The 104,515-nt window shown below is 44.2% G+C and overlaps 2 protein-coding genes across 8 annotated transcripts; one reads left to right on the top strand and one right to left on the bottom strand.

The window, feature by feature from the left end:
* Positions 1–2,246: 2,246 nt before the first annotated feature.
* On the bottom strand, positions 2,247–38,323 carry ZC3H14 (zinc finger CCCH-type containing 14). Its single transcript, XM_035107584.2, has 17 exons — positions 38,137–38,323; positions 34,929–34,971; positions 33,620–33,734; positions 32,010–32,050; positions 31,479–31,674; positions 29,659–30,079; positions 23,525–23,685; positions 22,428–22,528; positions 13,984–14,139; positions 13,188–13,262; positions 11,618–11,777; positions 10,256–10,479; positions 9,012–9,132; positions 7,022–7,158; positions 5,599–5,693; positions 4,305–4,411; positions 2,247–4,048 (listed from the first exon to the last, which is right to left on the bottom strand). Exons 1-17 carry the CDS (start codon positions 38,170–38,172, stop codon positions 4,042–4,044), a joined length of 2,196 nt encoding a protein of 731 aa, XP_034963475.1. The 5' UTR covers positions 38,173–38,323; the 3' UTR covers positions 2,247–4,041.
* A 16,126-nt stretch (positions 38,324–54,449) lies between these two features.
* On the top strand, positions 54,450–99,327 carry PTPN21 (protein tyrosine phosphatase non-receptor type 21). 7 transcript variants are annotated; one of them, XM_035107624.2, is made up of 20 exons: positions 54,450–54,968; positions 58,664–59,021; positions 71,486–71,655; positions 72,926–73,023; positions 76,386–76,453; positions 78,430–78,500; positions 79,204–79,291; positions 80,475–80,563; positions 81,013–81,100; positions 81,517–81,596; positions 82,574–82,675; positions 84,536–84,596; positions 86,640–86,730; positions 87,890–89,355; positions 91,185–91,325; positions 92,005–92,226; positions 94,484–94,612; positions 96,358–96,592; positions 97,742–97,902; positions 98,822–99,327. In XM_035107624.2, the coding sequence occupies exons 2-20, from the start codon at positions 58,842–58,844 to the stop codon at positions 98,948–98,950; spliced, it is 3,669 nt and encodes a 1,222-aa protein (XP_034963515.2). In that variant the 5' UTR covers positions 54,450–54,968; positions 58,664–58,841; the 3' UTR covers positions 98,951–99,327. The 7 variants fall into 7 exon arrangements, with proteins under 7 accessions (XP_034963515.2, XP_034963486.2, XP_034963524.2 ...); XM_035107595.2 differs by having other exon boundaries at positions 54,451–54,968; positions 86,637–86,730; XM_035107615.2 differs by having other exon boundaries at positions 54,452–54,968; positions 86,637–86,730; positions 91,188–91,325.
* Positions 99,328–104,515: the final 5,188 nt, after the last annotated feature.

Below are 104,515 nucleotides of genomic sequence, written 5' to 3' on the forward strand. Positions count from 1 at the left end.
ACAATTCCATAAGATTTCTCAAGAGTCTGATGTAGAACACTATTTTTTTAAGCAAAATGTGTTGAGTGTAGAATTCATATTTCAGGTGCATGAATGTTAGTTTCTAAACTCCAGACTGACTCCTGCTATGGCCATGAAGGCTGGTGAATATTTTGAGAATTCTGTAAATTATTATTTTAACCCCAAACCCAAATGCATGAAATCTTGCACAAAACTACATGACTTTGTGGTTCATCTTTATTGAAAAATCTTGGTGCTTTCAATGCTTTTCCATAGTGCTAAAGCCTGTTTTGTTTTTGTTTTTTATCATTTTATTGCAAATATTTAATGATGATTGTGCTTTGGAGCCTTGGGGCATCTAAAGTAATTTAAAAGAACAATTGTGTGGCTAAATGTAAACCTTCACCTTGGTGCTGAGTTCTTGAATACAGAACCTTGGCTTAGAAAACATTGATTTGCAAACAATGTAACATTTTAGTTGCTTTTTCTGATAAGTGTGACTCAAGATAATAAGGGCAAAACTATAGATGCTTACTGGAAATTTATAATTGTAGGACTGAACAGACATATTTTTGAACTCATCCAGTGTCTCTCTCTGTCTGTCTCTGTGTGTTTGAAATTAATAGGGAATACAGTTTTAACAGCTGTCACCCGGTGAAGTGACCTGTGATCTTAAACCACTTGATAGCACTCAATAAGTTGGTCCAAAATCATAGGCTGTACAAAGGAAGGCAAATTATATATTTAAATGGACCTATACAGTACTCTGTATTTAGAGAACAGCTCTGTGCCACATCTGACCCCCAACAAATCGAGTCCACCAGCTATGTTTGGCAACCCACAACAGATTTGATATACTGAGTTTTCTGCTTGCACAGGAAGACAAAGAACCAGGCAAAGTAGGGGAAAGTTGTCAAACACCTAGCACATAGGTGCTGGGTTGGATTTGACCATCCATACAGGACTGATACAAGACATGCAAAGTTTGGAAAACTTTGGCATTACAACAAACAAAACATCTCCAGGGTGCGTTGCAAGTGGCTAACCTAGGTAACAGAGGATGCATTATCTGACCCACTATGCTGGTGAAACCTACTTACCCAATGTGTGCCCACTTACTTGGTGTCCCTTGTACTACTTATTTTGAATTGTTGCCCTGAAATCAACAGGACTTGCTTCCAAATACAGTGGTACCTCTACTTACGAATTTAATGCGTTCCAAGCGCACATTTGCAAGTCGAAAAAAATTGTAAGTCGAATCCCATAGGAATGCATTGGGAGAAAAAAATCGTAAGTAGAAGCAACCCTATCTAAAAATTCGTAAGTAGAAAAAATCCTATCTAAACCGCATCCAAGATGGCGGACAGAGCTCCATTCGTAAGTAGAAACATTCGTAAGTAGAGGTACAACTGTAAATGTTTTGGATCTGAGGCTGAAAGGCACCGGGAAGTGTATTTAGATGGATTTCTTGATGCTTGGTTTGTCTGAAGCCAGATTGGAGAAGATGTGGGTGGGAATTGGGTCAACAGAACCATGTTTTCAATTTTGCCAATGATCTGACAACTGCAGGTTAAGCTGCACAGTATTAAAGGTCAGCTTCTGCCACAAAGGGCTTAATATCGCCAGGCTGCTTCCAGCCGTTTTAGGCCACAGCCAAACAGGGCCGGCCCAAGACATTTTGGCACCTGAGGCAGACCACAAAACGGCACCTCCTTCCCTACCAAGGGAAAAGGGGCGAGAGAAGATCTCTATCAGAAACAAGGGGGAAATAAACATATACAATGGGATGGGCTGCCTGTGTGTTTCTGCTGCTTGAAGTGGTCGCCTCTCCTTTTCTCATGTGAGGGCAGCTCCTGGCTAGTTTTGTCCTCAGTGAAACAGGAATTGTTTTGCAATTCTGCAAATTGAGAGTTTTGCAATCCTGCAAATTGAAAGTATTTCCATAAACAAGGTTACAAATAAGTATTTGAATAGGCTATTTCCAAAAGCCCTGAAGTATTCATCACTATGAATTGAAAGCAGAAGCTTTCATTAACTCGAAATGCCATGCTTTGTCACTGTTCCTGTTTTTTTTAACACACACACTTTTATGCCTTTCACTGTCTGTTTTACCACATTTCACTGAATTTCCTGGAACGATTTATTTTCTAGGTCCACAACATCTCGCTCTAATGTGTTTGTCAGATGATCCATTTTGCTTTAACAACAGCCAACAAAATGTTACATCAAACTATAACCCAAAGGTGTATCTTAACTGTGACCTTTATTACAGTAGCAAATTGTGTTCTCTTTTGGGTTTTCATCATAAAGAGCTAATCCCTGTGATCAAATAATCTTAGAATTTGTTATTTAAAAAGTGTATCAGTTAAGCCTTTTTTTTTGCATAAATCAAGTTTTTTATTTAAAAAAATCTGAAAAGAAAGATTTTGAAATAATTTCCTCGGTTGTTAAATTTCAGAATTCAAGAATATATTGGTCAAACTTGAGTTTAAAATGTGGAGTTAACTTTTGTTTTCCGATATCTAATGTAAATATTTGTACAGAATATTATCTTTTGTATATTTTTGTGAAAATGTGTTCCCCAAAAGATACAAAAGATTTAATAAAAAATACATTTATGTTACTGCTTAATCTTTTATATTACACCCTAAGAAGCCCAGAAGAACACCCATTTCTGCCTTTTAGATTTCAGGATATACCTATGTATAATTATAGCAGAGTACTGTTTCAAGGAAAACCAATACTTCAATACAACTTATTAGCAGGCCTGTCCATATTCCTTCGCTCCTGAGACTAGCCATCCAGACTAACTGCAATGAAGGAAACAGATACAATTTAGGCCTTTCCCTAAACAGCAGTTAAAAGACAGAATGCTCTTTCCCCCATACAAACTACCTTCCAGGAGTGAATTCTAAAGCAAAGCTGAAGGATACGTCAATAACTTAACAGCTAGCCAGACTCTACCTTAACCAGGTTTACAGCCAAACTTTAAAATCTGGTTTCAAATGCTAGTTGTAGCAAGCTTTGACACAAGTACTAACTGCCTGACCCCTTCATGTAGCTGCCTGACCCCTTCATAAACTGGGAGGGGGAAATTCAGTCTGTTGGCATGGGGTGCTGACGGCTGACCTGCTTTTATATCTCTCCAACAGCCGGATTTCCATTCAAAATAGTTATATTTAATTTATTCCATTTATATCTTGCCTTTCTTCCCCGCTGTTCTCTCATTCAGGCACTGACCAGACCCAGACCTATCACAATCCACATACAGTGGTACCTCGCAAGACGAATGCCCTGCAAGACGAATGCGTCTTGCGAATCGCGGTTTCCCATAGGAATGCATTGAAATTTAATTAATGCGTTCCTATGCGCAAAAAAGAAATTTCAATGCATTCCTATGGGAAACCGCGATTTGCAAGACGAATTTTTCGCAAAACGAATTGACTCACGGAACGAATTAAATTTGTCTTGCGGGGCACCACTGTACTTTAGATGTCATTAAATTGGTAACATTTTCCTACTTTTAAGAGCTTGCTTACTGTTTCCTAGAAAATGAATTTAAATGGCAAAAAAGAAAAATCTAGAAGGTGAGGTAATCTATACTGAAGATGATGGTTTCTTTAAAGCACATATGGGTTATATTACTTTAACAACGATTTCCCAAAACAAACCATTTCTTTGTAATGCAGTAATTTTTTCCAGTCTTGGAATGGATGGTCCAAAGGAGATTTGTAAAATTGTGAGCAAAAGGAGAAACTTATTGGCCCAACATAAGTATAATAATAACCATGCCTTGACATTTTTATTAATGTTAAAGCAAAATCCTCTTCCCTACTGACATTTTTTACAGTAAAAATATGTAAAACCAGTTATTAAATATACAAGCTTTGAAAATTTCACATTTCAAGTAGGCAATCAACTTCATTTTATGAAACAATATAGATTCAAGGCCTGGCATATGAAATAGCTTTTACAGCATCTTGTTCCATCAGTGAGTATCTGCTCATCATTGTACAATGGTGAATTATGGGGTTGTGCAAATTATTCACTGAAAAAAAATAAATACAGAAAATTAGAAAATGTGTCATGATAATTATCGTTCTGCCCTAAAAATCACCAATCCCCATATATTTCAAAATTAGGAAGAGCAAAACGTTGAAAAATGAGTTCTCAACATATAATGAAGAACTGCTCTTACTCAAGTTTCTTGCAGTTTTTGCCTAACAGCTTGTTAAGCAAAATGATTGTGCATTTTCATGTTTGATTAGCATGTGCAATTTAACAGAGTAAGAGAAATACATTACCTAGTTTGGGTTCGGGTCCATTTTAAGGCATGACGTGGTGGTACAGAAACAGAAGGATGGTAAAACGTACAGTCAACTCTGGTACACTGAGTGTTAAACCTGCAATGCTAAGAAAATAACGGGACTGAGAAAAGGCAATGGCAAGGGAGTACAGTTTTGCCTGTTTAGTCGAATTCATAGAGTGTACACTACTTGCACATTTCTATTTGAAGTACAGCATACCTTTAATAGGTAAAGGTAAAGGGACTCCGACCACCAGTCATGACCGACTCTGGGGTTGCAGCGCTCATCTCGCATTATTGGCCGAGGGAGCCGGCGTACAGCTTCCAGGTCATGTGGCCAGCATGACAAAACCACTTCTGGCGAACCAGAGCAGCGCACGGAAACACCATTTACCTTCCCGCTTGGAGCGGTACCTATTTATCTACTTGCACTTTGACATGCTTTCAAACTGCTAGGTGGGCAGGAGCTGGGACCAAGCAACGGGAGCTCACCCTGTTGCGGGGATTTGAACTGCCAACCTTCTGATCGGCAAGCCCTAGGCTCAGTGGTTTAACCCACAGTGCCACCCGCGTCCTTTAATACAACCTTTCAAATATATGACTTGGGTTATCTTAACATAGGGTGGAAGATTTCTGCAGTCGATTGACTACTACAAATCCTAGGAACAGTTGAGTAAAATTCACTTGATGAATAGCATCTGATGAGTCAATGTAAAAACACTGTATTTATAAGGTGATATGAAATTCCCATCTGGATTGTTATTGACGGTTCATTCTCAGATGCATATCACCACTTGAAGCTGCATACATCAAGGAATGAATATGCAAACGGCAACCAAATCCTACAATGGAAGGGGAAGTCCATTTTCACTTATTTCCCCCTTTCCTCTGGTGTCCCCTACCACTGTCCCTCAAATCTGCTCCAGAGGGTTGGGGGGTCCTTTGGAACAGCGAGGGACGAAGTGTGGAACAGGAGAAGGGGGAAACAATTGGATTTGCCAATAGTTAAAATCTAAAATAAGGTGCGTATAAATTGCAAACTAAGGACTACTTCTTGAGTATAACAAGACCATAGGCCTGTGCTTAGCCCTCCTTCCAGGTTGATGCACACAGATGTTTTCAAGTGCAGCATAAGGTACTCTGAAGGCTGGAAATATTATTAGTGATTATTTATTGGGGCTGGGCTAATATTTCATATTTCATATTCCCTGTGAGCAGAATGAGTTCCACTTAAAGCTTCAGCCCAACTTTTTGAAACTCCCCTGCAGATGAAATGAAAATATGGTACTTACTTTGGGATGGTAGAAAGGGCATTCCATTTTCTTACAAGCAGGGAAGAATCGACAGAGTTGGCTGTTAGAAGATGTTGGCGGTGCTGGAGGTGGAGCTGCAAAACCCATTAATGGAAGAGGGAAGTGACTGATACCAGACACAACAGCGAATGGTTTCATGTGCATTGACAACATTCAAAAAGACTGCAATTTCAATTCCTAAAGTTCAACTGCAGGAAATTGTTTCTGGAGGCAAGTGAGACAACCACCTTGCTGCACTAAGATGGTCTGGATCTGGTCAGTGTCTGGGGTGGGAGACTGTAGGATCCATTTGCTGCAAATCCCTTAAGATTATGACAGACCAGATATAAATGTAATGGATAAATAAGCAGTTCAAAACCAAATTCAGGTTGCTTCAGAAAGACGCAACATTAACGAAAACACATAACCATTTCTCCACCTGTGTTCAAAACACAGCTTTCTGTATAATTTCATGGTCTGTGAAAAGGGAAAATACAGCTGAAATCATGTTGCACCACAAAGTTGTTTCCAAGCTGAAAAGCGGGGGGGGGGGGGGGGAGGGAAGGAAATACAGAGAGACTGGGAGTCTTGGGTCCTCAAAGGAGGACAAGGAAATGGCTAGCCATAACATTTGCTGGAGGCAGCAGCAATGAGCTAGGCAAAGAAGGGGGGTGCCTTCCCATCACCCCACAAGCTGCTGCCGGTCCTTGTGGGAGAGGGCTGAGTTCAGAGACCTGGGCCTGCCTCCTCTTATGTTAAAAAGACAACTTCGTGATGTCTTTTTAATTATCATTCAGCAACCTGCACTGCTACAACCAAAACATTGTGAAACATGCATACCGCAGACTGCAATGGTCATGACTACCAACGGCTGCAACATGATTCTATCTTATACATTCATCATTGTTTGCAACGCACTAGTTGGCAGAGCTGTTGGCCTGGTATATTTTGTTTTATGCTTTTTTTTGGCAGTGGTGGTAGGGGGAAGGCAGAGCTGTCGAAGAGCACTGCGAACTTTTTAGGTTGTGGTTTGGCACAGCGGATTTGCTGCTGGACTTTTCTTTTGTCATTAGAAAATGACAAGTTTGGTGTGCCGCTGTGCCGCTTTGTTGCATTTTTCAACAATTGTTTTAGCCATCCAGAAGTGACAGTGTGTGTGTGTGTGTGTGTGTGTGTGTGTGCAGGTCAGAATCAACAACCGCCCCAATTGATAAGAGAGGCAGGAGGAACCCAAGAAGAGCCCTGCTCCACCAATCAAAGGTCCATCCAGTTCAGTATCTTGTTTCCCAACTTGGCCAATCGGATGCCTCTGGGAAACCCACAAGCAGCCTGCCTTTGGTTTCGCTAGATCAGATTCTTCTGTCACCAGCACATTCTTCCCAGCAAGCCCACATCCAAACCTGGAATAGCAACGAATCTTTACCTGGTTTAGGAGGCGGCAGTGGGGTCCGTCGGCTGGCATGAGTGTAGGGGCAATCTGGCTTGGTGCACTTAGCATCGTATTTACAATTCGGATGGATGAACAAGCATTTGTCAGCAAATTTGCAGTTGGGAAAGACTCTGGAATGTGAAAGGGAAAGCTGCTGGGTAAACTTGTTAGAATGCACTCACTTTCAAAATAACACCTGTGTTTACACCTCAGTCCTCATCCCTGGCATCAAATACAGTTTTACTTAAATCAAGACATTGGTGCTCTTGGGCTAGAATTCTAAAGGAAAACCTCAATTCTGATTTTTTGAAAAAAACCCTCTGGCTTCAAGTGCTTTCCATGTTCACATAATAAACAGGCAGAAATTTGCAAGCCAATTCTAGAGAGTTCAAAGCAACAAAAAAAGTTACACGTGTGCCAAAATCAAGGTCTGCCAAATTTCCAATGAAATCCCCAAACTCCAAAATGGGCTCCCAAAATGGCTCCCAATGATGTCAGTGGACATACTCAATGCTGAACTGAAGGGGGGGGACACGACAGGTTAGTTGTCAGACCTCTAGAGAACTGATCTGATGTTTGTGGATTAAGAACTGGACTGGTGGGGAAAAGGGCATCTTGTCACTGCCACACCATCCTGAACACTCAGCCCTCTGCAGTGACCCTCATTTCATTCTATGTTTTGTGGATTTTTTTAGATTACAGGTGAATTAAATGGTATGAGAAAGAGCTAAAGAACTGAATAGTGTTGACATAAAACTGCTAGAGAGCTGCAGCACAATATATGAAGTAGCAATGCCTTCTGAAACACTCAGCTTTTCAGCTCTTCCCCCAAACCTTGCTGTACTATATAAACCTCACAGTCCTATAGTATTAATTGTATTCCCTCTTTTCTTAATGATTTGCCTTTATCACAATTAAATATATACTTCTATAGTATATATGGATAGAAAGCCAATGACAACTGTAAGGGGACTATCAGAGGGACGGAGAAAAGGGTAACAGGAGTCCAATAAATGTGCTTGCTAGATAGAAAGAAAGCCAATGACAACTGTAAATCAGATCCAGTGATGACCTTCCTCTGAATGCCCATTGTGAAGGGAGAGATCTCTCTTCTCCCCCAAATTCTCCCTGCCCTGCAGAGGAAGTGAGGAAGAGATTCTTAAATGTCAAGAGTCTGGCATAGCTCTGTGCTCATTCCCTTGGCTAGCAAAATTAGAATAAATTATTCAAGCTAGTGAACATGCTCTATTTGCATAATGTCCATAGGCCACGGAAAACTTTTTTTTGGTGTGCAATTTGATGGCCCTAGTTTGAGGACTGGGAACCTGTGTCCCTCTGGATGTTGTTAGTCTGTGTCTACCATCACCCCTGACCAGTGGCCATACTGCCTTGAGCCGTAGGGTCCCTCAACTTTAGCCTCGGTGGGGTACAACCTGACTATGCTACACCTGTTTGGCTACACCTGTTCTACTGTGGTGATGCAAGAAGCCAACTCCACAGCTGTTAGGAAGCAAAGCTGGAGACCCATGAGCAGACCCACCTCCCTTCTCTCTCAGAAGCTTTTGTGCAGTGGCCTGCTCAATCAGACCCCATCTAGTCTAGCATCCAAGTTACTACTGTGGTCAGCCAATGGCTTTTACGAAGCACACAAGCCTTGCAGAAAGGCAATTGCCCTTCCAATATAATCCCTCTACCTGGTCTTCAGAAACGAACCGCCCTGACCCTGGAACTTCGAATAGGCATTATGACGAATAACCAGTGGCAGAGCTCTCCTCCTCCTTGCCTCTGTCCAATCCCCTTTTGCCCTTTAAGCTAGTGGCCATTGCCATAACCCGTGGCAAGGAAATTTTGTTCCAGTGCAGTGAAGGCTTTTGCTCAGGACTCTAATACAGAGGAGAGGACAGAGGGAGAAGCTAATTTTTGTGAATGCTGTGCCTGAAGACCAGGAGGGCCAACTGCCTCAAGAAGCATTTGTACCACTAACTTGCACGGCAATGTGGGGTGATGGAAGGCACATTCATCTCCATTTTTGCAGGCGGGCCAATACTTGCAGCGCTCGGGTACTTTTTCCGCTTTGTGCAGGGCACCAACATCCTCCATCTCCACTGCAGAGAGAAAGCAAAGAGGCTCCAGTTGATCTCAAGTGGTTTGGCTGTTCAAATTTAAGACCGTTTCCATCACAGGGATTATTTACCCACATCAAAACCATGCAAAGTTGAGACTCAAATGTGTCAAAATGTGATGGGCTGTGCTATTTACAGTGGTACCCCGGGTTAAGAACTTAATTCGTTCCAGAGGTCCGTTCTTAACCTGAAACTGTTCTTAACCTGAGGTACCACTTTAGCTAATGGGGCTTCCCGCTGCTGCCATGCCGCCACAGTGTGATTTCTGTTCTCATCCTGAGGCAAAGTTCTTAACCTGAGGTACTATTTCTGGGTTAGCAGTCTATAACCTGAAGCATCTGTAACCTGAGGTACCACTGTATTTAAAATATTCCTGCCCCACCTAGGCCTTCAAGTCAAGAGAAGAAAAATAAACAGAATATTTGTTTAAAATAAAAAAAAACAATCATTATAAGGCAGCAGCGATTGAAAAATACAATACACAACCAGCTGCGGTTACACATGTGACATGGGGAAATTGCTCCTGGCCCATGATTTCATCTCTGGGACAGAAGCGTTTCCGTCCTAGGCAACTGTATAGCCTGTGGCTCCTGGCCCAAACAGTAGAGATGATCATAACTGGCCACCCCCTAGGACTTAGATTCTACTGTTTGCTGCTTCAGTCCCAGATGATCTTTCAATAAATCAGGAAAGCAGGGTTGGCAAAAGGGGTGACCCCTTCAGATGTTGTTGTGTTCCAACTGTCATAAGCCTCATCAGGTGCGTGGCCAATGGCCAGGGATGATGTGAGTTGTAATCTGGCAATATCTGCAGGACCGCAACTCCTCAACCACTGCCTTAAATGTTATGCATCCAACCAGGGGCTGTGCTGTTTGCTAATTATGCTTAGTCAACGTTGAGGGTGGGGATCAAAGCTGTGTTCTTCCCAATGTTGAGAGGTTTGTTAGAAAAGAAACCTGCCCTGGGAACTCAGCCTGCAGTTCAGTCACTGCATTCCTTCCTGCCTTGTGCTCAGCTTGAGTTGCCCAAAGAAAAGCAATGCAAATAAAGAAGCTTTGCAACGAAGCTAACAAAAGATGCTGATCCACTGGGGATGGACTGTTACCATCGGTGCTCTCCAGCTGTCTGGATATAATGTGCATCTGTTGCGCACGAAGGCTTCTTAATCCCTTGTTGGCTGTTGCTTTGGGGGCAACTGGCCTTACTCCTTCCATGAGACTCATTTCCTCCTCCTCTTGATCAGACAAGTATCCTGGTGGGCTGGGGACTCCGTCCAAGGTGACTATGAACTTGGGACTAGCAGGCTTCTCTGGCTGCACAAGCTGCTCCCTGAGATGAGAGAGGGGAACCCAGAAGGAATGTCAAAGCTACTGAAACAGAGAGCAGACTAAATGTGTGACAATACAACACATTCACACCCAATTCATGACAATCTGTTACAAGTTTTCTGTTGACAAAAGACTGAACTTTGTTTTGTTTTTTAAGATACGTTCTTATTTCTAAACCACTTTCCTTAAACTTCTGATAACTGAGATATGCTTTCTTTCTAAGCTAAAATAGAAAAGATGCCCCGCTCTCAGTTTGTGTAAGGAGAGAACGTAAGATTCCTGATGGATCAGACTAGAGACCTCTCTAGCTGAGCATTGTCTTTCTCAGTGGCCATCCAGATGCTTTTGGGAGGTCTGTAAGCAGGATATGAGACCCGAAGGATTTCCTGTCCCCAGAGGCGACTGATTGGCTGAGTCTGTACGAGTCACTGCTCTTCCAATCAGAAGGCCCATCCAGAACTGTGACTCATGCAGGGACACAGTAAGTAGGCTTCTTGCTACCACAAGGCAGGGTGATGGGGACCCGTTTAAGATGGTTTTAAGAATTAGACAAGTTTGTGAAAAATTAAGATTGTCAGTGGCTACTGGTCACAATAGCTGTATTTATGATCAGAGAGAGCATGCCTCTGGACACCAGTTTCTGAGGAACAACAAGCGGGAGAGGACTATTTTCCTATTATCTGATTGCAAATAATAATAATAATAATAATAATAATAATTTATTTATTTATTTATACCCCACCCATCTGGCACAATCACCTGCCCCCAGCTGCTTTTGTAGGTGGGTCCTTTGGGCTCATTCAATCAACTGATTTATTGCAATGTGCTAGCAGTTTGTGAATTACTAGACTAAAGTAGCTCTGTCATTTAATGAGCCATTTGAAGGCAGGTAAAAAAAAAGCCAGGGAGAGGAACTAGGGCAATTCACCATTGCTGTCTTTTTTAAGAAAAGGAGTAAAAAACATTTTCAAAGCTAAGAGACCTGATTCACACAACCCCTTTGATGTTTCCCTATGATATGATGTGACTGAGCACCAAAACACACCACTCGTGTAATCAGGTATGCCAGTTGTTGCAACTAGGTAAGTAAGCTTGAGCTTCTTAGGCCTTTTACTGAATTTTTAAGGAACAACTTTTACCTTGTCTGTATGAGCCGTCCTGAGAGTGCCTGTAAGGCCTCCGTGGCCCTCTTACCCACTTCTAGATTCTGGGGCACCATTATCTCCTCGGACAGCTTGGGCTTCTTCAAGATAAACGATCTGGTGTCCGTGTGGACCATCGATTCCAAGTCATAGTAATCTAAGCCAGATAAAATGGCAGAAGTGTTCGAATCAGGCTGTTGTAACCCAAGCACGGGGACAAGTGTGAAGCTCTTTAATGAAGATAAGCAAAGTCGCGCAGCCTGCCCAGTTGAGCATTAAACTAGCATATTTCCCCCTGCAGCAGAAACAGAACTGTACAGGCAACCCCTCACTTGTGTGCGACCACATATACACACGGCACCAGGAAATCAATCAATCAATCAATTCTAACCTGAAAGTCCTTGTGGCTCGCAAGGAGACCCTCCCAGAGCCCGAAGAGAATGCTAGTGAGCTAAAAGTCCAGAAAAAAAGACTCCCAAGGGCCCCAAATGGCACACAGGAGCTCTCACTGCTGCCACACTACCCTGCTCAACAGCTGTTAGGTGGGAAGCTGCATTTACTGGAGTGGGCTCCCGACTAACGCACATTTCACTTATGGGGGGGTTCAGAATGTAACCTCAGAGTAAGTGGGGAGTTGCCTGTGCAAGCAGCCACTGTGGTCAAGATGGCACTGCACTAGATAGGCTGCTAATTCAGTTCATATGCTCTCGTTACTCCTGGCCCAGCGGTCCTTTAATGGATACAAGAGTGGCCACAAGAAACCACGCTTGCAACCGCTGCAGCGCACAGTGTTAAACGTGGCACAGAGTGATCCATAGGCATAGTCCTATCCCTGCTGCTAGCTCTGCGCCAGGAGAAGCAACTAATATTGGATGATTATTGAGCAAGAGTGGCATTGGTGGGGAAAGAGAGAGCAAGCAAAATAAGGGAGCACAGGGTGGATGGCCAACCTGCACAGGCCATTGCATGACTGCATTAAAAGCATCTCTTAAGTACATGGGATGTTGTGTGGAAAGCTATCTAAGATTCATTGCTTGAACAAAGGTGGCTATTACAGTGCAGTCAGAACGAATGCCTTTGACGTGACCCACCAGGAATTTCCCCCTGTGCAAGTCTCCCTGAAATAAATGGTGCCAGCCCAATAATCCATCTGCTTGATTCTATTTATTTAAACGGGACTTTCCTCGGAGAATCTCCCAAGGCAAATAGAATGAACGGATCTGTGCTTCAGACCACTCAGTCAAATGAAAGCCTTCAAAAGTACTCCACAGTTTGCTACAATCTGAAATAAAAGTAATTTAAGCTTCTTCCTTCAACACAAAATTAATGCATCAACGTCGGACATAGTAACACAAAGTCCACACAGGATTGGCTTTGACAGCAGGTGACAAAATAAGTACCTTCCCATTAGCAAAACACTGAAGGGACTTAAGTTTTTTCAAATAAGATTTGGACTTGTAACACAATAAAAGTTAAATGGCACTGTTTTAAACCTAATTTTTTTGGCAGCTAGTGGACTTGGGAAGCCTGCTTTCTTTCTCTTTTTCATTAAACAACCACACCTAACCTTGTGCCTTTTGTAATGCTTCTCCAATGGCTGGTTCGATCTGGAGACGGGAAAAGAGCTGCCTTTGCTGGGTTCCTAAAATAAATGTGGAATGAAAAAGTATTTTACTGCCTGTGCAACTCAAATTAAGGGACAGCTGTGCAGTCACTTCCTAAAACTCTATTCTTAACAAGTGTTCTCCCACCCTTCGCAAGGCACGGGATTCTCTTATAATCAGCTTCCACTTATTCTAGTCATCTGCACAATGTTAGGAGATTTCTGCCTCCTCCTCTATGGACCTTTTTGAGAATTACTTTACTGTTGGATTCGACCTAGAGAGACTGGAAGTGGACTTTGGGCTTCCGCACTGCCTCCCTGCTCTGTAGCTGGTTTTATCTCATAGAGTCAACATTACCTTGGATGCCTTTAAAAGGGAATTAGGCAAATTTAAGGTGGATAGATAGGTCCACCTTTGGGCTAATTGGATGGCTACCCCATAATGACTAATTGGAACATCTCTGTTTAGAGGCAATGAATGCCACTGAATTCCAGTTGCCAGATTGGTGTGAAAAGAGACTTTATGCCCTGCTGGTGAGCTTCACAGAAGCAGTCCAATAACAGAAAAGGTCTTTCTCTATCTCTCCCCCCCCCCCAATTATAGTGAGGAAATGAAAGAGGAACACACAATAATCTGAGGCTTATTGGGTTGAGATTTCTGTTCAACAGAATTACATGTGCCTGCAGCATAACACACGTTTTTGGGCTGGAGAACAGAATTAACCTATCCTTGAGAACAGAGCACTTTATTCACCATCACCTGGAAGTCTCCCTAATGCTTGTTCCTTTGGCTCCTCTTCCTGTATCTGGGAGTTCCCTCTGGATGGCCGGCTCTGGCCATGCATCACTTCCAGAAAGGTTTCTTCTTGAGATGTCCGGGTTCTGGGAGCCACAGGAACTGTCTGCTTTGCTGGCACTTTCCACAATTAAAAAAGAAAAAAACCATCAAAGGCTGATATGCAAAGAACAAGTGATTCATTATCACAAAAGTTAATTGCATTCTCTAAAAATCCAGATAAATAGGCCAAAAGAAGCAGTCATTTCTAACGTCATAAAAGTTAGGCTTTTAGATGGATTTCTGGCACGAAATTAACTCAAGACATTAATTAATAAGCTACCTTTTTATCGCTCCACGAAACTTCTGCTTTTGTCTTTTACACCATGTATACTTCTGCTTTCACTTGAATGTGTTGGTTTGGAGAACATTTGTCTCAGTCAAAAGTTAGCTGACACACTGGCTAGACAGTCAGCAGAGAAAGGATAAGCTGTCCGGTTGCACTGATGCTTCCATCTGGCTGCTAATACAGTATCATTATCTAGGGGGCAAGAACATTTGCCAGCACTTCTCAGAGTCCTTTCTTACTTGAGGGGGAGCCACTGAAGGCCCTTCCTGCCAATGCCAGAAGATTAGAGTGGGCTTTAGATTCTCAGCAAGGCTACAATGCTAGAACATTAATGTGTGGTTTCAATGCTCCATTTCATGGGTTGTCTTTACTATTGCAATGTAGTCCTTAAAGCTGCAAGCAATCTTGAAAACCTTCTGCTAGGAGAGATGGAATGGAAATCCCATCAAGGAAATATAGAAATATTTCAAAGACTTAAGGACCGATCTGCACATCGAGCTTAAAGTATTTTATACCCGCTTAACCATCATGGTTTCCCACAAAGAATCCTGCTAAATGTACTGAAAATTCTGTGTTGGGTACTTCTAGTTCCCTCATAGCACTACGGATCCCAGCTTTAGCCTGCAATCCGCACTTCCCTGGGAATAAGCTTCAATAAATGTGCACATAGACATGTATGGGATGGCATTGCTAGTCCAGGGCATAGATAGAGCATAAGAGAGACTGTGGGAGCTTTTCCGTAACAAGTGGGGCTTCTGTTCACTTGCAACACCATTTGGTGCCAGCTCTGCAGCAAACATCTCACTTGTGATCTTGCAATGAAAACTCATCTGTGGGGCTGGTGTTTGCACCGTCAAACCAAAAACCATTTCCAGAGGGGCAGCCATGTTAAGTTTACTGCAGCTAAAACAACAAACAGTGGCACCTTAACATGGATGATGGCAGGATCTTTCAGAGACTAAAGTCCACCTCATCAGATGCTTGGTGCGCTGCCTGATGTTAAAACTTAAACATACGCAAAATAAGCACGGTGAGCATTCACAGCAGATCTTAAGTTCAATCTCTTGTGTCTCGCGCCACTGGAGAGTCGCTGCAAATCAGGTTTGACAATACTGAACTAAATGGACCAATAGCCTGACACGGTAGAAGGGAGCTTCCTTGTGGGGATCATGGGAATTATGATGAGGAATTATGGACATGGAGCAGGTCATGTGTCTCTGGTGCAAACATCGGATTGACTGGCCCTGAATTCATGAGACATTGTGTGAGGGACAGGGGATATCGCGAAGTCCCTCCCCTCCTGAGTTCAAGCCCGTCCCCGAGCAAAGGGGAAAGCAGGGAGAGTTCCGATTCCAGTGGGGAAGCAGGAAGTCGTGTCCGAGGCTCAGGCAAGGTAGAGGAGCCAGGGTCCCAGGTGGGACAGGAAGGGGCAAGCAAGGGGGGAAGACCCATCCCTCCAACTCCAGAATTACGCAGGAAGAGGAGGGGCAAGAGGATGGGTCTGCCAAAGCTTTTGTGTTGGAGAAAGACGCGCCAAAAGCCATTAGGAGGTTCTGAAACCGACTGACAACATCGCTCCGTGTAAATAGCAATGACTTGAGCACTGTAAATACGCAGCACCAATAAAAGAATAAAATGCAGAGCTGCGTAGCGTCGTTACTCTGAAGTAGTCCACTCCGGCCACTGTGACAGCAACCTCCTAATCATTTTTGGGCTACTTCGGAGTTGCCGGGATGAGCGTGTCCGAGGCGGAGAAGTGGCGGCAGATCGCTGAGCAAGCCCAGCTAGAACTGCAACAGCTGTCGCTGCAGGCGCAGGGAGAATTGAAGGCAGCTAAAGAGGAGACTAAGAAGGTCCAGGACGACCGGCTACAACTTGCGGAACAGGTGAGAGAGCTCCAGGAAAAAGAGCAGCATTTAAGGGCGGTGGCGGTAGACCTCCAAAACAAGCTGGATGCAGAGAAAAACAAGGCGGGAGGGGCTCCCCAAGTCCAAGTGCTGCCAGGAAGGAGAGCAGGGACCCTTGTAAGCAAGTTCAATGGAGACCCGAAGGAGTTTCAGGGCTTTGAGACTGAGATCGTGTATGCTCTTGAGCTGCACCAGAATGAGTTCCCCGATGATGAGCACAGAGTAGCGTTTATTGTGGAACATCTCACCGGAGCAGCCAGGGAGTGGCTAAGACCATTAATCGCAACCAAGAATCCTTGCATGAAAAATGTCCAACAATTTCTAGAAGGTTTGAGGACGATGTATTCGTCCGATAGTCATTTGGACCAGACTAAGGAGGAACTGCATAATTTACGCCAAGGAAATATGACAGTTCGCGCATATTGGGCGAAATTCACCATGCTGGTGCACAGACTGGGGTGGGTTTTGGATTCGCCTCCCATGCAAGCTGCGTTTTACTTGGGTTTGAGCGAGGAGGTGAAGGATGAACTCTCGAGAGGTCCAAAGCCCAGTACTATGGATCAGCTGAGCAAAGCAGCTCTGGCGGTGGGGGTGAGGCAGGAATCCCGGTGGAACGACAAGCAAGCGACGCGCGCAAAGCGGGCTTGGTTCCCACGGTCGCAGGAGAAGCCACTCCCTCAACAACCCTTTCAGGCCACGCCTGGAGCCAGCCAGGACCAGGAGCCCATGCAGATTGATAGCGCGCGCGCGCGGGCTTTTCAAACCCCAGCGGCGCCAAGACGCAAGGAGGGAAGGGGCGGGAATTGCTTTCTCTGCAACTCACCCCAGCATCTCGTCAGAGACTGCCCACATCGCAGGGAGTGGCAAGGAAAGGCGGGAACGGTGGTGCCCTCCCCCACTGACGCAGCACCACAGCAGGGAAACGGGAAAGCCTGGCTGCAGGAGACAAGGGGCAGCAGCCAGGCACAGTCAGCAGACAACAGCCCCAGCCCGCCCACCCGCACAGAGAGGTGCAGAGCCAGCCCACCCCTCCCAGAGCAGGAGTGGTTCTAGAAGTGACGCTAACGCTCCCAAATGGCTATCCCCTGACGGTCCTCGCCTTAATTGACAGTGGGGCGTCCGCCAACTTCTTCTCGAGAAGCTTTGCAGAAGAGCACCAAATCCAGCTTTTGCAGTTGGATTTTCCTCTGCACGTAGCAACCATTGACGGCAGGGAGCTGCTGGGAGGGGCCATCACACATCAAACCCCCCCCATGAGAATGACGGTGGGAAGGCACTCAGAGACACTGGCGTTCAACGTCACCACCATCTCAGACCCCCCCATCGTCTTGGGCATGAGCTGGCTGGCGCGCCACGACCCCTCCATCAGTTGGCACCAGAGGTGCATCACGTTTGGGTCAGACTTTTGTCTGGAACATTGCATGCAGCACCAACCAGGGGAGGGGCCTCCGATAGCCACGGTGGCCACCATGCATATCAAAGGGGGTGAGGCAATACCCAAGCAGTACTGGGACCTGCAGGAGGTCTTCAGCGAAGCGGAGTCCGACCACCTACCCCCGCACAGGCCTTTTGACTGCCAGATCAACCTGGTGCCAGGGGCGACGATACCCCCAGCCAAGCTGTACGCCATGTCAGACCAGGAGCTGGAGGATCTGCGCGCTTTCATCGACAAGAACCTCAAGCGGGGGTTCATAAGGGAAAGCAAGGCAGCAGGGGGCAGCCCGGTCTTCTGGGTGGACAAGAAAGACACGCAACAGCGCCGTCTTGTGGTGGACTTTAGACGGCTGAATTCGGTGACAGAGCCCGTGGCTTTCCCCATGCCCAGAGTGGATGATCTCCTGACAGCGGCACGCAGGGGCAAGATTTTCACCAAGCTGGACCTAAGGGGGGCGTACAACTTGATCAGGATCCGGGAAGGAGATGAATGGAAAACCACGATGTTCACGCCTCTGGGCTCTTTTGAATATCTGGTGATGCCCTTCGGTTTGCAAGGGGGCTCAGCATGCTTCCAGGCCTTCATGCACCACGTCCTGGGGTCCCTCCTCTTCAGGAAATGCTTGGTCTTCCTAGATGACATCCTTATCTACTCGAATGACCCAGTGCAGCATGTGAAAGATGTCAGAGAGGTGTTGCAACGCCTGAAGGAGCACCACCTGTATGTGAAGCTGGAGAAGTGCAAGTTTCACACCAAAGAGGTGGACTTCCTGGGCTACAAGCTGTCAGACAAGGGGCTGGCGATGGACAAGGACAAGGTGCAGGCCATCCTGGACTGGCACAGCCCCAGGACGCGCAAAGATGCCCAACGCCTACTAGGCTTCGCTAACTTCTACAGGAAGTTCATCAAGAACTTCTCTCGCGTTACGGCTCCCATCACGGACTGCCTGAGAGGCAAGCAGAAGTTCAAGTGGACACCAGAGGCGCAAGCAGCGTTCGAAAGCCTCAAGAGAGTGTTCGCCTCAGACCAAAACCTGTTCCATGTGGTGCAGGACGCGCCCCTACGCATTGAGACAGATGCTTCTGAAAAAGCTGTGGGCGCAATTTTGTTGCAACTGGACGCCAACAGGGAGTGGAGACCCTGTGCCTTCTTCTCCAGGAAGCTGACACAGCCTGAACGCAACTACACAGTGTTTGATAGGGAACTTCTTGCGATCTACGCTGCGTTCCAGCACTGGCGACACTTCCTGGTGGGCGCGAAGCACCCCATCCAGGTGTGCACAGACCACAGGAACCTGGAGTTCTGGAGAACTGCCAGGGTGCTCAACCAGCGGCAGATACGGTGGGCAGAGTTCTTCTCGAACTTCAACTTCTCCATCCACTACATCCCGGGGGAGCAGAATGTCAGGGCGGATGCCCTCTCCCGCAAGCCAGAGTACATGGAGGAGGAGGCGCCACCAGCCCCAAGGCACATTTTCCCCCCGTCGGCATGGTCCTGCGGAGCAGCTGTGGTGAGCGAGGCAGAACTCACAGCACTGACGGCAGCGGATGAATTTGCCAACCGCATCTTCAGAGAACTGAGAGGGGGGAGGGAGCAGGCAAAAGACTTTGCAGAACGCAGAGGGCTGCTTTTCTACAAGGGTGCGCTGTACCTACCCACCACCCAGCTTCGACGTACGGTCCTCAAGCAGATGCACGACAACCCTACAGCGGGGCATTTTGGAAGGGACAAAACCGCTCACCTAGTCATGAGACACTTCTGGTGGCCAGGGGTGCGGGAAGATGTTCGAGACTATGTAAGGGGCTGTACCACCTGCCAGCGGGCGAAGGTGGTCAGAGCAGCGCCACCAGGGTTGCTGGAGCCCTTAGCCACACCACACAGGCCGTGGGAAGTGGTGTCCATGGACTTCATCACAGATCTGCCTTCGTCCAGGGGTAAGACTGCAGTGTTGGTGGTGGTGGACCTTATGTCCAAAATGTGTCACTTTATACCGTGTGCCAGGGCAGTCTCGGCAGAAGAGACAGCCAAACTGTTTGTTGATCACATTTTCAGACTGCATGGATTACCTTTAAGGGTTATTTCGGATCGTGGCCGCCAATTTGTTTCCAGGTTCTGGCGGCGGCTCATGAACCTCCTGCAGGTGGAGGTCAGCTTGTCGACGGCTAGACACCCGCAGACCAACGGACAAGCGGAGAGGGTCAACGCCATTCTGCAGCAGTACCTGAGATGCTACGTCAGCCAGCGGCAAACGGACTGGGTGGATCGCTTGCCACTAGCAGAATTTGCCTACAACAATGCAGTGCACGTCTCCACAGGGGTGTCGCCCTTTAAGGCCAATTACGGGCGCGACCTCAGATCTTTCCCAGAGAGGGAGAGGGAGGAGGAGGAGGAGGAGGGCCCACAGGCTGAGGATTGGGCAGAGGAACTGGAGACGGTGCACCAGCAGCTCAGAGAACACTTGGAGAGGGCCAAGGAAGCGTACAAAAAGGGGGCAGATCGCCACAGGCGACAAGGGGAGGTCATCAGGGTGGGGGACAAGGTGTGGTTGTCCTCGGAGGGCCTTCCCACCAGAGGGAGGTGCAAAAAGCTGGCACCCAAAAGGCTGGGCCCCTTCACGGTCACGCAACAGGTAAACCCGGTGGCATACAGGCTGGCACTGCCAGAGGACATGAGGGTGCATCCAGTGTTTCATAGATCGCTGCTGTCGCCGTACAGGGAAAGCAGCAGGCTCCGAGACAGCGAACAAACCCCCGAGGGAGGGGGGGAGAGGGAAGGCAGGGAGCAACTCAATGAGGCCACGGCCATCCTGGATTCAAGGTGGGGGGTGGGGGGACTGGAGTACCTCATGGCATGGGAGGATGCTCCACCGTCCCAGAATGAATGGGTCCCAGCCACTCAGATACAGGAGGAATTCTTGGTGGAAGAATTTCACGCCCTCTTTCCCCACAGACCCAAGCCCTGGCACATGGAAAGGGAGGGGGAGGAGGAGGAGGCACGGGAGAGCAGCTCACCATGGCGCTGGGAAGCGGAGTTTGAGGAACCAGAGGATGAGGTATGGGTGTCACCGAGATCCACCCAGTCAGAGGAAGGAGCAGATTGGCAGAACGTTTTTACCCCCACCAGCTCTGACGCCACGGACTTTTTGGGATTCCCGTCCGCCCAGGCGGAAGGGGGGGGCTCGCAGGACTGGGGGGAGGTATTCACACCAACGGGCTCGGAGAGCACTGAGTTCTTAGGCTTCCAGTCGTCACCGACACATGGGGGGGGCCTGGGGAGGGGTGAAGGAGAGCTTGGGAGGGGGGTGGATGTGAGGGACAGGGGATATCGCGAAGTCCCTCCCCTCCTGAGTTCAAGCCCGTCCCCGAGCAAAGGGGAAAGCAGGGAGAGTTCCGATTCCAGTGGGGAAGCAGGAAGTCGTGTCCGAGGCTCAGGCAAGGTAGAGGAGCCAGGGTCCCAGGTGGGACAGGAAGGGGCAAGCAAGGGGGGAAGACCCATCCCTCCAACTCCAGAATTACGCAGGAAGAGGAGGGGCAAGAGGATGGGTCTGCCAAAGCTTTTGTGTTGGAGAAAGACGCGCCAAAAGCCATTAGGAGGTTCTGAAACCGACTGACAACATCGCTCCGTGTAAATAGCAATGACTTGAGCACTGTAAATACGCAGCACCAATAAAAGAATAAAATGCAGAGCTGCGTAGCGTCGTTACTCTGAAGTAGTCCACTCCGGCCACTGTGACACATTGTTTCTGATAAAATTCCCAGAAGCCTCTGCATTTCTGCCATTCTCTCTAAAGCAGGACAGTCCCGTACACAGACCATTTGCCAGGACATTCTTTCAAGGCACCCTTCCTATCTCCTTCCTACCATAAAAGATCCAAAGTAGCTTTGATGTAGTTATGCTAATGAACAACCCCTCACAGATTAGGTGGTCAAACACAGAGTTGGTAAGCAACAGGGTTTTGATGCCAGGAAGTCACTTCCTTGCTATCTCCTGCTTTGATGCAAAATAAAAAAATTCCTTCAGTAGCACCTTAAAGACCAACTAAGTTTATATTTTGGTATGAGCTTTCGTGTGCATGCACACTTCTTCAGATACACGTATCTTCTTCAGATACATGTATCTGAAGAAGTGTGCATGCACACGAAAGCTCATACCAAAATATAAACTTAGTTGGTCTTCAAGGTGCTACTGAAGGAATTTTTTTATTTTGCTTCGACTCAGACCAACACGGCTACCTTCCTGCTTTGATGTGTAGGTGATAGGGTTAAGTTTCCTGCTTTCTCATGTAATGATTGCTACCTGATCCGACCCCATGGGGAACCTTTTGGGAGGGGCTGGAGGAATTTGATTGGTCCTTTTTGAATTCTGTGGTGCCATCCCTTGGCGTGTAATAAAATGACCTGGCATGAAGTGAGGGGGACTCTCCTCTCTCCACATGAAATCCTGACGTGCTCAGGTTGTCTTTGTATTATTTTCCCTAACCCCATCCTTCCTTAGACTGATGCATTGCAACACTTCCTATGAGCCTAACAGCAAAAATCGAAGATAACACAAACATCCTAACTTAAAACACCTGTAGTTGTAGTAAGATAGAAAAAACATTGTGACTCATGCCACAGGTGGTGGCAGCGATCTTCTGGATACGTTGCTGTTTACATTTATCTTCCTGTGCCTCGATTCATTCGGGCTTCCTAAACTGGGCTTGGAGCTCACGTGTCCCTGTCAAACTACAGTCACTTACCTGCAGAATAATTTGTTGTCTTTGTAACAGATTCCTGGGCTTCAGAGATAGCTTTCAATATTAAATTCTTATTGGCCTGTTTGTTAGGTGGCAGCGACGGCCTGGAGGGATTGAACAAAAAAAAGATACAAGGAAATTAATTTGTCATTGTGGAACTACAGAAGAGTGAAGTATTGCTAAGCTGTGTTTTCAAAAGCTTGGCTGAAATCCTCACGAGGTGCACAGATGAGAATTTTTGGGGTTATTTGATCATCAGCTGCCCTATTGCGTCTGCCACCTTCTGTGCTACTCTGTGAGCCACACATCCTATTACTGAAATATGACTGATTTCTCTCCTCCTGGCATTCATCTCCACACAGAGGGCACCCTTCAATATTCTGCAATCCCCTGCCATACACCCAACAACTGTAGAGATCACGCTTCTGCTGTGGCGGCATCTTCTGACCTCATTCCCTTTTCTGTAACATGATGAAATAACTGTTGGATCCAACTTTTGGATCCACAGCAAAATACACCTTGAGATCAGCACTGGCCTGCGAGGTACTGCTGGGAAAACACTGCATGGAAGCTGAGGTGGAAGGGAAGTCCCACCATTACTGTATAGCAGCAGTTGGTTGTTGGCCTGGGAGGCAGAGGACACCCTAGTCAGCACTTTTAAACATGCAGGTCACATGACCTCCTGACACCAGCAGCGTGACAAGTCAGCAACTGTGGGTTCACATGACGCTCACCGAGGCATCTCCTACCCATCAGTTTCTGATTCAGTTGGCAATTCGTCTCCCCACTTGATCACCCTGCAGCAACGGCAGCAGTTCCTACTAGCGTGCTGCTCCCAGCTTGCCAAGGCTTGCATTTGTTTTCTCCTCCGTAAACAATCATTACTGTAAAATGACCTCTTAAAAGGCCTTACTGTAAAAAGGCCTCTTAAATAATCAAGCAATACGATGGCAACAAAATTACTTCTAATGTATTTTCCTGGGCAAAGGGCATCATTTGATCTTGCAATGTGGCCAGACACCTAGAAACAGCTTAGGCACATCAGGAACTCAGGTGCTTACTTTCTTTGGCCTAATTCAAACCCCACAATTCTTAGGTACCTTCTCTCAGGTTTTGCAGGCACAGAGACGCTGCTGGAGATGCCTCCCAGGCGGAGTCCACAGTCTTCCTCTTCCTCCTCCTCCTCTCCATCGTTGCTGAACCGTTTCACTCTAACTACAGAGCTTACAACTGGGAGTTTTCTCTTCCTCAAGTTTTCTTCCTGCAAGCAATAAGATAATTTATTTGATACGTTTTTGTTTGAGAAATTTGTAGCATCTCCTTTAAGGCAGGCATTTCCAGGACAACGTAACTATTCATTGACTTTGCTTTGAAAAAGAGAAAGTAGCTGGTTTTCCCAATGTCCAAAAGACATGTGTTTTCCATGCCTGATGGTGAGTGAAGCCTGTTAACAAGCAAAAAAACAACAACCATGTAACTGAAGTACTGTACAGTAATCACAATCATACCCCTGCTTGCTCCTGACTCCCTCTGGGGTTTTCCTGTGTTGAATTTCCTGTACATCATGTACATTTCTTGGTGGATATATAGAGAAAGGTATGATTATGTGTGTGTAAAACTTTAAACACACACACACACACACATGCAAATTTGGACAACTGAATGGATCAAAAGCATGTACTTAATCTTTGAAGAAATATGACATTTTCTAAAGTGCAACATAAATAATAATAATAATAATAATAATAATAATAATATGTACTGAGCAAGTGGTTAAAATTCCAGAAACAGCACCCAGATTCACAAGTACTATGCAGTGTTCAGGTCTTAGTTCCCTTCACCCCAGGCATCCCCAAACTCCGGCCCTCCAGATGTTTTGGACTACAATTCCCATCTTCCCCGACCACTGGTCCTGTTAGCTAGGGATCATGGGAGTTGTAGGCCAAACATCTGGAGGGCCGCAGTTTGGGGGTGTCTGCTTCACCCCAAGAGTGATTCAGATGATCACATTTGCCCTGCTGTACCGCTCAAAGCCAACATCTACCACAGGAAGCCCTCGCTTCTTTCTCATCCACCTGCCCCCTCCAATTTTGCTTCGGAAAGTTGTTTTGGAATCAGAGAGGTGGATGGTTCCCAGTGGATCAATTAGCAAACTCCCCACACTATATTTAAAAGCAATGGCAGGTGTTTAGTTGACTTTTTCTTGGGGAGCTGAGCTAATTTTGTTTTGTTTTGTTCCTCTTCCCGTTACCCCAACCTGTCCCATTTTCAGGATAACCTCAGGATCCCACTGCAACAAGAGGTTCTTAGCACAATGGGTGGGGTTTTCAACCTTTAATTATCACATTCACATCCTGCTTTCCCCTCAAGGAGCTCACAATAGCAGGTGGGTGGTTTCTCCATTTTATCCTCACAACAGCTCTGTGAAGGAGGGAAAGCAGAGTGTCAATCACTACGGTTGCCCAATGAGCTTCGTGGAATTTCAATCTGAGTCCCCTTTATTCAAATCCACGACACTTTCGTCAGCAACTCACGAAAGGAAGAGCTGGAGGGAAAGAATGCATGCAGGATACAGCTTTAAAAGCAAAACACACAAGAACAAAAAAGGGCAATCACCTTCATCAAGGCAGCTTGCATTAAAAAAAAATCCAAATTCTAAAATTATTTACCAAGAATTATGGGTGCTAGGGCAAAATTTGTGCAGATTCACTTGGCTGACTTACTGCAAAAGGCAGAGGCAGCGAGGCAGGAAGAGAATAATACAGGAAGAGCAGTGAGAGACAGAATGAGTGTTTGTGAATAAGCATGAAGGGGAAGCCTGGTCAAAGCCTAGGGGCTCATCCACACTAACCTTTTGCCCCACACTTCCTAGGCACAGATCCAAGCTTTAAAGTGCCATGTCCGAGCATTTTTTTAAAATGCCCATGCCTTTCCAGCAAAAACCTGCTTTTTAATGCTGGATCAGAACAAACAGCAATTAGGGCTTTCTGCAGATTGCAGTTTGCTCTGCTTCAGGGATAAATAGCTGGTTTGGGCAGGGAAAGTGCCAGGGCGAAAAAAGGACTTGGGACACAGCACTTTGAAACACAGATGTGTGCCTAGAAACACAGCACAAAAGGATGTCTGGATGAGCCCTAAAATGGAAAGCCAGAAACTCATGTACGATAAAGAAATAAAGAAAAGTCCTTCTTGCATTCTCTCCCCCCCCCTAAATCAATATGTACATTCACAACCGGGTAGTTGGAAATCTGCCTTCTAAAGAAAACAAATTCATATTTATACTCCCAGCCACTTACTCATCCATACCTAAGAATGTAATGATTGATAGTATCCTGTCCCCTTTACACAATGGGTGAGTGCAGAAGACACTAACACACAGCAAAAAAGGACAGGAGAGCCACACCCACCATGAAGGAAAGGAACCAGTAGCTAATATCATGACAGCCCAAAATATGGTGAGATTAGCTAGATGTGACTGTGAAGAGCAGGTCCAGAGCAAGAGTCTCAATTTTGTATGATCAACTGTTAAGAGTGGGGGATTTGCTGAGAAGGGCACCTACAACATGTGCGACTTATTTTAATACTTTGCAATAAACTAGTGCTGGTCCCTCCAAAATAATCCACTGGTGTATTTTTTTTTTAAAAAAATAACACACTACTCAAGTTATAAAATGGATTGAAACTGTAACCTGAGGAAGAACTCAGAAGCCTCCCACTTCCCACTAGTGGTTCTCCTTAGCACCATCAATGTATGCACTGATATGGAGTGGAGTGACGTGTCGGGGTTTTTTAATGTCCCAAAGGCTTTACAAAATTCTGACAGAGGAGGAGACAGTGGGAAAAGGAGAGGCAGACGTGACAAGGGGCGGTATTTTATTATTTATTTATTCACTTAATATTTATATCCACACCACAATAATGTGAAATACAGTCTTAGAAACGACAACAACAACATCGATAAAGCACACCAGCAGACATTATCTGAAGGCACATGACTAAAAATGGTCAGCTGGTCTAAAACAGTTTGATGTGCATGCTCATTAAGGGGGTTGTTCCAAAGTACTGGTGCCACTACACCAACTGCAGCTCCGTTGATGGGAGGACAGTGAAAGGGGCCTTAAAAACTGAGCCAAGATCTTATACAGGTTCAGAGAGAAGATGATCCACAAGGTACACTGGTCCCACGCCAGTTTTGAAGGTCAAGGCCAGCGCCTGGAATTGAGCTTGAAAGCAAATTTGTAGCAATGAAGCTTGTACAAAACAGGCGTAAAATGGTAGACCCTGCTGGCCCCAGGCAAGCACTATGGGCCCCAGCATTCTGAATCACTTGACATTCCTGGATTGCAGCTCCATATAAGGCACATTAGAGTAATCCGACCTGGAAATAACCATGCTAGGTTTGTTTTCTCCTGGAAAGAGCACAGCTGGCAAATCAGATGGAGTTGGTCAAAGGCAGTTCAGGGCACTGTTGTCACTTCCACATGCAAGAGCAGAGACAGTTCTAGCAGCACAGCCAAGTTGTGAACCTGTTGCTTCTGGGGAGGGTAAGTCTATCCAAACAGGATGAGCTCCTTGCCCAGGATCATCAGCACCACCTGTCCAAACCCTGAGGTCATCTCCAGAGGCCCTTCTCTGTGTGCCCTCTCCATTGGAAGTGCCTCCATCTTGAAGGATGTGTTGTCTCTAAGGAAGCTTTCTTTGTCATCCTTTTGCTACCGGGCTAAGCCTTTTTTTTGTTCTCCAGGGCTTTTTAAAGATCTCATTATTAGTTTAGTCCAGGGGTCCCCAGACTTCCCGGCATTTAGGCCGGTTCCCACCGCGCCGATCGCGCGGCGGGCCGGAGGACGGGGGGGCGCTTACTGGCGCGGCGGCGCGCTTCCAGGGTGGAAAAAGCGCCGAAAATCCGTTGTGCACATGCGTATGGGCCTCCCCCGACCCGGAAGTGCACCAGAAATGACCTCTTCCGGGTCGGGAGAGGCCCATACGCATGCGCACAAAGGATTTTCAGCGCTTTTCTCCCCGACCCGGAAGAGCGCTGCCGCGCTGCGCGCCGTAAGAGCGGGCGGCGGCGGTTGTCGCGGGCCGGATTGGCAGGCCAATTGGGCCGCATCCACCCCCCGGGCCGTAGTTTGGGGACCCCTGGTTTAGTCCCTGTGCTACAGTTGATAGTGCTAACTGCAGTATTTGTTCACTGTTTTCAGCTCATGTGGTCTGTATTTTCTTTTATTGGGTTGCCTTTCAGTATTTCTGTTTCTTGCCGGGTTTGTTTTTTTAAGATTCATTGGATTATTATTTTGTACTGAATTATTCTTATGTTTTTAATTGACTGTATACAGTGACTAGAGAACTTGTTTTATGAAGGGGGTCTAACAAATATGATTAACAATGAATACATACAGGCATACATATGTCTGTCTTGTCTGGAGTTTCAGTTTGTTCACCCTCATCGACTTCAAGACTGCCAGACGCAGATTAAGTATACAAAAACTCTTTCTCCTTTGGGACTAGTGGCTACGACAACTTAAGTCAGGGGACCACATTCCCATCCAGGTTATCTTCCAGTGGTCACATGCCAGAGGTGGGTGAGGCCAGAGGAAAAAGTTGGCAAAGCAAAAAATGAAACTATTACCTTTGTTCAGTAGGCTAGTTTCTTTATGCAGCCCTCTCTATCCAAGCAAGCACCCACTGCAGGAGGGCGTATAGAAGGGTTGATGAAGCATTTGACATCAGAAGGGGATGTGGTCTGGGGAAAATCTCAGGGCCAGAGGGGAAGGCCTGGAGGGACCCAAATGGCCCCTGGGCCTGAAGTTCCCCACCCTTGACTTGAACCAAAGGCTTCCGACATGAGGATCCCAAACTGAAACCAATTATTTAAAATGAACAACAATACTTATATGCCCTTCTAAAAGATCTGGGGTGGAGAAAGCAGCCGCCAAGTGCGTAGAACAAGTGGTCACAGGGATATTGTCCCATTAGAATATGGGACAAATAGATACTGAAAGCCACATATCCATTCATCCCATTTCCTTTCTTACAGTGTGCTTTGCTTTACAAAAGACCAGAGAGCTAATGCTGGGATTGACCACAGGCTGATTCAGTGACAAACTCTAATATGCAAGGATCTGGAAACCAAAAGTCACACAACCTGAACAGGCAAGGTTCTAAGAACAGCAGCCAGATAAACAAGATGCAGTAGTTGGTTTTACCTTCAAGTGCAGCTTAGTTCGATGATGTTCAAACCTCATTCCAAGGAACTCTCATTTTTCCTTGCAAATGTTCAGGGTTGCTCCGTGACAGGTCAGCGAAGGTAGTCAAGCTTCTCTGAATGATAGCTGGGTGCTGGGTGTGAACTCAAGAGTGAACTCAAGAGTGCTGGGTGTGAACTCAGGCGCACTCTTAGCTCAAACAGTGCTGCAATCTGTGCCTTTATTACCCATCTCTCTTTTCAAGGCACTTAGGTGCCATACAAGGTTCCTTCCACTTTATATTCACAACAACCCTGTGAGGTAGGGTTAGGCTTAGATATGGAGACTAAGCCATGCTCACGGATGAGTGGGAATTTGAACCTAGGTCTTGGCGTTCTAATCACTATACCACACTGGGTATAGTGATTGTATAGTGATTGTCTGGGTGAGTGTACACCTTAGGCCATTGGTCTTCAACTGGAGGGTTGGGAATAACTACCAGGTTATTGCCTGATTTAAGGTGGGTCTCAACAGCACCATACAAATATTGAGTAAAAATTAAGAAATGGGTCTGCAAATGCATTACATTGGGTTAAGGGTGAGTCCTAGGTCCGGAAACATTGAAGACTATTGCCCAGGAGCATTATCCAGAATATTCTACGACACGAAGGAGTTCCAGTCAGACACATCGGTGTGACAAGAGCTTCACAAAGACAGAAAACTTGAAATCCTCTTATTTCGTATTAGCCAATGAACAAACCTAAGAAAAATGGACACCTAACACTCACGCAAGGCCCAGCCATGCCCAGGTGAGGGCTACAACTGCTACTCACCCTATTTAAGGCTACCACCATACAGACACACACATTTTTCACCCCCTAGTCAATAAAGCAAGTAGAATCTGGATGCCACGAGGTTTAGATGTCATGTGTGAGATATTTTTGACCACTCTTGCTATGTTTGGAAAAGGGGACTCCAAGTGTCCATGGTGACCTCCGTTTGTTGAGTACATGTTAAATTACCAGCATAGCTTGGGCTTACATACTTACCTCACTGCTAATTTTATCAGCATTCCCTTTGGCAGTGGGCCTGTAACTCTCAGCCAAGCTGTCAGACACGTCTGGATCGCAGAGCTGGACGGCTTCCAGTGACCTGCCGCCCTGCATGTCAAGCTGCTTGCCAGTCTGTATGCTACTCTGTTGTGGCATTCTCTGAAAGTGCATGTTGCCTTCTGCACCTCGGCTTGCTGGTGGGCGGTAAATTTCCGCAGATGGGCGGGAGGAACCGTAAGTCACCGTCACAAGAGGCTTCTTCCGGGGCAGCCGATTCTCCTGCACAAAATTGAGGTCTTCATCAATGAGGTCATCCGGCTCAGGCTTAATGTCGATCACAGCTTCCAAGGGGGACAGCTCCCTGAGAGGTTTCACAGTTGACATCAGGAGAGATGGGGAGATGTCTTGGCAAGGCTGCCTACATGAGAAAAGAAAATATTACCTCTACCTCATGTCAAGAAAATGCTTGCTTGAACCCTCCAAATTGAGCAGGGAGCATAAGAACATGTTTGTCAAACTTTCACAGCTCTCTTCCAGGTAGTCCTCACCTATCAGGAGGCGTGAATTGCTATAAGGTGTTTCAGGGTCAACCCAATCCTAAATTGAATGAAAAATCTGTTTTTGCTTCTGCTGCTTTGGAACAATTCTAACCCCACTGGAATGACTGAGAAGACCAGGGAAAAAACCCATGTATATAGGCTACTAGAGGTCACAGTGACTGCACAAATTGTTGTTTTAAGTTGTGAAACCTACATTTAGTTTAAAACCTACTCAGTCCATTTCATGTGGGAAAAGAACATACTAGACACTCACTTCTTCTAACATCAACACAAACTGTATAGTACCATACAGGTTTATGCACACACCTTTCAAACCTGAATTGTTTAAACTTTGCTATGATTTTTAAATAAATTTTGCATTAAACTTTCTAATCTGACTTGTGGTTCACCGAGACTCCAATTGTATCTGGAGATGGTTGCAAACAACCAGCAACCTCACCTAAGCAGCTGGTCAGACCTAATGGCAACTCTTGAATCAAGGAACCTTAGCTGACCACTATTCCCTGCTCACTATAAGATCTCTGCCAATGATGTGGGGTGGATTTTTTTTTTTTGCATTTCCTAAGTTAATTAATAACAATGAACTGATACCAATAAAGGCAGGCAAGCTTGGTAATTTCAAAGTTTTCAGCTCAGCTTACTAAATTCAAGTAAAATAAGCATGCTGATTTAGATAATTCTCTAGACCAAATGAAAATTTCCCAGTGCAAATTATCCTCATTTGAAATGTTCAGATTCAAATTTTCCCATTCAAAACAATTCTTTCTGCCTGCCCCAAGAAAACCCACATCACAGATTTTATGCTGCTGCTTGTGTTGTTCCAGGTTGCCCTTGAGACTTCTGGGGCACAACGTCCCTAACCTCTTTCAAAAGAATCAAAAAGTCCTCCAGTTTGATTTGCTAATCAGCTTCAACACCAAACTATCAATGTGAGAGGTAAGCACAACCTATGGAATACATTTACCAAGGCTCCCACAAGGCTTTATTTCATATGAGAATGTTGTTGTTGCTATTTAAGGTGCATGCACACACACACACCACTTAATCATCAGTGTTTCTAAGTGGTGTTACAGTTGTGCTGTTCAAAAGATGATGTCCAATAAGGCAGTATTACTGCTCTATAGTATTTATTTTAGCATTTCAAAATTGTAAATAGTAATTGGGTGGCTTAGCAGAAAAGCAATACATAAATGCAATGAACAAATGAATAAATAGCCACTATGTGTTACTGGTTTTTTTAAGACTTGAAAACCTTACCGGGAGGCAGCAATTTTCTGTTCCTGGGAGCTGGTTGAAACTCGAGAGTCACTCCTTTCTGGTCGAGAACTTGAGACTGTAAGGGGCAGTAGGACTTCCTCCCCACATCTCTCCTCATTTCCACTTGAAATGCTTTTGACAGAAGGCAAACTGCTCTCAAAGATGTTCGATTCAGAAGATTTTAAGTTGGTAGGTTCTGGAGATACAGGTATTCCTTATCTTATTTCAAAGTTCAATGAAGTATTTACACACAACTGTAAAATATGTTCCGCTGCAGATTTCGATAGAAATGCACTTCCTTCAGTTCAGATTGAGTAATATATGCTTTCAAAATAATATTTCCCCTGTTTGCCTGAGAACGTTTCTTAAAATTCTAATTTCTGTACAGTCATAACAATTAAACTCATACATAACGACGCGCAACAATAATTATTTTTAATGTCTAAAATGTAAATGAAAGCATACACACATTATCCCTTCCTGAAGATGCTTAATTTCCAAACAATGTCAGGTTGTCTTTCCTTTACTTACCTGTAGTTACAGACCGAAGCTTATCTAGCACACCATGAAGCCTGAAAAATAAGAAAAATGTTTTAATGGCTAACATCTGTTTCAAATGCAGTTTCTGAAGGGATATGTCACTTTGTTATGTTGACTAGTGTCATCAAATTTAGAATAAAGAGCAAATGACTTTCTTAATGCAAGTTATCAGCATGGAGGCAAGTGCAATGTGGATTGGAAAACTAGAAACCAAATTCAAGACCCTGCTCTGCCATCAAACTTTCTAGATCAGTGTTTCTTGAGCTTGGGTCCTCCAGCTGTTGTTGGACTACAACTCCCATCAACCCTAGCTAGCAGGACCAGTGGTAAGGGATGATGGGAGTTGTAGTCCAACAACAGCTGGAGACCCAAGCTTGAGAAACACTGTTCTAGGTCAATGAGAACAAATCATCAACTCTCAAACTTGTTAAGGAATGCAGTTATTGAGTTAATTATCCATGAGTCAGCAGAGATTACTCATTCCCCACAATGCACCTGCAGGCATATTGTGACTCCCTTATCTGTGTTATTGGGTAGATTTGGCAAGTAACTTTGTGTATATAAAAAAGGACTTAGCTTAAAATAAACTGTATGAGCTGTTGGAAGTTGGCTGTTGCAGCACTGTGAGTTGTCCAAACACTTTGTGAAGAGCTTTTCTGACAAAGGCCACACTTCAGGACTCACAGAACTCTTAAGCTGTTGCAGGACTCTGCAAATTGACTTAGAACTTTATTCAGCAAGGGGTATGAAGCAAAGACCCTCTCTGGGCTCAGAGAGAGAAGACATATGTAACATCTGTAAATAGTGTGGGTGGGTGTTGATGTTGGCTAGTGAAGACAACTCTGCTACATGGCTGTTTTCTGTGGTGAGCTTAACTGCTTGACTGAGCTTCTGCAGTACATATTCACAACCCCAGCAAAAGTAACATACGTACCACCCAAAGTAATAAACAGGATCATTAAAAAGTTTTATTATTTTTTTCTGACCCCTGTTTTTATCAATACCATCAGCTGAAGGCATATCCACAGAGATGCCTCTTGTGCTTTGAATTCAGCATTCCAATGCAAAATTGGAAGAATACCAAACAGCACATGTATCACACATAACAGCAGCAGATGCACTGACTCAGTTCAAAGGAGGATCCAGGAAATGGGTGGGTGGGGAAACTCGGGAAACTGAGTTGTTCTCCCAGCAACATCAAGCTGGATGTTATACTGTACTTCATTTGACAACTAATGTAAAAGTGAACCATAAAACGACTCAGTACATAGAACTAGGTCATGAGTTTTAAGATGCATCAGCTTTACCATTCAAATTCAGAAAAAGGAGATGGTCAAACCATAGTATTCTTCCTTCTGTGAAATGGAACCAGTTCTTATGCCATGACACATTTGCTCAGCACCTGAAAAATAAGCTGAACCCCCTAGTCCTGCCCATTTCCACAAGCTCATCTGCCTTGGATGGCTTTATTTTGCAATGTTGCACAGGTGAAGGGTATTCATGTGCCCTGGCCTAAGCACTCATCTAGTCGTGGAGAAGGTTCCAGGATTTGACTACCAAAGAATTATAGTTCAAAGAATTAAGAGGGATGAGAAACATACCATACAGTGAATCTCACAGTGTTGTTTCCTAGAAAGAGGGAAAGGTCCTCCGTCATCTGCTCCTGGCTCTTCTTGTTGGCCACCATGACCATGATATAATCAGGCAGCTCTTCATCTGATTTAAAGAAAGGGAAATATAACTGGATGTTATATGTTTTACAGGCAGCTGTAGAGTTTGACTATGAAACAAGTCATAAAAAGAGAGGGGGCAACTTTCTGATTATCCCAGGCATAGAACAAGAAACAAAACAGAATCATTACAGGAAATGGCATGGATCAGAGACAGTATGAAGCCATGTACTTTGGCCATTAGTAAGACTCCCAGGGGTACAGTTTAAAGGTGCGCTATTAGAACATATATGTTGCTGGTTGCAAACAGTAGCCCTGATGGCAAAAGGCCTTGCAGCACAATTCTATGCATGCTTTAGTTTGGATTTAGCACCACTGAATTCTGTGGGACTTAATTCTAAGTGGAAGTGCATAGGAATACTTAATGTGAAATTCTGGGAAGGGTCTCCTTCCCTTCCCTGTCTTTCTTTTTCCCAATTTAACTTGTTTCAGAATATAGCCTATGTTTTATTGTGGGTATTTCTTTACTAAGTTTGTGGTACGGAATTTCCTTTTTATTTACTTATTTCCTGATCTTATTTTCAATGCTCACCAGTAAGGGGAACCATATATGAAGAAAAACATGGCACATTTGCTTTGGATATTTGCTCATTATTATTTCTATAGCACCTACAACCAGGTGCTTTACAATTAAAAACAAAACACACAAGAGTTACACAGAAATGCACATCAAGGTTATTAAGGATGCATAAAAGCCTTCCCCCCTGTATCCTGATGGATGGCTACAGTGTGAGACAGGTTAGGCTGAGAGTTGACGAAGTGGCCTTCCAGATGCTGCTGAAATACAACTCCCATAATCCCTTACTATAGGCAATGCTGGCTGGGGTGGATGGGAGTAGGAGCTCATCTGGAAAGCCATGGGTTCCCCATCCTGGCTCAATGCCTTTAACAACTGTGGAACAGACATAAATTCAATAGGTGCTGCTTTCCCTAGCATGGAGATATAGTGATGGGAAATGTGGCACCTGCTTACATTATAAACCATTATGGGATACTTGGTAGTAATAACAAATGGCAAGCAGTCTTTGTACATACATGTAAGAAAATAACCCCAAACTAGATCTGCAATCCTATTCCCATTTACCTGGCAGGAAGCCCCACTGAATACAATGAGACTTACTTCTGAGTAGAAATGCATAGTTGTGCCCTATTTTTACTACTAAAGGCACAATAAACTTACCCACATACGCTCCCAGTTCCTGTAGCTTTCCTTTTATAGCACTCTATATGAAGAACAGAAAAGCAGCCATTTAGGATTGCACAGTTTCAAACAAAAGGCATTCAGAAGTTGCTCTAGAAGTCTCAAATTCAAAACCAAGGTTTAAATGAGGGACTGCCTGATGCAAATGGTAGCAAAATAGTATTAATTTAGACAGTGCCATCAGCAGGCATGGTACCTTCCAGCAGGCAGTGCCCTGTCCTGAGGATCTTACAATCTAAAATTCAACATCAAGAGGAAGGGTTGAAAAATGGAGACAGGTGTAAAAAGGAAAACAATATGCAGCTGTTACATGGGCTCAGATTGCATTTCAGTAGGTCAAGGGAGTGACAGACTCCAATATAATATTCCTTCCTGTGCTACAGGTGGGCTAATGTAAACATACTGTTATCATATAAACACAAGCTACTAATATAAGTTCATCATTATACAGAGGCTTTCCATACAAAATTATAAAAAACAAATGATTGTGTTTAGCTATAACTTTCATGGAGAGGTAAGGCTTTAAGACTGTAATCCTGCACACTCACATTTTACTTGCAAGTAACTTTTAAATGCAAAGATTCCTGCCCTCCCCAACGATTGGGCTCATGGCAAACATTTTGTAAAATAAAGGATGATTTGGAGATTCAGTGTGGTTTTTTTTTGTGAGCATCCTTACAGCTAGGTGGCATAGAGAAAGGACCGTTTGCTTTATACCTAGGTGGATAAAAATGGCATATTGCTTCTAAAAATAAACATATTAATTATTATTGACTAAAAAGTCTTAGAGGAAATCTGAATAAAAACATGTTAAAGCCTATACTTATAGCATCTTAAAACTGGTGTGCAACTAGCTGTATTAAAGGTTGCTTTTCTATGCTAGAGGAAAAACTTTGCAGCGGAGGGGGGAAATATATGACTTCTGAAGACAGGCATGACCCAAAGTTGTGTACTGTGTGCTTACTACTGAATCCAGGGTCTAACAAGGTCCCACATGTGCTATACTCTGGGAGACATCCTCCTCCATTTCACTACCGGTAGGATCATCCACTGATCTCTCCAACAACCTGATCTCTGCAGTGCTTTCTGTTCTCAAATCACAAATATTTGAAATTCTACTTACTAAACAACATGGCATTTACTGCACTTCCATTCCATGAAGAAACACTATTTTGCCAACTAACTATTAATCACTGATTGTAGAAGTTCTGAATATTCATTTATTTATTCTACCTTGAATTCTGTGATGAAAGGCAGTATATATAGAAATCAGTATTTTGTCTGTAAACAGACATAATTCAGCAGTGTAAAAGGTGTATGGGCTACATGTTTAAATATTTTAGATCATACTCCTAGGTTTACATAAAGGCTCTGTGCATTTGAAAATCAGTATGTTTGAATTGTTACAGCAATCAGTTAAGTGTGCATGACTGTTCAGGAAATAGAAGATGTCCAACACCATTTGTTTATTTCCAAGATGTTTATCCCTTCCTCTAGGTATTCACCCTAAAAACATTGAGAAACTTTACTTAAATAAAATAAATTAGTCATGGTGGCTCAAAATTCATGATTTAAAAACAATTCACCCATGCACAGCGAAGTATTTTTTACAAGGGAATCATACAAGCCCAGCACACAAGCCCAAAGCAAATCATTGAAAATTTACCAAATAATGACAAATTCTGTTGGGATTTACACATATTCAAATCACTTTCCAGGCTAATAAGGTTGAAAGAACTAGCTTTCTGTGAAATATTTATTTCTCTTAATATATTTGCAGATTTGGTACACTTCAGTTGAATCAGTGCAGGTCTCCAAAATTTGTTCTGCAAACGGACACGAGAAATTCTGCATTATTGAACCACTTTATGTGGATTTCTGGGGCATTATGTCATCTCTATTACTTTCTGCTTAATCAAATCATAAGGATGTTTGTTCTGTGCTATGGTTTCTATGGTGACTGAGCTACAAGTCCAGGTCCTAGGAGGGTTGCCCTACCTTTAGGAATTGCGTAATGAATAAAATTACCCTGTCTGACTTTAGAAAATTATGTTGTTTCTTCTCCTATCATTGCAGCGTTGTGATGGGAAATTCTAAATGAGACCCCACATCTGAACTGAGTAAACAAGCCCCCAAAATCAAGGGGGCAAGGTCTGGTTTAAAAATATTTATTTTATTTTACTCATTATAGATGGTATCCAATATGGCCTGCCCACTGACAGAAGGACAGCAGAACAGAGGAAAAACCATTTACAATCATTCCCACTCAGCCCTCCCTCAAAATCTGCTCAAAGGTCTTTCAACCTTCTGAAACACTTAGGGGGATATCGGGGCTACTTGGGCAAGCAGGTAAATAACAAAAAATGCCCATCTCCCATTCTGATATTAGATTTATTCTAGCGAACACTGTATTCAAATACCTCCTAATACCCTAATACCACACATCTTTTATCCATGGAGCTCGGGTGACATTTACATGGTTCTCCCCTGCCCTTTTCATCCTCAAAACATGTAAGGTGTTAGGTATGATGAGGTAGCGACTTTGCCCAAAGTTACCCAATGGGCTTTCGGTACTTTAGTGGAGAACTTGAACCCGGGCTTTGTTGTTGTTTTGCTGGCTACGTAGGAACCCGGGGAGGAGGGTGGGGGGCGAGGATCTGAGAAAAGAAAGCAATAAAGTTTCGGCCTTTTGCAGCGGGGGATGGATAAGACGGAGGAGGATGCGTGCTTCCATAGTACTCTATGAGCTTTTGGGGGGAGGGGGAGGGATGCAATATCCAGACAGGCAGGCACAAGTCTTCCCACATCTCTCTGCCCTACAAGTACGTGCTGTGGGTGGGTGGGTGGGGTACCTGTCAGGATATCTAAATAGGCAGAGCAACCCCACAAGCTCGTTTGGGAGGGGGTCGGATTTGTCCTGTGGGCCACACATCAAGCTCTGGGGGGTTGGAGACGACTCCGGGTCGAAGGGCGTCCCGGGGGAAGCCTCTCCGTCGCCGGCTCCGGTTTGCGAGGAGGAAGGGCCTTGCCCCCCCCCGAGCCCGCCCATGGGGTTTCCTGGCGAGGCGACGGGTCTGGGCCCACCCCGAATTTGGGGGGACGGGGCCCTCTTTTCCCTTCCACCCCTCCCGGCTCCCCCCCCTCCTCCTCCGGGCTGCCCTTCCCCCCGCGCAGCTCCGCCTCTCACCCGAATCTTGCGGCTGATCTCGGTGCCGATCTCCATGGCCTCCGGCCGGGCGCCCGTCCCGCTCCTGCCGCGCGTGGGGGGGATGGTGAGGGAAACCAAACAAGTGAGCTAGGCCCAGGCCTGGACCAGGATTGGAGCCCGAACGAGCGAGCGAGTGAGCCAGGTGGGCCGCGAGGGAGGAGTGGCCGCGAGGCGAGGCGGCGCCCCCTGCTGGCTGGAGGAGGCGAAGGCTCAATCCCCAGTAGAGGGAGGAGAGAGCGGGGGCGTTCGGGGCGTTGCTCCTTCTCCTGGCTAAACCGCACAGAAGGACATAAGCAGAGCCTGGTTGGGTCAGGCCGGTGGCCCCATCTAAGCCCAGCATCCTGTTCTCACAGTGGCTGAACAAGCAGGGCCCTTGTGCAAGAACAGCTCCCGCCTGTGGGGTGGGGATTCAGAGCAGCATTGCTGCCTCCTGCTGGGGAGGGCAGAGCATAGGATGTCTGCGAGATGGATGCAGGTGGCACTGTGGTCTAAACCACTGAGCCTCTTTGGGCTTGCTGATCACAAGCAAGATGAACTCCGCAACCCCATAGTCATCTTTGACTGGACATAAGCATCCAGGGGTCCTTTACCTTTACCTTCCCTCCAGCAAGCCCCATCCAGGAGACCCAAGGCACCACTGCCCTGTCTCATGGGGTAGGAGATCTGGAAATAATGCCAATATATTTCACATCTGGCATCCAATGTGCCCCTTTGGTTTCGGATAGTACAGTGGACCCTCCGGATATGAACTTAATTCATCCCTGGGGTCCGTGCGTAACCCAAAAAATCCGCAACAAGAGGCGCCGCTTCTGCGCACGCATACGACACGATACAGCGCTTCTGCGCATGCGGCGAAACCCAGAAGTATACACTTCTAGGTTTGCCGCATTCGCAACCTGAAAGTTACGTTACGCAAAGATATGGTGGCTCATTTACCAGAAGTAGTGTACAGTCATACCTCGGGTTACAGCTGTTTCAGGTTGCGTCTTTTTGGGTTGCGCTCTGGGTTCCGGAATGGGTTACTTCCGGGTTTCAGCACGTGCACATGCGCAGAAGTGTTAAATTGCGCTGTGCGCATGCTCAGAAATGCTGAATTGCAACCCACACATGTGCAGACGCAGGTTGCGAATGTGCCTCCCACACGGATCACGTTCGCAACCCGAGCGTCCACTGTATTTACTTCTGGAAGTGTATACTGTACTCGATTCTGACCAAACTATGCCTCCTGATGTATACAGTCAAACCTCAGCTCCCGAACGCCTCCGTTTTGGAATGTTTCGGCTCCTGAACACTGAAAACTCGGACGTAAATGTTCCATTTTTCAAGTGTTTTTTGGAAGCTGAACAACCAGTGCAGCTTCCGCTTGAGTGCAGGAGACTCCTGCAGCTAATTGGTAGCCATGCCTCGGTTGTCGAACATTTTGGAACAGATTGTGTTCAACAACTGAGGTTTGACTGTATTGTGTTCCAGGAGGCTTATTTTTGTCAGAATCGAGTGTACACTTCAAGAGTTAACACTAAATATATTCCTTCTGGTAAATGAGCCACCATAGCTGCCAGAGGGCCATGAAAAATTGTGTCCCGGGGTTTTTAGACTCTTCTACCCATCTACTCACAGGGACCCAGGTGGTGCTGTGGTTAAACCACTGAGCCTAGGGCTTGCTGATCAGAAGGTCGGCAGTTCGAATCCCTGTGACGGGGTGAGCTCCTGTTGCTTGGTCCCAGCTCCTGCCAACCTAGCAGTTCGAAAGCACGTCAAAATGCAAGTAGATAAATAGGAACCGCTACAGCGGGAAGGTAAACGGCGTTTCCATGTGCTGCTCTGGTTTGCCAGAAGCGGCTTTGTCATGCTGGCCACATGACCTGGAAGCTATACGCTGGCTCCCTCGGCCAATAATGCGAGATGAGCGCGCAACCCCAGAGTCGGTCACGACTGGACCTAATGGTCAGGGGTCCCTTTACCTTTACCTTTACCCATCTACTATCTGAGACCCAAGGGGCTCATTGGTCGCCAGGTGTGATTCCCACCCCACCCCAGCTCTCCTACCCTACTAGTAACCTTTTTTTGTTTAGAGAAAAGGTGAGGGAGTGTAATTATTTATTTGCACGGTTTTAACAGATATAGATTGTTATTGGCATCCATTTGTCTCAGGAGACAATGGAGGAGTGCGTTTTTGAGGGTAAAGTCAATCTGTTGGAGAGTTACAGCGCCTGCTGTGGCTGCAGAGACCGATACGGGAGAGACATGTTTTGTTGCAGCTGAGGCAGATGAAGGCATATCTGGTTATGCTGCTGTAGATGCACCACAGAGTTTCTTCTCTCTTGTGCTCCTCCCAGCGGTCTTTTCTCCTCTGGTCACTGCTCTGGATACATGACCTGACTGCCTCCTGGCACTAGATAGATAGGTATCACTATATATAGTTTCAATGCTATCAGTGTTTCATTGTATTATTATTATTATTATTATTATTATTATTATTATTATTATTATTATGTGTTTTTAAAGTGGTTCTTATTTTTTTATCTGTAAGCCACCTTGAGTCCCATCTGGGAAAAAGATGGGGTATAAATAAATATATAATAATAGCAATAATAATGATTGAGATGTATGAAAAATTGTCCATGGTGTGGATAGGGAGATGCGTTGCTTCCTCTTTCCTAATGCTGCATCCAATGAAGCTGAATGCTGGAAGATTCAGAGCAGACACTGCAGGGTTGGAACTAGGGGATTTCCTCCTGCAAGAGACAGTGATGGTCACCAGCTTGGCTAGCATTAAAAGGGAGTTAGACAAAGCAAGGCTGTCCACAGCTACTAACCACAATGCCTATATTCTGCCTTCAGTGTTGGGGTATTTTTTATTATTGATGAACCCTTTTAAAATTAATACTTCTTTGCATTAGTGGCAACAATGCAGATTGTAAAGAAATTCATTGAGAATATTGTCTTCTGCTTCTAAAAATTGTCCCAGTAGGCTAGAGGTTCTCATGGCCACATACAATTAATGTGCAACATTATTTAATGTACAGAGAGCAGCATTTGCTCCTCCTTTTCCCCCTGCATTTTTTCTCCTTCCATCCCCTGTAGCAAAAAGTCTGTAGTTGAGAGGGCAGCTGGATTTCTTTATGCTGTTATCAGTCCCTGCATCACAAGTATTTTTGCTTCAGGTCACAGATGTTTAAAAATATGCCCTTTGGTCCATCTGTCTGTAAACCTAATTATAATATTTCTGGGAGTTATAAAAATAAGACCATTACACTTGGAGAGATTTTTAATTGGAAAGGCTTAATATAAATGACCATATAATGAAAAAGAACTGATCAGCTGCTATTTCTTGTTTCCCCCATATGTATTTCTGCAATGTCCCTTTAGCCAAAGAAGCAACTGTCCCATTGTTGACATTCTCCCTGTTAGTCGTTCCAACTTTCTAAGGTAATGACTGCAAGCACATAACAATATTCTTTCAGATGAGTAAAATGGACACAGCACCTTCATGGCCCCTAAGTCATGTTTTCAGGCCTCAGGTTATTCATTTGTGAGTCCCTTTCACCATTCATTTCCAATTGCTCCATTCCATTGCAAAATTTTATGCTCCCCATGCCTTACTCTTGCTCATTTTCCTTCTATTCATCTCCCACTTCAATGGGCTTTCCTGCCCCCTCCCCATTGTATCCTCTGAGAAGCCTCACCTGAGAGTCAGGGGATCTTCTCAGTTTCTGCCATTTCCCCCTCCCATCTTTGTACTCTCAGGATATGGTTTAGGGCGAGCAGAAGACTGTTGTGTGAAAGGATAGGTAGAAAAGCCCCATTACATGTGTATGCTTCCATTCACACAACTCTAGAACCATCCCACTGAGTTTGCACAACAGCCCTGCAAGGATGCTCACCATCCTATGGCCTTCACATTTCACTAAAGAGGCTGAGTGCCAAAGTAGACGTTGCATGTGAGTGCATGTAACACTACTCCAGTTAGGAGTAGTTAGGACCAGAGGAGAGTTTGTGGAGGACGCATAGCATAACCCTTTCCTCACTTGCCACTTTCCTGCTTTAGTTTGGCCCCAAGTGACCTTTCTCCTGGGCGTGAGCTCAGAGGATAGGCTCTCTCTTACTTTATGAACCACTGACCCCGTGGCTCCTGCCATTGCAGCTCAACTCCAACAATGCTAAACTAACTCAGCTCTGCTAGGAAGGAGAAATCTGAGGGTTTCCCCTGGAGTCAAATGGGGAATAAACACAGAGATGTGAAATCTGATCTTTTGAGACTGTGGTCTCTGTTCCAACTAGATCTGAGCTCTGTTTCACAACAGAGCCAGGATAAAATCCCAGACATTGGCTGCTGTCTACTCCACCATGCTGTTGCACAGTTGGTGCCAGCTGAGGAATATGTAGATTCCACACCAGCAGGACATTCAGAGGAAGGGAAAGGAAGAAAAGGTTCATGTTGTCTCTAAAGAAATTGGAAGCTAGACAGTAAGCTGAGTACTGCAGCCTCCCTCTCTACTACTCTAGCTACATGTGCTACACGTTGCTGCTCTCCCCAAAGCAGGTTAATCCACCTACTCTGGTTGCAGATTGAAGACACATGGGACCTATCTAACTTTGTTACCAGTACGGTAAATGTCTCATAGAATCATAGAGTTGGAAGAGACCACAAGGGCCATCCAGTCCAATCCCCTGCCAAGCAGGAAACATCAAAGCATTCCTGACAGATGGCTGTCAAGCCTCTGCTTAAAGACCTCCAAAGAAGGAGACTCCACCACACTCCTTGGCAACAAATTCTACTGTTGAACAGCTCTTACTGTCAGGAAGTTCTTTCTAATGTTTAGGTGGAATCTTCTTTCTTGTAGCTTGAATCCATTGCTCCGTGTCCGCTTCTCTGGGGCAGCAGAAAACATCCCTTCTCCCTCCTCTATATGACATCCTTTTATATATTTGAACATGGCTATCATATCACTCCTTAACCTTCTCTTCTCCAGGCTAAACATACCCAGCTCCCTAAGCTGTTCCTCATAAGGCATCGTTTCCAGGCCTTTGACCATTTTGGTTGCCCTCCTCTGGACACGTTCCAGCTTGTCAGTATCCTTCTTGAACTGTGGTGCCCAGAACTGGACACAGTACTCCAGGTGAGGTCTGACCAGAGCAGAATACAGTGATACTATTAGTTCCCTTGATCTAGACGCTATACTCCTATTGATGCAGCCCAGAATTGCATTGGCTTTTTTAGCTGCTGCATCACACTGTTGACTCATGTCAAGTTTGTGGTTTACCAAGACTCCTAGATCCTTTTCACATGTACTGCTCTCAAGCCAGGTGTCTCCCATCCTGTATTTGTGCCTTTCTTTTCTTTTTTTTCTTTTTTTGCCCAAGTGCAGTACTTTACATTTCTCCCTGTTAAAATTAATCTTGTTTGCGTTGGCCCAGTTCTCTAATCTGTTAAGGTCATTTTCAAGTGTGATCCTGTCCTCTGGGGTATTAGCCACCCCTCCCAATTTGGTGTCACCTGCAAACTTGATCAGGATGCCCTCAAGCCCATAATCGAAGTCGTTTATGAAGATGTTGAATAAGACAGGGCCCAAGACAGAACCCTGTGGCACCCCACTAGTCACTACTCTCCAGGATGAGGAAGAGCCAGTTACAAATCCACTTAATGGTAGCATTGTCTTGCCCGCATTTTACTAGCTTCTTTACAAGAATATCATGGGGCACCTTGTCAAAGGCCTTGCTGAAATCAAGATATGTGCGAAGGTGGTGATGCTGACATTTACTAGTAAGTCTTGAGATGTGAATAAGCTCAGGGGAATGTCAGAACACTTAATAGTAAATGTCAAGACTTGACAAAAATGTCCAGATATTATCCTCATCTTCAACATTTACAGATGAAAATGGTAACAGGATCATTTTATAGGAAAATGACATTTGCCAGGCCATGAGTGTTGTTGTAGTCACCCAACCTCTCTGAGCTTTATGGCAATCCTGATAGCTGTAATCACAGACATCTGATAGGAAGCCCACAACAGTGCAAATGTCAAAAACATTGCAAGGATGTGCAAATGTTCATCACATAACTATTTCTGACATTTCCTGTTGATTCCCCTGCTTACATTCTCCTATAAATGTCAACATTCACCAAGTTTCTGACTTAACATTGTCACTATAAGGGACTGGAACTGAGGAGGATGGAGAGAAGGGGCATTAATAGGGGGAAATGCTTGGTGTGTGTTTTTAAAAAGGGTGAGCAACCTGGCCCTGAATTCTGCAGCAGCTGAAGTTTCCAAACTTTATTCAGAGGCAGCCCCCTGTATAATGTGTTGCCATAATCTAACCTAGAGGTTACCAGAGCATAGACAACAGTAGTTAGGCTGTCCCTGTCCAGATAGGGGTGCAGTCTATCTTTATCTTTAAGCCTGATAAACTTTCTTCCAGTAGCACCATAGAGACCAACTAAGTTTATCATAGGTATGAGCTTTCGTGTTCATGCACACTTCTTCAGATACACTGAAACACAAGTCACCAGACCCTTATGTATAGTCAGAGGGTGGGGAGGGGTATTGCTCAGAAGGGTGGTGGGAATGGGTGATTGGCTGATAGGAGTGGTAAACCTGTTGATGACTGTTAACGACTGCAATTGGTCTTGCAGGAAAAATCAAGGGGTGAGATGGCTAAAGAAAGCTTGATCATGTATAATGAGATTAAGAATCCAGTGTCCTTATTCAGACCAGGTCTCTCCATGGTTTTAAGCTTGGTAATGAGTTACAATTCAGAAACTTTCTCTTCAGCAACTTTCTCTTTTCTCCAAACTTAAAACCATGGAGAGACCTGGTCTGAATAAGGACACTGGATTCTTATCTCATTATACATGATCAAGCTTTCTTTAGCACCTCAGCCATTGCTTTTTCGTGCAAGACCAATTGCAGTCATTAACAGTCATCAAGGGTCTGGTGACTTCTGTTTCAGTGTATCTGAAGAAGTGTGCATGCACACGAAAGCTCATACCTATGACAAACTTAGTTGGTCTCCAAGGTGCTACTGGAAGGATTTTTTTATTTTGTTTTGACTACGTCAGACCAACACGGCTAGTTATCAGGTACCTGTAACTAGTACCTGATAAACTTTGTAATTTATTTTTACTCTCATCATCCATATTTCTTACCAGGAGTTGGGTTTTATCTTTATTAATTTTAAGACCTGCTATTTCTCTGATTTTTTAATCTCTTCTAGTGCTTTCGAAATTGCCTCTATTAGTTCTTCTACAGATATCACCACATCAGAGATATCATCACATCACTGCAAAATATTTTAATTTATATTGCCTCTGTCCCACTCTTATTCCTTTAATTTCTTGATTACATCTGATTCTTTGCACCAAAACTTCTAAAACTATTATAAACAATAAAGGTGACAGTGGGCAACCTTGTCTAGTTCCCTTGGTTATTTCGCAATTCTCAGTCAATATATTAATTACTATAAATTTTACTGATTAATCAGTGTATACTGCCTTAACTCCTTTCATAAAAAATGTCTCCACAGCCCATATATTTCAAAACCTTAAACATAAAGTCCCTCAAATTCAATTTCTGAATACACACATTGATTTTAATGGAGCTTTGGCGGCAGTTCAGAAGGAAAGTCCTATTAAGAACTAGGACATTTCTGTGTAAACATAGTGGACTGTTTGCTTGATATCATAATAACTCTTAAGTGTAATAATGATAATGTTGTAGTGAAATCTGTGGAACCTATTCACAAGAAAGAAACTGAATGCAAAGATAAGCGGACTGGGGCCTGACCAGTTCCTGGACTGCAAACCCCTAGAGCCCCACATAAACAATAAGGGTGTGTAAGCTGCGTGCCATGACACAGGAAATGTCTAGTTAAGATCTCACTTCAGCTATGAAGTCAGTACGGTTCTCAGCCTTCCTCTGCTCCTTGGAAATAATAATAATAATGTTGACCTACATTTCCAGGTAATTGAAAAGATTCTTTGCAATTATGTAAAATGGTTTGAAGAGTTTGTGTAAAGGTGATATGTAAATACCAAGAGTTGTGGCTATACCATTGTGAGTCTCATCGAGTAAGGTAATAACGTGCCCTATATTTTACAGAGGGGAGTCCACTGTTGAGGAGAGTTCTCTATTTCAAAGGCTGTCGTGTTCAAGTTTAAATATATACAGTAGTACATAAGAATGGAGAGCAGGCACCTCTTGGTTGCCCATTATCAGTTAACACCAGGACAGCCAAGGGTTTTTTTCAGCTGGAAAAACTCAATTCCGGCACCTCTCAGGTGGGTAATAATAATAATAATAATAATAATAATAATAATAATAATTTATACCCCGCTCTCCCCGGCCAAAACCAGGCTCAGAGCGGCTAACATCAAAGGTATAACACATTAACATAAAATCAGGCAATCAGTTAAAATACATCTAAAATCAGAACAGGATCAGAATATAATCCAATCAGATGGCAACCCGCAGATTTAAGATCAGGGACCTTAAATGCTCACCAGGCCCAACTGTTTGTGCTGAAGTTAGAGGAGCTTGTGAGAAAAATTGGGAGGCCACTTTCATGCAAGTTCTTATGAAAGGGGAGGGGGAGTCAGACTGAACCCCGACCAAAGGCCTGGAGGAACAGCTCCGTCTTGCAGGCCCTGTGGAAAGATGTCAAATCCTGCAGTCCCTGATCTCTTGTGACAGAGTGTTCCACCAGGCTGGGGCCACGGCCGAAAAGGCCTTTGCCCTGGTCGAGGACAGTCTAATCTCCTTGAGGCTCAGGACCTCCAAGATGTTATTATTTGTGGACCGTAAGGTCCTCCGTGGGGCATACCAGGAGAGGCGGTCCTGTACGTACAAGGGTCCTAGGCCATATAAGGCTTTAAAGGTTAAAACCAGCACCTTCAACCTGATCCTGCACTCCACCGGGAGTCAGTGCAGCTGGTATAGCACTGGGTGAATGTGATCCCACGGCGAGGACCCCATAAGGAGTCTCGCTGCAGCATTCTGCACCCACTGGAGTTTCTGGGTCAGCTTCAAGGGCACCCCCACATAGAGTGAATTACAATGATCAAGCCTGGAGATGACCGTCGCATGGATCACAATGGCAAGATCAGGGTGAGAGAGGTAAGGGACCAACTGGTGGAGATGGAAAAATGCCGCCTTTGTTGTAGCTGTAATCTGCGCCTCCATAGAAAGGGAGGCATCGAAGATTACACCCAGACTCTTGACAGAAGGCACTGGCACTAATTGAGCCCCTGCAAGAGATGGGAGTTGGCCCCCCAGCCCCATGTTGTCCCAACCCAGCCAAAGGGCCTCTGTCTTCGAAGGATTGAACTTCAACTGGCTCCCATGCAGCCATCCAGCCATAGCTTCCAAGCACCTGATCAGTGTGTCTGGGGCCGAGTCAGGATGGCCGCCCATCAACAGATAAAGTTGGGTGTCATCAGCATACTGGTGGCAACCCAAACCAAAACTCCGGACAAGCTGGGTGAGGGGGCGCAAAAAGATGTTAAAAAGCATCGGGGAGAAGGATTGCACCCTGCGGCACTCCACACACCAAGGAGTGCCGCGATGACAACTTCTCCCCTAGCGCCACCCTCTGTCCGCGACCTGAAAGGAAAGAGCGCAGCCATTGTAGGACTGTGCCCTGAATCCCCATGTCGGGTACCATTGCTATTACAAGAGAACAAGGGAGGTGTTCATGGTGAGTTCCACCACCTCCTTTTTCCTAGAAAAATAGCACTGAGGACAGGAGTCTGAGCAGGCAAACAGGTCACTTAATCCCAAACTTCCACAAGATGGAGAGATGTATTTTTATTTAAATGATAATGAATTATTTATAGATATCCATCTATACCAGGGGTAGGCAACCTCAGGCCCATGGGCCAGATGCCCAGTCACCTTCTCAATCCGGCCCTCGGACGGTCCGGGGATCAGCATGTTTTTACATGAGTAGAATGTGTCCTTTTCTTTAAAATGTATCTCTGGGTTATTTGTATGGCCTACCTAGTGTGTTTACATGAGTAGAATGTGTGCTTTTATTTAAAATGCATCTCTGGGTTATTTGTGGGGCATAGGAATTTGGTCATTCCCCCCCCCCCCAAATATAGTCCGGCCCACCACATGGTCTGAGGGACAGTAGACTGGCCCATGGCTGAAAAAGGTTGCTGACCCCTGATCTATACATATAAATTAGTACATGCAAATTTTATGCAGATTGGTGGCCTCTTTTGTCTTCTTTTTTTGAGGACGTGTATCATGGAGATATATGTACCAAATAAGCAAACAAATAAGGATATGAGGAGAAACTGTAATCATGTTCTAAGATTGTTTTGCTAGAAATAGAAATACCGTACTCACTGTAATTCCTGGAAAGGGTAGTTAAGAGGGTTAAATCTCTCCAGGATGCTTGGAGGCAATTTAAAACCAAAAAGATAGACGCTCAGCTAGAATATATACAGCAAAATAGGAAAAGTACTTTCAAATTCAAGTGCCAGCAGGGTTAACAATTGGAGCCAAATACACCATAAATGGCAAGATGGCAAGAAGGATTCTTTTCTTGCCCAAATGAGGAGAATGAAAAGGCACATTTTTGTATTTCAGAAGCAGAAAAACTGCCAGGGAGGCGGTTGGACTGCCTGTTGACAAAGGAATGAAAGGATTGCTAAAGGAGGATCCAGAGACTGCAAAGAAGCTGAACCAGTTATTTGCATTGGTATTCACTGTGGAATATGCTGGATAGATATGTACGCCCAAATTGATGTTACTGTAGAGGGAGTTGGGCAAAGCAATCCCATATTGCAATTACATCAGGGTGCTGGATAGGGGGTAGGGAAGATGCCACCACTGTGCCAGTGGAACAGCTTCCATGTCCTATATATGCTCAGCCCAGGATGGTGAGGGGAAAACACAACAGAGAAAATAAGAAAATGAATGGCATAAAAATGACGGACAAACACCTCTGGGATATGCAACCAAATGTCACTGATCAGGGATTGTGCCAACACCACCACTGCTTGCTGCCCACACACAGTGCCAGTGGGGACCCCCAGTGCCCCCCCATCACAACACACAAAACACCATAGTGCTCCAAATCCATCAGCCCCTGTGTCTCAGTCACCACACTGACTCCAGTACTTCCTGTCCCAGGCAGAGAGTGCACACAGCCCCCCTAGGACAAGAATATAAGATTCCACCCAGGGAGGGGGAAAGCTCCTTTCCCAAGTAGCCAAAAGAAAAGGACCAGGCTAGGAAACAAGGGCAACCACAGAGATATGCATCAGCAGCCGCAAACTCCAGCGTCTTCCTCCATAGGACATGGGGAGGAGCATGCTGTTTAAAATATCATGTTTAAAAAAAATCCAACCTTATGCCTTTTTAAAAAAGAGTCTGGGCAAGCCAATGCATTTGTTAAGCTAACTTTTTTCGTAGCTAAATTGGAGGGAGCATGTTTAAACACAGATTATATTAAGTATAAAGAAGAAGAATTGTTGAGGGTTTAGCATGGCTTCTGCAAAGAGAAGTTCAGACCCTTCAGGGTTGTGAGCTCTTTGAGAGTGTCAGTATTAAGCATATGAATAAGAAAAACTTCAAATCCCCAAAGTTGGGCAATGCCTTTATTGGGACCAACCAAAATGTTGCAAAAGTGTGGTGAGCTTTCAAGTTCTCAATTAACTTCAATGGGTGAGTAAAACATAGATAGCTGAAATACAACCTGGAGAGAATTTTAGTGCTGCTAGACAACCAGATTGTTATTTTGATATGGTTGAGCCAGCCTGTGGATGGCTGTGTGTTGATGTGTCCTCCATTTAAAGCATTTTTTTAACCAAGCTCATTCATCAGTCACTCTGTACAACCCATGTTTGTTTGTTTGGGTTTTTTTAAAAATAAAAAAACAACACTCCCAAGGACATATTTAAAAATTATTTCCAAGAACTGTATGCATAAATTACATTCAGTCTGGAAGGGTTGCTTGAATTGGAAGGGATTAAAATAACTGAAATAGATTTAGCCCTTGATGCTCTAAATACACTTTTATTGACACATACCAAAATAATAATAAGCAACTGGCAGAGAGAATTGTTATGCTGTGTGATAACCCCAGCAAAAATTCTCTGTACCAACAAGCATTGAAGGGAATCTGAAACTCCCTTAACTGAGAAACAGGGGGGGAAAGAAAAATGTCCAGGAATGGCTAAACTTGTTTTGTTAAGAACTAAGGAAGGAAGACGAATGTGTAGGCTGCTTGCCAACAAAAACTGACACTTATTTGTGGAGCACTGGCATAACAAAAGCCCAACCGTCATGGTAAAACAACAGAGTATTGTGCTGCCTTAAAGACTAACACATTTATTATGGCATAAGCTGGGGTGCACTCTATCAGATGCCGTATGCTATTGCGTGTTCAGACCCAGAAACCTCCCCCCTAAATAAATTCACACGACTCAAATTTTGGTTTTGGTTTTTGGCAGCATTTAGGCCACAACTTTATTGATTACAGAAAGTGAGTGGTTGCATAGGCTCTGGTTCGACTAGCTCCCTGCTCTGCAGGTAGCGCTGACCCAGGGCCCCACCATAGGTCAGCCAAGGGTGAACACCTGGGAAGGCGGAAGATCGGGGACGGACTACGGTATGTCCGCCACCCAAATGTCCCCATGGACTCGGGCACGAGCACAGCCCCCTCTCAGGGGTTGACCAAACCCTGGATTCCTTTAACGGAATACCCTTCACATAGGGATGGTGAGGTCGGACACGACTAAACGACTAAACAACAACAAGGGATGGTGAGAGCCTATCTGCAACCTTACAAGTTGTGATGATTTGCTAAGCGGCAGGCGAAACCCAAATGGCAACAGCCAATCAGCCAAGCGGGGAAAATTCCTGCCGTGCCCCTGTCCCAACGACACATGACGGCATAGCAAGGTCAAGAGCAAAAGCCCTGAAAATAGGGAGAGTTGGGTGGGTGTTCCGAATGCATGGGCTGAAAGAGGAAGCTCTGGGTCACGTGCATGGGCATATATAGGGGTCCCTTGATCCCTTTGGACTGTGTCCCATTGGCCAGATTGAACCCATCAATGAAGGACCTACCAATTGGGTGTTGTGGCTGACCAATCAAACCCACCCACAACAAAGGGGATTGGGTTCCAGGTCTCACCGCAACAGGTGCCCTCTTTAAGGGAGGACCCGATTTATCTTGAGAAAATCCAGGATAGTACTTCATATATCTCTGATGCAGTGGACTTTAGTCTACAAAACCTTTTGCCACAATAAATTTGCAAGTCTTTTACCAAAGGTGGGGGGAACCTATGGCCCTCCAGAAGCTCTTGGGTGCCAACCCCTGGTCTGCTCCAGCTAGCATGGCCAATGGTCAGGGAAGATGGGAACTGGGAGTCCAGCTACAACTTGAGGGTTCCTTGTCTCTGCTTTATAGCGCCCTAAGGCTGTGGCTGCTTTTGCTGCAATGGACTAACGCCCTCTGGAAACTATTGCGTCAAGTGATGCCAGGCATCCAGTCTGTCGCCAATCTGTGTTACGCCTGTGTTCCCACGAAGAACTGATCTGTGCATCTTGTACAGCATCTTTCGATGCCTTAAAAGTAGACACACAGAACTTGTGGTCCTCCATGTTCTGTTGGACTCCGGCTCCAGCATGGGTGGCACTGGGTGGTGGGGGAGGGGGCAAGTGCCCACCATGCAAGGAGCTCATCCCCCACTTGCCTCACCCCCATCGCCGGATTCCTGTCATTAACATATACTGCTACCGTATTTCTAATGTGTGACACAACTTGTCCACCTAGAAATATACTTTGCCCCTTCTGTGCCCAATAATTTTTTTCTCCTGGTGTCTCCAGAACTCCAGTCAGCCCCGACCAATATGCCCAGTAATTAGGGATGATAGGAATTGTAGTCCAGCAACATCTGGAGAACAAGGGGTGCCAACTTAAATAAAATATGGGGGAGGGAGATAAGCTCTGGCCCGCAGAATCAATCACATGATGTGGCGGGCACACACCATTTGAATGGCAATGCCCATCAGCTGGGGGGCCCTGATCCCCTCAAATATTTTAGTGGGGGGCTGAAGGGACCTTGGGCCTTAGATCTGACTTTTAGAAGACATCTGAAGGCAGGCCTGTTTAGGGAAGTTTTTAATGTTTGATGTATTATCATGTTTTTAATACTCTCTGGGGAGCCGCCCAGAGTGGCTGGGGAAACCCAGCCAAATGGGCGGGATATAATTAATTAATTAATTAATAATTAGATGTTGTCTCCTATTTCTGGAGGCTCCCAGCTTTACCTCGCCTCAAGACAAGACAAAATAATAATAATAATAATAATAATAATAATAATAATAATAATAATAGAGAAAGCTAGAGAGTTCCAGAAAAATGTCTACTTCTGCTTCATTGACTATGCAAAAGCCTTTGACTGTGTCGACCACAGCAAACTATGGCAAGTTCTTAAAGAAATGGGAGTGCCTGATCACCTCATCTGTCTCCTGAGAAATCTCTATGTGGGACAAGAAGCTACAGTTAGAACTGGATATGGAACAACTGAGTGGTTCAAAATTGGGAAAGGAGTACGACAAGGTTGTATATTGTCTCCCTGCTTATTTAACTTATATGCAGAATTCATCATGCGAAAGGCTGGACTAGATGACTCCCAAGCCGGAATTAAGATTGCCGGAAGAAATATCAACAACCTCAGATATGCAGATGACACAACCTTGATGGCAGAAAGCGAGGAGGAATTAAAGAACCTTTTAATGAGGGTGAAAGAGGAGAGCGCAAAATATGGTCTGAAGCTCAACATCAAAAAAACCAAGATCATGGCCACTGGTCCCATCACCTCCTGGCAAATAGAAGGGGAAGAAATGGAGGCAGTGAGAGATTTCACCTTCTTGGGCTCCTTGATCACTGCAGATGGTGACAGCAGTCACGAAATTAAAAGACGCCTGCTTCTTGGGAGAAAAGCAATGACAAACCTAGACAGCATCTTAAAAAGCAGAGACATCACCTTGCCGACAAAGGTCCGTATAGTTAAAGCTATGGTTTTCCCAGTAGTGATGTATGGAAGTGAGAGCTGGACCATAAAGAAGGCTGATCGCCGAAGAATTGATGCTTTTGAATTGTGGTGCTGGAGGAGACTCTTGAGAGTCCCATGGACTGCAAGAAGATCAAACCTATCCATTCTTAAGGAAATCAGCCCTGAGTGCTCCCTGGAAGGACAGATCGTGAAGCTGAGGCTCCAATACTTTGGCCACCTCATGAGAAGAGAAGAATCCTTGGAAAAGACCCTGATGTTGGGAAAGATTGAGGGCACTAGGAGAAGGGGACGTCAGAGGACAAGATGGTTGGACAGTGTTCTCGAGGCTACAAACATGAGTTTGACCAAACTGCGGGAGGCAGTGCAAGACAGGAGTGCCTGGCGTGCTGTGGTCCATGGGGTCACGAAGAGTCGGACACGACTAAATAACAAAATAATAATAATAATAATAATAATAATAATTTATTATTTATACCCCCGCCCATCTGGCTGGGTTTACCTAACCACTCTGGGCGGCTTCCAACAGAATATTAAAATACAGTATCTATTAAACATTAAAAGCTTCCCTAAACAGGGCTGCCTTCAGATGTCTTCTAATCTAAAACTATTATTATTATCATCAGTGCTTTTCCCCCTTGGGGGTACGCAGGGGTACGCATACCCCTAAACATTTTGTGAATCTTTGTACTTTTATCCATTTACTGTACAGTATTTATTTCCCCCCATTTGAACGATAAAACGGTCATTTCCTGGAGTCAAAATGAGAGTACCCCTAAACATTTTTTAAAGAAAAAAAAGCACTGGATTATATTATTATTATTATTATTATTATTATTATTATTATTATTATTATTATTATTATTATTCCTGGTAAGCTTCCATGAGCAAGACACTTTTGGTGCAGCAGGCTAACACGACTTGAGATCGGGAAGGTTGTATCGATTCCATTTTTTGGCGGGACTCCGGAGGACTATTTCGTTGTCGTCCCAAAGCGACGGGAGGTTGACGGCAGTGGCGTGCGTGTGTTCAGTTTCCTTATCTTCCTTTCTGCCATGCCGCCTCCTCCCTCCCTCCCTCTCCTCTCCTCGTTTGAGCAGCTGTCCCATTGCTGACATTCCCCCGGCCGACATTCCACATCTCTGAGGTCATGGGGCTGCAAACATAAGAAGAGGGCTGTGCTTTAATGATCGCGCGCCGTATCCTTCCGCATGGCTGGAGCAAAGTGGAACGCCTCCTGCGGAGGGGAGAGAAAGAAAGGAAGGAAGGGAAGGCAGGCAGGCTGGCAGGAGAGGGAAGAAAAGAGAACTCCGCGCGCTCTCGTGGCGCACGCACGGGCCGCTGGCAAGCGCGGCGTGGAGCGAAGCGGCTGGGGGGCGCGCGCGCGCGAGGGGGCGGGAGGCCGTCCTGTGCGCTCCAGCAGCCGGGGGCTTCCTCTGTCACAGGAAGGCGGCTGGGCTGGCTGAGGGGAAGGCCTCCTTTGCTGTAGTATTTCTCCTCCCTCCTTGGCCCCGGGGAATGATCTCCAGCCTCGGCTTTTTCTCGCCGCTGTTGTTGTTGTTGTGTTGTTGAGACAGGAAGTGAGGAATGTTTTCGCTCTGAGAGGGGGAGAGAGGTGCAGGCGGCTCTTCGCTTCCAGGGAAAGGCGACCCGAGAAGCCTTGCTGACCTTTCCATCCCCCCCCCCAAAAAAAACGAATACCCATGAAATGGTTTCATCAGGATTGCTTTCCAAACTGCGCCTGGATGGTTAAAAGTCCTCTTTCCTTGAATTGCTGCAACAGGTAAAGGGGCGGCGCGCGGTGGAGGGAGGGGGAGAGAAAGGATGTGGGGATGCTGCTTTTGTTTTTTAAAAGAGTTGTTACGCATTTCTAGCGCCGGATTTCAGGATCTTCGCCCCTTATTCTTGAATCGCCCGGTCGGAGGAGCCCTTCTGAAGGTGGCAGTGCGAAATGAAGCCTCGAGCGAGCGGATTGGTGCCCAGTCGGCATCCTTTTTGGGGATGGTGTTCAGAGCAAAACTTGGTTAAGATCGGGCTGCGAAGAGGATCGCGGCGCTCTCTCGAAAGGATAAAGGACGAGTGCCAAAGAGTCTCGTATCTCGGTGTCCTTCCTCATTTCTGTATGGCAGGGTCTTAACTGAAACGAATAATTGTTTCTTTAAAACGTAAATGCTCCGTTTTCTGCAAACCTCCCTTAAAATAGAATTTCAGACAGATGGGCGGGGTATTATTATTATTAATAATAACAATAACATCACGAGGCTTCCTTTATTAGAATTATAACACTAGATGTAAGAAGTTAGAAGGATATTTTGCAAGCAAAATGATTTGTTTTACCCTTTGTACAACTCTGTCAGTGAAACACTTGCTGTTAGTTCAGTTGTTAAAAAGAGGGAGTGTGGTGGAGATGCTATAGTTTCTTGCATTAATAGGGAAGGTATTTTGTGGGTTGTTTATAATTGGCTAGCAAATGAATAAACAAACTAGTTTTCAGCCCCAGAGCAACTTTAATCTTCATCCCCCCCCCCCAGATTTCCAAGAACATTCACAAATGATTTCAGGGGTTAATTAATAAAATGAGGACCTAATCTTGATTTGTGGATTTTCCCCCTTTAAAAACGATTGATGTAGAATTAACCCAAAGGAAAAACCCTTTTCCTTTCCATGTCCACTTTTATTTTGGCTGTGCATGGAGTTCCTGGGCAACTGGAGAGGAAAGAAGCAGAAGTTAAGCGGGGAAGGTTGAGTCTTTGATATTAATACTTAAGTTTCTTTAAAAGTGTAGGCTAAATCAGAATATAGCATCTGAAGTGTTCCCAGACCTGCTAAATAGGGAACGATGATTTCAACATATGGTTGGTTGGATTTGCTAGTGTTGGCACTAAAGTGCCACCCTCTTACTGAATGCAAACTCCCTTAATGGTGCAGATAGACATTATTTTGAAATAGGCGTATGTGGCAGTGGTGGTGGGGCGGGGGCAGGACGACTAACATGAGAGCAGCTGGTAGTAGAAAATAACAGCTGCTAAACAAAGCTTGGTTGTGCTGTGTGTGCAAGAATTGTGCTTGGCCAGCACGAAAACTTGTTGAATAGGTTTGAAGCATTATTCTCCCCCAAGACATTTTATAATTGCCTTTGCTGTAAATGTATTTAAGTGTAGCAATGCTGCATGTGCTTTCCCCTTTGAAAATGATTTATATAAAAAAATGTATGGGGAAAGTGTCCTGAATTCTCAATGGAGCAGCCTAAGGAAATTTTCCCACCGTGTATGAACGTGACATAAATTATTGGGGGGGGGGGAAGAAGTTATGTTTGCTTATGAAGTCAGAGCAAATGTTAGAGCAAATCTGATGGACTTTGAACATAATGGGCACAAGGCAGCCTGATCTCATCCAGTTTTGCTTAGAAGTGAATCCCACTAATTTAACTGAAAACCAGGAGTTAAAGCGTGCATAAGGTTGAAGGTTTAGACTTTAAGCATTGCTTAGTTCTTCCATTGGAATCAGTGCAAGCAAAATTGCTTAACTTTTTGGATTGTTCCATGCAGTTGAAGGCTTCAGATTCCTAACGTTCACAAATATTTTTTTATTTATTATAAAGACCACCAAAGGTTTGCTAAAATGTTAAAATTCAGTACAGTATATGCCCTCTAACATGGGAGTTTGCTCCATTGACTTATTTCTGAGCAGACATGTATACTGTAGAATTGTAGTGCAGGTTGGTCAGGGCTGAGGCCGGGGAGACTAGTTTAAAAGTCAACCGTTTTGAAAGAATGCTTCATCTTTTAAAATGTAGTTGTAACTGTTTATCCCATGGATAAAACACTGCAGTTGTCTGCAATGGAGAACTAAATGGGAGTCTCCTCAGTAGACTTTATTGTAAGCAAGAAATGGGTTGTATTATTTACAAATATTTCAAGAGAATAATCAGAGTGAAGCCTGAAACTAATTTTCTCTAGGAGAGTCATAAATAGAACTGCTCCAAATGCATAAAGCTATGGATTATAGCATTAGTGGGGTAAATACTATCTATTCATGAATGAATGAAGGTGCCATTTCTAGTTGGTTTTGTAATGCTTTGTTGTATGTTTTCACAGTAAAGTGTGTTGGTTTGTGGAGGGGGAAGACTATATGTGGAATCACTTTTTTTTAAAGCCTCCAAGTCATGATGTCCAAGACCACACAGAATTAACATGAATGAAGGTTCTGTTACATTCTTGCGGCATCCTTTAAACTTAGTAGTAATCATATGCTTAGCGTTGGGTTTATGTTGGGGTCTGTTTAGAACAGGCATTATTTCTGCACGGAAGAAGGCTTGCAATCTGCACTAGTTACTGCTAGGATGATTTAGGAAAACCTCTGCTAGAATTTGGTTTTGAAAAGAGTTTAGAGCTGCCTCCCCCAATACAATTTTCTGTAAAAAAATAAAATAAAAAATCAACATGTTTCATTTTTCTTGGCATGGAGATGTAAAGTAACGATGCACGGTGATATGCTGTGCCTGTTGCGTTTCTGCCTGTCACACAGCCAGTCTACCAGTTCTGGCAGAGGTTTAAAGGGGCTGAGGCAATGTGATAGGATTGAAGTGGGTGGGAGAGGAACAGTGGATGAGAGCAAAAGTGAGGGAACAGGAAGAGGCACAAACAGCCTAGCAAGTAAATTAGCCAGATGAGTTATCACCAATTGCAGTTCGGCTTGCCTGCACCCCTTTTCTCCTGATTTTATACATTGTGCATAACTCCTACTATTTAACATGTGTTTAGTTTCAGCTGTGCATTTGAATGCTGTAGAAAATATGGAATTGATATGGTCCCTGCCCAATAAATTAAAATATACAATAAGCTTGTAGTTTGCTATTCCATAAATGTCTCTAATTTCCATATAGAACATGGTTTGTTTGTTGTTGTTGTTTTTAAAAAATACCATTAGTTGCAAAACCCTATACAACATATACTTGTTACACCAACACAGATTTGTAAATCTTAAAGAGAGCTGGTGTAGTAGCTACAAATGTGAGCTGAGAAAGTTCCCAATTCCAGCTAATTATCTAAGCCATGTATTTATTGGGGAGGGATAGATAAGCCCTATATTCTTAGTCTCAACCCTCAGCTTCCCTACCTGTAATATGGGGCTAATAATATTGGCTGAGCCAACAAGTTTATTGTAAGGATTACTGAGATCACGTAAGGCGGGCATAGGCAAACTTGGCCCTCCAGATGTTTTGGGACTACAACTCCCATCATCCCTGACCACTGGTCCTCTTAGCTAGTGATGATGGGAGCTGTAGTCCCAAAACATCTGGAGGGCCGAGTTTGCCTATGCCTGATGTAAGGGCTCTGAGAGTTGAGGAATTGTCTGTGTTGAAAAAAAACAAGCTACAGTATACTTCTTTCGGGCTAAGCTCGCCAAATGTGAACTGACATTGTAAGCTAAACCCATCTCTTTACTTAAACTCCTCTTTGCTTCCTCCCTTCACAGAATTTTCGTCAATGCTTCCTTTGCTCAGATCTTGGAGGAGGACCTGCCACTTTTTGATGGCCGCTGCTGCAGCTGCCGGTTGATCATCTGGGGACTTCATAGCTCCTGACTATTCGTGGGAGGCAAGGCATTCCTGGAAGGCTTTCCGTGACTTCTTGTGAATGTGCTAGGGAAGAAAATGCCTCTGCCTTTCGGGCTGAAGCTGAAACGAACTCGACGCTACACAGTGTCTAGCAAGAGCTGCTTGGTGGCCCGCATCCAGTTGCTTAACAATGAGTTTGTGGAATTTACACTGTCGGTGGAGAGCACCGGGCAGGAAAGCCTGGAGGCTGTGGCACAGAGGCTGGAACTTCGAGAGGTAGGGAAGGTGGCAGCAGGCTTGTGGGACTTTCCATCCTGGGATGGAGTCACCATTCAGGGGTTCCTGTTCAGGGACATAGGAAGCTCCCTTATGCTTGGAGAGAGACTTTGCCTACGCTGGAAGGGAGCAGCTTTGCAGGGGAGTGGGTAGAGACCAAGCCAGGCCTACTGTTAGACAGCATGAGGCAACTGCCTCAGGTAGCAGATATTGGGGGGCAGTTCCCTTCTTTGGAGGACAGAGCTGTGTGGGCCACATGCACTCCCTAAACTGGCCAGTTGCCCTCAGCTGTAGGGGAGGGAGCTATTCAGTCACCAGTACCAAAGTCAGATTCAGCTTCCAGTCCAGCTGGCTTCTGTGCCTAGTATGGAGGCAACGGCGGAGCTCTATCTTCCCTTTAACATCAGGCGGCTAAATATCTTGGGCAGCCCTGACCTTTCCCATTACTTACTCTTTTTAGCTGGAGATGCCAGGGTTTGGGTTTGGGTCAGGACTTGGAACCAGGGATTGAACTTGGGACCTTAGCATGCAGAGCAGTTCTGGTCCCTCCTACGAACATCTCACAGCATGCAGTCCTCTTTGTCAGCATGTACATGCACAGAAACAGGCTGGTGCAAATGAGAGATAAATTCCACAGGAATATCGATGTTGAATCTGCTGCAGCCAAAACAACACTTTGAAGACTTAAGAAAAACATTTAGGCACAGAGATTTCTGGATAAAATCCTGCTTCCTCAGAAGCAGAATGTGGTCACCGAAAATCAGAAATAAAATAATAATAATAATTTCTGTTGGAATTTATATATCACTTTGCTACTTCACTGGGACGCGGGTGGCACTGTGGGTTAAACCACAGAGCCTAGGGCTTGCCGATCACAAGGTTGGCGGTTCGAATCCCCACGAAGGGGTGAGCTCCCGTTGCTTGGTCCCAGCTCCTGCCAACCTAGCAGTTTGAAAGCACGTCAAAGTGCAAGTAGATAAATAGGTACCGCTCCAAGCGGGATGGTAAACGGCATTTCCATGTGCTGCTCTGGTTTGCCAGAAGTGGCCTTGTCATGCTGGCCACATGACCTGGAAGCTGTATGCCGGCTCCCTCGGCCAATAACGTGAGATGAGCGCCGCAACCCCAGAGTTGGTCACAACTGGACCTAATGGTCAGGGGTCCCTTTACCTTTTGCTACTTCACTAACCCTCAAAGCAGCTTACATTCAACATGCAAATAAAAATATTTTGTAATGATCAGTGTAAACTGCTTTAATTGTTTTTTTTTTAATGTTGAGTGGGATAAAACTATAATAAAATACACATTGCCTTCTCCAATGCTGCACATCCCCCGAAATCTCATTAAAAACATGCTGCTAATTTCTGCTGCATTCTGTACTTTAGAAGGTAAAGACTTTTGGTTACTCCATCCTGGCTTGTTGTAAAAACAGGCTGTATGTGCAAAACAATGGCAGGAACTCTTTCTGCACTTGGAGCTCTAGCCTTTCTATGTCCACTAAATTGGAAGAGTCCTGAAGATATATGAAAATAGGAAATGGCCCTGAGTCAGACCACTGGTCTGTCTAGCCCCTGTCTCTGTCTGGTGGGAGCTCTTCAAGATCTCTCCCAGCCTTGTTACCTGAGATCCCTATGGCAGGGATGGGGCGGCCCTCCAGATGTCGTTGAACTCCAGCTCCCATCATCAAGTCATGCCAAAGGAAGGAGGCGAAGGTAGCAGCAGCAATGTGCTTCATTTAGACCACAAAGTTGCAGGGTCCAACTTTTCAAAGTGCCGAACTGGAGTTACCTTGGTGCGGTGTGCTCTGTTTTGAACTGTGTGTGCACATGGATCAGTCCTGATCTCTGTAACAAAGCAAACCCTTGCACATTGCTCCAAATGGGGCACGGGGCATGCTTTTTCTTCCTTCTTATCTCTCACAAAGTGGCCCTCAGTGTGTGCGGCGAAATTGGAGTTCAAGCTGAGTCAGCTCAAGGCGTTCGGTTGTTAACAGAGATTTTGCATGTCTGCGAGCAAGCATATTGCCTGCACATATATTTCCTCATGGACTTACACTAGCACTTAAGCTTTTCTTCCATTTATGTTCCATTTTATAAGTGTGGTGAGAGCAGAGAGTGAGAGAGAGAGAGAGAGGAAAGGGTGGCTGAGAAAGAAAGGAAAGCGGGTGCCCCACCCACTTTTGGCTCCTGTCCTGTCAACACCTCCTCCATCTCTGCCAACCACTGCTATGTGGCATTCAGCAGATTGTGTGCAAGGAAATGTTACCCTGCTCTAACCACTACCCCACAGATATTTTTCCTTATCTGACCTGTGCTCCTGGTATCTAGGACAGAGTCAGAATTACCAGGGGTGGCAGCAGTGGCATAGGTCCGCAGCTAGTGTTGCTGAGTGAAGTCTGGGACAGATGTCTCATCTGTCCGGTGAAGTGTCTGGCCTGCTTTGAATGTATCCGAGTAGAGATGGCTGTTGCGGCAAAGTTTAGGGAATATCATTTATGCTTGAACTGTTAGCGGTAGGTCCCGCCCTTCCTGAGGAACCTCTTCTGGTACTGACCAGTGCATGCGCCCCTTATGGAGGACACTCCAGTCGCCCGATCCTCTTTTCCATTTTAATTTGGGTTCTGAAATATTTTGGGAGATGGCTGGAACCTCCTTAAAGTGAGGTTAGTAAATCAGATTTAGGGAGTGCAAATCAGACTGCTGAATTTGAGCAGGCTTCCTCATGCTCTCTCCAGAACACATGGTTGTACAGATTATTTTGGCAAATAAATACTTGTGCAGCAAAAAAAAGGAAGGAGAGCGATGATGGGATGGGAAAGGAAAGGAAAGGAAACAGAGATAAGGTAGAGAACAGCACTCACTAAGTGTGAAAATAATATTCTTGGCAAACTGAAAACATGTTGTTTGGCTTCCAGTGCTGTTAATTTTTTTTTTCTTATCTGAAATGTTCAGGCAGTTATGTCCACTTTAAATATTACATAATTTTGGAAGCCTGTTTACCACATTCCAGGTGTGGGTTGCTTCTGAGGCAACTACCTCAGGCCTGTATTTTAAAACATAAAGCCACCAGAGATCTTGCCTGTAATTTTTTAATCCCATTTTTATCCCAGCCTTCCTGGGAAAGTATATGTGGATACTCCAGAGGTTTTCAATCTTTTAGAGTCCATGGCTCCCTTAACCAAATACATTCTTTCTGCAGCACCCCCTGTGGGGCTCAGGAACCCAGTTATGTCCCCCCTTGCCTGCATAGCTGGCAGCCTCTCACCCTTTGAAAAACACCCTCCCTTTTGGAGTGTTCCCTCAGCCTCCTCTCCTCTCCCCTCTCCTTGGGAGTCCTCCAGGCAGCTGCTGCTGCCATCTCTGGTCTCTAAGCGTCACAACGCACCATAATTTGAACCCAGGTCTTCTTGGGGGCCTACTCCAACAGTCTAATCCAGGGCTAGGGAATTTACGTCCCTCCAGATCTTGCTGGACTACAACTTCCTTCATCCCTGACAATTGGCTGTGCTTATTTGAGCTGATGGGAATTGGAGGCCAAACAACATCTGGTTCCCCTGCCCTAACCACTATACCACACAGTGATTACAGCAACAAGTCTCTGACCTTGCCTCCTTTGTTCTCGGCTGTCTGTAAGTTATCCTTGAGTTATCTTTGTAACAAGAGGAGGCAATGTGGACCATGACAGCTCCTCCAGTGCTCCTCCAGTTTCTGGGACGGACAGTACTAATGCTGGGAGGACTTCCACAGGCACTTCTACTATGGTGCAAAGAAATATTTTGCAGCAGCTCCCATGCTGAGAAGACAACCTAAGGAGAAATAAATGGGGGATTAAAATTCATTGAATGGGGCACCGACATCAAGAAGCAAGGAACAAGAGTTGCCAAAGCAAGTTGACGTTGGAGCTAGAGCAGGGGAAGTGCAGGAGGGGAGAAGGAGTGCAGTAGGGCAGGAGGATGGAGCAGGGAGCTTGAGGGAGCAAGCCAGGGCAGCAACAGGAAGCAACCGGGATTAGAGAGAGACTGAGCAAGAAGGCGGCAGATATCCCTGGGGCTTATTGCACAAGCATTTAGTCCGGTAAAAAGGTAAAGGTAAAGGGACCCCTGACCATTAGGTCCAGTCGTGACCGACTCTGGGGTTGCGCGCTCATCTCGCATTATTGGCCGAGGGAGCCAGCGTATAGCTTCCAGGTCATGTGGCCAGCATGACAAAGCCGCTTCTGGCAAACCAGAGCAGCACATGGAAACGCCGTTTACCTTCCCGCTGTAGCGGTTCCTATTTATCTACTTGCATTTTGACATGCTTTCGAACTGCTAGGTTGGCAGGAGCTGGGACCAAGCAACGGGAGCTCACCCCGTCACAGGGATTTGAACCGCCGACCTTCTGATCAGCAAGCCCTAGGCTCAGTGGTTTAACTACAGCGCCACCTGGGTCCCCTATTTAGTCCGGTAGGCTGGCACAAAATTTAGAATCCATTCAACTTCCAGGGTGTTAAAGGGAAAATGCAAGGGTCTAGTGCAGGGGATAGGCAACATGGTGTCCTCCAGATGTTGGACTACAGCTTCCACCAGCCTTAGCCAGTGTGGCCAGTGGTCAGGCGTGATGGGAATTGTGATCCATCAACATCTGGAAGGCCACAATGCTAGCTGCCCCCTGGTCTAGTCCTTATGGTTTTGGAGAATAGTTTAGTCATTACTTGCAGAAGGCTTAGGAGATGATGAAACATGGAATAGTTTCTCTTTATAGTCTGTCCTTTTTTTACCCCTTTCTCTTCTACAACTGCTGTACCACTTTGTCATCCACTCTGAAAACTGCCATCTAACCAAAGTCACACCACTCCCCAGTTCTTTCTCCATTAGTGAAACCTGCATAAATTATGTAAAATAATATGCGCCTGTTGATCTGACATAATTCAGCCCTGAACGTTGTGTTTCTATGCAATAGGGTTTTTTTTTAATGCCACATGTCACGTATATGTTGAAAGCTTTGCTTTTGGTCCAATCTCTCTCTCCCCCCCCCCGCCCCTTTTAAAAATCATTGTGCACTATAAACATGATGGAAAAAGCAGGTTTCCTAAAGCAGGGTAGGCTAAGGCACATGTGTTGTGCTATTTGCAGAATGTGAATTGCAGGGAATGTAAATACAATCTGGTTCTCTTTTGACACACCCTGGCTAAGAGGCCAAGTGGTAAATGCGCCTTCATTAAATTCCAGGAGTCAGTGTGGGCAGAGTACAGAGATGATTGAATGGAGCACAAGCAGATTTTTTGCTGCCGTAGTGTGTTCAAGAGACTGAACACTCCCTGCAAAAATGCACCCCAAAGCATTTTATACTCAGTGTCAAACTATAGACAGGACGCCAAGTTCCATGTTTCTTTTTAATCCTCTCTCTCTTTTTAAAGATAAAAAGTTGCCCTGGAAGATTGTGACCAGGAGTAGAAGAGGCAACGGGCTGCACAACCCCTTTTCTGCCATTATTTGGGCCACTGCCACCAAGCTTTTCTTCCCGCAAAAGTGAAGATACAGGCCCATTTTGCACATGGTGTCAAGCTATAATTTAGCATTATGTGCATAAGCAGCAGTGAGCCTCAGCTTGGTGTGCACCCTCCCTTCTGGTCTGTCTTCTTTACTCCTTTGGTGAAGCTGTGAAAAGATCTTCAAATAACTAACTTTGAACTGGGGGAGAACTCTGTTTAGTTTAAACACAGGCAAGCCAGGGTCAAACCATGGTTTATGATCCTGGCCTATCAATCTACAGTTGAAACTAACAATGGTTTCCTTCTTTTCTAGCACAACGGGGAACTATAGTTATTATAGTTATTATAGTTACCTGGTATCTGAAGAAGTGTGCATGCACACGAAAGCTCATACCAAAATATAAACTTAGTTGGTCTTTAAGGTGCTACTGAAGGAATTTTTTTATTTTGCTTCGACTCAGACCAACACGGCTACCTACCTGTAACTGGAAATTTGCAGATACTCTCACAAATCTTGCCTCTCTAGAGAAATGTCTCATTTGTCTGATGGGCTGGTGCTAATTAAAAGATAATCTTTTAGAACATGCATCTGCCACATACCTAATTAGGTAATAAGTCAGTGTGAGTGCGATTGCTACATCAAACACTATTGCATCGTGGATTTATGGCATAGGCTGTGATCCACAAACTAATTAAAGAGACTTGGACGGAAGCCTGTTCTACTTGGAATAAAATTGGCTTCAACTTGAGTATTGTGACCAGACCTGTTTGTGAATTGCCCGTTCATGTTAAAAGGTGACAAAGCTGATCTCCATTTCAAGGATGTAGGATGATTGCTCACAAGGACCGTATATCTGCTTCAGGCAAAGTCTGCATCCAGAACTAAAATGGGTTGCTTAGGAAAAATTCAGACTTTGTCTTAACTTTACCAAGCATCAATGTTATGATAGTAATAGTACGGTAATAATAATTTATTATTTATGCCCTGCCCATCCGGGTGGGTTTCCCCACCCACTCTGGGTGGTTCCCAACAGAATATTAAGAATGCGATAAAACATCAAACATTAAAAACCTCCCTAACCAGGACTGCCTTCAGATGTCTTCTAAAAGTCAGATAGTTGTTTGTATCCTTGACATCTGATGGGAGGACATTCCACATGCAGTCCTCACTTAATTGTGTAGGGCAAGTAACTTAAATAAGCAAAGAAACATTTCCATGAAGTATACTACCAGATAAAGCAACCAGTTTCTTCCGAAGGTGAATGGAAGAAATTGTAGATGTTCTGTATTTCTACTGTAGGTTAGAAACTCACGCCGAATTGTGGGGGAAAACAATCTCACTTTGACCTCATAAACCCCTTAGTTCAGGGGTCAGCAAACTTTTTCAGCAGGGGGCCGTCCCACTGTCCTTCAGACCTTGTGGGGGGCCGGACTATATTTTGAAAAAAAAATGAAAGAATTCCTATGCCCCACAAATAACCCAGAGATGCATTTTAAATAAAAGCGCACATTCTACTCATGTAAAAACACCAGGCAGGCCCCACAAATAACCCAGAGATGCATTTTAAATAAAAGGACACATTCTACTCATGTAAAACCATGCTGATTCCCGGACCGTCCACGGGCCGGATTTAGAAGGTGATTGGGCCACATCCGGCCCCCGGGCCTTAGTTTGGGGACCCCTGCCTTAGTTTATAAGTTATTTCCCCTCAAAAAAGGCTGTTTACCATACCCTAGCACTCCTCTAAAACTGGACTATAGTCACCTGTGCTTCTGCAGGCAGGTGAATTATTAACTCTTTAAAGTACAAACCCATATCTTCTTCTTCAAACAAATTTAGGAGAGCTACCTGAGCAGTAGGGACCCAGGTGGCGCTGTGGGTTAAACCACAGACTCTAGGGCTTGCTGATCAGAAGGTTGGCAGTTTGAATCCCTGCAACGGGGTGAGCTCCCGTCCCTTGGTCCCAGCTCCTGCCCACCTAGCAGTTCGAAAGCACATCAAAGTGCAAGGAGATAAATAGGGAAGGTAAACGGCGTTTCCGTGTGCTGCTCTGGTTCGCCAGAAGCAGCTTTGTCATGTTGGCCACGTGACCCGGAAGCTGTCTGTGGACAAACGCCAGCTCCCTCGGCCTATAGAGCGAGATGAGCGCCGCAACCCCAGAGTCGGACACGACTGGACCTGATGGTCAGGGGCCCCTTTACCTTTTACCTGAGCAGTAGACATAGCGTGATGATCTATTACCACCCCAATTTCTTGAAAAGTATCATTGGGATTTGGACAAATCCCACCAAAGTTGACGATGGGTAACGGAAACCTGGCAGGCCCTCCAGCACCTTGGTGGGGATGAGGGAATCACATAAGGCAACTTGCACCATTTATGTACTCATTTTAACTACAATTTCCACTGAGATACAGTGGAGGGGGTGTTTGTTCCACATACCTTGTTCAACCTTGTAACGTAGGCTGAGCTCTTTCCGCTGTACCGTATTATTCTGTGACCATCTGGACTCCCTGGACTCAGATTTTAAGAGAAGTTGGTAAAGTTTCAAAAGCAGTCCTTTCGTGTATCCATCACTATATCTCACTATTTCCCCTCTCCCTCAAATCCAAGAGTTGTCTGGTAGCAGTTTCTCACATAGCCCTTTTGTTCAAAAGAAGTAGGAAGCTGTGCTCAGAACAGTCAGGATAATTGGAAATCTCTTTCGCCAGAATGGGGACCACGTTTTCAAAAAAGTCGTAAAGGTGACCTAGAACTTTATTGAGAGATAATCACTAATCTGGTCTGCTGAATTCAGAGCTCCTTGTAGGTGCTGTGAGGGGCGTCTTCCTTGACTGCCATTGCTAAGCCTCCCTCTGCATCTGACACGGCTTGAGTCAATCAGTCCTGGGCATTTGGCGTTTTGGATTACTGTTACGAAGTAATCTTCTACAAGATTTTCAGCTGTCTGGGTAGTATAAAAGTGTCTTCACTAGATTCAGCAACAATTCATGTTCTCAGTTTCAAGGAAGAGAGATTTAATATACACCCACACCCCTAATAATTTTCCGTTTTACTTCTCATCAAAGTGCCTTGGACTATGTGAATATTAAATTTCATAAAAAAAATTCCTTCCAGTAGCACCTTAGAGACCAACTAAGTTTGTCATTGGTATGAGCTTGCATGTGCATGCACACTTCTTCAGATATTCTTCAGGTATCAGATATCAGAAGTGTACATGCACACAAAAGCTCACACCAACGACAAACTTAGTTGGTCTCTAAGGTGCTAACCATGGTTCTCCGAAAATAAGCCATACCCCGAAAATAAGCCATAGTGATAGGCAGTTTAACCTTGTAGGTTAAACTGTACCATACTTAATTAAAAAAATAAGACATCCCCTGAAAATAAGCCACCGTGGGGGGTTTTTTGAGGAAAAATAAATATAAGACGGTGTCTTATTTTTGGAGAAACGCGGTACTGGAAGGAATTTTTTTATTTTGTTTCGACTACGGCAGACCAACATGGGTAGATAACCTGTAACTAGAACTAAATTTAATGGTTTTGAGTCATATGCTCATAGTTTTGGTACCTATTGGTGCACCTAGGTAATTTTGAAATCTGAATTTAGCATTTACTGGTGTGTGTTCTTTAGATGGTTGTGTTGTGTTGTGTTGTTGGTTATTTATTTATTATTTATCTATCTATTATACATACTCTGGTGCATCCATATCACAAGCGCTGGAGGTTGTGGCATAGTATACAAGACAGTGTGAGCTTTCATAGCCTTGATACCCCATGATGCATGGAGCATCCTAGATGGGGGGTAGGAAGTTGTTTCCAGTGTTCAGCAGAGCAGGCCCATTGAAATCAATGGATATGTCTAGGTCCAATAACGTCAGTGGCTCTACTCTGAATGGAACCTAGTTAAATGCCACCCTTGGTTAGGATATAAACACTTGCCTAAATCCCGTTGAAATTAAGTGAAGTTCATGTTCCTCTGGTGTGTCCTGGCAGTTGGCTAGGGAGACCAGAGCTAATTATTCTGCTATTATATCAGCTGGGTAAGTCCCATATACAATGTATTCGCTTGACAAATATTCAGAACTTTATAATGTTCTCTTTGGAGTACTGGCCCAAGTCAGTCTTGTCTAGTTTTTAAAAAAATACTGTTGCCATTCCTGTGTTCTTTTGAGGGCAATCTTTATTTGCCCCTGCAGCTCAGATTTCCTTAATTCGATGTTCTGTTCCCCACGTATATTTTGTATTAGACGCAGGGTTGAGTGCTACCCACCCTCCCCACCTTTTCAGATGTTCCATGCACATTCAATAATATTCCTATTTCTTGTACATCTAACAAAGAGGGCAATTAGCTGGAACATAACTGTGTAGAAAATCCACGGTCCTTTCTGTCTAGGGTTGATTTACTGCCCGGAGGTTGAATGATGAGTAAGTTGCTAAAATAAATAAACCTTGCAACAGTGTTAATCTCAGAAGCTTAACATATTTCAAGAGTTATGTCATGTCGTTTCTGCAGGGCTAGGTAATCTTTTGTGCTATGGATAGCTTTAGCCGTGATTACAAAGTGATTCGCTTTTAGCCCATTCAGCATCAGTTCTCCAGGATGCCTGAATGCCGGCAAGAGCTTGCGAAACTGAAATACACCTTTGCAGCCGTGCATGTTAGCTGGAAACAGCACATTTTATCCCAATTCCTTGGAGAATTGCTTCTCCCATCTCAGGACCTCTAGAACTGAAACACTAGCACTTTCTGGTTATCTGAATTTGGTACCTGTGTCCTTTTCTCTGTAAAGCCAAAGGGGTAAACGGGATTCTGCTGCACATACTTTCGATTGTGTCCATTTTATAATGGCAGTGTCAATTGTTACGCTTTGTGCAAGTTAGAAAGGGGAGGGAAAGCTAGCTATCAATCCAGTATTGGCACAACAGTGCGATAAGCTGCTGCTGTTGCTGTTGCTGTGGCTGTTGTTGTTGTTGTTGTTGTTGTTGTTGTTGTTGTTAGCATTAGCATAGCAAACCATAACTTATGAATGGCACATCTCTAGAAAAGGAACCACAATAACATTCATATTCATTGCTTCTTTTGCTTGCCTCTCCCTCCCTTTCCATGCACAAATGTCTACATTTAGACTGCAATCTCTGGCAGGCAGAGAACTGCCATTTCAACTAGAAAATCTGAACCAGTAAAAATTGGGCTTATTTTCTTATAAAGTAAAAAATTGCATGCTTTAAGGTGAACATAAAATATAAGCGCCAATCTAATAGGACAGTAAGCAGCTCTGACATTTTCATGGGGTTTCCAACAGTTGCAAACTAAGGCACTATTCCCAGTGACTCAGGAGCAATGCTATTTTTTCTGGATCATGTGACTGGAGGCCAGGCTGCACCTCGCCATTCACTATTTGGTGTTTTGGGGGGTACATTTTGCATGTGATTACATATGTGAAACAGCAGGTCTTTGCTGCAAGGATGGTGATAATTCAGCATCAGTTGCTCAAACACCAAAATGGCCAGCTTAAATCATGGCACAGAGCCGAAAGATTAGCAGTAGTAGCCCACATTTGTTACTATAACCAGCAAGCCTGCTAAATGCATTAGCACCTGGGCAGATAGAGTTCACCTGCAGTGATGGCAGCTTTGGGTAAGACGCATTATCCTAACTTCAAGCAAGATCAAGTTCCAGTGACTCCCAAACTGTATGCCTTGAGAGAATGGTTGGGGTGCTACAAGCAATTAATGCATTAATTAAAAGAATCCCATGAAACAAAAGTCCCTACCAACAGGAGAGGGTGCGCAGTGCGTCTCATACAGATCCACTGTTCCGGCCTGGCCTCCTTCCAATCAGCTGTCACTGGGGACTGGCCACCTTGCTACACCATTGTGTTGATATAGTTTGATCATTCTCAGATGCAGCAGCGTTGCTGATCCTCGGACAGGGCTGCCATGCGTCTTTGCATGATGAGTCACACTGCTCCATGAGAATGCTCAGATCAGTGACTCTTGCAGAAATGGAGCAGGTGGGAACACTGGAAGCTGCCTCATATGCCAAATGAGACCATTAGTCCTTCTGGCTCAGTATTGTATTATTAGTAGTGGTAGTAGTAGTAGTAGTAGTAGTAGTAGTAGTATACTGCCCTATGCCCACAGGTCATAGGGTGGTTCACAGGATAAAATCACAATTGTTGTTGTTTATATGCCTGTTGTCTTTGTCTATGGAGTTTTTTTGGCAGGGATACTGGAGTGGCTTGCCAGTTCCTTCTCCAGGTGGATCACGTTTAGTCAAAACTCTCCACTATGACCAGTCCATCTTGAGTGGTCCTGCATGGCATAGCTCATAGCTTCTCTGAGTTATTCAAGTCCCTTCGCCACAACAAGGCATTGATATAAAAACACAAAATACATAATCAAAATAAAAACAGAAACAACTCAACAACTCCCCCCCAATATACTGTATTTTTTGTGTATAAGACTATTCCCCCCCCATTTTTTTTAAAGTTTCAAATTGGGGGTCGTCTTATACACGGAATGTTAAAAATATTTATTTCTTAATTTGGGGCTCAAAAAATAGGGGTTGTCTTATACATGGGGGCATCTTATACATGGAAAAATACGGTATATTGGCTGTCAGCAACTCTTCAGGATTTCTGTACACAACATGTGCTCTGCTGCTGGTTCCCCAGAGGGGAGGCGATTTTTTTTTTTTGGCCTTGTTTTAGTTTGGTAGTGGAATGAAATGTGCCATTAATTTTGTTATCCTTAATAATAATCCTAATAATGTACTCCTCAAACAGCAGAAGATTGGGAAGCACCACTGTAGAAGCTGATTTTATTTTAATTGTATTGCTTTGCTGCTTTGTTGCTTTCCACCCTGGGCTCCTTTGGGAGGAAGGGTGGGATGGAATCTTTTAATAAATAATAATAATAAATTAACTGCAAAGTGTTCCAGGTTTCACTTTGGAATAACTGAGCTCTTCCTTTTGCCCTTTTCTCCTAGATCACTTATTTCAGCCTCTGGTATTTCAACAAGCAAAACCAGCGCCGGTGGATAGACTTGGACAAGCCTCTGAAAAAGCAACTGGACAAATATGCCTTGGAGCCGACTGTATTCTTTGGTGTGGTGTTTTATGTGCCTTCTGTCTCCCAGCTTCAGCAGGAGATTACCAGGTGAGTGGTGCAAGAATGCATCCCATGTTTGCAATGAGAAGGGAGCATCTTTTAGCTATCTTTACCTGGCACTTTTCAGCCTGTAGTTTTCTGTGTACTGTATATCTTCTTTTCAGATCAGTGAGCATGACGTAGTTTGATGAGGTTACGGTCTGCCCATGTTCACTATAAGCCTTTCATTTTAATTAACCGTAAAGATGTAGCAGGCAGGTAAATTATATTAGCGCATGGTGTTATACCAGGGGTCAGCAAACTTTTTCAGCAGGGGGCCGGTCCACTGTCCCTCAGACCTTGTGGGGGGCCGGACTATATTTTGGAAAAAAATATGAAAAAATTCCTATGCCCCACAAATAACCCAGAGATGCATTTTAAATAAAAGGACACATTCTACTGATGTAAACACATGCTGATTCCCGGACCGTCCACTGGGCCGGATTGAGAAGGCGATTGGGCCGCATCTGGCTCCCAGGCCTTAGTTTGGGGACCCGTGTGTTACACACTAGGTGTAGGTTCCCGTCAGAAGCCGCACCATGAAATCCATGGGGCACGAGCTTCTAAAAACTTTTCTTCTAAACAGAAAACTTTGTTTGTCAGTAATACTACTTAGGTCGAACCAGGATATTGGATTTAGGATTTAGGACAAGGTAAAATATGCACTCTTGCCCCACCTTTAGAATTTTTTATTATTTGAGTTATTAACTATGACACGGGTGTAGATACGTTTTATGTTGTCCCATAAGCGAACCTCTCCAGCAAATAAAATTAAGTACGCTCCTTTTGGTTGAGGGGGGGGGGGAGAGTCACTTTTTGTGTGTGATACAGGGTGGTCCCTCTATTCTTCTCCTTAGCATGGATGCTGCATTCTCCCTATGACCCTCCCCCCCCCAAAAGCCAGGATGCTCCCAAGTTCAAGACCACCTTCAACTGCAGCCAGAAATGCTGCTAGGTTGTGTGTTTGGCAGCGCACGGTTAGAATCCCCAGTCTGACCCCTGTGCCCAGACTCCATGTTATACACCCAAACCTGAAATGTTGTTGCAGAGGGTAATCATAGTGTCACCCTGCTGGCCAGACAAGCAGGGAAGAATATAATTGTGCAAGCATAAAACAGGGTTGGGTCACCTCCAGATGTTGCTGAATTATAACTATAGTCATCCCTGACCTTTGGCCATGCTAGCTAAGGATGATGGGAACTGTTGGATCAATCCATCAACCTCTATATTCACAGGCTTCAGGAAATTGCCCTGAATGCATGTTCTCTTTCCATAATAGATACCAGTATTATCTACAATTGAAGAAAGACATATTGGAAGGAAGCATCCCATGCACGTTCGAGCAAGCAGTGCACCTGGCTGGCTTAGCTGTTCAAGGTAACTAACATGTTTAGGAGGTGAAAACTTATACAGCTGCTTGAACTTTGTGTTCCTGGGAGAAGTGGGTGCATGGCCCACAGTCCACCAAGGCTCTCTGTCCCCTAAAAGGCGTTTCAGCACTTTTCTGTGGGGCAATCTGGGTTGAGGGAGCTTAAGTATACAACAGCTGTTTCTCCAGCCCATGGCCATCATTGTGTAGCTGTTTTTCAGCTGGGGAATACTCTTTGGCAGGCTAGGGATAGCAACAAACTTCCCGCTCACAACCCTGCAAGGTAGACAAGGCTGAGAAATGGAACTCCCTTCCATTTGAAGTCAGTTGAACTACTGGCATCTCCTGAATACTTTTGTTTTAAACTGGATTCTGAGTTCATCATTTTGTTTTTGTACTGAGTTACTTGCACACCACTTACATACAATTAAGTGGTATATAAGCAGATGATGTAATAAATGAATGAATGATGTTTTACCTAAAGCTTTGTTAGTTTGATTGAGCCTGGGATTCAAGCGCTGACGCTCATCAGTTTGCCTAGTCTGCTGCACTACACAGATCTAGTGTACCTAAAACTTATTATTTATTTATTATTTATTTATTTATTTATACCCCACCCATCTGGCTGGGTTTCCCCCGCCACTCTGGGCGGCTTCCAACAAATACCAAAATACATTAAAATATCACAGATTAAAAACTTCCCTAAACAGGGCTGCCTTTATGTATTTTCTAGTTTCATAACCCCAATACATACTTTTTAAAAGTGCTGTTGTAAACTAACATGTAACACAAGAGTAGCATTATTTTTTATGCCAAGATAAGTAGGCGAAAACTGATCCATATTTAGTTTCCCCTGCTGACACCATCAGAAGATTGTTATTTTATTTTATTTTTTAAAGGAATCACTAATGTGTTGAGGTTCTGTGACACCCTGCTTAAAGACTAGCAGTTATAAAACAAACTGCTGTGTTGCTGCCGTTCCACCTATTAAGATAAGGAGGAATTCATTTTTCAGTACCGATTTGCTGATTCAGGGAGTTTTAAGTTCTTAAAAAATAAAATAAAATGCACAGGTAGATAAGAACCCACACAGAAATGACTACTTATTTTAGGCTGATGCAGTAGCAAAGATCAGAATACATTGAAGATAAGAATACATTGGCCTCCCAGTAATGATTTCCTTTTAAAAATCTTTATTTTAAAAATGGTTTGTGGGGGAAATCAACAGACTCAATAATACAATATATAAATAATCAAGATCCATAAATAAGGTTCCATGCACTCAATTGCTCATACAAATTGCACATTCATTGATGCACCCGTGGCTCAATCTACATCTGCACACATTCTTCCTCACTTCCAACAACTGCCGTAGTCCAACACCCACCAGTGCATAGCTAGGAAGACCACACTGTAACCCTGCTAGCCTTAAATGATAAACCTAAAACCAAATTCACTCTTGGGAATCCATGAGCGGCGCATTCAAACAAATCACTTTCTTGTCGCTTTTAAACTCCGTCTCAATTCTTGTTGTATTTTCAAGATCCAGACCTTAGTGTATATCAAGGCAACTCTGTGGTGTGGTGTAGTGGTTAAGAGAGGTGGACTCATAATCTGGGGAACCGGGTTCGCGTCTCTGCTCCTCCACATGCAGCTGCTGGGTGACCTTGGGCTAGTCACGCTTCTCTGAAGTCTCTCAGCCCCACTCACCTCACAGAGTGTTTGTTGTAGGGGAGGAAGGGAAAGGAGAATGTTAGCCGCTAACATTCGGGTAGTGATAAAGCGGGATATCAAATCCAAACTCTTCCCCCTCCTCCTCCTCCTCCTCCTCCTCCTCCTCCTCCTCCTCCTCCTCCTCCTCCTCCTCCTCCTCCTCCTTCTTCTTCTTCTTCCTACCATGTGCTTCCTTGTTTGCAAATGAAATAAAATCATACCACTCGTCCTCTGGATTCTTTTAGTTTGTGGGATTTTCCCCCAGAGAAGGACTATTTACCATACCCTTGAGTAACAATACCCAATATGATTCCAAACTATGGTTTTCCAAGGTTTTGCTATGGATGCCTGTGCTGCTGTAAGCAAGTGCAGAATAAGCTCTTCATTTTCTAAGACCCGCAACCTCCCCTTCATACAAATTCAGTAGAGCCAAATAACATTTTATTGTGTGTTTTTTATTATCCGAAAGTCACATACCCATGAGCATAGCCAAAAGGCTAGTACAGTGGTACCTCGGGTTACATACACCTCGGGTTACAGTCGCTTCAGGTTACAGACTTCGTTAACCCGGAAGTAGTACCTTGGGTTGAGAACTTTACCTCAGGATGAGAACAGAAATTGCATGGCGGTGCGGCGGCAGCGGGAGGCCCCATTAGCTAAAGTGGTACCTCAGGTTAAGAACGGTTTCAGGTTAAGAACGGACCTCCGGAACAAATTAAGTTCTTAACCATTGGTACCACTGTAGGAAACTTTGCAGGGAAGTGTGCTTATTAACATTGTTAATAAACTGCAGGTACTTTATTAGAATTATAGAGTTGGAAGTGACCACGAGGATCATTTAGCCCAACGCCCTGCAATGCAGGGTTCTAACCCACAACCCTGAGATTTAACAACCTCATTCTCTACTGACTGTATAACTGTAGAGAGAATCGCGCAAATAACAAATGCACCGTCTTGGCTTTTAAAACCAGTGGAGGACTGCCCTAAATGAAACCAGCATAGCACAAGAGAGAGTTGCAGCCTTCAGCAATTCGTGATGCTCACAGACAGCAGTTTTTAATTTGGGTAGAGAGGTGTTTCAAGTGTGGCCTTATTTTCATCTGCGAAATGCGGGAGGCAGCATCACTCTTGGTTTTAACTTAGTACTTTGGTGTAGCTGCTATATGCCAGAGAAGAAAACCACAAAGATGAGGTGGATGCCTGGCAGGGAAAACGAATAGAGAGTGCTTTAAGCCTCTGGTCTATTTTCCTTTGCTGCCTCCGTTTACTTGCTATGAATGGTGATCTCGTGTGCTAGAAAAGACTTGCCAAGAACGTTATTTGCCAGGGAGATCAAACTGATGACTTGAAATAGCTTGTTTATGCAACAACATTCTTTCATTTTTTCCCTTTAGCCTCATCTGGCTCTTTAATAATGACTGTTCAACGAATTATATTTATTACTTGTTTAATTGCTCTTGTACAATTTAGGCAATGTAAACTATCTTGGCTTTGCACAATTTTATTTTGAGATGAAAAACCAAAGGGCACCAACCTCTATGCTGTATCTTTTATGAGACTTTTGTGAAATAGTGAACTTCCCTATGCACTTGATGGAGGGTTAGCTTCATCTTTTTGTGAATACCTAATTCCTGCCTGTTTTCTTTTAATTCCTCAGCTGATTTTGGAGATTATGACCAATATGAATCGCAGGAATTTCTACAGAGATTTGCCTTGTTTCCTGTGGTAAGAATAACTGTTGTAGAATTATCAGAAGTGAACACATTCTGCCTGGTGGTTGCTAATATTTTTATTTTGTCTTTTAAACCAACAGATGTGTGTTAGTCTTTACTTTACTGTAATTCATTTTAGAGGATTGCCTGAGAAGCTTTATAAATAAAAATAGTGGCTTTTTAAATAAAAAAAACCATTCTTCAAAAGTAGTAGATAGATTTATTGCAGCTTTAAGCTCATATACACATAAAAATAGACACAATGAGACATACTTGCTTTACAATCAGTAAAAATAGATATAGAGCTCAAAAATAATAATTACAGATAGTATAAAAATTAGTTACCATTCATTACTAAATCCCCCCCCTTCCAAAAGGGTCAGTTAGATATCCTTCCTATTCTGAAAACTTGTTTAATGTTAATATCATCATAAAAAAAACTGGGAGAAGTTAAAATATCGCTTCTTTCAAGGCAGTGGACATAACTCCCTCCTGCAGTGATGCAATGACCATGCCATCTAGTCAGTTACCTTCTACCTAGTTTTATCAGCCATGGTGGGCAGGCTGGGGTGAAGAAGGCATATTGTTGGTCTCACTGCTGCAAGCAGCCCACCCACATCAACGGGCTGAAACCACTGACCCACCATGGTGTAAATCTTGGTTGTTCCCAGGACCTCCCAACAGATCTGAACCAACTGTGGTATCAAGTTCAGTACAGTTCCAAGTGAATTGGCTCTCAAAATGATTCACAAATCTCTGACCTCAGGCTACTGACTGGTTCAGTGTCGGTGATTTAACACTGTTCTGAGCCAGCTCATTTACCACTCTGTATACAGCCCTACTTGGAGATTCACTGAAGATCCAATAGAGACAGAGAGTGATACTCTCTTCACTTGCCATGTGGTAGGAATGCATAGCTGCCAAGTTTTCCCTTTTCTCGCGAGGAAGCCTATTCAGCATAAGGGTATTTCCCTTAAAAAAAGGAGAACTTGGGAATGACTGTGTATTTGCACCTCTGTTTGGTCAGTTATGTGTCAAATTTAGTGCCACCTATGCTCTAGCCACCAACATGAGTCTGACCAAACTGCGGGAGGCAGTGGAAGACAGGAGTGCCTGGCATGCTCTGGTCCATGGGGTCACGAAGAGTCGGACACGACTAAACAACAACAACAATGCTCTAGCCCAGGCTTCCTCAACCTCGGCCCTCCAGATGTTTTTGGCATACAACTCCCATGATCCCTAGCTGGCAGGACCAGTGGTCAGGGATGATGGGAATTGTAGTCTCAAAACATCTGGAGGGCCGAGGTTGAGGAAGCCAGCTCTAGCCACTGACCAACCTCCTTCATAGCCTGAAACTCCTCAGGAAACTTAAGGAGCCTACTGGAACTCTTCATGAGCAGGGAGATTCTACCCTCTCTGCCTAAAGGCAGTTGCTCAGTCCCTCAACACTATCCAATTGCCACCCATTAAGCATCTTGCATTTGCACCCATGGATGTTTTCCATGCTTTCACCAGGTCACCGTTCACTAGCACACCATATCTCACCAAGAGGCTTGGTTAGGGCACCTACCTGGAAACTGGAACCAACCCACCAGCAACCAAACGTTCCAAGGACTAAACATTCCAAGGACCAAGTGGCTCCCAATGGGGGGAAACCCCTTTGGTGGTAAGCCCTGCTCCCAAGGCAGTGTTTCTTAAGGAGGTACTGATAAAGGCAGACACAGGTGCCTGCAATCAAGAACTGCTGAGTCAAGCCTGACTGGGCCCTCTAGGAAGCCAAGCTCTCTTACAGAGCTAAACTGCTCTGCAAGCCTACCAGAAGTTGAGACAGCAGGCAATAGATGTTAAAGTGCACTAGATGGCCCAGGCTTCTCCCTCTGCCGCTGCCGCTGCTTGGGGTATGTGAATGTTAGCCAGCCCTTCATTACGTTTGGAGGGTTGTGGATTTACATGGGAGGAAGGCTCATGGTTTCTGTTCTGTTGCTTAAGGGTTGGTTGCAAGATGAAAAGATCCTGGAAGAGGCAACCCAGAAAGTGGCCTTACTCCATCAGAAGTACAGGTAACGGTTCCGAAATTGTGCTGCTGTTTCAGGTCTGAATGTTGCTAGATGAGCTTGCTCACATATGGGCTAGTGCAAATGTAGCCCTGGCTCTGTGCTAACTAACACCAATTTAAGCTAAACGTGATTTTCAGTTTTCAGAAGGTTCCGTCAAAGAGGGTTAATAGAAACCCCGGTTTGCTTTAACCCATGTTGTTGTCAGCATGTTATTAAAGGGAGAGGGAGAAATTTGCTCAGATATTGGGCACATATTCCTTGAGTGTGGGTTTGTTGTTGCTAACCACATTTTTCAGAGATCCAGAATTATGTCTGCACTGGCCCCAAGCCAAAAGGTTGCAACAAACCTTTTGAGTACCAGAAACCTGATCATTGGAGATATATGAAGCAAGGGAAAGTATAAAAGCCTTAGAATTATTTTTTATATCCTGGATATAATTCTTAAATGCACTGATATTTCATGATAGAGCAGTCAAATACCTCTGTCAATAAATACCTAAAATAAATAATTCCACAGGTGCTTATGGAAGTTAAACAGTGATCATTTTAACCCTCAGTGTAGTTGCTTTTTGCAATTTTTTCTGCACCAAGTGCAGAAGTGGGGAACATTAAAAAAAGTGGACTCTTGACATGCTAAAAGAAGCAGTCTAACCTGCCTCAAGAAGCTACTTAACAAATTGAATTTCTTTTTTTTTTGTTTCTGAAGGGGCCTCACTCCGCCTGATGCAGAAATGTTATATATGCAAGAAGTTGAGAGGATGGAAGGATATGGTGAGGAGAGTTATCCTGCAAAGGTAAAGCTAAGTTTCATCTGTGAATTTGTTGACTGTTTGTGCCATGACTTCACAAAGGCACAACTATAATAAAAAAAGAATCTCTCTCTCTTTGCATTTTATAAAAAAGATATGTTAAGCTAACTCAGGCCTAAGCCACTTTGGCTTGTTACTTACAGTTCTGAGATATCAGAATATTTTTGCCGAAACGTCAACAGATTGCTCAGGTGTCAAACTGATTGCTCTGGTCTCTGTTCAGCATGCAGAATTTCTGTACTTAAAACATTCCAGATTTTCAGTTTGGAAACAAATTAGGCAAACAGGAACATTGTTTGATTCTTTTATCATGTATTTTACATTGCATTTTATGTAGAAAGGCAGGGTTGTTAAAACACACTCAATTTTTTTATTGTTTTCACATAAATCCACAAAAAAGGCAACTATCCACATCCATCAGCACAATAAAAAAAAAGTAATATACCAAATACTCAAAGTCAAAATATTTCAAATAAAAACACAAAGCCATAAATTTAAAAATGTCTTCTTGCTTTAGACCAAACTTCCTGTCCACTCCTTACTTCAGTTACTAATCACCAACTTGCTGCCGAAACATAGCAGATTATTAACAGAATTTAAATAAAATTTTATCTATCTTAGGTTTCACATCATACTTACTTAAAACTCTTACTTAAAACTACTACTGAAATTACTCAAATGCTGCGACAGAGTTTAAACTGCAACAGTTGTTTTTCAAATATATTTTGAAGACTACCCATTTCGAATTAAATACTTGTTCTGGTTTGTTCTTTATTCTTTCAGACATATTATCTAGTTCCGCATATTCAGCCAACTTTTGAATCCATTCTAGCCTTGAAAGAACTTTATTACTCTTTCAGTTTGTTGCAATAAGAACTCTTGCTGTGACCGAGGCATATAAAAAGATCTCTCTTACATTTTTGGGAATATCTGAGTCGGTAATTCCCAGAAGAAAGGCTTCTGTTTTTTTAAAAAAAAAATTAAAGGAGATATTTAGCATTTCAATTTTCAATATATCCAATGAGCTTACTTTGCATTGTTGGCGCAAATTTAGAGCACAAACATGGGAGGAGGATGTTGTGGGCAGCGTATGACAAATGAAGCTGTTGTCGCAAGGAGAAAGGTGCAAGCGAAATGCAATTTCTGTACTGTGATTTGTATCTTTCAGGACAGCCAAGGAAGTGACATATTCATCGGAGCTTGTCTTGATGGAATCTTTGTGAAACACAAAAATGGTCGGCCTCCCGTCATCTTTAGGTGAGCTCGTTTCCTGCGATGGTGATTCTTTCAAGAGTCTTTGTCCCTTAACCTTTAGGTGCCCAATCATGTGGTCAGTTCATACCTTGTGATTCCCTGTGTTGCAGATGCATGTGTGTATGCAAGCAAGCGTCGAACCAACCAAATCATAAGACCTCCTGAAGCAGAAACTTTCCAGAGTAGCTAATACTTTTTTGCAACTATGTGGGAAATAGCATGGCGAATTCGGATCCCCTCTTATATACATGCAGTTAAAGCAGAGTGCTTTGTGAGGCCTTTGTGAATGCTTTGATGGTGTTTCCTGCTTGGCAGGGGGTTGGACTGGATGGCCCTTGTGTTCTCTTCCAACTCTATGATTCTATGATTCTGTGGAGGTCTCTCTCTCTCTCTCTCCCCCTCTCTCTCTCCCTGTCTCTCTTACACTCTCTTCTTTCCTTACCCCTGCCTAGGTGGCACGACATTGCGAACATGTCCCACAACAAGTCCTTTTTTGCATTAGAATTGGCAAATAAAGAAGAGACTATCCAGTTCCAAACTGTGAGTGAGATTTTATTTATATGCATTTTAAATAAAATGTATGGCATGAGAAAGAAGTCATAAATCATCTGTTGGCTTTTAGATATCAGACCTTTGTAGACCCAAACTGTGGTCTTTTAAATGTGTCGGGTGTTGTTGTTGTTATGTTATGTATTTTCAGTTTTCCTTTTCTATTTTTATGTTGTAAATAGCCCAGTGATCTTCAGATGAAGGGCTGTATATAAATTTAATTAATAACAACAATGGCTGAGTAGGTTTCTGTTCCTTTCCACTGTCCTTGATGTTTATGCAGCATGAAGATAGGCCAAAGCAGGCCCTTAATTTGGTCCTAAGAATCCTCTTAGTAGGAAAGTGATTTAAAAGAGATGCATCTAGCCACTCATTTTGTCTTACATACAATCTCTTTTGTTTAACAGGAAGACATGGAAACGGCAAAATATGTGTGGAGGATGTGTGTGGCCAGGCACAAATTTTATAGACTAAATAAATGTAGCCTGTAAGTATAATAATCCTTTAGTGAATCTCTCTCCATATTAATTTATATTCTGTAATTTCCTACTTGAACACCTTAACCAAATAGCTTTGTTTCTGAGTGCAGACTCCTGAGACCATAGCTGCCAATTCTCCCGTATTCCCTGGGAAGCCCCCGTTTTTCCAGCCGTTCCCAGTTTACTTACCGGCCGGGGGAGGCTCCTTCTGCGCATGTCTGGGGTCTCTGGACATGCACAGAAGCTATTTCTGGAGCGACGGCCATTTTGGAACTGGGCGGAGCATGCTCAGAAGCCGATCCCTTATTTCAAGAAATTACTTTTAATTTTCATTATCATTTTACCAGAACACTTTTATGGGAATTTTTTTTGAAGGGTGATCTAAAAATATAATAATAAATAGTTTATTTTATTACTGTGAACACGATCTGTTTATTATTGCTTTGCAATATTATGGTGTAATAAATATCGGGTGTCGACAACACTAGCTCAAGTGCCTTAAAAAACCACACACAGCCAAATAAATCTATCTCCTCCCTTCTGTTGGGTTTCAAATACAATGAGATTTGAGGTGGGGAAACTGTGATGCAGTTGAGCATCGTTTTGTCTGTCCATGTTTCTTTAAGATACACAACTAGCATTTTTTCTTCTAGCCGTGTGGACTAGGAACTTACTTGCTGTAAAACAGGAACAGAGACTCTTTGACTCCTAACTCATGCCTGCTGTCCAAAAAAACATGACCTCAGAAACCACATGTTTTCCATCCCTGTCATAGACTAATCAAATCATTTTCCTATAGACTTTGCTTTATCTTTTTAATTTGTGATTATAGGAGGGACTTGGGTGATCATGACCCTAGAAGCCCCCTTGAGGAGCCCACTTGACAGTCTCTTGAAATGTCTCCTCCATTGATAACAAGCATCCTTTTTGTTAGAAATGTGTTGTTTCATTGTCTACATTTTGTCTGCATGTGCCTTGTCTTTAGAGACTCCCCAGATTCTCCGCCTGAGGAAGGCTCTCAGAAATCTTTCCTCATTCTTTCCTTTCCACGCTTTCCAATCCTTTCTCGTCCTTCTCTGCTCAAAGGGTGAGCCAGTAAACATTCTTTCTTTCCTTTTGTGTTCTTTGCATGCAACGTATTTGTACTGCTCCCCTGTTAGTTCCCATGATACCAACACAATGCAGTCGTGCATTGCTCAACTCTTGGAGGCAGCGTATCTCTGAATATCTTTGCTGGGCATCAGATGTTGCGAGGAAGCACTTGAGTTCTGCTTTTGGGCTTCCCATAGGCATGTGATTGGCTGCTGCGGGAACTGGATGGGCCATAAGCCTGGTCCAGCAGGGTCTTCTTATTGTTATATGGGGGGCAAAATGCCCCTCCCTCTGCCTCCCTCCATATGGCATTAAACACATGAGCAGGCTATGAGGGTGGGGTGAAAGAATTGCTTTGGATTCAGGCCAAGCATATCTAAGGTTGGCATGGGCATGGCTTTTTTTCAGCTGATACTCAGTTTCTGCACCTCTCAAGTGCAGGGAGGCGTTCATGTTGAGTTCCAGCACCTCTTTTTCTAGGAAAATAGCACTGGGCATGGGCTTGTGCTGTTACAAACTGAACATGCCGGATGGGACAGAAAGATGAATGAAGTGGCATGATCCCCAAATTCAGCATAAGTTAGTGAAGTGATAATGTGCACCATAGGACCAATTTATGCAAGAAGTGGGGTATGCCTTGTGGAAGGTTCTGCACAGGTCACAACCTGATTTATTCCCATTGTCACAGGAGTGATTAGACCAGGAGTCTCTGCATTGCAGCCTCCAAAATACCCATTATGTGTTCTTTTTGGCCAGTAGCTCCGTCTGGCAAGGAGCACAGCTGGAACTTTCTGCAACAACTGAAGCAGGAAGTGCCCCGAGACCTGATGGATCAGTTAATGCTGGTGTGTCATGAATGAGCTACAGGAAGCGCCCATGTCTTACTTTTCGACGTGGTGGTGCTCTTCCCTGTGGTTCTCTTCCCTGTCGCTTGCTGCAGCAGATGGGCCCAGAGCAGATGGGGGAAACAAATTAGATTGGGAGGATCTGGAGGGGGTACAGAAGGAAAGAACTGAAATGGATTGAAAAGGGCAGGCAGGTGTGCTTAAGCCAGCAGTAGATAACTTACGGTCCTTGATATGTTGCTACAAGCCCCATCTCTGTTGACTGCTGGCCTTGCTGTTTGCAAGAGGTGAGGCTACAAAATTCCTGGTTAAGATCTCTGCCATATTGCAGGAGTGCGGCAGGAGTGTGTCCTACAAGCCAGGCAGGGCTTATTATTGGGCATGGGTGTGCCTCTTCAAACAAGGACAGCTCTCAAACAACTCCACTGTTACCAGCATGCTTGAGCCACTCAGAGATAAACTGAGCTAAAGTAGTAAATTGAGCAGCCTGATCTATCTAATAAAGACAAAGAACCAGGTGTGTTTAAGGTTTACTTGGGGATTCACTAACTCTGAACAAATACATCCTTGCGGCAAAACCTAGCCATGCAATTATGAATACAGCTACAGTATGGGCAGGACTGCTTGAGGAATACTGTACTAGATTGCCAAGCAAAATGCTACTGTCTCCTTCCAGCAGATTTTTTGGAAATCTGAGTTGTCCTCCCTTTGAATTCCTGGCGTTAATGCAATACATGAGCTTTAATGCCACCATTTCCTGATGGAGAAAGGATGTTAAAGTCATAACATCTTATTCCATTTGCCTTTCTTGGCGGCCTCTTTTACAATGGAGTAACAAGCACTTCACACTTTTTGTCCCCAAGACTACAAGCCTAAACACACTTGACTGGGGGGAAGTCCTTGTCCTTTAGAACACAGTGAGACTTACTTTTGAGTATGCATACATAGGACCGCACTGTCAATGACATTACTTAAACATCTGTTTTTAAGTGTGTAACTTTGCTTTGTAGACAAGCTCAGGCGGTGACCGTGAATCCGGTTAGAAGGAGGTCTTCCTCCAGGATGTCTCTGGTAAGGTCTTTAGCTCCAAGCTCTTTTTTATTCTTTGAGGTTTCATTTAAAAGGTTATTAATTAAGGGGGGAAAGTTTGTCATTGGTTGAAGGGCTGTCAATAGGAGAAACTAGAAAAAAGCTAGAAAGGACCAATTTCCTTTGTGGTGGATGGGCTGCTGACTCCTATGTGATAGAAGGCCTATGGATTTGAAATACGCTCTTAATAGAAATATGGTATAGTCATGAATATTTGAATAGCCCATCAAAGTCAATTAGAAATAAAAAAAATCTGAGCACTTTACCTTCTACCATTAAATCTCATACCATATCATTATTTAATCTCATACCATATCATTAAATCCTACAAAGTATTTAATGGCATTGCAAAGCCATAAAAGAGGCCCCATTACCACCACCTGCTGGCTTTAGCAGTTTCTGCACCTCAGTTAAACTCGCTTGTATCTGTCAAAAACTTCCACAAAGTCTTTAACCTCAGACCTCAAAGACGATTTTTGTTCTAAAGCACAGCCCCGAAAGACAAAATTGCAGTGCCCAATTCATTATGTTTATGGACAGGGTCAAACAATCCCATATTCCATGACCAGCTGTTTCCTCTGCCTCACGAAACTTTGCACAGATCAGTGTTAATCCTCCTGAATTTGAAGAGATTACTCTGAACAGCACATCCTGCAGAAGCCTAAACAGACTGGCTTGTTTCATCTACATTTGCAGCTTGAAATACCTGAAAATAGTCTAGTCAGGGTCTGCCTCTGCCATCCACTTGTCAGTTTCCACTTAACCCATCTTTTTTGCTTCCGGGGAGGACAGTGGCAATAAAGCGCCAATGTCTTTAGGTCTCAGGGCTTCCTTAGAATCCAACAGACACTCCCCATTACTGCTATAATGAATTCAAGAGCCATATTTCATTCACCAAATTGCATTTGCATCCCATGCCTCTATCTGATTCTGAATGACCAATGACTCTGACAACGAATCAGTTTGGATTATTCTGTGAATATTCCTGCTTTTAAGCTAATCCCTTTAATTAAAATAAAATATAAGCTTCTAGATGTTTTTTTGTTGGGAGGAAGCTGTCCACACTCATGTCCTCATATCACACTGTGACTCAGCAGCCAGCGTAGTAGGTTCTTCTTTGTTAAGGTACAAAGGCTAGTTTTGCTATACTGCACCGACTCTATTGGATAATCCAGGTTTTGCACAACTGGAGTGAGTAATTTCTTCATAATAGCCTTGAGTTGGTTTAACATAGATACTGCTAATTGGATGATTGACAGGTGCTCTTGGCTGTGCCCTGTCAACTTCAAGAGATGCGTTTTAGCTACCTAAGGTTGTGTTTGCCTGATTCAGCAGTTTTCTTGCAGACATGGGGATTCCAATAGGTGTAGGCTTCCCCCCACCCCATCCTGCAGCTGTGGGCATCCTATTAACTTCTAGTAAGTTAGGGTTGTCATACGTCCGAAATTTCCCAGACATAGCTGGGATTCAGCTGTTGGAAACAGTGTCTGGGCAGAAATTGCTTTAATGTCTGGGGAAATCCTGATGTATGGCAACCCATGTCAGAAGTGTAAATTTGGGCAAATTTCCTTTAATAAAGCGCAAATACTTCATTTTCTTTAAAAAAAAAAAAAAGATTCAGCAAAAAACGAAACAAAAATGAAACCTCAACGACTTTGGCCAAAAACTTGATATTTTTTTTTCAGATTTTGCTGTCACTTTTTGAAATATGGCAACCCTAAATAAGTTAGCCAGTTAGAATGAACCTTCCTTTTTATGTACAGCTCTCTTCCGCCAGCGAGATGTGTGAGGCAGCAAGTGCTTGCAAATAGCACTTCATGCATACTGGAGTGCTTTTAAGTTATAATAAAAATAATTTTAATAATAATTTTATTATTTGTACCCCGCCCATCTGACTGGGCAGCTTCCAAAAGGTGTATGTGTATATATATATATATATATATATATATATATATATATATATATATAAAATAATAATTTTGTGTAGATCTCCACTTAGTTCTATAACATCTTTCTTTTCAGCAGCCCAAACCGCCGCAGCCTTATATGATGGCTCCGCCACCACCTCAGTTGCACTACAACGGACCCTACGCAGACCAGTATACATCTTCCCAAGGTAAAGGTTTAAGGTGCTTGAGAAACTTCAATATTTTACTCTGCCAATAAAGGGGTTTGAGGAAAATTACATTATTGAATTGGAAGTGGTAGAGAAGAGACTGGGAGGTCATTATACTGTTATTAATGTTATTAAGAATTAATATACTGTTATTAATGTTATCAATGCAGTCAGTGCCTGGATGGGAGAATGTGACCTGATTTGCATGTAACACCAAGCCGAGGTTTATTAACAATGGATTATTGAACCGTGATTTGTTTGATTGTTTGATTTGTTTGATTGAACCATGCCCAATGGTTTAACTGTGGTTTGTTAATTGCTAGCACACCACAAACTGCAGTCATGGTTTTTTTTAATACTTATAAGCCTTGGTTTGTTTTATCTATGCTTTGACATTGCACATGGACCTGTCATGTATCTGTTGTCTTATGCTAGGTCAGCCTACTTGTTCATTTAGACCAGAGTTTCCCCAACTTGGGTCTTTCAGCTGCTGTTGGACTACAACTCCCATCATTCCTAGCCAGCAGGACCAGTGATCAGGTATGATGGGATTTGTAGCTGGAGATCCAAGTTTGAGAAACACTGATCTAGATTAACACTGCCTATTTTGATCGGCAGTAGGATCTCAGGCTAAGGTATGACCCACCATTTGCTACCTACTCCTTAAAACTGGAGGTACTGGAAATTGAAGCTGGGTAATATTGCAAGGTTGGGGACTTATTGGGCTCTTCCATTAGCTACGTTCCCTCCCCACAGTTGGAAGCAGTAATGCTTCTGAATACCAGTTGCCAGAAACCACAGGACAGGAGAGTGCTCTTGTGCTCTGGTCCTGCTTGTAGGCTTCTCCTGTTACACCTAGTGTGAGAAAAGGATACTGGATTTATATAGGCCACTGCCTGATCCATCAGGCCATTCTTATGTTTAGGCTGTTCTGTGCAGTGGATTGAAATTAGATATTCAGCCCATTTTAGTTGTTGACCATGAAATTGTCAGATTAATTTGCTGATATGGAGAGAGGCACGATTCTGTTACCGATCTAAAAGCACACAATGCACATGGAGGAGGGGGAAGGTTGACACTTTGTTAACAACTATTACGTGCCTTTTTTTTTGAAGCTTCTGCGGGTGGCTATAAATGGACCCTAATTTGTGCTTTTCAGATAACCTCTATGGGAATAACCAGAACGGCTATTACTGCCACTCTCAGACCAGCCTGGACAGGGCGCCGCATGACTACAATGGCAGAATCCGCAACGGCAGCGTCTACAGCGCTCACAGCACAAACTCGTTGAATAACCCACAACACTACATGCAGCCGTCGCCCATGTCCTCCAACCCGAGCATCACCGGCAGCGACGTCCTCCGGTCTGATTACGTCCCGTCACACCGGCACAGTGCCCTTATACCGCCTTCGTATCGGCCTACCCCGGATTATGAGACGGTGATGAAGCAGCTTAACCGGGGAATGATACACTCGGACAAGCAGAGCCACTCGATGAGGAACCTTAACATTGGCAACTCCTACGCCTACAGTAGACCCGACGCCATGGTTTACAGCCAGCCTGAAATCCGAGAACACGCCAATTTCACCTCCCCTCATTCTGGCCACTACCCGTTCAACCTGAATTACAGTTTCCACAGCCAGTCGCCCTACCCCTATCCTGCCGAAAGGCGCCTGGTGGTTGGAGCAGTGAGCGTCCCTGAACTGACGAACGTTCAGTTACAGGCCCAGGAGTACCCTGCGCCAAACATCATGAAGACTCAAGTGTATCGCCCCCCTCCTCCTTACCCTCACCCGAGACCCGCCAACAGCACACCGGACCTTTCTCGGCACCTCTACATCAGCAGCAGCAACCCGGATCTCATTACCCGGCGGGTCCATCACTCGGTCCAGACGTTTCAGGAAGACAGTCTACCCGTTGCACATTCCCTCCAGGAAGTGAGCGAGCCCTTGACGTCGGCCCGGCACGCTCAGCTGCAGAAGAGGAACAGTATTGAGATAGCTGGCTTGGCCCACAACTTTGAGGCCATGAGGATTAAAGAGAGGACCATGTCGGCATCAGCCGCAGATGTGGCCCCTCCAAAGGTTATACTTGCCAGCTCACAGCCCACTGTTTTCTTGGAGAGGATGAAGCAAGAGGAAAATGAGGAGCAAGAGGAAAATGTGAGCTATGGACACAAGAAATCTCTTTCAGATGCCACTATGCTGATTCACAGCAGCGAGGAAGAGGAAGAATTTGAAGACGAACACAAGGCCAGTGCAACCCTCTCTCCCTTCGTCAATGGGAAACCCCAACTTCCTTCTGTCATGGGATGCTATCCTTCTGAATCCTTACTGAACTACCCCTACAGCTCCGTCACTTCACACCCTGGCCCTTTGCACATACACGAACCCAAGTTGCATATTACTGAGACCGAGAGAGTAAAAGATGTGAGTCCTTCCCACATCGTGGCTGACACTCAGGTACAGAGAAGAGGCGATGGGCTGCTGACTCCGTCTGTGTCAGAGTCTGACTTAACAATGTCTGCAAGGTACAGGGTGCGGAAGGATTCCATAAAGAAGAGGCCTGTGTCTGAATTGCTTTCCGGGAAGAAGAACATAGTGGAAGGGCTTCCTCCTTTAGGGGTGAGTTTCTCTAGGATGTTCCTCTTTTGTCTTTCTAGACACATGTTCACACATTACATAGAACACAGGCAAGCAGTCTCTACACATGTACAAATGTTTGTGTGGAAGCATGTACACTTGTCGATTTGTGCAGGCCAACTGACTGTATACAAAATATGCGTGCATGTAATGCGAGCTTTACATATGAATATGCCATCGAGTGTTAATATGATTAATAGCTCCCAAACAAGCTAGGATATAAGGTCCACTTCAAATAATAACTTTGTGTCTTGATGTGTTTGGAAGCCAATAACCTCTGCAATTTCTACTTCATATTAAAGATCACCTGCCAACTTACATGCTCAGCTGGCATAATCCTAAGGGGTCTCACCATTTTGCTTGTGTGCTAGACGTTGAAAGGCTGAATTCTCTGGGTTTGGAAATGTTACTTGCCTGCCAATAAAAAAATGTTCAAATTTCTGGCAGCTAAATGTTGAAAGGTATTTGACAGCTTGTATTTAGGGCTGTGTGTAGTCTGGGATTCTACAGAAGTGCAGGAAATCTGCAGAATGTGATATTGGCTGAAAGGCAACAATGTTCTGAATACATCTTTGTCCCAGAAACAGGATCAATTCTGTAAAACAGTAAAAATTCCTGTGTCTACTGTGCAAAATGAGAGTAGGAAATCTGCTGCTTCTGTAGCAGAATGTTTGATTGTCCCATGCATACCTTTGTATATGAAGTCAGGGGGCAGTGAAGAGAGTGTTTTTGTAAAGTGCTTTGAAGGGCTATTTAATTTACAATCAAGTGGTATATAATTTTTTATGAAATAAGCATACCAGATGTTCCTTCACACTTTCCTCTTAATTTCCATTTGTCTAGTTCAGGAGTGGGGAACCTGAGCCTCTAGAGAGGGTTTTTGTTGCACTCCAACTCCCATCAGCCGCAGGGATGATTAGAGTTGTAGTTCATCAACATCTGGAGGGCCACAGGTTCCACATTCCTGCTCTGTGCTAACTGATTCCAGTTGTGCCACATTTAAGCTGTTCAAACCTCACTGTAAGGCAATGTGGTGCAGTAACAGTGGTACCTTGGTTTACAACCATAATCCGTTCCGGAGGTCCGTTTATAAACCAAAACAGGTTGTAACCCAAAGCACGCTTTTGCCAATGGGGCCTCAAAAAATTTTTGCTTGTAATTTAAAAAAATGGGTTGTAATAAAAAAAAGGTTGCAAACTTCTGGGTTTGAAATGTTTGTAATCCAAAATGTATGCAAATCAAGACGTATGCAAACCAAGGTACCACTGTAATGTAGTTAGAATACTGATGTTGGGGAAGGAAGACCTAGGTCCAAAGTTTGGGCCAGTCATACATACTAGCCTCAGCTGTAAAAACCTCACAGGGTTGTTTTTGTGAGAGTAAATGAAAGCAGGAGGCACACATCTGCTCATCCTGAGCTGCTGGGAAAGAAGGGCAAGAAGAAAATAATAAAAGTCACTGGGACCTATGCAACTTGGGTGCAAAATTTTGCTGTCCTACACTAATTGTTGGACTGTAGCCTGTGGCTGTTCATGAAAGCCCATTGTCTGCAATGATCCTTTCTCCCTAAGGTCTGTTTATCCTTCCTATGAAGTTTCGAAAACCTGGGGAATGAAGACAGACCAGGTGGAAAGAATGTTGCTTTGCTACTGCCGTGTTTGTAGGATTCTGTTGACCAGAGGAGGCAAGGGCTGGCGGTTCTTCCCTTTTTGGGGTGAGCCCCCTCCCCTCCGTACTCCCCCACCCACCCTAGCAATTTCATTTGAGCCAGGTTTCTGCTGCAGCACATTGTCAGATTGCCTTGTTTCCAGCAGGTCATGAAAAAGAACAGAGCCGAAGCCAAAAAAATGGGACCTTTGAAGTTAGCTGCTCTAAATGGACTGACGTTATCTCGGCTGCCGCTGCCAGACGAAGGGAAGGAGGAACCTGCCAGAGCAACAAATGATGAACGGGTTGGTTTGATGTTTTCTTTGAGCTGTATGTTAAAAAGGTTTCATATTCAGTTCCCATAGTTGCAGAATCTTGGTTGCCGTCAAGCAGAAGTTTTATCCAAGTAAAGGCATCAGGATTTGGTTTTATTTCTGCACCAAGTTTGGAAGGAAAGTGTCAGGTGCTTTTTATTTTTGCTGGTTTTGTATATCTTCTTGGTCCAGCTCTGTGGTTTTGAGATATTGTATTCTGCGGATATGTAGAGAATTGCCAGGGGGGTCCCTATAAAGCAGAAACCTTCAGTTGTGTTTTTGTTTTGGATCTTAATATTAATGAGCTGGACGGCTGTTTTAAACAGATTTTACGCGTGTATATAGTTTTAAATCTATTAATGTTTATCTGCTTTTTAATATTCTTTTTCTATGTTCTTTGCGGTTCTTGTTTTTATCTGTAAGTTGCCTTGAGTCCTGTCAAGAAAAAAGGCGAGATATAAACAACAATAATAGTTTTATTACAACCACCAGCTTTTTAATCAATTTGTGTGTGTGTGTTTGTGTGGTTCTTAAAAGTCTATAAGCCTAATTGAGAGCACCCGATATAAAGGCAACTTAAAAGTATCGGGGTGTGTGTGTTAAAAAATAGAGCACGCACACAGAGGCAGACACCTGTTGAAAAACAATAAAACGTGTTCTTTCTTTCTAGTGTAAAGGTCTGGAACAAGGGTTGGAACAAGGGATGGTGTTTACAGAATACGAGCGGATCCAGAAGAAAAGGCTTCTGGATGGGGACTGCTCAATTGCCCGCCTTCCAGAAAACGCAGAAAGGAACAGGTTTCAGGATGTGCTTCCTTATGACGACACCAGAGTAGAGCTGGTCCCTACTAAAGAAAACAATACGGGTTATATCAATGCTTCCCACATTAAGGTGAGCTCAAGAAGCAATGGGAATGTTTTCCTGAATGATTTATTTCACCTATCTATGATCTTTCTTGTGAGACGCTTTTTTAAAAGTCAAAGCATGCCATAGGCTTGTTTAACTGGATGGTGTTACGGATGGTGCAGAGAAGCAGGAGCCCTGGAGAATGTTGCTTTTCTTAGTGGGCAAAAGGAACTGTTAAAACATCTGCTGTACATCCAACATGCCACTTGCCATCATTTATTTTCCATAAGGCTAGACGGAAAAGAGAGCCGACATTCTTTGCATTTTCTGATCCTTTTGACTTATCCTACCTCAGAGCGTATCTATCAGAAAGTAGGTTTTAGCTTAGAGCCTTTTGCTTATTCTCGGTAGGGATTATCTTGGAAGTTGATCTTTTCAGAATCTCTGTCTTTGAACTAACTTAGTGCAGGCCCATATTATGAATTTATCACAAGCCTGGGCCCTACCGTAAAGCAGACTGAGGCAGCTGCCTCATGAAGCTGATTTGAGGTATCCTGAAAGGGCAACAATTTTTAGTTATCTGATTTACTATTTTTCTGTTTTTCACTGGCAGAGAGGGGCAATTGTGGATTTTTTTTGTCTCGGGTGCCAGAAACAAAACCTAGACTGGCCTTGCATACAATGCTCTTTGACTTGGGGGCACCTTTTGCTGTTTTGCCTCAGGCAGCAAAATGTCTTGGGCTGGCCCTGCTTATCAGTCAACCTTCCTTCACTCTGAAGTGATCTGAGGCGTATTATGATACTGCCCGAGGGTTATAGCTCTGCCAAGCATATTTTGAGCTTCCTAGTTGCCGTGAAGGTGACAACAGTCAAGGAAGAGGCCCTTACCCATGTTCTGTTCTCATCATTATGATATGCTGGGTGGTATGAATTGTCTATTTTTGGGATTAAATGTGAAGAGAGGAAATCATATGGCAGGAACAAAAGGTATACAGGTTGATCTGTGCTGACTGACTTCCACCTCTCCATTTTTAAATCAGAGGGTGATATCTAATGGTTGCCATGCTCTGACAAATCCAGTGAAATTAATAGCCCAAGTTACTCATGTCTGTTTATTTCAGTGGTTCTGCTCTGAGTATGGGGAACATTGGGTATTTTCTGGAACTATAGAATGTAGAGTTGGAAGAGGTCTCAAGGGTCATCTAGTCCAACCCCTTGCAATGCAGGAATCTCAGCAAAAGCATCCATGACAGATGGCTATCCAACCTCTGCTTAAAAACCTCCAAGGAAGGAGAGTCCACCACCTCCCGAGGGAGTCCATTCCACTGTCAGAAAGTTCTTCCTAATGTTTAGTCAGAATCTCCTTTCTTGTAACTTGAAGCTAATGGTTTGAGTTCTACCCTCTGGAGCAGGAGAAAACAAGCTGCTCCATCTTCCATTGTTGTTGTTGTTGTTGTTTATATACTGCCCTATACCTATACGTCTCAGCTCCACCACATGCAGCTGCTGGGTGACCTTGGGCTAGTCACACTTCCCTGAAGTCTCTCAGCCCCACTCACCTCACAGAGTGTTTGTTGTGGGAGAGGAAGGGAAAGGAGAATGTTAGCTGCTTTGAGCCTCCTTCAGGTAGTGATAAAGCAGGATATCAAATCCAAATTCCTCCTCCTCCACCACCTCCTCCTCCTCCTCCTCCTCCTCTTCTTCTTCTTCTTCTTCTTCTTCTTCTTCTTCTTCTTCTTCTTCTTCTTCTTCTTCTTCTTCTTCTTCTTCTTCTTCTTCTTCTTCTTCTTCTTCTTCTTCTTTCTGCTGTTGTTGTTATTTTATTGAATTTATATACTGCTCTATACCCTGAGAATATGGCTGTTCCATGTGACAGTCTTTAAGATAGTTATCATATCTCCAGTGTGGTGTAGTGGTGAAGAGTGGTAGACTCATAATCTGGGGAACCGGGTTCGCGTCTCCGCTCCTCCACACACAGCTGTTGGGTGACCTTGGGCTAGTCACACTTCTCTGAAGTCTCTCAGCCTCACTCACCTCACAGGGTGTTTGTTGTGGGGGAGGAAGGGAAAGGAGAATGTTAGCCGCTTTGAGACTCCTTCGGGTAGTGATAAAGCAGGATATCAAATCCAAACTCCTCCTCCTCCTCCTCCTCCTCTCAGTCTCCACGTTTCCAGGCTAAACATATCCAGCTCCTTCAACCGTTCCTCATAAGGCCTGGTTTCCAGACCTGTTGCTGCTGTTTTCTTTTAAGTCTCACAATCCACTCATCCCTTGCATCATTTTTGTCTTTTCTTTTTCTTAGGTCTGCGTTGGGGGCATGGAGTGGGATTATATTGCTACCCAAGGTCCTTTGCAGAATACATGCCAAGATTTCTGGCAGATGGTGTGGGAGCAAGGGGTTGCCATTATAACCATGGTGACTGCAGAAGAGGTGGGTACTTGCGACACTTCTGGGGAGGGAATAAGCTTGGAAACTGCTGTCTTCATGGCCCTGACTCTGAACGACCTTCCTCTGCGCAAGAGCATAATAAACATGAAGCGACTTGATTATGTATGAATGTACTGACCAAAGGAACATGGGAGGGTAGCTTATACCAAGGTGGACCAATGGTCCATCTTCCTCAGTATTGTCCACACTGACTGACCACATTTCTCCAGAGTTTTCCCCCAGTTAAGAATAGAGATGTAAAATTTCCGAAAATTTTGAAGCTCAGAAAAAACCCCAGTTTTCTCCCGGTTCCCCCCCCCCCCCTATATTAGCACTTCCTTTTTCTTTTCCAGATTGAAAGTTATTCTGTTACTTTAGCAACATAAAATATAACTATGGACAATTTTAATGGGCATAAAATAATCACAACTAGCATATTAAAAATATAGTGTATCCAAACAGGAACTGAAATTTATCTTGTCATTCATCACTGTTTGCTATGCAACATGTTCAGTTTATAACCTAGGACTTGCTTGTCCTCACAGAAATTAGAATAATCTGATACCATACATTTTTTTTAAAAAAAAGATTTATAAAATATTTGAACCCCTTATCTTAAAACATTTTATTCATCATGTTAAAATAAAACATTCCATAATCTATTTTTTATTTTTTCAATTTTTCAAACTTTTCGGGAAAAAAACAAAAAAGGCTTCAGGACAGAAAACAGAAAAAAAACCGGGCCTTCACACCTCTAGTTAAGAACAAAAGAAGAGCCTGCTGGATCAGGCCAATGGCCCATCTAGTTGAGCATCCTGTTCTCACAGTGGGCTCACAGGTGCCTGTGGGAAACCTGCAAGAGGGATTTGAGCCTGGGAGCACATTACCCTCTTGTGGTTTCCATAAACTGGTATTCAGAAACATGGAAGAGCACAGCCATCATGGCCAATAGCCACTGATAGTCTTAGCTGTACCTGGGGAAGCCAGGGTTTGAAGCTGTGCCCTTCTGCATGCAGAGCAGACCCTCTACCTCTGAGGTGTGGCCCTTTCCTTCCAGTCTAATTTTGACTGACCAGGTTTGACAGGACAGTGTAGAAGGGCCCATGTAGTTTAGTGGCTAGTGGGCAAATCAAGCTTCAAATCTTCACTCCCTGGGCGACTTTGGGACTTGCCCCTCTTTCTTAGCCCCAACATACCATGTTGGCCTGAATATAAGGCACACCCACAAATAAGCTGCACCTTAAAAATTTAAGGGGGGGAAAGAAAGAAAAAATAATACCCGAATATAAGCCGCTCCCTTAAAATTGGGTCACAGGCTGAAAATCGCTGCGGTTGGTAGAATTGTAACTCCAAGCCAATTTAAGCCCTTGATCTTGCGAGCCCGCAATTGCTATTCAATTGCTACAATTCCGCAGGCACTCAAGCTCGCAAATCGGCAATAAAACATTTTTTTTTGTTCCGCTTTATATCTGTTTCAGCAGCGATATCGCAAAAGCCAATTTTTGTAAGGTTGCGGATATAAGCCGCACTTTAACCTTTCACGGTCAGAATTTGGAAAGAAAGTGTGGCTTATATTCGGGCCAATATGGTACCTCACAGGATCGTTGTGAGGTTGGAATGAAGGGGCATGGGGGAAGAAGCGGGATCTAAATTTTGAAAATAATAAACCACAAGTCCTTTTTGAAACAACTATGTTTCTGCGGAAGGTCACATGGGAGCTTTCTGTTGACGAAGCTTAATGTTTCCAGGAGGGATGCCGAGAGAAAAGCTTCCGATACTGGCCGCGGCTTGGCTCGAGGCACAACACAGTGACGTATGGGAGGTTCAAGATCACCACCCGATTCCGAACGGACTCTGGCTGTTACGCAACGACAGGCCTGAAGATCAAGCACCTCCTCACGGGGCAAGAGAGAACGGTTTGGCACCTTCAGTACACAGACTGGCCGGAGCATGGCTGCCCAGAGGACATAAAAGGGTTTCTTTGTACGTGTTTCCGAGGTTTTTTTTTTGTCTTTTGTGGTGGTAAATGAATCCTTTCTCGGGAACTAGGTGTCAAGAGATGCTATGGAAACGTCTTTTGTGGCTAGAAGTACCCCACTCCCATCTGTGTTGTTTTTACTTTGCCCACTTTTGGTCAAGTTTTGGTGTGATCTGGGCATGGTCTTGAAAAGCACATAATAAGGCAAGCTTCCTGAAAGGGAGCTGGCTAAATGCTGGCCAGGACACAACCTGGTAATGCTCCTGTGTTCTGCCATGAGTTCTTTTGGAGAAGGGAGATATAGAAATAATTTTTTTTTGGGGGGGGGGATGCAGAGCAGATGCCACTCCATGGGGAGAACAAACCAGAGTCATGGCCTCACCATGGAGAAAGCCCTTCTGTGAGCTTCCCGACTACAAATCCTCACGGGGACTGGAAGTAAGGCTCCCCACCCCCTCCTGATCTTCAGGATTAATTGACTTGGGTGGTATGGGAGTTGAGGTGCTCCCGCAGATACTTGGGCCTTGAGCCGTTTGGGGCTTTATAATCCATTAGCAGCGTGTGGAATTGGGTCTGGTAGCTTATAAGCATCTTTATAAGCACCAGTGTGGTGTAGTGGTTAAGAGCGGTAGACTCATAATCTGGGGAACCGGGTTCGCGTCTCCGCTCCTCCACATGCAGCTGCTGGGTGACCTTGGGCTAGTCACACTTCTCTGAAGTCTCTCAGCCCCACTCACCTCACAGAGTGTTTGTTGTGGGGGAGGAAGGGAAAGGAGAATGTTAGCCGCTTTGAGACTCCTTCGGGTAGTGATAAAGCGGAATATCAAATCCAAACTCCTCCTCCTCCTCCTCCTCCTCCTCCTCCTCCTCCTCCTCCTCCTCCTCCTCCTCCTCCTCCTCCTCCTCCTCCTCCTCCTCCTCCTCTTCTTCTTCTTCTTCTTCTTCTTCTTCTTCTTCTTCTTCTTCTTCTTCTTCTTCTTCTTCTTCTTCTTCTTCTTCTTCCTCAGGAGTGGTGTTGCGTTCTGAGTGGACATGTTTCAATTGCGCTCTCTGCCGCCCTGACTTACTTGGCTGCCACTTTTTGTACTTGCTTGTGTTATTGCCTGGTTTAAATAATTTCTCTCTTCTTTCCTCTTTTCTGTTGGATCTGACAGCATACTTGGAAGAGATACAGTCAGTCCGGCGCCACACAAACAGTACTGCGGATCCTACAGTCCCCAACCCTCCCCTGCTGGTGCATTGCAGTGCTGGCGTTGGGAGAACCGGTGTGGTCATCTTGTCGGAGATCATGATTGCCTGCTTGGAGCACAATGAGGTTATTTCTTGGCCTTCTAAAACTCTGGTGCATGTGTTGGGGAGTTTGATCAGGGGGGTCCACAGAGCAGGGGTGGGGGTAGTCCATGCCCCTCCCATGCAATGATGTCAAGGAGTAGCACTAGGGGTTGCTGGTGAACCCTTAAAGCTGCTGTAGTCTTGGTAGGTTCCCCAAGATGTCATATTTATACACACAATTTTTTGCTGTTCATCATCCCTGTCCTGCCGCGGAGTAACAAAGCCTACCAATTGCATCACCAAATTTTGCTTTCTTGGGGCTTTAACAGAGCGTGATCTGGCAGGGATCAAAGACAAGGAGCATTAATGAAACTCATCCCAGTTCTAGCAATCTGGGAATGACTAACTTTAAGACAAAGGTTTCAAAGCATACTTTTCACCTCCTTCTATTATTTACAGTCTATGTACACAATATGCATAGAGCTGCAAAACGAAACTCATTGAAACTGATTTCTTCTGAGAATATTATTATTTAATTAAGTTTGTATACCTCCCTTCATCTGTAGATCTCAGGGCAGTTCATAGCATGGAAGGACGGTTTCCTGTCCTCTCCTACACTCACCTGTGACACCTCCCCCCCCCCCAAAAAAAACCTGGGTTGAGGGGAATGCTGGTAGGAAGAAGAGATGAGAAGCTTCTCTTTAACATGTCTTAGGGTACCACTCTTTGGGCAATTCCCTGTCATACCATTCCCCCATTGTTCAGAAAGGTCTCTGGCCCTCCAGAAAGGCACTTTGGAGCGTACAGCAATGGGAAGAAGGGGACATGAATCTTTCCTTCCATTCACTTCCTTAGGTTCACTGATCCCCAAGCTAAAGTCTGTAAATGTGCCTGTCTGTCTGGTGCAGAAACCTATAGACTTGCAGGCATGATGGTCTTCCATTCTGATCTTTCTTTTGCAGCCACTGGACATCCCAAGAATGCTGGATATGTTAAGACAGCAAAGGATGATGATGGTGCAGACCTTGTGCCAATACACGTTTGTCTACGGAGTCCTCATCCAATTCCTTAAGAGTTCGAGGCTTATATAAGCCTTCCTTACTACGCTTCCTAAGTTTCGCTGTTTGCAAGAGTTTACAAAAGCAGTTTTGCCTTCCGCCGGGGCAACGTTTCTGGCTTGGTTTGAAGATGCTGAGTGCAAGTCCAGTGGCTTCTTGCTTCTGCAGAGCAAGACTTTGGGGTGGATGGGTTTTCTTCTTCGTGTGCAGTTGGAACAAGAAAGGAAGGAGTGTGTGTGTGTGTGTGTGTGTGTGTGTGTGTGTTGTGTTTAAATAATGTACTGGTATGCAGTGCTTTTTGTGTACTTCTGACACTGTGTGACTGTAGACAAAATAAGTGTGGATCCTACCAAGACATCACCATTTCGAAAACCAAGGATGGATAATTTTTAATTCTTTTTTTTTTTAAAGCCCACTTTTAGAATGAAGAGAGGAAAAACCCTGAAACTATATTCATGTACTGTATATGTTTAGATACATCATGTGGGAGATACATGTGCCCTGCAAACTGACAGCAGTAAGCTATGCATACTCAGAATAGACCCATTGAAATCAGTCTATTATTTCTGTGAGTTTTCTCTGGTTATGACTTCGTTGGCTACCACCCTGAAGTTACAAACGGCATCACTGTACTTTGAATTTTGTATTTAAATCAGTGCTAATTTTTATATATATACACACACTTTAAGACGCTCATGAAATGTACAGATTTCATATTGGAACCAGCATTTGCAAGAAGATAGCACTTAAAGCAGTTACTTTTTTTGTACTTAACTTTTTCTTTTGTGTTATTCTAAAAACTCCCAATAGCGCAATATTTCAGAGGTATATAATATGTAAGGGGGAAAGTAGGGGTTTGATGAGTCTGCTGGTTTATAGTGTGCAGAGGGAAGTGGGAAGAAATGGGAAGTGACAATGACACGTACAGTTTGAAGTGTCATAAAATGAGCAAGGACAGTGTCTGCTTTGAAAGAATGCTAGGTTTAGAAGAACGAAGAAGTAAGGAGGAATGGTTACAGCTGGCACTTTTTTTTTTAAGCTAAGAAAAGGAAAATTCTTTTTGCTTACAGTTCTAGGCCAAAAGGGGGAAAAGGCATTTCCTAATATGGTATGTAGATCCCAGAAGCTCCAAAATTAATGAAGTATATTCTCAGTATTATTCTTTCAAAAATATATGTATTGAAAACTGGTTGCTACTACTGGTTGAAATCAAGGTGGATGCAGGTGAAATTGAAGCACTTTCTTCCTCTTATTTATCTAGGGAAACATACTAGTATGTTTTAAGTGGTTGACATACCCATTACTAAGTCGTTTTTACTTTTTGTTTTAGAAAAAGTTTTTTAAGACGGAGTCAGTGAGTGAGAGGAACTTGTATGTGAGAGTGGGTTACTGGTTTACATGCTTCAGCAGGGAGGCTGCACTATCAACCCTTCTAGTTTTATGTCCCCCTGTCAAGGGAATCAAAAAGTATATTAGGTTCAATCTAATCCCTTCAGTGACGTTGAAAGGAGATAAGAAGGAAGGGGTATGCATTTTGATAGGTCTGCAATCACTTGAAGAACCAGAAACGGCAAGTGTTCTAACTGGATGGCTATGGAAGGGATACAAAATTAACAGGTTTCCCATAATTGCTTAAAATGGAGAGGTGCTCATTCTCTCTACAGGCACTTAGACCATAAACTTATTTTAATAAGTAAATAAGCTGTTTCAAAGCACCTCTGGCTGTGCTTTTGGGATTGTGGTGAGCTCTTTAGTCAGGAATCAAATTGATCTATGTGTGAGGTACATGCCTCTAGGTATTATTTTTCTTCTCTTGAATTTTGAACACGCCTGTCCTTGCTGTGTACCACCCCCAATGAGATGAGGTTAAACTACTGTCCAAAGAGGTTTATGGCATACCTTGAAGAATCTCATTAGGTCTCGCGTCATGTTTTAGAGCTGGCCCAAGAGCACTGGGCCCGGACACTTTGGCTGCTTTCGATATCACTGATGCGAATTTACACTGTGTAGACTCAGTTATGTTGGTCATTTCTCTGTTTGAAGTCAGTCTGACTGTGTAGACTCAGTTATGTTGGTCATTTCTCTGTTTGAAGTCAGTCTGGATGAGCCACTTTTGCTGCCAGCCTTTAGCTGTTGACCACCACCAGCAGTTTCTGCAAGTTTTGAGTTTGTGGCATTTTGGCTGAATTCCTTGACTCAGCATTTTATTCATAGATTCTGGAAATGCAGCATTTTTTCAAGAGAGCTTTCCCTCAAGCCGGGTCCCATATGTCAACATTGAAAGGTGGGATGAGTTTAGGCAGGGAAGGGAGCACAGAGGGATTTGGAAGTGTCCTGAATGCACAATATGGCAGTCAGAAGGGCTTGTCTTCTTATGTGAAGTCAGAGACCAAAGAGCAGACCGGGTAACTGAGGGCCCTCCAGATGCTGAACTATAACTCCTAAAGACTCTGCCTATTGGCCAGAAGGCTTGACCTGTTGGGAACTGTAGTCCAGCGCCATCTGGAGGGCCAACGGTCAATCTCACTATAAAGAATTGCTTTTAATATTTTGCTTTTAATTTTCTGGTTTGTGTTTCCTCTCTTGGTTGTATCGGACTTTCCCTGGAGATGTAGTTTGGCGCAATAGTTTCTGTATAATGGGACTGAGACTCTGTTTATCTAGTAGCCTTGCTTGCACAGCACAAGGAGGAAGGGAGAGCACCGCATTGGCTACCTCTGCGTAACTAAGCATGCCCTCCGATATGTGCAGTTCAGAAACACCTTGTGGCGCAATATTCCAGTGTCTGCTCTAAGCACAGCACAGAGAGTCACAGAACTCTAGTCTCTTACCAATGGAGGCTCAAGTCTCTCCCCACAGCAAGCCCGTTGCCCTGCAAACCATTGCTTAGATTGCGTGGCAAGTTGCTTTTTGAAAACAGAGGAAAGTGGTTTGGGATGGAAAAATAGGAGGTGCGAGGTGGGGGAGGGGGATTTTGAATATGTACAAGACTTTGGGATGGGAAAGGGAGATCTCCAAGTGTGTCTTTTACTGAAGTTTCCTTGGTTTTCCTCTGTCTCTGTACAGCCAAACATTTTGGGATGGGTAGAAATGCAAGCTGTAATGGTGAATATTTTAGAACTCTGGCAAAACTCTGGCAAGAGAAAAGAGCATTCTTGCTGTGAATGGACAAGGGGGTGTGTGTTTCTTCCCCACTTATCCTGAACTGGCCTTTTCGGTGATTCTGATTTCCTTGAAGCTGCATTTCATATCTCAAAAATGCAAAATCAGTGAACTTAATAGAAGTGGTTTGTTTGTTTGTTTGTTTGTTTTGGTATGTGTAGCCAAAACGTACATTGACATGATGCTGTCTTGTGAAGAAAGTGCCACAATTTCCCACCCCCCAAAAGACCTGTGGTGCTAAATGAGGTAGTGTTTGACCCAGTTACTATAGATTAAGCAAGACATGGAAAACTACTGAGAGAGTTAGAGATCTGCAGCTGTTTTAGTCACGCTAAACTCCCTCTTGAAACAGCTTGAAAATAAAATCTCCCTAAATGAATAAAGGGAATTTGCATGCCATTTTATTTCACTGGAATGTCCCAATATGCGTCGAGGGTGTTTGAAACAATCTAAACGGAACCTTAAGGAAGATTCTGGAAGGAAAATGACCAGTCAGGTGATCTAACCCATTTTCTTACTAAAGGTAAGAGAACTTTTATCAAAACAGGTGTGTGAGGTTCCTTTTCCTGAATGGCTCTTGGGCCCAAAACTTAACTTCGCTGCTGGCTTAATCTAGCTAGGATGTGAGTCTGTGTTCATTTGCTCCTACGGTAGTTTGGAATTGCCCCCCCCCCCAATCCAATTCTCAGCTGCTCCTGTCATGTTTCTGTGTAGGGGCTACATGGGTAAGGCAAATGATGTTGTATTGCTGTGGGAAGGAACCATGTCTTGCGCATGATCCTTCCATGTTGCTGGACTCCCAACTTTGCATCATTTCCAGCTAGCATGGCCGTTGGTGATGGGAGTTTCAGTCTACCAACATCATTAAGGGCATTCCTGATCTGCACGATTCCACCGTAGTGTGAAGACATGAGACTGGGCCACAAAGAAGCAGTTCCCATGCCATTCTGGAAATGTGTGAATCTGTCTAGGGCTGGAAGCTTGTTAGGGAGCAGGGTTGACCTTGCAAGTTTTCCTGAGATTCGGAGACTTCAACATCTCATTGGCCATAATTGGGTGCTCAGATTTAATTGTATGTGAGTGAAAGATGCTGGATCTTGGGCTCTATTTCCACTACTTGTTTTTTTTTTTGTGCCAGTATACAGGGATTTATAAATTTCTTTCCTTTAACAGTAGCACATGTCTCCTACTCAAGTATTATTTTTCTAGCATCAAGCTAAAGTTTTGTTTTTGTTTTTTAAAAAGTTTGCTCTGCTTTGTGTCTCCTCTCAATCAGTACTGTAAAAAATGTAAAATTTCTTCAGCTTTAAACCGTGTACAATTGAAATGGGGTTTGTAAAACAATGTACAAATTGTATTTGATAGACAGAAAGGCTTGTTTTTTTGATATGTAATATATGTGAAATGAATTATATCATAGTCTATTTTTGCCATGGAAATAAATATTTGAAGCGCTTACATACTAGTTTTGTTCTATTGCTGCATGAAATGTTTTAAGAGGAAGAATCTTTGGAGTGCAGTCCAAATGGTTTCGTAACCCGAAAGCTGATGCCAGAAATGGATTGGTGTTTATTGCACTTGCTTACTGCTATATTATATTTTAGCCAGACAATCCAGTGAAGGGAACAAAGGATCCCAAAGCAAGGCTCTCCTACAGTTGGCAAAGACCGAAGGAAACTAGTTAATGGGAGATTTGATATGGAGCTTTGGATCACTCTAGCAAGAGTGGGGAAGCTCAGGCTCATGGTCCAAATGTGGCCCTCTAAGCCTCTCTAGCAGGCCCTCAAGATTCTCCTTAGACATACCACTGAGTTCTTTTTCCTGTCTGGAATGTGTTGTTGAACTCTTAAAATGTATCCCTGGATACATAGAGGGGTGTGTGTGTGTAATAATAGTAATATTATTATTATCATTATTATTCATACCCTGCCCATCTGGCTGGGTTTCCCCGGCACTCTGGGCATCTCCCAACAGAATATTAAAAACACGATGAAACAACACACATTAAAAACTTCCCTAAACAGGGCTGCCTTCACGTCTTCTAAAAGTCAGATAGTTGTTTATTTCCTTGACATCTGATGGGAGGGCGTTCTACAGAGCAGGCGCCACCACTGAGAAGGCCCTCTGCCTGGTTCCCTGTAACTCTGCTTCTCGCAGTGAGGGAACCGCCAGAAGGCCCTTGGCGCTGGACCTCAGTGTCTGGGCAGAACGATGGGGGTGGAGACGCTCCTTCAGGTATACTTGGCCGAGGCCGTTTAGGGCTTTAAAGATCAGCACCAAACACTTTGAATTGTGCTCGGAAACCTACTGGGAGCCAATGGAGGTATTTCAGCACTGGTGCTACATGGTCTCGGCTAGCTTACAGTACGAAGTGAAAATTCACATTCATGCCTTCAACCATTTTTGCCTCTGCCCCCAACTGCTGCTGGCGTGTGG

This window comes from Zootoca vivipara, chromosome 1, assembly GCF_963506605.1.
Source record: "Zootoca vivipara chromosome 1, rZooViv1.1, whole genome shotgun sequence".
Classification (NCBI taxonomy): Eukaryota; Metazoa; Chordata; class Lepidosauria; order Squamata; family Lacertidae; genus Zootoca; species Zootoca vivipara.

Bases quoted from the DNA above. Each gene is read 5' to 3' on its own strand.
- PTPN21 (XM_035107595.2), top strand. From the start codon at position 58,842: ATGCCTCTGCCTTTCGGGCTGAAGCTGAAACGAACTCGACGCTACACA. The intron at 79,292-80,474 runs GTAAAGCTAAGT...TGTATCTTTCAG, and splicing joins AGGAGAGTTATCCTGCAAAG to GACAGCCAAGGAAGTGACAT. The intron at 82,676-84,535 runs GTGAGCCAGTAA...TTTGCTTTGTAG, and splicing joins CGTCCTTCTCTGCTCAAAGG to ACAAGCTCAGGCGGTGACCG.
- ZC3H14 (XM_035107584.2), bottom strand. From the start codon at position 38,172: ATGGAGATCGGCACCGAGATCAGCCGCAAGATTCGG. The intron at 23,686-29,658 runs GTAAGTATGTAA...TATTGCTTGCAG, and splicing joins CTGATAAAATTAGCAGTGAG to GAAGAAAACTTGAGGAAGAG. The intron at 10,480-11,617 runs GTAAAAGTTGTT...CTCTCATCTCAG, and splicing joins GGACGGCTCATACAGACAAG to GGAGCAGCTTGTGCAGCCAG.